Consider the following 144,179-nt stretch of genomic DNA (forward strand, 5'->3'; position numbering starts at 1 on the left):
ATAAAAATGACGACAAAACTTAATGTAAAAATGGGTTTTTCTAACTCTCACCGACTGTAAGGGTTGTCCAATTCGCCAATTAATTCGTCGTACTTCACGCGTTGCTTTTAGAACGAGAAACACCTTTGTTGTTTGTGCACTTGGCGCGTTACTTTTCAGTAGCGCAAAGATTTCTCTTGTTATTTGTGCACTTCACACGGTGCTTTTGAAACGAAGAATACTTCTATAACTAACTAATTGTTTGAGAGAGGATTGCGCCTGAATCAAGAAATCGTCGAGAGACAAGACGTACAGCTGAGTAAAATGCTGTCGACGAATAAATAAGCATATCATATCTCTCGGTTCACACGTGCGCTATGATTGGTCACTTAAGTGGGCCGTAGGTCACTGTACATTGCGTCGGTACATAAATTTTTCTTTTCTCTAAGCTTAAACTTTTCTGTAAGTTAGGTAAGTAAATCCTTCCATTCTTCTGAAAAAGTTTTCGGCCCGCGAAATCAAAATGTTTGTTCGGATTAAAACCTCCCCCTCTAATTGAATCAAGAGATATAACAAATATTTCATTAACTTCGTTTTTAAGGTACGTTTGTAAGTTACGGAACCTCGTTTTCTCTGCTCGGATTTATGGTTTGGATTTTTGGTTTTCGGTTTGTTTTTCCAAAACTATTTCCTTTACCTGAAAAAGTCTTTTCACCTCGTATTTATTCGATTTTGCGTTTAAATCACAGTTTCCGCAATGTGATCATGTTCATCGGTTAAGGCTGTATCATTTTGCGTCGGTACATAAATTTTTCTTTTCCCTGAGCATAAACTTTTCTGTAAGTTAGGTAAGTAAATCCTTCCATTCTTCTGAAAAAGTGACCTTTAGTTATATTCCATTACGGCGAAATAATTTGTTCGAGCCCTTCTTCCTCCGAAAAAGCTGAATGTTGAATTTCATTAGTTGGCCGTAAGTAGGTTGTTTTGCTTTGCTGTATGCTAGTTGCGGATTGACGTATCCATTGCGAGATTTTGTTGAAGAACTGTGCATAAGCCGTAAATTGTACTCGCAACGCTTGGAAAGCGCTTTACATTCTTTATATTCCATCCTTCAAAGTAAATTCTGATTGACTGAACCCGCTGTGAAAGAAGCCCAAGCCCACGACATAAAAATATCTAAAATGATGCTCCTATGTTGTGTGCGTCAGCCTCGATTGATTACGTGTAGCTTCTTAATGATAACAAACCACTTGCCTTAGACACCTCATAGAATTGATCACAATCTACTGAAATCCAAGACGATTATATACCATGATAGTCCCACTCTTACTTGAATCCTGTAATCAGATATAAAAAAAAAATCATCTAGATTTTTTCTTTCCGTTTACTTGCAAGTTTAAGGGTATGAAATATTATCTAAAATCAGTTACCTTTTCTGAATTTTTTTGAGAGGATACCGACTCCTTAAAGGGTCAACCCTTAATTACCCTTCTTTTGTAGAAATTCAAACACCCGATCTGCGCATTAAGACAGTCCATTGTCCAAAATAGTTTTATCCTCCTTTTAAGGAGCCCAAGTCTTTGCATCGCAGATCAAGACTGGGGAAGAGATTTTTTGGGTGACACCAACCCTTAAAGGTGCAACTTTATGCATCCCATCTCTTGCACAAAGTCAAACACCTAATCAGCTCATAAAGACAGTCCATTGTTCGAAATAGTTTTACCCTCTTTTTGGGGGTACCAAGTCTTTGAATAACAAATCAAGACTAAGGAAGAGATTTTTTTGGGTGACACCAACACCTTGAAGGGTCAGCTTTATCTCTCCCATCACTTGCACAAAGTCAGACACCCGATCATAAAGCATAAGGAAAGTCCATTTTCCAAAACATTTTTATCCTCTTTTTGGGGGAACCTAGTCTTTGCATTACAGTTCAAGACTAGGGAAGAGATCTCTTGGGTGACACCAGCCTCTTGAGGGGCCAGCTTTATGTCTCCCATCTCTTGTACAAAGTCAAACACCCAATCAGTGCATAAAGACAGTCCACTGTCCAAAACAGTTTTTTTTTGGGGGGGAACCAAGTCTTTGCATCACAGATCAAGACTAAGGAAGAGATTTTTTTGGGTGACACCAACCCCTTAAAGGGTCAGCTTTATGCCTCCCATCTCTTGTACAAAGTCAAACACCCGATCAGCACATGAAGACAGTCCACTGTCCAAAACCGTTTTTTTTGGGGGGGGGACCAAGTCTTTGCATCACAGATCAAGACTAAGGAAGAGATTTTTTTGGGTGACACCAACCCCTTAAAGGGTCAGCTTTATGCCTCCCATCTCTTGTACAAAGTCAAACACCCGATCAGCACATGAAGATAGTCCATTGTCCAAAACAGTTTCATCCTCTTTCTTGGGACCTAGTCTTTGCATCACAGATCAAGACTGAGGAAGAGACTTTTTTGGGTGACACCAACCCCTTGAAGGGTCAGCTTTATGCCTCCCATCTCTTGTACAAAGTCAAACACCTGATCAGGACATAAAGACAGTCCATTGTCCAAAACAGTTTTATCCTCTTTTTTAAGGACCAAGTCTTTGCATCAAAGATCAAGACTAAGGAAGAGATATTTTGGGTGACAACAGCCTCCTGAGAGGCCAGCTTTATGTCTCCCATCTCTTGTACAAAGTCAAACACCTGATCAGTGCTTAAAGACAGTCCAGTATCCAAAACAGTTTGGATATTCCTGTATATTTTTTAGGTCTTTTTCTTGGACTTAACAACACTGTATTTTATTTTGTATAAGTTAACTTATCTCATGAATTACTTGCACTACCACAACCGCCAAGAGATAACAGGAAGAGTATCTCTCTATCTTAGGTAGGAAACAAAGAAATTATCAGTGACAGTTACAAAAGATATTATTGAGTTCTACAGTTAAAAAGTGTTTTGCTCTAATCTGGGTATTAAAATGCAGTTACAGTGTGTGTATGTTTGTGTTTAATTTAAACAACCTTTTAGAGATCCTTTGAACCATTTGAAAGGTGAAAAATTGATTTGGGTTCAACTATAATATATGCATACTTTATTTGGAAATTTTTTATTCAGCAGGGAAGGGGATAGCTGGTTAAGACTGTTTCTAAATAAATGTTCTATGCAGTTAGGAATAAGAAAAAGCATAAGAAAAAAATTTCCCATCTTTCATGCACTTCACAAAGGTAAACTACAAACAAACCAAAACTTTGTTTACCAGGATCTTGTTTACCTGTGTCAGCCAATGATTGGAATCCACAGTAAAGCAATCATCAATAAACATGGTTGAAGGTTGGCATACATCCTGAAAAAAAAACAACATATTTTTAATGTTTTCCTTGCAACATCAGTTTACACAAAAAGTTTGATAACGATCCAATAACAATTTTCCATTTCTGGGAAACAGTTGGCAAACAAAGTTGATAGCTTTTGTATTTTGCAATCAGTCATTTAGTGTTAGTCATGTAGTCAGTTCGTAAGTCAGTCAAGAAGTCAAAGTTAGTTGACTTAGCTGAAAGTTAGTTGATAAGCTGGTAAACCCAACACAATTTTAATTCACTTTTAGCTACCCAGGACTTCACCCCCTCATGTGTTAATTCCCTATAAACAAGGTAGGCAACAACCAATTAAGAATTGCTTTAAATAAGATTTGAAGAAGATGGCCACCTTGGTAAAGCACCTACCAGAGAGAAATCTAAAAACAATTTTCCTCTTGCAATCCCATTACTTCCATTCAGACAAAACTGGCTTCAAACAGAGTTTTCAATGTTAAACTTCTGTATATGATCATTAAATATTCATCCCCTTTGTAACAATTGTTAAACTGATCATTTTAATTCTGATCAAAATCTTCCACTTGCTGGCATACAAGCTTGCTCCCTGAGTTTCACATAAAAAGTCCTCTGAAAGGACATGTGGTAATTGTTTAGCAAAATTTGAGTTAATATGTTCTTGGAAACTCAAAATCTTTTTTTGGCTAGAGATGTATGAAATGTAAATAAACCTGATGCACAATTGGGCGCAAGCAACAGACGGAACGGGGAACACCATGCGGATCTTTGCGTTGGACTATAGAAAAGCCTTCGATCTGATAGATCACAGCCTCTTGCTATCGAAACTCTCGACCTACAATATCAACCCTTACATCATTAATTGGATAATAGCCTTTCTTAAAGATAGGAAACAAAGGGTCAAACTTGCACATGATTGTCTCTCAGAGTGGGGATCGGTCCGAGCAGGAGTACCGCAGGGAACAAAATTGGGACCGTGGCTATTCTTGGTTATGATAAATGATTTGAAAGTACCATCAGCCAGTGATTGTATAAAATATGTAGATGACACGACAGTGTATGAAATCATAAGCAAGGGTGGTCCTAGCAATGCTCAGTCTATGATAAACGAAGTAGCTACCTGGTCAACACTTAACTCGTTTCAACTTCATCCGAAAAAATGTAATGAGCTAAGAGTTTCCTTCGTGCGCTCCCCTCCTTCCTACGATCTCATAGAAATTAATGGCTCTAAGGTTAGCGCCGTTAGTGTCGTGAAATTACTGGGTGTGTATTTTCAAGACAACCTCAAGTGGAACACTCACGTTACTGAGATGATTAAAAAGGCCGCTAAGCGCCTTTACTTTTTAACTCAGTTAAAGCGAGCTAAGGTACCATCACCAGAATTAGTGAATTTTTATGTTGCTTGCATTCAATCCGTCTTACTTTATGGATGTCAGGTCTACCATTATAGTCTCCCCGATTATTTGAGCTTAAGTTTAGAGCGTGTCCAAAAGAGAGCCTTGAAAATTATATACGGTTATGATAATCATTATAGAGAAGTGCTTCAGATGGCAGAGCTGAAAACCCTAAGGGATCGGAGGGAAGACCTTTGCTTAAAATTCTTTAACAACATCGTCTCCAATCCCTTGGATTGTTTGTACCACTTACTGCCTTTCGACAACCGAGATCAACTTATGGAGTTACGACGACGCAGACCATTTAGAGTTTCCTTTAAAACAAATCGGTTCAGAGATACTTTCATTCCAACAAGCGCAAGACATTTTAATTGACATCTATTACAATTGTATATGGGCCCATATGTAAATTAGTTCCCTTTTAGGTTTGATTTTATTGTATAGTTCTATTATATAATTTGTACACCTTTGTAATTCAGCTTCCAGCTGCTATTAAGGTATTCTTAATAATAAACGTCTAAACGTCTATGCCAGGATATATGATAAAACAATATCAATATTTTTATCAAAACCCATTCATAAAGTTAAAAGTCAACTGAAAGAACTCACGAAGATCTTGAGGTGTTTCAGGTCTCACTTTGTGAGTTTGCTTGAAAGCTTCCAAAGTATACCTGGTAATTAACACCAGAATATTCGCCGGAGCTCTAGCAGGTGCCAGGTCTCATTGAAAGTACTGATTAAGGAGCCCTTGTTGGTATGCCTGCATGAAAGCTTTCGAAATATTTTTTTTTCTTCATTCAATACCTTTTCACCCACTCAAAGAGTGGAGATGGCAAAATATCTTTGGTTAGGCTGTGGAGGAGACTAAAGCAGCACCAAAGCAGTTTAAATTTGCCAACAATTACTCAGACATCAATGGCAATAGACCATAAAATTTATGTGTCTGAGTTTATTTCAGATAAATTGGAAGGTTTTTTGCTATCTATTGAATGCGATTTTCATTGGAATCTTTTGAAAGTAAATTTTCTTTTTCTTTTACAAAAGTGCAAACATCAGTTACTTAGTGGTCCACTTCAATGCACCCTAGTAAACCCAACACAATTGTAATAAATCTCTTTTTTCATGCACACTCTGTTTCATCTGTGCTATAGAACAATTGGTTCATGCTCTGCACATATATCAAGATATGGATGTAATTGGGAAGTTTGGAGAGCACTCTGAAGGTTAGAGATGCTCTTAAGTTTGCCTCAAGCAACTCTTGTGCTTCTCTCCTGTTCTCCAAACTTTCAGTTTGCATCCATATCTTGATAAATCTTCACTAAGCATAAACCGATTGTTAAATCAGCAGAGTCCACACTACCTACATACAACTATCTGCTATGAAATGGATACATCTATTGACATTTTCTTTCACAAGATTCACCCCAGCTTGTAGGCTGTCTACAATGGATAGTATACCGCAGATACAGTATACAGCTATCTACGCTTTCTACAACAGATGCAGCTATTTAGCTGCATACGAGTGCAGAGCTCTCAGGAAAATATTTAAATTTCCCGCGTTCAGGTACTAAAACAATTTAAAATGAATTAAACAGTTCCTTACCACGCATAAAAATAAATTGAACAGGAGAAACGTCTTAAGAATTAAAATGAAATAGAAAACAGCGTGCAAAGCAGAACAGCCTCAAGAAATACCTTGATGCCTGGACGACTTTCAGATGTTTCTGTGTCCGCCAGCGGTGAGTGCGTGAACATAAACATTCGCCGTTTTTGTGTTCTTAAGCCTCTGTAACCATTTCCATGATATTCAGCGGAAGGAGCCATATATTGATAAAGGTGATTTAATAGCCAAGTGATGCAGAAGGGGCATTTTGTCACGAATTTTCATGCCAAAGAAAGGTGTTCCTTCCTGCAGCCATACTTTGCATGCGCGACGTGGTCACGATGGTGACTTGAACCCAGTCTTCTCTCTATTACCTTTAAGAACCAAACAACCTGGGTGAGGGAGGGTGAGGATACAATACTTGAGTAAGTAATAACATGGCTCCTGACCGAGAGATCATGAAAAATCTCTTGCTCCTGACTACGAGAAGTACCTACGTTTTGGCGAAGTCCGTTGCGGGACTGGAAAAAGAAAAAAATGCCAAAAAAAATGTTAGCGCGGACTGAGTTGTTTCCCCTTCGATTTTCCACGCGTTCTATGGGAAAGAGCGAGATCAGATCCCGCGGGAACCTAGGCTGACCCCAAATTCCGCGGCCAGTTTGTCTTCTCTAAGAGACATAATTAAGCTGAATGGTCTGAAACTGAGATATATTTTGACTAATTTGGCATTAAAGCGGTATTGGATTTAAAAACAAAGGTACCAAGATTTCTAAAAAAATCCCATAGTAAAAAGTTAAAAGTTTCGTTGAGAAATATTAACGGCAGCAGACCAGAAAGCCATAGAGAGGCCAAATTTGGCGTTGAAATATGTTTACGAGTCATTTGCCATCCTCCAATACGGTATTTTTTTATTTAAGTCCGGACTTGGGGATCATTTTGTTCACCGGGATCACATACACATTAGTTGCACAGATGTAACGTTCTCACCTCGTTTATGACTCGCCCTTTCTACCCGCCTCGCGCTCGCGTGTACTAGAAATATTAACGCAAAAAATCTTTTCTGCCGCTATCTTATTTCGACACCTCCAAGACTAGTGGAATATTAAGAAAGGCACGGGAAGACAACATATGCGTAAGAGGCTGCGAGGACGGTTGACATATAAGTCTCCTAACTTCCTCATCCTGTCGTTGTTACACTTGAGGAAAACTGGTATGAAAACCATTGGTATTGACCACTCGAATCATGGAATCATTATATTTTCGTACTTTATCAGTCCTTGCAGTAATCATTTTGACATTATCGATATATATTGAATTCATTTGACCGTATTTTGATTGGCTGTGTCTTATAGTGCCCCCTTGTCTTATAGTGCCCCCTATTACGTCGTGAGCTTTTCCTACGCTCAAGGCAAATACCGAACAATTTGGCTTTCTCTTAATGGGATATTTCCCGAGTGAGCACGCTTCAAGGCAGTTTGATTGAACGACTAATCTATCGCCTATCAACAGTATTTACATTCACGCATTGATTGAATGGGTACAAGTATTATAAATTCCGAAACAAACCTATATATGGTTGTTGAGTAGAATATTTGTAATTTCTGCAAACTGATCTGAATGCGTTCTGTGTCATCTTAAAATGATGACACTTAACGAAAGAAAACAGTGCAGTGTGAAAAGATTAGCAGAAATACTTTTCTTTCCGATTTGTTCCTCAGCAAACAGATAACAGATTAACTCACAAGCAAAGTGATACCTTGATTTAACTCTACATTCTCCCAAATAATTTGCAGGAACATATATAACAGTTGAAGGGGAGACTATGGTTAATGACTAGGAGCTATATGATTAAGAAAACGTAACTTATAGATGGCAATGAATGGTTTTCATAACTCCTACAACCTTTTTAAGTAAGCAGACTACAATTTTAATTCAACAAGAAATATTCCAGCTATAGAAATACAGTTTGCATCTTTTTCACTCATCAAAAAGAGTGATTGCATACGATTTACATTGCGTTTAAACTAAATGAATGTTCTTGAACGACTACTAAGGTAATGAAAATCTTCTTTATTTTCATCCATCCATTGATCCGATCCATCAAACTGCGCGTAAGCCATCACTTGTGGATTTAACTTAAGTCACCCGCCAGTTTCTTAGTATCTTCTTCTTGTTTATCTTTATCCTTTACTTCCTTCAAACGCAGCACTAAATTTCTCATTTCTGACAACATCCTCCTTTGCTCGGTAAGTTGATTCTGAAAATCACGTCGCAGATCTCCAATTTCCTCCTGAATGTCTTCGTTTGTTACTCTACTAAAACGGTCTCTGTCACGATGGCACATCTAAAACGTGTGGAAATCAAACGTCTCAACTTTGAAGAAGAAAAGTACGAAAATTTAGGGCAGCCATGATCACAGGTGTGAAGTATAAACTCTAATGTCCACAATTATGGAATACAGATATGCCTGATATAGAATTCTAAAAATTAGATCGACACGCTATTTCCCTCTTCGTACCTTAATTAAAAGCAATCAGGGCACTGAATTTTGGTAGAAAGTTGTAAATGAAATATTAAAATTACACAGACTTAAACAAGATTTTTGTGGTCTTTTTAACACTGGATACGACAAAGTTCTTCCTTTGATTCTAGAGCCTGACATCTGCCGTAGAGAGAGCTCCCTCTCCACATGCTTTCAATTTGGTCACAGGAACAACCCCTCGATTAATTGTAGCTGGAGGAGTGTGCTGAGGTATGATATGTTCGCAGATTACTGATGAAACCAAACCATTTATAGATTCAATTTCTAGCCCATTACCCTCCCCGCTCCCCCCTCCCTCTTTCGAACATACCTTGGTGAGCACTGTAATGCCTTCAAATCCCAATGAAACGAAGGGAAATAGTTTATTTCCCTCTGTATACTCCACTGAAGAACGCGCTACTTTTCTACCGTTCAAGGAGAACAACACAGAGACTTTTCCCTCGGGGACTCCACTAAAATCAACTTCACAAGCGATGAGATCACCGCGGTAAGCCATGGCTCCTAAGTTATCAACAGAAAATATTAAGTACATAGCAGAAAGATAACAAAATAAGCTAAACATGAGGCAACCAACCATGTAACACCAGGATGTGAAATTGGACTTTTTTCTTTGTTGTTCGGTCTTGATCAATGACCTACCTCTTCGTTCATTCGAAGACAAAGTTTAATCTCCCTCACTGTATTTATACAAGAAGTGTTGACGATATAAATGATCCTAGTAGCGTCAAGCATTTGTTGATATGAATCTCGTTTTTCTTTGACCTTAAATGAGTTCTCTGTAGACCATTTGATCAGCAAGCAGAAGGCAAGGGTTGGAACCCTCCACGATCGAAGGATTCAGGGTTTTTTCAGTTTCACACTCTAGGCACATGGATTTTACAGTAACTACGTTCAGCATTCTATCTTGATCACACAGCTACAATACATTTCCCATTTATCTCATGCACGTCAGAATAATCATCTCGAGGAGTCTATAACGATTTTAAAGTGATCCCTATAACGTTCACAAACGAAAATTTCTGAATCTTTTTCTTTTGGAAAACAGAAACCTACTGTCGTAAGGTCGCCCTCAGAAGGACGGTAAGACTTTGATTATGTTTCCAAGCGCCAACAGATCCTTGTGGCAGATATCGTACACGTATCGTCAAAGTAACCCATACCTTCGACTTCTTTTCCCAGCTCATGGAAGCCAGTTTCAAATATTTTACCATCGTCTATGTGGTAACCGACTGTTCCACTATACCAGCCAGGCATTTTGTGACAGTCGTATGACTCATAAACAGCACCCAGTGCCACAATACGCCTCTCCCCAGTCTCCTGAATAAGTACCTGCAAAACAATGACGGCCTTTTCTTTTTTAGACTTTGTTGTTACCGTTGCCATAAGTCCCATGTTTTTAATTTTTGTTTCAGTATGCAAATGAGTTTTTTTGCTCATGAGACCGAGGGAATACTAGTTTCTTAAACCAAAGCAAAATAATGACGATGATAAAGACGATGTTAGCCATAATATAAACAATCAACATCCGAAATAATGATCATATAAACAACAAAAGCAGCTATAATATCAACTGCAATAATGATGATGATTACAAAGCAACACACTTATCTAATTAATAATAATAACGACAATAATAATATAAATATAAAAGATTAATCAAAGAGGGAATTTCGGCTGAACGAAGGCACCATCACGCAATTCAAAGGTGGCCATCTAAGGCCTTATAACTTGACCCTGAAATGCACCTCAACGAAGTGGAGCAAGAAGATGAATTTAACCTTTCATTCCCTAACATCATTATAAATATTCTCCATGCTGTTCTCTATACAATTGTGCTGATAAGGAAGAATTATTTAAACAATGAAGAGCTTTTTCGGTTGGTGGTCATTTACTTTATCCATGTGACCCTAATGTTTGACTCAGGGATGATAATGTGAGGAAAAATTACATCATAGTCACTCTTAGGTGTTACAGGGTTAGGTGCCCAAACGAGATCCATGTTGACACGTTACCATGAAAGCAAAGGTGAAAATAGGATACCACAAGAGGAACATAAAGATGTTTTTCAGGAACCGGTCTGGTTTTTCTATTATGGAGGCACCGTTAAGTTCATTCTTAAAAAAATGAGTATCTGTAGTGCTACAAAATAGAAAAGAATACCAGCGCCTACAGGAGGGAGGTTATTTAAGGGAAGAGGGTAAAAAGGCGATGTAATTATGTTGCATCTTCAGAGAGTCTATCATGGAGCAGGAAGTGTATGAATTAAATTTGTTGTTCGCAAATAATTATCTGTAAATCAAAAGCACACCTCAAATCGTGGTTTCTCTGGTGTAAAGGGAGACTTGAACTTGGCGCTGTGAATGTTCTTACGATTTCCACTTTCGCATATGTTGCAGAAAGAAGGTCCCATGTAAGTTAGGAGACAGCCATCGACAGCAATTCCCGGCGAATCATACCACGCCTTTAAATGACAATCGAACAAAACTTCAGTAACGTGAGGGACCCCTTCAGTTATGTCACCTGAAAATGTCTGCGGCTGAGACATTGTCCAAAAATGAATATTTGGCCAAGAACCAAAGCTTCAAGGAGAAATTTGAAAACTTAAAGACAATCTCTCGACCATGGACATTGTCAGCCGACATACCAGCAAGCCAGAAGGGGTTTTATTCAAGCTATAACCCTCCCATTAATTTTCGTATCGCGCGTTGAGAGCAAATTTTGTTGACTTTTTCGTACTTCCCGGAGCAGCATTTGAGATCAGCTTTTCTATGTCACTACAAAACAAGTTCGGTTTTTTTTTCAAAGGAACATGGAAACTACAGCACAACGTTTCTTGAAAGGTTTTCTTAATCGTACATTTAAATTTGTGTTCGAGGGAAAAGGTTAAAATGCAAATTAAAATGATTAAAAAGGTGTATCCTGATGGAGCAGAATCCATAGTATATGGTAGGGAAATTTCCTGTTTAAGTTAACATGTGAATGTGTGCCTCAAAAACACTCACTTTGTGGCCAGACGCAAGTTTCTCCTCCTTGTTTCCACGCGGTCGGAATACTTGCCGAACTATCTGATTGGCCAATTTTCGACCTCCCTCATTTTCATGCACCAAGTGATCTATCTTTTTCCCCTCTAAAACAAAGCGAGCAACCAAATATTAAATTGGCTTCTTCCGAATCTAGTCAGCAAAATCATTACGATACGCCTCGTTATAAATAGCTTATCATTACTGGAATTCTTAATTTGTGATTTTTTATTTCTTGTCCGTCATGGTTTAAACTTCTTTAGAACTATTGCTTTGATAATAACAAAGCAAGGTTTAGTAGGAAAACATCTCTCGCCATATACTTTTGTATGACCATATCATAGATTTCTGGGGCTATCTACCAATCTAGCATATCACCCACCTGTGAGGGGAAATTCATAACCATATTTCTCGAAGTACCTCCTTTCTAGTTTCTTCACCACTTTATTCAGAGCTACTCTCTGTCGAATCAAAGAAGACCACATCAAAAGTGAAGTAAAATCACTGAGCAGACGTGAACGATAACTTTAAACAACAGCAGCTTGTCAAAACTCACAAAACTAATTGGCAAGGTGTTATCAGCTTACCCGTCCGCCCTTGAGCGAAGCAGGAGTGTCGCGCCAACATAGGTTCCAGAGTACTATCAGGGGGACAGACAAAAGGTTGAAGGGTACTGGTATCGGATGATAGGTGCTGTAGGTTCTTACAGTAATGGCTCTCTTGAAAGACCACTCCTGCAGTGAGTTATCCTGATAATAGAGGAATGAGAGGGACTTAACAGCTTCTAAGGAAGTACCAGTTAATAAAGACAACAGGCGACACTCCTATAGCGGAAGAATATTTTGACATATCATACCAAAGGGACAATATTCGCCATCATTTTCGTCTAAAGCGTCAGTCGGCCAAAAGTACAATTACAGATAATCATAGAATCTTTTGAACTTTGCAGAAAATATATTTTATATCTTACGCCAAAAAAGTTCCACCAAGTTTACAGTCGAGAACTTCTCATATTTTCTTAACTCTGGATTATGAACAGAATTAATATACATCGGCGAAGGCTGAGAGACTGTTTAGTACCTGAACCTGCTGATAGGTGTTGGAGAGCAACGCAATCATCATGTTCACGAGAAGGATAACTGCCATGATTAAGAAGAAGCTGTACAGCACATGAATAAGAGAAACGGATGAATTGTCGACGGAGTTCAACCTATCCAGGTCAGCTAAACCCAGTAAAGACCAACCAAGGTGTGTCGCCATGTTCCACCAACTGAAGAACATAAGCAACGAGTTAGATCGAAACACCATTCAGTTCTTTAAATTGAAATCGTTAAGACCGCCATAAACGTTTTTAAACGTGTGTGTCCTGGAGGCCATCGTGTCACTGCTCTTACATGGATCATCGATTTCAAAATTTGCTTTCAAGATTCCTAGTCAGCTCCATCAAGTCAAATATCAACACATTTACGTGTTGGTATCCAAAATATCATACGATAACCTTAAACCTGAGGGATACTATTAATAAAAGAAATAGCAACGCTGAAGAAATATTACAAGATAACCTTAAACCTGAGGGATACCACTGGTAAAAAGAAATAGCAACGATGAAGTCTGGATTTTTCCAGAAGGAAAAAACCGTAAGGTACCTCTTAAGAAGTTAAACTAATAGCTGGGCTGGCCTTTTTACAGGTTTAAGTGGCGAAGTAGCGTTAATTAATCGGACACGAAGCCGCGAGGGGGATGCGAGGCAAAGAGGGTTTCTTCACTCGAAGCTCTGCTTCTTGTTCTTGTAAATCTGCTACCATGAAAGGAAAGAGTGTCTTTCCTGCAAATTTTCATGATGAAGCTGGTAAAGCACGGTGTTGAACATCAGAACTTATTTTAACACATCAGCATGATTTTTTTTCCACTTTTTTTCCTCCCGGGAGACCTTAATTAACCTTTCCGACCCCTCAGGTATAGAATTTCACGCTTGAAACTTTTTAAATAATCGCGGCATATTGAAAGCGCGAAATTCAAGGTTAGCAAAAATGTCGTGTAACCTGGTTTATTTTAGACATCAGAGTACAAAGTTAAAATTAGAGTAGAAAAAAACTATAATTTTATTCTTACCAAATTAGCCCGGAATCACTGCATGCCCTAAAAATAATAGGAGAAAATGAATGGTTATAGAAACCGTTGCCATGGTTTACGGTTTAACCAACAGAAATTGTCCCATAACCACCACCCTCCCCCCCCTTCCAAATTTATTTTACACGGTTGTGTTGTTCCAGAGAAATTGTTAACTAACATTCCTGAACTTATACCTCCAGAAGCACAAAAAGTCAGTGTATAGCAAGTCACTGACTCCACAATTTATGACTACGACTGACCCTGCGATGATTAATGGGCATCAGGCTATCATGATTTGATTTCAAACCTTTTGTGTATTAGTGGCGCGACGAAGTGACTTATTTATTGAGGCCTCTTGTTGAAATTTCCTGCTTGAGTATTCATTAAGACTGTAAAAAATCGGCCTTCATGCTACGTTTGACATTCTGATCTGATTAGTTTTACTCTCCTGTTAGGCTTCCCATCCAAAAAAGTAAATCTCACTTGATTAGCTTTTAGCCCACTGTTTCTTACATTGGGTGCCTAAACATTCATAAGGTTCCCCTCCATAACGTAAAAGGAAAGCTCTTCCACCCCACTACTAAAAAGACTAACAAATGAATGGGCCTAACAAGTTAACATCTGTCACTCACGGTTTCGATAATTTAGAAAGATCGCAATATGTACTCACAAATCCTCCGCGGAATCTTTTCCTGAGATATAGGCCTTCTCAGCAACATATATCTTGGTCATAGCCAGAGAAAATGCTAGAATCATGGCCAAAAACTGCCAAAATATCGCCATTACATCCCCGATAACAAAAAACAAAGCGATTTGTATTGCACCCATTCCCCGCTTGCGCTCTATGACTTGACCAAAGGCTCTCAGTGTGAGAAACATGGCGATAAATCCATAGAAATACTCTGACACAGCCAAGAGTGAGTTTTCTGACGCGTCCGTGGAGTTCATCCATGTAATTATGCGTAGTATGAAGGTGATCAGGTAGAAAACAAGAATGATGACGTCAAGCACATTCCAACGGTCACTATAAAAGTAGTAGATATCAGTACTAGAAGACCATTATCTATTTAAGGGAATCCGTGAACTGCTAGACCTTTCATAATTATGAGGCAAAATAATCAGTTCTTAAAAGTACCACTATTTATTGTTGCAATGAGTACGAGCTAATTAATGGTGTACTAAAACAATAAAAATCGGTTGCTGTCAATGAACCCGGGCAGTGAACCATGTCACCTCATGACTAATGATACAGCTCTAAAAAAATTACCAGTGTACCTTAGCTGAGAACAGTGGCTCATTTTGTTATCGTCTTCAAGCTGTAAACTCTTTTCCCCATCCTTCCTAGCTGACATGCCCCCAACATGAATGAGAATCTAGTATTGTCACTAGAAACAGAAAAGAAAACGCTGAAATACCTGAAATAATTACTAGGCTTCTTTCGCAAGATATTGTCTTCTTCTGCCTCATTTGTCTCTTGTTGACCCTCTTGTGAACATACTTGGTAGCTGGAGCCATCTCTATTCCTCCTACACCGCTTACATGCTTTCATGTCAGCCTTTTTAGGACTAATAAACTGATCCACCTCCATCAAAACGCGTCCCAGGAAGAAAACTAAAATGGCCCATTCTAGTCGACTGAAGGCAATAGTTGAAGGGGACAGGCAAATGGCGAAGTGAAGAACGAGGAGGATGAGATAACTCAGCGTGTCGCGGAAAAAGACGAAATAAGGAGTCGTAAAGTAATCCTTGTATTTCTCTGGAAGACATCATAGTAATCATAGTTATACTCGGTAGGACAATGAATGAGACGCGAGCTTAGAATGGAGACCATCAAAAGAAAACTCTGGAAGCACTGACGATCTGACGAAAATTATTTGGAAAAAAAAGTTTAACGATCTGGAAATCTAGCAACCAAAAATAGCCCGTCCTCACCATAGATGGTCTTTCCCTCGATACCTGTAAGAAAGTAAAACATATCGATTATAAAGCCAGTTACACTTCCGAGCAGTGGGGAGAAAAGTTAAAGCTTTTTAAAATATAATACCGTTAAAAACCTTCCTCAATTCGAATTGTAACAAGTGCATGCAATACTTTCTTATTTTTTTCCCAAACCAATTAGGAGAATAATCATCCTAAGGAGGGTTTTTTTATATCGTAATTCTAAACCTCCCCAGGTTACCTTGTATGACAGCTGTTCCCAACGTCTCGTGTGACTCGAATTCTCCAAAGTGACGTGCTGTGCCATCTTTAGTTGCCATCTTAATTAACTCTGATAATTTGGCGTGCTCCCCGATACCGACGGGAACGATGTTAACTTTCATCTCCTTTATCTCCTCTAAGAGTGGACTCTCAGCGTTAGCCTTAACCATGCTTAACGAGTCATTAAGAAAGAGCACGACCACCTATTGTAAACATAAAATGAAAAAAGGTGATATTTATTCCCTTGATTCTCAAAAAGAAATTTACAAGTTTTATCAAATATGAGCCCAAACTTATCAATCTTGATACCACACCAGCCTTCTTATAAATTAAAGGAGCTGCTTGAATTTTTTTACAAAAAAACACTTTGAAAAACAATAATTGGATTCGCAGAGAATATTGCTGATGTGCTTGTAAGTATCTCAACTACTGACAATGGATCTATTGCATAAGTTATTCATCGTTTTGTTTATCTCACCGTTTATTGAATCTGTTCACAAAACTGATAACTGTAGCTGTTATGTACATGTAATGCCAGATACGATAAATAACTAAATCATTAAAGGGTAACCGACGCCAAATTTTCTCCTTTTTTGTCCCAATACATTGCTTAAAGAATCCTACATGAGCAAATTTACGATATGTTGTGCAAAATAAAATTTTCTACAAATTTTTTTTGACGCTTAATCGACGGCCAGGTCAGGATGTGATACGTCACACGTGTGTAAGGTAGTGAAAAGCGTCATGTCAAGACCTGAAAGTAACAACTTCGTCCCGGCTGCTCAGCTGCTGCCCAAATTTACTAGCGGAAAAAATAAGATTTGTTCCATTCTCTTATAGGCCACCAATTAGAGACTATGAAATACGAAGTGAGAAATAAAACAACGAAGGTTGAATAATCGAAAGGCGACAGATAGCGTGCCTGTATTCAGAGCCACAGGTAGTTTGCACGCCATTCCAAACAGCTGTAAAAAAATATATGTTCCCATAATTTTTTCCTCTTAACCATTATCGAGTAAAAAAATTGAAAAAATGTACCACTGTCAGCTGAGTGAACAGTAAAACAAGCTGACAGCCTGAGAGAGGAAACCATTTAAGCACATGTCATGGGAATGCCTAGCTCCTACCGTTCAAAACGCAGTGCTTTGGTAAAAAAAGGAACGGAGTTAGCGACAAACTCGTGCTATGGAAATAACAAGTAGGTAATGTTTCTCAAATTACGACCTGAACTTTAAAAACTATAATATATATATATATATATATGTTCACGGACAAGTTATAAAAAACTGTACTACTCTTAGCCGCGTTGACATTTACAATATGGACGGAAAACAACAGGATGTAAAACAAAGAAAACGAAAACCAGGGAAGCTCTGTGTAGTGATGTTTTGTAACAAAGCAAATGCAGACGTAGTCAGCCTCTACCAGTTTCCCCAAACCCTGCATCTGGATAATACATCTGGCTTCTGCCTGCAACTGTTCCACTGTAACATCCTGCAAATTTTTATTTTCGACCACATCTACTTCTCGGCAAAAGATGTTTTGTTCCTTCCTCCACATTGACTGGCCACACTGACACCTTGTAATAAAAAAATCAGTAAAGTAGCAATTTTTTTCTCGATGTTGAACAGAAGAAATAGAGAGCACGACTTGCATGATTGGTTTCACCAAAAGGAACAGTTATCAGCTCTGCAACTGTTACAAACGTGAGAGATAACTCAAACTTAAGGCTACTTTACTTTATTTACAATTCTTCATGTGCGAATGTTATTTTTTTCTGCATCGTGTTTTAAAGTAAAAGCCGAGAAATCTTTAATCGTTCGCCAAATTCAACACAGGAAAGCTTGAAACCGATTCAATCGCGTGTGAACGTGTATAATCCATCCAATTCACCTCCACAAGTATGTATGTTTGTATTTTTAGTCAGTAAAACCTCAGCTTCGGAAGGTGCGTGCGTGTAGCATAAAAACATTTCACTCTCACGGTATTCAAGAGTCTACACACTTGGTTTCTTTAATTGATCGCTCCTATAATTGAAAAGCAACTGATTTTCAGATTTTTTTTACAATCGCAAATGCACTCACCATTCTTGCTTTCTCGATTGAGGCGGCCGCGGCGCACGGGCTCTTGATCCTCTTCTGACCCCCGCCCTCTATTTTAGGTTACATTCGTCCTGACGGTTCAAATTGCCTGATTTCACTAACGGCTTCATAAACCCTTTCATCATGTTCACTTTCCATCGAGGCCTCAAAATCCGAATAATAAGACCCCGAAATAGGACTGCTTTCGCTCGAAGTACTATCCGCCATTTTTTTTTCGGTTAATGTACACACGTGTGACGTATAAGATCACATGATCAAAATCGAAGCGTTTACGGCGGATGACTCACGAAGCTGCATTTAGGACGGTTTTCCTGGCGAAAAAAGGTGCAAAGAGGCATACGAGGCACCTTGTATCTGTTTCAATGTGTTACTCGAGGCATTTAGACGGTATTCCGAAAAAGTGACATTTTAGCCGTCAGTTACCTCTAATATGCATGCAAAGATTTCAGCATGCTAATTGGTTGAGAAGGCGTCAGTTAATCCCAAACTGTGTAGAGAGTTGAAACTGAATGCAAAAAGTAGAATGGATTGCAGAAAGTTGAAATTAAATTGATTGAGAGTCAAGAGAGTCGCGAAAGCAAAGCAAAACAAAATGGCGGACAAGTTAGTGGAAAGTAACCACGTTTTAGTTCAAAGTTTACAGGAGAATTGAAGAACAAAAATCCCCAAAAAAGCACAAACGACTGGCTAAAAGCTTGGAAGTTTTGGGACTTAAAGACAACTGTATTTAAAACGGACGTACCGGAGGTCTTCAACAAAATTCCCGAGGAGTTTGACGCAATAGTTCTTCTGAAAGACGGGAAGATTACGAGCCGATAGCAATCGTGAAATGGTTATTGTTTTTTACTGATACCAAGAGAAATTAGTGGGACATGTTTTTCTCATTCTGATATCTAATATAGAAAGAGCATAAACGCTTGGTTATAAGTGACAGTGAGTTTAAAAGCTTGAAGTACGAGGGGAAAGCCTGAGTCCTCCACCAAGAAGGCAAATGCAAGGAGCCGGCCCATGAGCCGTGACACTAACTAAAACGTGATTTGTGTTTATGTTTTAAACATAAATCAACTGTAGTATGCGATCTTCAAAATCAATCAATACTGAATATGAATCGGTAAGTATAACTTATCAAGGCCTGATAACCAGCCCGTGACTGCAAAATGAGCCCATAGGAACAAGTTAAGGGACAAAACTTGACAGCGCTCCGCCGGGAAAACGGTTGTGCGCATGTATTCCTCACCTTTTTGGCCTCCTTTCCAAGTGTTTGGTTTGTGAATGCACCTCGGGTGGCCATAAGATCTTCACTGAGTAACTGGTAGATTTTGGCTGCTTTAACTGCTTAATCCTCGCTCGAAGTGCATCCTCAGTAGTGCACCTCTCTTCAAAGTTGATGTTACCGATAATTTTGTGGTCTTCATGTAAAACAACACAGTATTTAGCAGAGTGGCAGCCATATTCACCAACAATGTAGTTTATCGTCTTTTTAATCAGATTAAATTCTTCTTTTGAGGTATCTTTGTCCAGCGTCAAAACAAAACATATTCCAGTTTCTGAAAAATGATCGAAGAAAGCATCAGAGGCTAAGTGATTAAACCACTGATCAATAAAGGAAACATGCAACAACAGATACAAAGCACCTCAACAACTCCCCAGTAGATGCTTGTATCTAATCTCAAAACTTGGTTAGAACGGTCCCAACCATTCTTAAGACCTTTATGATCAGGTGGGAACAAATACGGGGCCTGTGAACGCTCCTTGAACGATGTATCCTGCAGAACTGGCGCAGTTTTTTGCAAGCACAAGGCAAGCACGAAAGCGCGTTTCACGTGCCAGGGAAGAAATACGTGACCTGCACCTCGCGCATAGTTTTAGCCAGGACTCCTGTATTGTTTCAGTTGAGAGGACTCAGTTTGCATGGTAACTCAGTTTTATGGAGTTAGGAATAAAATACAGAAAAGCCATCACCCTCCACTCCTCACCCCTCTCCCCCTCAGGCCCAAACCTTTTGAATACTTTAGAGCTTGCTGAAAACGCATTACCATGTAATGCTAGCAAAACGATATTACAAACCTCTTTTCCTCCTCAAGGCCTGTTTTATCAAATGCACGACGAAGAAAATGGCAAAGAGAAAGGGAAAAAAGACTATGTCAAACACTGTCCAGAGGTTGAGAAAAAGTATCCCCAGCGATGAGGTGTCCGCCATGATTCTTTTCTTACTTGAAAAAAGGATTGGTACCATCTGGAGTTGAGCAAGTTATACACCACTGGGTGAGAGATGAACTGCGAAAAAATTCGTCGATACATTATTTACGCAATGAGCTGAATTTGGACTGGTTTTTTGCTTATTACTTATCAGAGGAGAGCCTCATAGGGGACGTCACGATTAACAACGTTTGGCTTCATTTAATTCAAAACAATTCTAACTACATATCAGTGACACACCCGGCAGCGCGTCATGTGCCACCTTTTTGCTCTTGACACATTTTGACGTCACGACTGTGATCTACAACAGAACAGAGCTGCTAAATCAAGGGTCTGAAAGATTTCTTAGGAATAAGTAATACAATTCAAGTTGAAAACTAATTTCTGGCCGGATCAGCTATGGCGCCCGGCGGTGGGCATGTTCAGCCTGATGTGTGTCATTAAATCATTCAGTTTGGCGTCACATTATTCAGTAGATTCACTAGCAGTATAAATTTCTTTCACTGGAAATTGATTAATTGTTTTCTTTGTACATACAGTAGAAAAGACATAAAATGGACGTCCTGTACATTGAATCACAGGCGGCCCAAGCTCCAGCTGTGAGATTATCAGCTTGCGCAATAACAGTCATGGTCGGAACTTGGAGTTTTGTATGGGAATAGTTCCGACCGCTTTAACGAATTACAAAATACGTCAAATTCTCATGATTGATTGAATTAGCACTAAGTTTAACCGTGACATTGTGTGCATAATTCTTGTAAAATATATTTTCCCCTTTTGTAATATCCGATATTACACCCATATAACCACCGTGAGGAGGCTTTATGTGGCACACAAAGCGTCCTCACTGGTGGTTATTGGTAAGGAAAGAAGAGAGACAACAATGTCCCCAATATAGCACGTACGGGTACGGGCACCCGTGTGTTCAGATGGGCGAGAGCATTCCCCCTAGAATCGACTTTAGGGATACAGGATATCATAAAGTGTTGGATTGGAAACCTTTTATTCATCTCGGGTAGTACCGTCTTCCTGCTCCGTTGTCAATTGCCTTGTCCACGCAGATCATCAAAACAACTTTGTTAAATGTATTTCTTGTATCGGCGTCCGCTTTAAGGGGATCTATCAAGGCTGATGTGAACTCGCACATAGATTTTTCAAGCTTTTCTATATCGTCTTTCTCCGGGTTTGCACCATCTGCTAATTCTCGCGTTGCTTTGTTCACCTAAGTTTAAAAAGCAATGAAGTTATCGTTTTTATGAACGGCTCTGCTCGTAAAAATCAATGATGTTGTACAGAAAAGTAGATTGGTATTTTTTAAGCTCGGTGAAGAATTAGAAAAGATTTTTTTTTCGTTCAAAAAATAAGGTTCGATTTCCACATGGTGACTCAAGATTTTTTTCTTTGTCCCACTTCGTGTACTACACTAAAAAACATCTTTCTTAATTCTTCACTGAGCTTAAAACATTAACATCTCTACTTTTCTGTCAAAACAAAATTACGCTATCGACATTGCTGATCCTAGCAGTATGCAGGACGCGTGTCATTATAACTTCGTAATAGACCCCGCTCACCGAAGAGTCCTTGTGACTCAGTGGTAGAGCATCGAGGCCCAAATCCGAAGTTCTGAGGTTTTCGATTCCTCATGGGGACTCAGAAGTTTTTTCTTTGTCCAACGCTCATGACAAGACGAAAAAAAATCTTTCTTTATCAATGATGTTGTTTCTGATTTCGATTCTTATAGCCTACCAGTTTGTTGGAGATTGCAGGAGGGTTTTTCCATATGTCCTTCCCCAAATTAGTACACTGAAACCTCGATGACCAATAAGACCGAAAACAAGATATAACTGCAAGTCAGTGATACTTCAAAGGTTACAAGTACACTCTCAGACAGTGAACAAGTACCAATTGGTTGTAGTTTTTGACGCTAATCAGTAGAGAGAGCGTAATGGCGCAGGACGAGCTAATCATATGGAGAAGTGAAACAAAATCTATGTGATTCGGATCACTTTTGTCACTTGGTCTGGCTAAAACAGCCCCTAGAGTAAATTATGGCGGTAAAAAAGGCAGAGATCAAGTTACAATGACCAACCATGTAAAGATTTTATTCAGGTATTAGTTTTAACACCTTGCCAGGGTTTTTGGAGTCACTGTTGAATCAATCGCATCGAAATACACCCTTACGCAGAACATCATCCATATCCTTATCTATCTCTGTAAAACAATCAGATACACACACGAATGATTCACAAGTATGGACATTTTTCAATTTAAACAACACACCGAAAAAAGCAGTAAGTTTGAATTTCCCCACCCTCTCAATGTAGCCCTCGTTCCTCGTGTGATGAACAGTCCTTTGGGGAAGGAATAAACTTTGAATAAACGAAATGAATGCATGTTGACTCAGTAACACAATTACACCAAGGTTTTTAGGAGTCTGTTTTATTTGCGTCTGGAGTTTGTGTCTCCCTTGACGGCCCTCTTTCAACTTACCTTCATGTGGAGAGTGTTTATTCGTAAGCTATCCAATACCCCCATGCTTCGTCCTCTGGTTCTATAACTAGTGTGATAGAAAGGAAATTTTATATAAAATTTTGGCCACTTTTTTTTTCAAAGGTTGCATCATTAGTGACGGCAAAATATGTAGAACGAAAAAAAGGTAGCACATAACGTAAAGGCGCCTGCGTATGTCGCTGATGTTTATTTTTTTGTTTTTGTTTTTAAACGCAAATTTTGACGCTATTGTTCATCTATAATTAGGAATACGCTTAGGTCGTACCCGCATTTGGATTAATTATTCTTATCTACTATCAGCAGGACAGACACAGACGAGTCCAACATCGCAACAAATAAGCTTAGTCCTCACAAATCAATCGCAACCGTTGTCCAAACTGTACACTATATTTGCTGAGTCGGATGCAAAACAGCCTATTTGGTGATTATCCTCATCACTATTCCACCCAATCGTTTAGATAATATCTTTCATATTCAAGACAAACTAAAAAGCCAAGTGACTGCATCTACAACATTCTGTAACGGGTGGTTCAATAAGGAATCAAGGAACGTTATCATAAAGGCCACCGATCCCTGTAAGACTCTTTTGTGATCATACATAACCAAAACCAGCAGGATTTCCCCCTCGACCTGATCCCTGATTCAACGCATGTTCCTATTTAAGCACCGATCTCAGGGGGGGGAGTTCTGGATGATTGGCCTCCTCACAGGCTCGGAAGCCACATGGCGCCACGTTCATCTCCTTACCTAATAGTTCTTCAGAGAATTCCTGACAAAGTAGCTCCACTTCCTCTATTGAATCCAGATCTAAAGCACAATTCACCACATGGAATCTTAACTCCAGTATTCTAGTCACCAATGGCGTAAAGCCTGGTTTTCATTCGCGACGTAAGCACATGTTTCGAAACGAACATGAACCTTACGGCGCATTAGGAAATATCTTTCCTAGAAGAATCTGCAGAAATATTAGGTCATGCATTAGTTAATGGCAGAATGGATTATTGTAATAGCCTTCTTTTAAGAGTGCCTTAGATATTTATTTACATAAGCTGCAAAGAGTTCAAAATACAATGGCCAGGTTAGTTTGCATTGGTTCCTGGATTCTGTCCATATAGCACCATTTTTAGGTTCTTTGCACTGGTTGCCAGTTAAATTGGAATTAATCTCAAGATTTTGTTATTACTTTTTCAGGCTATTAATGGCCTTGTCTCCTAATTCACCTATCTGGTCTTATTAAGATAATACAAACTTTGAATTATAGTTTGCGCTCCTAATTAATGAGCTTTTATTACAACAAATTAACCACTGAAGCGAAGAACACTTTAGGTGATAGGGCTTTTGCCAGTGCAGCTCCTAAACTCTGGAATGGTCTTTCCTAGTTTCAATTAGAAATGCAAATCTAACTTAATTAAATTTTCATAATTGATCGTTTAGTTTTAAAGTTCTTATTCACTTTTATAATAAATTTTTGCTCTTTGTTGTTTATATTATTTTTATCGTTTTGTATATTTTGGATGCAGGGCCTAGTATCTAATTTTTATCTAACATTTATATTTCTATTTTCTTTTTTATTACATTTTTTTTATCCCGCTTTGATCATATGCACATGTAAAATGCGCGTTACCAATAATAACTATTATTGTTATTATTATAATTACTCAAGTCCAAGCGTGAGCACAAACACAACTTCTAAGTAAAAATATACCAAGTGGAAACGAACGTCGACGAGCACAAGCACTAGTACAAGAAAAGGCATCCACTTGTTTGTAGCTTGCATCGAGGTCGTTTTCATAGTGAAATAAGGGCTGTTATGCTTACATTGTGCTTGCGCTTATGCTTGCGTCGCTAGTGAAAATCAGGCTTTATAGAACAAACAATAATGAAACTTGCAAAACGACTGATGCACATAACTACGAGCCTGATAAAAACATTACTGTTTAAAAATGTACACAAATGTCAGTATGATTTGGTGAAGATTTTATGTTCTCGAAACTGAAGAAATCCTGGTATTCATCCGCAAATCTTGTACACAAGAGACTAAGTATTGTTTATAATATCTTGCTATACGATAAACCGTGAAAAGGTTCAACAATGGACTGAATGTTCAGTGAGTGTTTGTTTAAGTGGTGCGTTTAGTCAACATTATCACCACAGACCTCTCGCTAACTAGCGCTGCTCAAGATTTTCTTTCCGCGGGCGAAGAAACACACAAGCCGAAGCGTTTCACGATGAGGGCATTCCTGCAGGCTATGCTACTGATTTATGCATTAGATGTTCTAGACTCTCACGCATCTCTATATAAACGGAGCTGTTGAATTCAATAAAGCAGTGTGTTCAAAGTGACTTCTACAGTTTCTGTTGCAACTAAAATGCAATGATCCTCTTATAAAAATAAATAAATAAAAAACAACTATTAATGATTACGAAAACAACTTCATCGCTTTGTTAAAAGACATCGTCTCAGAATTTAATTTGTGAGCCACTCATGAGAACGTGATAAAAGGAACGAATCAAAAACCACAAACAGAACCGTAGTCCCCCAGGAAGTCATCAATAGCGTTGCTATTGTTTCTTGTTTCTTCTCAAAGAAAAGTGCGCATATTGAGTAAGGGGCAAAGCGGAAATTTTGCTCAAACATGTTTTAAAACCACCTTCGCTAAATCAGGACCGAAAGAAAGAAAAAACGCGTTTAGAACTAAGGCCAGGATTTCTTTATGAGCATTAATTTTAAAAGAATAAAAGACCTCAACAAAGTTTCTTTCTTATGTGGTAACTCATTTCCAAGTCAATCTAAGTGAAAGTGCGTTTGCATAGAGTTTTTCCGCAATATTCAACACCTCAGGTCCACAGCACGATAACAGAACAGAGCTGAGTCGAATCAACTCCGAATGGGAAACCCATTTAATCTGTGATTTCCCACACAACTAACAATCTCTCCTAAGTTCAAGACATAACGTTAGCCGCAAATGAGAACTCGCTGTGACGAAATAATTCAATCAAAACATTGACAATCATTACTTACTTCCTACAATTCCCAGGGTCGGCCATTATCTTCCTATGCAAACCGTGTGAAAATTCTTATGGATTATATGCTGGAATAGAGTTCTACAAAATAGTAGTTGTTACGAAGAATCGATTGGCTCTAGTTTTCTTTTCCTCAACCTGTTTACAATGAGTGACTACAAAAATTAACGCATACACGTATGCCGATCAAGGCTGAAGTGCCCAAAAATCTCGACGGTGATTGGTTAATTTGCAGCAAGCCTCACTTTGGAAGTGAATTCTTCACATGCTAGAGATAAGTATCCTTTCACCGCTGCTTCAAGATTTTTTTTTTCTTTAACATTTTTACCAGAAAATCTCAAATATTCATCTAGACGCACATACGAGCGCGCATATATTTGAAAAACAGGTTATATCGACAGCGAATGCAGTTAAATTCTTATTCCTTCTATACTGCTATCTTGTCTAACTTGACACGCGAGAATTCTCATGCCCAAGATAAAAAACAAAGATGCAAGAGATCACGACGAACAATATGCTTTGTACAAAAGAGAATTTGTACTGAAACCGTTATTCATAGTTCATCTTGACATATCTGTATAAAAGGTTCTTATCCAGTGCAAGAAATATGATCCAAAACTACGAGCCTGAGAAAAACATTGCTGGTTTTTAAAAATGTACAAAAATGTCAGTTTGATTTTGTGAAGATTTTATGTTTTCGAAACTGAAGAAGTCCTGGTATTTCATCCGCAATATCTGCACACAAGAGACTAAGTATTGTTTATAATATCTATGCTATAAGATAAACTGAGAAAAAGGTTTCAACAAGTGGGACTGCGAGCAAGACCCCCTTTTCGGCGAAGTCCGTTGCGCGAGTCTGAAAAAGTCAGCCAAAACAAGAATGTTAGCGCGCCACGAGAAGTCAAGGAACTAAATATTTAAAATGTTTTCAGCAATGTTATCTAAGTTTCGGTAAAGGATATGACCATCAGACCGTTTCGCACCAGCAAATAACTAATGCTGTAGTAAAGTACACAGTCGAACCTGTATTTAGCGGTCACTCGCGTGGAATGGCGGGATGACCGCTTGATACAGGTTCTACGGATTAGGAGTATTACAAACAACGCCACTTTATGCCATAATTTACCACTTAATGTACAAAATCTCGCTCTTTGATTTTGCTACTTTGATCTCGCTACTTTGATTTTGGGATTAAAAGTTACTTGAAAGATTATATTGTACGGTAGTTTTATAAAAGGGTCTGTTCCCAGCTGCTAATATTGATCCTTTTTATGTTTTATTTTGTTATGTTTGAGTGGTGCGCTTAGTCAAACATTGTCACCACAGACCTCTCGCTAACTATCGCTGCTCAAGATTTTCTTTCCCGCGGGCGAAGAAACACACAAGCCGAAGCGTTCACGATGAGGGCATTCCTGCAGGCTATGCTAGCTGATTTATGCATTAGATGTTCTAGACTCTCACGCATCTCTATATAAACGGAGCTGTTGAATTCAATAAAGCAGCGTGTTCAAAGTGACTTCTACAGTTTCTGTTGCAACTAAAATGCAATGATCCTCTTATAAAAATAAATAAATAAAAAACAACTATTAATGATTACGAAAACAACTTCATCGCTTTGTTAAAATGACATCGTCTCAGAATTTAATTTGTGAGCCACTCATGAGAACGTGATAAAAGGAACGAATCAAAAAACCACAAAGAGAGCCGTAGTCCCCCAGGAAGTCATCAATAGCGTTGCTATTGTTTCTTGTTTCTTCTTAAAGAAAAGTGTGCATATTGAGTGAGGGGCAAAGCGGAAATTTTGCTCAAAACATGTTTTAAACCACCTTCGCTAAATCAGGACCGAAAGAAAAAACGCGTTTAGAACTAAGGCCAGGATTTCTTTATGAGCATTAATTTTAAAAGAATATAAGACCTCAACAAAGTTTTCCTTTCTTATGTGGTAACTCATTTCCAAGTCAATCTAAGTGAAAGTGCGTTTGCATAGAGTTTTTCCGCAATATTCAACACCTCAAGTCCACTGCACGATAACAGAACAGAGCTGAGTCGAATCAACTCCGAATGGGAAACCATTTAATCTGTGATTTGCCACACAACTAACAATCTCTCCTAAGTTCAAGACATAACGTTAGCCGCAAATGAGAACTCGCTGTGACGAAATAATTCAATCAAAACATTGACAATCATTACTTACTTCCTACAATTCCCAGGGTCGGCCATTATCTTCCTATGCAAGCCGCGTGAAAATCCCTATGGATTATATGCTGGAATAGAGTTCTACAAAATAGTAGTTGTTACGAAGAATCGATTGGCTTCTAGTTTTCTTTCCTCAACCCGTTTACAATGAGTGACTACAAAAAAATTACGCATACACGTATGCCGATCAAGGCTGAAGTGCCAAAAATCTCGACGGTGATTGGTCAATTTGCAGCAAGCCTCACTTTGGAAGTGAATTCTTCACATGCTAGAGATAAGTATCCTTTCACCGCTTCTTCAAGATTTTTTTTTTTTTTTTACATTGTTTACCAGAAAATCTCAAATATGCCTCTAGACGCACATACGAGTACGCATATATTTGAAAACAGGTTATATCGACAGCGAATGCAGTTAATTCTTATTCCTTCTACTGCTATCTTGTCTAACTTGACACGCGAGAATTCTCAGGCCCAAGATAAAAAACAAAGATGCGAGAGATCACGACGAACCCTATGCTTTGTACAAAAGAGAATTGTACTGAACCACCGTTATTCATAGTTCATCTGACATATCTGTATAAAAGGTTCTTATCCAGTGCAAGAAATATGATCCAAACCTACGAGCCTGAGAAAAAACTTTGAACATTGCTGTGTTTAATGAAATGTACAAAAAATGTCAGTTTGATTTTGTGAAGATTTTATGTTTTCGAAACTGAAGAAGTCCTGGTATTTCATCCGCAATATCTGCACACAAGAGGCTAAGTATTGTTTATAATATCTATGCTATAAGATAAACTGAGAAAAAGGTTTCAACAAGTGGACTGCGAGCAAGCCCCCTTTTCGGCGAAAGTCCGTTGCGCGAGTCTGAAAAAGTCAGCCAAAACAAGATTCGTTTAGCGCGCCACGAGAAGTCAAGGAACTAAATATTTAAAATGTTTTCAGCAATGTTATCTAAGTTTCGGTAAAGGATCAATGACCATCAGACCGTTTCGCACTAGCGAGAAATATAACTAATGCTGTAGTAAAGTATACAGTCGAACCTGTATTTAGCGGTCACTCGCGTGGAATGGCGGGATGACCGCTTGATACAGGTTCCCACGCGATTAGGAGTATTACAAACAACGCCACTTTATGCCATAATTTACCACTTAATGTACAAAATCTCGCTCTTTGATTTTGCTACTTTGATCTCGCTACTTTGATTTTGGGATTAAAAGTTACTTGAAAGATTATTTGTACGGTAGTTTTATAAAAGGGTCTGTTCCCAGCTGCTAATATTGATCCTTTTTTGTTTATTTTGTTATGTTTGAGTGGTGCGCTTAGTCAAACATTGTCACCACAGACCTCTCGCTAACTAGCGCTGCTCAAGATTTTTCTTCCCGCGGGGAGAATTGGCAAACACACAAGCCGAAGCGTTCACGATGAGGGCATTCCTGCAGGCTATGCTAGCTGATTTAATAGCATGCTTAGATGTTCTAGACTCTCACGCATCTCTATATAAAATCGGAGCTAAGTTTTAATTCAATAAAGCAGTGTGTTCAAAGTTTTTCTACAGTTTCTGTTGCAACTAAAATGCAATGATCCTCTTTAACAAATAAATAAATAAAAAAAACTATTAATGATTACGAAAAAACTTCATCGCTTTTGTTAAAATGACATCGTTCTCAGAATTTAATTTGTTGAGCCATCTTGAGAACGTGATAAAAGGAACGAATCAAAAACCACAAAAAGAGCCGTAGTCCCCCAGGATAGTCATTAATAGCGTTGCTATTGTTTCTTTTTCTTCAAAGAAAAGTGTGCATATTGAGTGAGGGGCAAAGCGGAGAAACTTTCTGCTCAAACATGTTTTAAAACCACCTCGCTAAATCAGGACCGAAAGAAAAAAACGCGTTTAGAGAAAACTAAGGCCAGGATTTCACTTTATGAGAACTAATTTTAAAAGAATATAAGACCTCAACAAAGTTTTCTTTGGGCTTATGTGGTAACTCATTTCCAAGTCAATCTAGTGAAAAGTGCGTTTGCATAGAAGCCAATTTCCGCAATATTCAACACCTCAAACACCCTGCACGATATAACAGAACAGAGCTGAGTCCAATCAACTCCGAATGGGAACCATTTAATCTGTGATTTGCCACACAACTAAGCAATCTCTCCTCAGTTCAAGACATAACGTTAAGCCGCAAATGAGAACTCGCAATGTGATGAAATAATTCAATCAGAACATTGACAATCATTACTAGCTTCCGTACATTTCCCAGGGTCGGCCATTATCTTCCTATGCAAGCCGCGTGAAAAACCCCTAGGATTATATGCTGGAATAGAGTTCTACAAAATAGTCTGTTACGAATAATCGATTGGCTTCTAGTTTTCTTTCCTCAACCCGTTTCACAATGATAGTGTACAAAAATTAACGCATACACGTATGCCGACAAGGCTGAAGTGCCCAAAAATCTCGACGGTGATTGGTCAATTTGCAGCAAGCCTCACTTTGAAAGTGAATTCTTCACATGCTTGAGATAAGTATCCTTTCACCGCTTTCTTTTTTTTTTTTTTAACATTGTTTACCAGAAAATCTCAAATATGCCTCTAGACGCACATACGAGCGCGCATATATTTGAAAAACAGGTTACATCAACAGCGAATGCAGTTAAATTCTTATTCCTTCTATACTGCTATCTTGTCTAAATTGACAAGCGAGAATTCTCAGGACTAAGATAAAAAACAAGATGCGAGAGATCACGACGAACAATATGCTTTGTACAAAAGAGAATTTGTATTGAAACTGTTATTCATAGTTCATCTTGACATATCTGTATAAAAGGTTCTTATCCAGTTCAAGAAATATGATCCAAAGTTAAATTTTTCCGAAACTTTAAACAGAAAATCATGGGTAACAGATTCATATGCTTTTACAAAATCTATAGCAACCAAGATTCCAGAGCTATTTGTCATTCCCAAACTATCCTCGGTGGTCTACACCGCATCAAACACAGATCCTCATCCCACAAATCCATTTTGATTGTAATGAGTACTTTCGACTATTTTCATTAACAAATATTTTCTAAATGCAGCTCTTTTCCTTTTTGTTTTTTTTTAGGTTAAAAAAAAATTTATTCCTCAGGAAGCCGTAGTCTAGAAAATAGCCAAGTTGATCACGTTTTATTTTGGTAGTGCGCACAAACAATTAACAAAATAGATATTTCTTCGTCGGACCGGCAAGGTTTTCATGATATGAACTTTTTTAATTGGGCGGAAACTTGTGAAAGAAGGCGCGGTTAGAACAGGAAAAAATTAAACAAGAGCAAACAAGATATCTTTGGAATACCGGCTGTATTTATTTCTCAGTGACGCCGCACATGGGTAAATTGTTGAATTTTGGGAGATTTATTTGCATAGAAGAGGAATCGGTATCTTTCCGTTTCCAACATTTCATTAGCATATGTGTAAGATTGTGATCTATTAAGGGCAGTGAAATCTCCAATGCTGTAAGATAACGTGGGTCTTTCCTCCGGAACTTACAAAACATGCCTGATTACGAAGAATATTTTTTTAGCCAAGAACAAAGGACTTTTAAAAGCATTTGGGAGCAAACTCGTGTTAGTCGTCGCAAACTTGTCGGGGAGGGGGTAAACTTGCGATGTGGGAGCCTAGGAACTGGTCATCATCTTCCAAGGTAAACGGAAGGGCTCCTAGATGATCTTGCTAGTAATCTACTTACAGGTCTTCTACGCGTCTGTCCTCCAGGAGATCATAGGCAATAACCATTCAGAATGCATGTATAATTCATCTTCTCATAAAAATACTCTTTGCGAATGCTAAAGAACATCCTCATCTTTTATAAAACCAGATATTTCAAGTTCAAAAATAACTTTAAATAAGGCTAAACCTCGACAAGGAGACAAAGATTGATGAGTTTAACGCATTCTACAAGGTTTACTATTGCAAATTATGAAGATCAACACCTCTCCACGAAAAACAAATTTAAGCCCATTTCTTCCAAGAAATATAAGGTAAGAGAGAAAACCAATGTGGAACCTTTAATTCCCATGGGTGACCAAAAAATAATTTCTCCTTACTATCTCAATACAATTTATTCAAAAGTGTACAGTCGCCCTTTCTCTTTCCTCTCTAATTGACACGCATCAGACTGTGACAGAAACGCCGAGGTCAATTTCGGGGATGAGGCTGCACCTCACTCCCAGAGTTCTGCGGCTGATTTTTTTTTCGACTGGTATAACGGACTTCGCCAACTATAGTCTACGTAAATACCCCCTATATGATCTTATGCGCCGATCAATTTGAAATGTCCCGGGTCCATTGCAGTTCAAACTTGAGGATCATTTTGTTCACCGGGATCACATACGCATTAGTTGCACAGATGTAAAGTTCTCTCCTCGCGTGTGACTCGCCCTTCGTGCCCGCCTCGCGCTTACATTCGAAAGAAATATTAATCTAAGTATAAGATACAAATATCTTCTGCCGCTATCTTCATCGAGACTAGAGGAATTTTAAGAAAGGCACAGGGATTCACAAAAATTTAGATTGCTCTAAGCTGAATAAATGTTCTCGAACAACTACTGAGGAGATGAAAATCTTCTTTGTTTTCCTTCGTCCAGCCTCTCAGTATCTTCTTCTTGCTAATCTTTATCCTTTACTTCCTTCAAACGCAGTACTAAATCTCTCATTTCTGACAACATCCTCCTTTGCTTGTCAAGTTGATCCTGAAATCACGTCGCAGATCTCCAATTTCCTTCTGAACGTCTTCATTTGTTACTCTACTAAAATAGTCTCTGTCGGGATGGGCACATCTAAAACGTGCAAAAATCAAACGTCTCAAATTTAAAAATGAAAAAGACAAAAATTTAGGACAGCGATGATCAAAGTTGTCAACTAGAGACTTTAAATTCCACAATTGTGGAATACAGATTTGCTTGAAATAAAATTAGATGAGATCGACGCGTTCTTTGCCTGTTCTTGCCTTAAAGCAATCAGGGCACAGCCTTTTGGTAAAAAGGTCGGATAGTTTGTAAATGTTCGCAAACATTAAAATTACACAAACTTGAACATACCTTGGTGAACACTGTAATGCCTTCAAATCCCAATGAAACGAAAGGAAATAGTTTATTTCCCCGGTATACTGCACTGAAGAACGCGTATTTCTATACCATTCAAGAAGAACAACACAGAGACTTTTCCTTCGGGAACTCCCCTAAAATCAACTTCACAGGCGATGAGATCGCCGCGGTAAGCCATGGCTCCTAAGTTATCAATTACATAGAGAAAAGATAACAAAATAAGCCAAACTTGAGGCAACCAACCGTGTTACACACGGGTGTGAAATTTTATTTTTTTCCCTTGTTGTTCGGTCTTGATTAATGACCTGCCTCTTCGTTCATTCGAAAAAAAGTTCAATCTCCCTTACTGTATTTATACAAGGAATGTTGACGATATAAATGATCCTAGCAGCGTCAAGCATTTGTTGATATGAATCTGTAGACCATTTGATCGGCAAGCAGAAGGTGAGGGTTAGAACCTCCCCCACGATCGAAGGATTCAGGGTTTTTTCAGTTTCACACTCCAGGCACATGGATTTTAAAGCAACTTCGTTCAACATTCTATCTTGGTCACACAACTACAATACATTTCCCATTTACCTCATGCATGTCAGAATAATCATCTCTCGGAGTCTATGACAATTTTAAAGTGATCTCTATAACGTTTACAAACTAAAATTTCTGAATCTTTTTCTTTTGGAAAACAGAAACCAACTGTCGCAAGGTCGCCCTCAGAAGGACGGTAAGACTTTGATTATGTTTCCAAGCGCCAACAAATTCTTGTGGCAAATATCGTAAACCTACCGTCAAAGTAACCCATACCTTCGACTTCTCTCTTCCCAGCTTATGGAAGCCAGTTTCAAATATTTTGCCCTCGTCTATGTGGTAACCGACTGTTCCACTATCCCAGCCAGGCATTTTATGACAGTCGTACGACTCATGCACAGCACCCAGAGCCGCAATACGCCTTTCCCCAGTCTCCTGAATAAGTACCTGCAAAACAATGACGGACTTTCGTTTTTTAGACTCTGTTGTTACGGTTGCCGTAAGTTCCATGCTTTTAATTTTTGTTTCAGTATGCAAATGAGTTTTTTTGCTCATGAGACCGAGGGAATACTAGTTACTTTGACCAAAAAAAAAATAATAACGATGATAAAGACGGTGTTAGCCACAATATAAACAATCAACATCCGAAACAATTAACAAAAGCAGCTATGATAACAACTGCAATAATGATGATGATTACAAAGCAATAGCACTAATATAAATAATAATAATAATAGTGATATAAATAAACGATTAATCCAAAAAGGAATTTCGGCTGAATGATAGCACCATCGCACTATTCAAAGGTGGCCATCAAAGTTCGTATAACTTGACTTAATCTTTCATACCCTAACATAATTATGAATATTTTCCATGCTGTTCACTATACAATTGTGCCGACAAGGAAGAATTATTTAAACAATGAAGAGCTTTTTCAGTTGGTGATCATTACGATATCCTTGTGTCCCTAATGTTTGACTCAGGGATGATAATGTGTGGAGAAATTACATGTCAGTCACTCTTAGGTGTTACAGGATTAAGAACAAGTCTCTGTAAGAATCAAACATCTTAGGAAATGAAAATGCAGTTAGGCACAGGGGGATGCACAAAAATGCCCTTTTAAAGGTCGCAGCACTCTTGTTGCCATGGTAACAACGACTGTTTGTTCGAGGCCTGGGGCCTCATTTTCTTACAAAAACGTCGCAAAAAAAGAGTGAAATGTTTATTTCTCTCTCTGAAGCTAAATACAACATTATAAATTGGCACTTCTACCATACATAGTAACATCATTCGTCTTCACATTGATTTATTCAATTTTCCCTGGGAGTGAATGTGAACACACCAGTAGATTATTCATCTCGGTACAGTTTCGGTCAATTTTGTTGTCGTCGGGTAAAACAGGGAAAACGTTTATCTGAATTTCTCCAAAAGTACCCAGATTCTGGAACTGAAACTACCCACCTAGCTGGTTATAATAATCTAGTTTATAAATATGTAAAAATCTCTGCGGGCCTGCCTCTACTTTTTATTGCATAGGGACAATTCGCGAACGAAGCTGCAAAAATCAGATATTGCATAATTTGGCGATGTTTACATCTAATGTTCTCAACAACAAACGTTTCAGACAAATGAAACATGCAAGGATTTTTCAAAGAATGTTATCTTAAGAGCAATATCCGAAGAGAAATCGCGACCGATGGAAACTTCACGAAGAAAGATACAGCGTCACGCTGTACATCGTCCTATGATAACGTACATGTTTATGACAAATGACTGATGTGAGGATAGTTTCGTGTAGGTTTTTTTTTTGAAAAGATCATGGATCAATTGTTTTTACCGCTCTCAATCATTTGCCAAAGAACTTTTTTATAGTATATTCAGAGGATTTCGGACAAATGCTGGAAATTAAATTAACTTTACTCACAAAGTACTTTTACTGAAGAGAAATGTATGCTTTCGAATTTAAATTATTTTACACGCAAAGAGGAACGCAGTGTTTACAAAAAAATCGTTTTGTGAGGTCTTATGAAGTTAATAAAGATTTGAGTGTTAAAAGACGAGATAGTGATTCGTTTTTGAACGCGAAACCCTAAAACTTGTGTAATAATTTGCTGCAAAAAAATGACGATTTTAACTGAATTTTGTTATTTGTATTTTTCTCTGAAATAAAAAGATGTTATTTTGCCAAAAAAAGTATCCAGTGATTTTAGTTATAGTCTAGCCTATCTAATATTAAGATAAGAAAGAAATCGAATTTTTCCATACTTGCCGCGAAATTTAGAATTTGTCTGATTTTTATAGATAAGCGCTCTTAAATCTATCATTCTTAAAAATTGTAAATTACTCCAAAACGATTCAGAGACTGGCACTATCTTTTCGCAACCCCCACTTATTTCATTCAAACGTGACAAAAAAATAGGCAACTTTTTAGTCAGGAGTTCATTTCAAATCAATGACCAATCTGGAACTTTCAAATGCGCTCGCTCACGCCGCAAAACTGTTCTTTCATCCATAACGTAAAGAAAATATCGGGACCTAAGAGATCCATTTAGATCACTGATCACTTTACTTGTACCTCCGCCAATGTTATTTACTGCATAATTTGCACTTATTGCAATAAGTTATACATCGGCGAAACTGGAAGACGACTAGGTGACCGATTCCGAGAACAGCTTCGCGACGTGGAAAGAAATGACAAGGACGCAGCCAAACCAGTCACTAGACACTTTAATCTTCCTAATCATTCTAAACAACATACGGCAGTTTGCGGCCTTTCCTTACTTCTAGGCAGTTCGGAAAGCCGTAAAACACTAGAACAAAAATTCATCTTCCAAATCGGCACCCTTAACCCCACGGAATCAACGAGCGCTTTTCATTCAACAAATTTATTCCTGTTTTCTCGTCACCATATTCCCACCAATGGCGTAGCTCCACTTTCTGCATATAAACCACACACAACCCACAATTCCACCAATCGCTCTGACGAAGGGCTAACACTCGAAACGTCAGCTTTTTTACCCTTAACGGTGGTTAATTTACGTTTTCAACTCTGTTGTTAACACTAAATTACCTGCTATAGTAAGTAAATGACACTTTCCAGCCAAAAAATGAAAGGCTTCCATGCAGGAAGTTGCGTGGCACAAGTTTCAAACTTCTGTAAACGCAGTAAGACTTCCGGGTGAAAAAAGATTGTATGGCACAGGAAAAATGATAATTTTACTTGTATGTTGTCTTGTTTATTCCTATTGTAGTCACAACACTCTTAAGATTTCCTCTGTGTTCCTCTAGGATCAACGATAGTCGTTTTAGGGACATTGAAAAAAACAAATATACATTCTGCTTGGATTGAAGAAGAAGCAAGAGTTGCTCTCCGCCTCGAGCAACTATTATGCATCTTTCGTGCCCGCCAAACTTCCCGCGTGCTTCATATCTCGATGAACGCACAGCTGAAGTATGAACCAATTGTTTTATAACATTTTCAACCCGATGGAAAATATTTTTCTCGAGGGATTTGTTTGCTGACATCATGAGCGTGCACAATAGGAATATGAAGCACGCTTGCGGAATTTAATTCGATTAGACAAATTTACTAGCTATGTTATAAAACAAGTTGACCGCCTTTATCGATCGCAAACCTGTCTTGATCGCCTGAGCTAAACACACGGTTGACTAAAAACGTGATGGCGCTTCCACAAACTGTGGGCTTCAAAGCTGACGCAGTCGGTGAAGGAGTTTGGTGTGTGTGCACTGTTGAAGAAGTAGACGATGATTACGTGATCGTTTCCTTTGACGGCTGGAATGCGGAGTGGAATTGCCGCGTCTGTGATCCACAAGAGGTCAGGGATAGAATATTGCCTGATTGGAAAAGAAAGCGAAGAAACTTTTCCTTTCAGTGAACAATGTCTTCGCTTTTAGAAGACCGACTTTTACTTTTAAACATCACCCAAACTGAAGTAAACAAAAGCTCAAATTACGGTTCGCTTCAATTTCAGGCGTAAATTTGCATAATCTTTCATGGACGAAATCTTTATGAATTTCAAAGATCAAAACCATTTTCTAAACTACATCTGCCTTATCTTTATCCACTAAGCAAACAAAGCTTTCCAAATTGCAATCAAAACACCAGACGTAGTTCACTTCGAATTCTCGATCTATCCCAGTTTCTCAGACCGCACCCCAAACAGGTTTTAACAGTGGCCCACAGGGGACAGCTACAAACAAATGCATATTGGTGCAAACAAATATATGTGGATGTAAACAAATATATATTGATGCAAAAATAATAAAACATTACGTAAAATTAACAAATGTTGCTGCAAATTAGTAAAAGCTCCGACAAATAAAAGCAAAAAAAGAAAAACAAAACCGTGGTCCCCAAATGAATTCTCCCCCCGCCTTACCCCAAAAAGTTTTCAAATTTTTCGCAACTTCACCTATTCGTATTCGTAGGTTCGGCCAAGCCTTTATGGTCACTGGCCCGCATATAGCCGCTAACTATGGCTTATAAATACAGGTGTTTAGTGTTAAATTGTAAAAAACCTCGAAGAAGTCTACGACAATCGACGAAACGAATAAGGAGTACTGCTCACCAGTCTAGTTTTAAATATTTGTTTTTAAAATTTGGTGCGATTGCTGTGGTCAGTTTTTCATGCAGTTGTCGGCATATACCTTTCGCAGAGACGTGGTGGGGGAGGGGGGGGACAGAGACACCAACACACACATTTCACCTGCCGTTCGGTTCGAAAGTTAAGTTTTCAACCGAGTTCATTTGTTAAATTAAATAGGAAAAAAAACACTTCGAACGGAAAACAGAATTATTTTAACGTCTGGATCTTTTGAAAAAAGTCTCCTAAACGAGTGGCCCTGATTATAAATATTTAAGCAAGGTAAACACATTAGCCTTAACTTGGCTGTTTCTCGAAGCTCAGTGTTTTCCTATATGCCTTTTTCACGTGAAATGAGGCACTTGAATATGTATAATAAACACTAAAAGAGTGAGTGGCTCCGCGTGGCTCCGCGTGGCTCCGCGTGGCTCCGCGTGGCTCCGCGTGGCTCCGCGTGGCTCAGAAGGGCTCAGAGTGGCTCAGAGTGGCTCAGAGTGGCTCAGAGTGGCTCAGAGTGGCTCAGAGTGGCTCAGAGTGGCTCAGAGTGGCTCAGAGTGGCTCAGAGTGGCTCAGAGTGGCTCAGAGTGGCTCAGAGTGGCTCGGAAGAAAATGGCTTTATAGCGATGCTGAGCGGAATGTTTGTGTAGCGCTGACGAGGTTCTTTCCAGCACCGCCAACTTCTGTTATTCCTATGAAGACTTTAGAAAGCGGAAAGCAGAGGAACGTGGTTCGAAGTTTTGTGAGAAGGCTAAGGGAAATGCCCCGAGCTCCAAAAATACTGAAGCAAGTGAAGTTATAATACAGACTGGGGAGATGATCTGGAAAGATGGAGAGCCAGCGACAAGGAGAGGAAGCAGTTAACCTTTGAAAGTACTTTCCAACGCGACTTCTCAGGTACTAAGAGCTAAAGCAGTGGCGAAGCAAAATCGCTTCAATTCCAGTTTAATCAAGAGCGACAAAGCGTTAGGATACAAGCTCCTCTATCCCGACAAGTCAGAAGTACTAAGAGATTTCATGGCAAAAGGATCTCGAGTTTACTCTTGGGAAATACAATGAAGAACTCGGGAAACCATACTCCCGAGTAAGTTTTTATCTCTGCAGTAACATTGACTACCTGAGTTACGTTGCGGATGGCGTTGATTCCTCAGATCAGTCTGAAGGTCAGTCAGTTGAAGAATCTGATGATAGTGTTGGACAAAGGTCTTCAAAAAGTGCCCCGACTTTAGCTCCAAGCAAGGTATATACTATAATCAGAGAATATTTGCTCTTGATCAATTTCTCTCAGTATATTTTGCTTTGGTTCAGTAGCTATGCATTGTTAATTCTTTTTCTATCTTTTAACCCGCTTGCCTGACTGCCTTATTTAATGACTTTATTATCTATATAGCGCAAAATTCATGGGTATATGATCTAATGCGCTATTTTATTCCCAGTAATATTCTGAATGAATCTTGCCCTTACCTCTTTTCATTTGATGTTAATCATTTGCTCAGCTGGCTTTGTTTGTTTGCTTGTGTGATTTTGGTATACCACTACAATTTTATAGTGTATGTGCTGAAGTGTAATGCAAATGAATCATTGCTAGTTACCTCAGGTTGATGTCTCAAGTTACTTACCTTATCCAAGTGAAAGTACAAGTACAATTACCAGAATTACCAGTACAACCACAACTACAAGTACAAGTGATGCACAAGACGTACAAGAATGCGATATTATTTGTGTTGAAGATGGTCAGGTAATCAACAGTTAATAATGCAATGTCTTGTAATTATAGATTTCCCATATTTTGCATGACAAGCTCAATCACTGGACTAGTAAACGTTAAGATCCATTTCTCAGTGAGTGCACAATACTTACTGTCATCCTAGAGAAGATAGCTAAAGCCAAAAACTTGCAGAATTTTAATTTCTTGATTTACTTATTTGCTCCCTCAGAAACATCCCTATGATTCCAACCCGAGATTCAAGACCCTAAGGGATCTTTTCCAACATTTGCCTTTCTGCATTTTAAGCCTTTCCTTTTTGATTTGTCCGTGACTATTTCACAAGTTTTCACTTCAATGTACAACATAGCTACACTAACCAGAAAAAAAGTATTCTCGCCTCCCTTGACTTTCTTTTGTACGTTACGGTGGCTGAAAGAGAACAGGCACACGGTTATTATTTGCTTACTAATCGGAAACCATTTTACATTTCTTTTATAAAATAACTAATGAAAGAGAAACGAAAACCGTGTTTACATACCTTCATGTAAAATGGTTTTATGGCCAATCAGAGCACGCGTACTATTTGAATTATTTTATAAAACACGATTCAAAACGTGACGACGATGCTCCTTGACTTATATCAGTTTTAACAGATGCAATTCACTAAAAGGAATTAGTTGGAAAAAAAAAGTACCCAAGGGTAGGTCCCTAGTAGTTAGTTATTAGAGGATTGGAATCGAGTTTTATGTCCGACGAATAAGGTGGTCCATCGTTCCTATAAAAAATGACGACAAAACTTAATGTAAAAATGGGTTTTTCTAACTCTCACCGACTGTAAGGGTTGTCCAATTCGCTGATTAATTCGTCGTACTTCACGCGTTGCTTTTAGAACGAGGAACACCTTTGTTGTTTGTGCACTTGGCGCGTTGCTTTTCAGTAGCGCAAAGATTTCTCTTGTTATTTGTGCACTTCACATGGTGCTTTTAAAACGAAGAATACTTCTATAACTAATAATGTTTGAGAGAGGATTGCGCCTGAATCAAGAAATCGTCGAGAGACAAGACGTACAGCTGAGTAAAATGCTGTCTACGAATAAATGTGCATATCATATCTTCGCTTCATACGTGCGCTATGATTGGTCACTTAAGTGGGCGTAGGTCACTTTACGGCCCGCGAAGTCAAAATGTTTGTTCGAATTAAAACCTCCCGCTCTAATTGAATCAAGAGATATAACAAATATTTCATTAACTTCGTTTTTAAGGTACGTTTGTAAGTTACGAAACCTCGTTTTCTCTGCTCGGATTTATGGCGCGCGGGAAATGAATCTGAGCAGGAAAAAATCGGTGCGTAAATAACGGTACTGACCTCAAACCCGGTAAGTAGAGGTTTTTATATTATAAATGACTCCGCTAACACGAACACTTGCAGCAAATGTTCTTACAAGGTTGTAGTCTATTAATTGTGCTGCACGGTTTGTTTTTCCAAAGCAAAACTATTTCCTTTACCTGAAAAAAGTATTTTTTACCTCGTATTTATTCGATTTTGTGTTTAAATCACAGTTTCCACAATGTGATCATGTTCATCGGTTAAGGCTGTATCATTTTGCGTCGGTACATAAATTTTTTTTTCTCTGAGCTTAAACTTTTCTGTAAGTTAGGTAAGTAAATCCTTCCATTCTTCCGAAAAAGTGACCTTTAGTTATATTCCATTACGGCGAAATAATTTGTTCGAGCCCTTCTTCCTCCGAAAAAGCTCTAAAATTTGAATTTCATTAGTTGGCCGTAAGAAGGTTGTTTTGCTCCGTTGTATGCTAGTTGCGGATTGACGTATCCATTGCGAGATTTTGTTGAGGAACTGTGTATAAGCCGTAAACTGTACTAGCAACACTAGGAAAGCGCTTTACATTCTTTATATTCCATCCTTCAAAGTAAATTCTGATTGACTGAACCTGCGATGTAAGAAGCCCAGCCTAAAACATGAAAATATCTAAAATGATGCTCCTATGTTGTGTGCATCAGCCTCGATTGATTACGTGTAGCTTCTTAATAATAACAAACCACTTGCCTTTGACACCTCATAGGGTTGATCACAATCTACTGAAATCCAAGATGATTATATACGATGATAATCCCACTCTTACTTGAATCCTGTAATCAGATATAAAAAAAAAAATCATCTAGATTTTTTCTTTCCGTTTACTTGCAAGTTTAAGGTATGAAATATTATCTAAAATCAGTTACCTTTTCTGAATTTTTTTGGGGCGATACCGACTCCTTAGTCAGTCAACCCTTCAATTAATTACCCTTCTCTTGTAGAAATTCAAACACCCGATCTGCGCATTAAGACAGTCCAATGTCCAAAATAGTTTTATCCTCCTTTTAAGGAGCCCAAGTTTTTGCATCACAGATCAAAACTGGGGAAGAGATTTTTGGGTGACACCAACCCCTTAAAGGTGCAGCTTTATGTATCCCATCTCTTGCACAAAGTCAAACACCTGATCATCAGCATAAAGACAGTCCATTGTTCGAAATAGTTTTACCCTCTTTTTGGGGGACCAAGTCTTTGAATCACAAATCAAGACTAAGGAGGAGATTTTTTTTGGGTGACACCAACACCTTGAAGGGTCAGCTTTATCTCTCCCATCACTTGCACAAAGTCAAACACCCAATCAGTGCATAAAGACAGTCCATTGTCCAAAACACTTTTATCCTCTTTTTGGGGAAACCTAGTCTTTGCATTACCGTTCAAGACTAGGGAAGAGATCTTTTGGGTGACACCAGCCTCTTGAGGGGCCAGCTTTATGTCTCCCATCTCTTGTACAAAGTCAAACACCCAATCAGTGCATAAAGACAGTCCACTGTCCAAAACAGTTTTATCTTTTTGGGGGGACCAAGTCTTTGCATTACAGATCAAGACTAAGGAAGAGATTTTTTTGGGTGACACCAACCCCTTAAAGGGTCAGCTTATATGCCTCCCATCTCTTGTACAAAGTCAAACACCCGATCAGCACATGAAGACAGTCTATTGTCCAAAACAGTTTCATCCTCTTCTTGGGGACTAAGTCTTTGCATCACAGATCAAGACTAAGGAAGAGATTTTTTTTGGGTGATACCAACCCCTTGAAGGGTCAGCTTTATGCCTCCCATCTCTTGTACAAAGTCAAAACACCTGATCAGCACATAAAGACAGTCCATTGTCCAAAACAGTTTTTATCCTCTTTTTAATGACAAAGTCTTTGCATCAAAGATCAAGACTAAGGAAGAGATATTTTGGGTGACACCAGCCTCCTGAGAGGCCAGCTTTATGTCTCCCATCTCTTGTACAAAGTCAAACACCTGATCAGTGCATAAAGACAGTTCATTATCCAAAACAGTTTTATCCTTTTTGGGGGGGACAAGTCTTTGCATCACAGTTCAAGACTAAGAAAGAGATGTTTTGGGTAACACCAATCCCTTGAAGGATCAGCTTTATGTTTCCCATCTCTTGTACAAAGTCAAACACCTCATCAGCGCTTAGAGGTAGTCCATTGTCCAAAACAGTTTTATCCTCTTTTTTAAGGTCCAAGTCTTTGCATCACAGATCAAGACTAAGGAAGAGATTTTTTGGGTGACACCAACCTCTTGAGTGGCCTGCTTTATGTCTTCCATCATTTGTACAAAGTCAAACACCTCATCAGCACTTAAAGACAGTCCAGTATCCAAAACAGTTTTATCCTGTTATTTTTTAGGTCTTTTTCTTGGACTTAACAACACTGTATTTTATTTTGTATAAGTCTACTTATCTCATGAAATTACCTGCACTACCAAAAGTGCCAAGATATAACAGGAAGAGTATCTTTCTATCTTAGGTAGGAAACAAAGAAATTATCAGTTAAAAAGTGTTTTGCTCTAATCTGGGTATTAAAAAGTTACAGTTGTTTATCCTTATTATTTAAACAACCTTTTTAGAGATCCTTTGAACCATTTGAAAACAAACAACACTGTATTTTATTTTGTATAAGTCTACTATCTCATGAAATTACCTGCACTACCAAAAAACGTGCCAAGATATAACAGGAAGAGTAGGGTAGGAAACAAAGAATTATCAGTTAAAAAGTGTTTTGCTCTAATCTGGGTATTAAAATGCAGTTACAGTGTGTGTTTATGTTTGTGTTTAATTTAAACAACCTTTTTAGAGATCCTTTGAACCATTTGAAAGGTGAAAAATTGATTTGGGTTCAACTATAATATGTGCATACTTTATTTGGAAATTTTTTATTCAGCAGGGAAGGAGAGAGCTGGTTAAGACTGTTTCTAAATATATGTTCTATGCATTTAAGTGTATGAACTCATAAGCAAGGGTAGGTCCCTAGCAATGCTCAGTCTATGATAAACGAGGTAGCTACTGGTCAACACTTAACTCGTTTCAACTTCATCCGAAAAAATGTAATGAGCTAAGAGTTTCCTTCGTGCGCTCCCTTCTTCTACGATCTCATAGAAATTAATGGCTCTAAGGTTAGCGCCGTTAGTGTCGTGAAATTACTGGGTGTGTATTTTCAAGACAACCTCAAGTGGAACACTCACGGTTACTAAGATGATTAAAACGGCCGCTAAGCGCCTTTACTTTTTAACTCAGTTAAAGCGAGCTAAGGTACCATCACCAGAATTAGTGAATTTTTATGTTGCTTGCATTCAATCAGTCTTTACTTTATGGATGTCAGGTCTACCATTATAGTCTCCCGATTATTTGAGCTTAAGTTTAGAGCGTGTCCAAAAGAGAGCCTTGAAAATTATATACGGTTATGATAATCATTATAGAGAAGTGCTTCAGATGGCAGAGCTGAAAACCCTAAGGGATCGGAGGGAAGACCTTTGCTTAAAATTCTTTAACAACATCGTCTCCAATCCCTTGGATTGTTTGTACCACTTACTGCCTTTCGACAACCGAGATCAACTTATGGAGTTACGACGACGCAGACCATTTAGAGTTTCCTTTAAAACAAATCGGTTCAGAGATACTTTCATTCCAACAAGCGCAAGACATTTTAATTGACATCTATTACAATTGTATATGGGCCCATATGTAAAATTAGTTCCCTTTTAGGTTTGATTTTTATTGTATAGTTCTATTATATAATTTGTACACCTTTGTAATTCAGCTTCCAGCTGCTATTAAGGTATTCTTAATAATAAACGTCTAAACGTCTATGCCAGGATATATGATAAAACAATATCAATATTTTTATCAAAACCCATTCATAAAGTTAAAAGTCAACTGAAAGAACTCACGAAGATCTTGAGGTGTTTCAGGTCTCACTTTGTGAGTTTGCTTGAAAACTTCCAAAGTATACCTGGTAATTAACACCAGAATATTCGCCGGAGCTCTAGCAGGTGCCAGGTCTCATTGAAAGTACTGATTAAGGAGCCCTTGTTGGTATGCCTGCATGAAAGCTTTCGAAATATTTTTTTTTCTTCATTCAATACCTTTTCACCCACTCAAAGAGTGGAGATGGCACAATATCTTTGGTTAGGCTGTGGAGGAGACTAAAGCAGCACCAAAGCAGTTTAAATTTGCCAACAATTACTCAGACATCAATGGCAATAGACCATAAAATTTATGTGTCTGAGTTTATTTCAGATAAATTGGAAGGTTTTTTGCTATCTATTGAATGGGATTTTCATTGGAATCTTTTGAAAGTAAATTTTCTTTTTCTTTTACAAAAGTGCAAACATCAGTTACTTAGTGGTCCACTTCAATGCACCCTAGTAAACCCAACACAATTGTAATAAATCTCTTTTTTCATGCACACTCTGTTTCATCTGTGCTATAGAACAATTGGTTCATGCTCTGCACATATATCAAGATATGGATGTAATTGGGAAGTTTGGAGAGCACTCTGAAGGTTAGAGATGCTCTTAAGTTTGCCTCAAGCAACTCTTGTGCTTCTCTCCTGTTCTCCAAACTTTCAGTTTGCATCCATATCTTGATAAATCTTCACTAAGCATAAACCGATTGTTAAATCAGCAGAGTCCACACTACCTACATACAACTATCTGCTATGAAATGGATACATCTATTGACATTTTCTTTCACAAGATTCACCCCAGCTTGTAGGCTGTCTACAATGGATAGTATACCGCAGATACAGTATACAGCTATCTACGCTTTCTACAACAGATGCAGCTATTTAGCTGCATACGAGTGCAGAGCTCTCAGGAAAATATTTAAATTTCCCGCGTTCAGGTACTAAAACAATTTAAAATGAATTAAACAGTTCCTTACCACGCATAAAAATAAATTGAACAGGAGAAACGTCTTAAGAATTAAAATGAAATAGAAAACAACGTGCAAAGCAGAACAGCCTCAAGAAATACCTTGATGCCTGGACGACTTTCAGATGTTTCTGTGTCCGCCAGCGGTGAGTGCGTGAACATAAACATTCGCCGTTTTTGTGTTCTTAAGCCTCTGTAACCATTTCCATGATATTCAGCGGAAGGAGCCATATATTGATAAAGGTGATTTAATAGCCAAGTGATGCAGAAGGGGCATTTTGTCACGAATTTTCATGCCAAAGAAAGGTGTTCCTTCCTGCAGCCATACTTTGCATGCGCGACGTGGTCACGATGGTGACTTGAACCCAGTCTTCTCTCTATTACCTTTAAGAACCAAACAACCTGGGTGAGGGAGGGTGAGGATACAATACTTGAGTAAGTAATAACATGGCTCCTGACCGAGAGATTATGAAAAATCTCTTGCTCCTGACTACGAGAAGTACCTACGTTTTGGCGAAGTCCGTTGCGGGACTGGAAAAAGAAAACAATGCCAAAAAAAATGTTAGCGCGGACTGAGTTGTTTCCCCTTCGATTTTCCACGCGTTCTATGGGAAAGAGCGAGATCAGATCCCGCGGGAACCTAGGCTGACCCCAAATTCCGCGGCCAGTTTGTCTTCTCTAAGAGACATAATTAAGCTGAATGGTCTGAAACTGAGATATATTTTGACTAATTTGGCATTAAAGCGGTATTGGATTTAAAAACAAAGGTACCAAGATTTCTAAAAAAATCCCATAGTAAAAAGTTAAAAGTTTCGTTGAGAAATATTAACGGCAGCAGACCAGAAAGCCATAGAGAGGCCAAATTTGGCGTTGAAATATGTTTACGAGTCATTTGCCATCCTCCAATACGGTATTTTTTTATTTAAGTCCGGACTTGGGGATCATTTTGTTCACCGGGATCACATACACATTAGTTGCACAGATGTAACGTTCTCACCTCGTTTATGACTCGCCCTTTCTACCCGCCTCGCGCTCGCGTGTACTAGAAATATTAACGCAAAAAATCTTTTCTGCCGCTATCTTATTTCGACACCTCCAAGACTAGTGGAATATTAAGAAAGGCACGGGAAGACAACATATGCGTAAGAGGCTGCGAGGACGGTTGACATATAAGTCTCCTAACTTCCTCATCCTGTCGTTGTTACACTTGAGGAAAACTGGTATGAAAACCATTGGTATTGACCACTCGAATCATGGAATCATTATATTTTCGTACTTTATCAGTCCTTGCAGTAATCATTTTGACATTATCGATATATATTGAATTCATTTGACCGTATTTTGATTGGCTGTGTCTTATAGTGCCCCCTTGTCTTATAGTGCCCCCTATTACGTCGTGAGCTTTTCCTACGCTCAAGGCAAATACCGAACAATTTGGCTTTCTCTTAATGGGATATTTCCCGAGTGAGCACGCTTCAAGGCAGTTTGATTGAACGACTAATCTATCGCCTATCAACAGTATTTACATTCACGCATTGATTGAATGGGTACAAGTATTATAAATTCCGAAACAAACCTATATATGGTTGTTGAGTAGAATATTTGTAATTTCTGCAAACTGATCTGAATGCGTTCTGTGTCATCTTAAAATGATGACACTTAACGAAAGAAAACAGTGCAGTGTGAAAAGATTAGCAGAAATACTTTTCTTTCTATAATATTTATTTGTTCCTCAGCAAACAGATAACAGATTAACTCACAAGCAAAGTGATACCTTGATTTAACTCTACATTCTCCCAAATAATTTGCAGGAACATATATAACAGTTGAAGGGGAGACTATGGTTAATGACTAGGAGCTATATGATTAAGAAAACGTAACTTATAGATGGCAATGAATGGTTTTCATAACTCCTACAACCTTTTTAAGTAAGCAGACTACAATTTTAATTCAACAAGAAATATTCCAGCTATAGAAATACAGTTTGCATCTTTTTCACTCATCAAAAAGAGTGATTGCATACGATTTACATTGCGTTTAAACTAAATGAATGTTCTTGAACGACTACTAAGGTAATGAAAATCTTCTTTATTTTCATCCATCCATTGATCCGATCCATGAAACTGCGCGTAAGCCATCACTTGTGGATTTAACTTAAGTCACCCGCCAGTTTCTTAGTATCTTCTTCTTGTTTATCTTTATCCTTTACTTCCTTCAAACGCAGCACTAAATTTCTCATTTCTGACAACATCCTCCTTTGCTCGGTAAGTTGATTCTGAAAATCACGTCGCAGATCTCCAATTTCCTCCTGAATGTCTTCGTTTGTTACTCTACTAAAACGGTCTCTGTCACGATGGCACATCTAAAACGTGTGGAAATCAAACGTCTCAACTTTGAAGAAGAAAAGTACGAAAATTTAGGGCAGCCATGATCACAGGTGTGAAGTATAAACTCTAATGTCCACAATTATGGAATACAGATATGCCTGATATAGAATTCTAAAAATTAGATCGACACGCTATTTCCCTGTTCGTACCTTAATTAAAAGCAATCAGGGCACTGAATTTTGGTAGAAAGTTGTAAATGAAATATTAAAATTACACAGACTTAAACAAGATTTTTGTGGTCTTTTTAACACTGGATACGACAAAGTTCTTCCTTTGATTCTAGAGCCTGACATCTGCCGTAGAGAGAGCTCCCTCTCCACATGCTTTCAATTTGGTCACAGGAACAACCCCTCGATTAATTGTAGCTGGAGGAGTGTGCTGAGGTATGATATGTTCGCAGATTACTGATGAAACCAAACCATTTATAGATTCAATTTCTAGCCCATTACCCTCCCCGCTCCCCCCTCCCTCTTTCGAACATACCTTGGTGAGCACTGTAATGCCTTCAAATCCCAATGAAACGAAGGGAAATAGTTTATTTCCCTCTGTATACTCCACTGAAGAACGCGCTACTTTTCTACCGTTCAAGGAGAACAACACAGAGACTTTTCCCTCGGGGACTCCACTAAAATCAACTTCACAAGCGATGAGATCACCGCGGTAAGCCATGGCTCCTAAGTTATCAACAGAAAATATTAAGTACATAGCAGAAAGATAACAAAATAAGCTAAACATGAGGCAACCAACCGTGTAACACCAGGATGTGAAATTGGACTTTTTTCTTTGTTGTTCGGTCTTGATCAATGACCTACCTCTTCGTTCATTCGAAGACAAAGTTTAATCTCCCTCACGGTATTTATACAAGAAGTGTTGACGATATAAATGATCCTAGTAGCGTCAAGCATTTGTTGATATGAATCTCGTTTTTCTTTGACCTTAAATGAGTTCTCTGTAGACCATTTGATCAGCAAGCAGAAGGCAAGGGTTGGAACCCTCCACGATCGAAGGATTCAGGGTTTTTTCAGTTTCACACTCTAGGCACATGGATTTTACAGTAACTACGTTCAGCATTCTATCTTGATCACACAGCTACAATACATTTCCCATTTATCTCATGCACGTCAGAATAATCATCTCGAGGAGTCTATAACGATTTTAAAGTGATCCCTATAACGTTCACAAACGAAAATTTCTGAATCTTTTTCTTTTGGAAAACAGAAACCTACTGTCGTAAGGTCGCCCTCAGAAGGACGGTAAGACTTTGATTGTGTTTCCAAGCGCCAACAGATCCTTGTGGCAGATATCGTACACGTATCGTCAAAGTAACCCATACCTTCGACTTCTTTTCCCAGCTCATGGAAGCCAGTTTCAAATATTTTACCATCGTCTATGTGGTAACCGACTGTTCCACTATACCAGCCAGGCATTTTGTGACAGTCGTATGACTCATAAACAGCACCCAGTGCCACAATACGCCTCTCCCCAGTCTCCTGAATAAGTACCTGCAAAACAATGACGGCCTTTTCTTTTTTAGACTTTGTTGTTACCGTTGCCATAAGTCCCATGTTTTTAATTTTTGTTTCAGTATGCAAATGAGTTTTTTTGCTCATGAGACCGAGGGAATACTAGTTTCTTAAACCAAAGCAAAATAATGACGATGATAAAGACGATGTTAGCCATAATATAAACAATCAACATCCGAAATAATGATCATATAAACAACAAAAGCAGCTATAATATCAACTGCAATAATGATGATGATTACAAAGCAACACACTTATCTAATTAATAATAATAACGACAATAATAATATAAATATAAAAGATTAATCAAAGAGGGAATTTCGGCTGAACGAAGGCACCATCACGCTATTCAAAGGTGGCCATCTAAGGCCTTATAACTTGACCCTGAAATGCACCTCAACGAAGTGGAGCAAGAAGATGAATTTAACCTTTCATTCCCTAACATCATTATAAATATTCTCCATGCTGTTCTCTATACAATTGTGCTGATAAGGAAGAATTATTTAAACAATGAAGAGCTTTTTCGGTTGGTGGTCATTTACTTTATCCATGTGACCCTAATGTTTGACTCAGGGATGATAATGTGAGGAAAAATTACATCATAGTCACTCTTAGGTGTTACAGGGTTAGGTGCCCAAACGAGATCCATGTTGACACGTTACCATGAAAGCAAAGGTGAAAATAGGATACCACAAGAGGAACATAAAGATGTTTTTCAGGAACCGGTCTGGTTTTTCTATTATGGAGGCACCGTTAAGTTCATTCTTAAAAAAATGAGTATCTGTAGTGCTACAAAATAGAAAAGAATACCAGCGCCTACAGGAGGGAGGTTATTTAAGGGAAGAGGGTAAAAAGGCGATGTAATTATGTTGCATCTTCAGAGAGTCTATCATGGAGCAGGAAGTGTATGAATTAAATTTGTTGTTCGCAAATAATTATCTGTAAATCAAAAGCACACCTCAAATCGTGGTTTCTCTGGTGTAAAGGGAGACTTGAACTTGGCGCTGTGAATGTTCTTACGATTTCCACTTTCGCATATGTTGCAGAAAGAAGGTCCCATGTAAGTTAGGAGACAGCCATCGACAGCAATTCCCGGCGAATCATACCACGCCTTTAAATGACAATCGAACAAAACTTCAGTAACGTGAGGGACCCCTTCAGTTATGTCACCTGAAAATGTCTGCGGCTGAGACATTGTCCAAAAATGAATATTTGGCCAGGAACCAAAGCTTCAAGGAGAAATTTGAAAACTTAAAGACAATCTCTCGACCATGGACATTGTCAGCCGACATACCAGCAAGCCAGAAGGGGTTTTATTCAAGCTATAACCCTCCCATTAATTTTCGTATCGCGCGTTGAGAGCAAATTTTGTTGACTTTTTCGTACTTCCCGGAGCAGCATTTGAGATCAGCTTTTCTATGTCACTACAAAACAAGTTCGGTTTTTTTTTCAAAGGAACATGGAAACTACAGCACAACGTTTCTTGAAAGGTTTTCTCAATCGTACATTTAAATTTGTGTTCGAGGGAAAAGGTTAAAATGCAAATTAAAATGATTAAAAAGGTGTATCCTGATGGAGCAGAATCCATAGTATATGGTAGGGAAATTTCCTGTTTAAGTTAACATGTGAATGTGTGCCTCAAAAACACTCACTTTGTGGCCAGACGCAAGTTTCTCCTCCTTGTTTCCACGCGGTCGGAATACTTGCCGAACTATCTGATTGGCCAATTTTCGACCTCCCTCATTTTCATGCACCAAGTGATCTATCTTTTTCCCCTCTAAAACAAAGCGAGCAACCAAATATTAAATTGGCTTCTTCCGAATCTAGTCAGCAAAATCATTACGATACGCCTCGTTATAAATAGCTTATCATTACTGGAATTCTTAATTTGTGATTTTTTATTTCTTGTCCGTCATGGTTTAAACTTCTTTAGAACTATTGCTTTGATAATAACAAAGCAAGGTTTAGTAGGAAAACATCTCTCGCCATATACTTTTGTATGACCATATCATAGATTTCTGGGGCTATCTACTAATCTAGCATATCACCCACCTGTGAGGGGAAATTCATAACCATATTTCTCGAAGTACCTCCTTTCTAGTTTCTTCACCACTTTATTCAGAGCTACTCTCTGTCGAATCAAAGAAGACCACATCAAAAGTGAAGTAAAATCACTGAGCAGACGTGAACGATAACTTTAAACAACAGCAGCTTGTCAAAACTCACAAAACTAATTGGCAAGGTGTTATCAGCTTACCCGTCCGCCCTTGAGCGAAGCAGGAGTGTCGCGCCAACATAGGTTCCAGAGTACTATCAGGGGGACAGACAAAAGGTTGAAGGGTACTGGTATCGGATGATAGGTGCTGTAGGTTCTTACAGTAATGGCTCTCTTGAAAGACCACTCCTGCAGTGAGTTATCCTGATAATAGAGGAATGAGAGGGACTTAACAGCTTCTAAGGAAGTACCAGTTAATAAAGACAACAGGCGACACTCCTATAGCGGAAGAATATTTTGACATATCATACCAAAGGGACAATATTCGCCATCATTTTCGTCTAAAGCGTCAGTCGGCCAAAAGTACAATTACAGATAATCATAGAATCTTTTGAACTTTGCAGAAAATATATTTTATATCTTACGCCAAAAAAAGTTCCACCAAGTTTACAGTCGAGAACTTCTCATATTTTCTTAACTCTGGATTATGAACAGAATTAATATACATCGGCGAAGGCTGAGAGACTGATTAGTACCTGAACCTGCTGATAGGTGTTGGAGAGCAACGCAATCATCATGTTCACGAGAAGGATAACTGCCATGATTAAGAAGAAGCTGTACAGCACATGAATAAGAGAAACGGATGAATTGTCGACGGAGTTCAACCTATCCAGGTCAGCTAAACCCAGTAAAGACCAACCAAGGTGTGTCGCCATGTTCCACCAACTGAAGAACATAAGCAACGAGTTAGATCGAAACACCATTCAGTTCTTTAAATTGAAATCGTTAAGACCGCCATAAACGTTTTTAAACGTGTGTGTCCTGAAGGCCATCGTGTCACTGCTCTTACATGGATCATCGATTTCAAAATTTGCTTTCAAGATTCCTAGTCAGCTCCATCAAGTCAAATATCAACACATTTACGTGTTGGTATCCAAAATATCATACGATAACCTTAAACCTGAGGGATACTATTAATAAAAAGAAATAGCAACGCTGAAGAAATATTACAAGATAACCTTAAACCTGAGGGATACCACTGGTAAAAAGAAATAGCAACGATGAAGTCTGGATTTTTCCAGAAGGAAAAAACCGTAAGGTACCTCTTAAGAAGTTAAACTAATAGCTGGGCTGGCCTTTTTGCAGGTTTAAGTGGCGAAGTAGCGTTAATTAATCGGACACGAAGCCGCGAGGGGGATGCGAGGCAAAGAGGGTTTCTTCACTCGAAGCTCTGCTTCTTGTTCTTGTAAATCTGCTACCATGAAAGGAAAGAGTGTCTTTCCTGCAAATTTTCATGATGAAGCTGGTAAAGCACGGTGTTGAACATCAGAACTTATTTTAACACATCAGCATGATTTTTTTTCCACTTTTTTTCCTCCCGGGAGACCTTAATTAACCTTTCCGACCCCTCAGGTATAGAATTTCACGCTTGAAACTTTTTAAATAATCGCGGCATATTGAAAGCGCGAAATTCAAGGTTAGCAAAAATGTCGTGTAACCTGGTTTATTTTAGACATCAGAGTACAAAGTTAAAATTAGAGTAGAAAAAAACTATAATTTTATTCTTACCAAATTAGCCCGGAATCACTGCATGCCCTAAAAATAATAGGAGAAAATGAATGGTTATAGAAACCGTTGCCATGGTTTACGGTTTAACCAACAGAAATTGTCCCATAACCACCACCCTCCCCCCCCCTTCCAAATTTATTTTACACGGTTGTGTTGTTCCAGAGAAATTGTTAACTAACATTCCTGAACTTATACCTCCAGAAGCACAAAAAGTCAGTGTATAGCAAGTCACTGACTCCACAATTTATGACTACGACTGACCCTGCGATGATTAATGGGCATCAGGCTATCATGATTTGATTTCAAACCTTTTGTGTATTAGTGGCGCGACGAAGTGACTTATTTATTGAGGCCTCTTGTTGAAATTTCCTGCTTGAGTATTCATTAAGACTGTAAAAAATCGGCCTTCATGCTACGTTTGACATTCTGATCTGATTAGTTTTACTCTCCTGTTAGGCTTCCCATCCAAAAAAGTAAATCTCACTTGATTAGCTTTTAGCCCACTGTTTCTTACATTGGGTGCCTAAACATTCATAAGGTTCCCCTCCATAACGTAAAAGGAAAGCTCTTCCACCCCACTACTAAAAAGACTAACAAATGAATGGGCCTAACAAGTTAACATCTGTCACTCACGGTTTCGATAATTTAGAAAGATCGCAATATGTACTCACAAATCCTCCGCGGAATCTTTTCCTGAGATATAGGCCTTCTCAGCAACATATATCTTGGTCATAGCCAGAGAAAATGCTAGAATCATGGCCAAAAACTGCCAAAATATCGCCATTACATCCCCGATAACAAAAAACAAAGCGATTTGTATTGCACCCATTCCCCGCTTGCGCTCTATGACTTGACCAAAGGCTCTCAGTGTGAGAAACATGGCGATAAATCCATAGAAATACTCTGACACAGCCAAGAGTGAGTTTTCTGACGCGTCCGTGGAGTTCATCCATGTAATTATGCGTAGTATGAAGGTGATCAGGTAGAAAACAAGAATGATGACGTCAAGCACATTCCAACGGTCACTATAAAAGTAGTAGATATCAGTACTAGAAGACCATTATCTATTTAAGGGAATCCGTGAACTGCTAGACCTTTCATAATTATGAGGCAAAATAATCAGTTCTTAAAAGTACCACTATTTATTGTTGCAATGAGTACGAGCTAATTAATGGTGTACTAAAACAATAAAAATCGGTTGCTGTCAATGAACCCGGGCAGTGAACCATGTCACCTCATGACTAATGATACAGCTCTAAAAAAATTACCAGTGTACCTTAGCTGAGAACAGTGGCTCATTTTGTTATCGTCTTCAAGCTGTAAACTCTTTTCCCCATCCTTCCTAGCTGACATGCCCCCAACATGAATGAGAATCTAGTATTGTCACTAGAAACAGAAAAGAAAACGCTGAAATACCTGAAATAATTACTAGGCTTCTTTCGCAAGATATTGTCTTCTTCTGCCTCATTTGTCTCTTGTTGACCCTCTTGTGAACATACTTGGTAGCTGGAGCCATCTCTATTCCTCCTACACCGCTTACATGCTTTCATGTCAGCCTTTTTAGGACTAATAAACTGATCCACCTCCATCAAAACGCGTCCCAGGAAGAAAACTAAAATGGCCCATTCTAGTCGACTGAAGGCAATAGTTGAAGGGGACAGGCAAATGGCGAAGTGAAGAACGAGGAGGATGAGATAACTCAGCGTGTCGCGGAAAAAGACGAAATAAGGAGTCGTAAAGTAATCCTTGTATTTCTCTGGAAGACATCATAGTAATCATAGTTATACTCGGTAGGACAATGAATGAGACGCGAGCTTAGAATGGAGACCATCAAAAGAAAACTCTGGAAGCACTGACGATCTGACGAAAATTATTTGGAAAAAAAAGTTTAACGATCTGGAAATCTAGCAACCAAAAATAGCCCGTCCTCACCATAGATGGTCTTTCCCTCGATACCTGTAAGAAAGTAAAACATATCGATTATAAAGCCAGTTACACTTCCGAGCAGTGGGGAGAAAAGTTAAAGCTTTTTAAAATATAATACCGTTAAAAACCTTCCTCAATTCGAATTGTAACAAGTGCATGCAATACTTTCTTATTTTTTTCCCAAACCAATTAGGAGAATAATCATCCTAAGGAGGGTTTTTTTATATCGTAATTCTAAACCTCCCCAGGTTACCTTGTATGACAGCTGTTCCCAACGTCTCGTGTGACTCGAATTCTCCAAAGTGACGTGCTGTGCCATCTTTAGTTGCCATCTTAATTAACTCTGATAATTTGGCGTGCTCCCCGATACCGACGGGAACGATGTTAACTTTCATCTCCTTTATCTCCTCTAAGAGTGGACTCTCAGCGTTAGCCTTAACCATGCTTAACGAGTCATTAAGAAAGAGCACGACCACCTATTGTAAACATAAAATGAAAAAAGGTGATATTTATTCCCTTGATTCTCAAAAAGAAATTTACAAGTTTTATCAAATATGAGCCCAAACTTATCAATCTTGATACCACACCAGCCTTCTTATAAATTAAAGGAGCTGCTTGAATTTTTTTACAAAAAAACACTTTGAAAAACAATAATTGGATTCGCAGAGAATATTGCTGATGTGCTTGTAAGTATCTCAACTACTGACAATGGATCTATTGCATAAGTTATTCATCGTTTTGTTTATCTCACCGTTTATTGAATCTGTTCACAAAACTGATAACTGTAGCTGTTATGTACATGTAATGCCAGATACGATAAATAACTAAATCATTAAAGGGTAACCGACGCCAAATTTTCTCCTTTTTTGTCCCAATACATTGCTTAAAGAATCCTACATGAGCAAATTTACGATATGTTGTGCAAAATAAAATTTTCTACAAATTTTTTTTGACGCTTAATCGACGGCCAGGTCAGGATGTGATACGTCACACGTGTGTAAGGTAGTGAAAAGCGTCATGTCAAGACCTGAAAGTAACAACTTCGTCCCGGCTGCTCAGCTGCTGCCCAAATTTACTAGCGGAAAAAATAAGATTTGTTCCATTCTCTTATAGGCCACCAATTAGAGACTATGAAATACGAAGTGAGAAATAAAACAACGAAGGTTGAATAATCGAAAGGCGACAGATAGCGTGCCTGTATTCAGAGCCACAGGTAGTTTGCACGCCATTCCAAACAGCTGTAAAAAAATATATGTTCCCATAATTTTTTCCTCTTAACCATTATCGAGTAAAAAAATTGAAAAAATGTACCACTGTCAGCTGAGTGAACAGTAAAACAAGCTGACAGCCTGAGAGAGGAAACCATTTAAGCACATGTCATGGGAATGCCTAGCTCCTACCGTTCAAAACGCAGTGCTTTGGTAAAAAAAGGAACGGAGTTAGCGACAAACTCGTGCTATGGAAATAACAAGTAGGTAATGTTTCTCAAATTACGACCTGAACTTTAAAAACTATAATATATATATATATATATATATGTTCACGGACAAGTTATAAAAAACTGTACTACTCTTAGCCGCGTTGACATTTACAATATGGACGGAAAACAACAGGATGTAAAACAAAGAAAACGAAAACCAGGGAAGCTCTGTGTAGTGATGTTTTGTAACAAAGCAAATGCAGACGTAGTCAGCCTCTACCAGTTTCCCCAAACCCTGCATCTGGATAATACATCTGGCTTCTGCCTGCAACTGTTCCACTGTAACATCCTGCAAATTTTTATTTTCGACCACATCTACTTCTCGGCAAAAGATGTTTTGTTCCTTCCTCCACATTGACTGGCCACACTGACACCTTGTAATAAAAAAATCAGTAAAGTAGCAATTTTTTCTCGATGTTGAACAGAAGAAATAGAGAGCACGACTTGCATGATTGGTTTCACCAAAAGGAACAGTTATCAGCTCTGCAACTGTTACAAACGTGAGAGATAACTCAAACTTAAGGCTACTTTACTTTATTTACAATTCTTCATGTGCGAATGTTATTTTTTTCTGCATCGTGTTTTAAAGTAAAAGCCGAGAAATCTTTAATCGTTCGCCAAATTCAACACAGGAAAGCTTGAAACCGATTCAATCGCGTGTGAACGTGTATAATCCATCCAATTCACCTCCACAAGTATGTATGTTTGTATTTTTAGTCAGTAAAACCTCAGCTTCGGAAGGTGCGTGCGTGTAGCATAAAAACATTTCACTCTCACGGTATTCAAGAGTCTACACACTTGGTTTCTTTAATTGATCGCTCCTATAATTGAAAAGCAACTGATTTTCAGATTTTTTTTACAATCGCAAATGCACTCACCATTCTTGCTTTCTCGATTGAGGCGGCCGCGGCGCACGGGCTCTTGATCCTCTTCTGACCCCCGCCCTCTATTTTAGGTTACATTCGTCCTGACGGTTCAAATTGCCTGATTTCACTAACGGCTTCATAAACCCTTTCATCATGTTCACTTTCCATCGAGGCCTCAAAATCCGAATAATAAGACCCCGAAATAGGACTGCTTTCGCTCGAAGTACTATCCGCCATTTTTTTTTCGGTTAATGTACACACGTGTGACGTATAAGATCACATGATCAAAATCGAAGCGTTTACGGCGGATGACTCACGAAGCTGCATTTAGGACGGTTTTCCTGGCGAAAAAAGGTGCAAAGAGGCATACGAGGCACCTTGTATCTGTTTCAATGTGTTACTCGAGGCATTTAGACGGTATTCCGAAAAAGTGACATTTTAGCCGTCAGTTACCTCTAATATGCATGCAAAGATTTCAGCATGCTAATTGGTTGAGAAGGCGTCAGTTAATCCCAAACTGTGTAGAGAGTTGAAACTGAATGCAAAAAGTAGAATGGATTGCAGAAAGTTGAAATTAAATTGATTGAGAGTCAAGAGAGTCGCGAAAGCAAAGCAAAACAAAATGGCGGACAAGTTAGTGGAAAGTAACCACGTTTTAGTTCAAAGTTTACAGGAGAATTGAAGAACAAAAATCCCCAAAAAAGCACAAACGACTGGCTAAAAGCTTGGAAGTTTTGGGACTTAAAAGACAACTGTATTTAAAACGGACGTACCGGAGGTCTTCAACAAAATTCCCGAGGAGTTTGACGCAATAGTTCTTCTGAAAGACGGGAAGATTACGAGCCGATAGCAATCGTGAAATGGTTATTGTTTTTTACTGATACCAAGAGAAATTAGTGGGACATGTTTTTCTCATTCTGATATCTAATATAGAAAGAGCATAAACGCTTGGTTATAAGTGACAGTGAGTTTAAAAGCTTGAAGTACGAGGGGAAAGCCTGAGTCCTCCACCAAGAAGGCAAATGCAAGGAGCCGGCCCATGAGCCGTGACACTAACTAAAACGTGATTTGTGTTTATGTTTTAAACATAAATCAACTGTAGTATGCGATCTTCAAAATCAATCAATACTGAATATGAATCGGTAAGTATAACTTATCAAGGCCTGATAACCAGCCCGTGACTGCAAAATGAGCCCATAGGAACAAGTTAAGGGACAAAACTTGACAGCGCTCCGCCGGGAAAACGGTTGTGCGCATGTATTCCTCACCTTTTTGGCCTCCTTTCCAAGTGTTTGGTTTGTGAATGCACCTCGGGTGGCCATAAGATCTTCACTGAGTAAACTGGTAGATTTTGGCTGCTTTAACTGCTTAATCCTCGCTCGAAGTGCATCCTCAGTAGTGCACCTCTCTTCAAAGTTGATGTTACCGATAATTTTGTGGTCTTCATGTAAAACAACACAGTATTTAGCAGAGTGGCAGCCATATTCACCAACAATGTAGTTTATCGTCTTTTTAATCAGATTAAATTCTTCTTTTGAGGTATCTTTGTCCAGCGTCAAAACAAAACATATTCCAGTTTCTGAAAAATGATCGAAGAAAGCATCAGAGGCTAAGTGATTAAACCACTGATCAATAAAGGAAACATGCAACAACAGATACAAAGCACCTCAACAACTCCCCAGTAGATGCTTGTATCTAATCTCAAAACTTGGTTAGAACGGTCCCAACCATTCTTAAGACCTTTATGATCAGGTGGGAACAAATACGGGGCCTGTGAACGCTCCTTGAACGATGTATCCTGCAGAACTGGCGCAGTTTTTTGCAAGCACAAGGCAAGCACGAAAGCGCGTTTCACGTGCCAGGGAAGAAATACGTGACCTGCACCTCGCGCATAGTTTTAGCCAGGACTCCTGTATTGTTTCAGTTGAGAGGACTCAGTTTGCATGGTAACTCAGTTTTATGGAGTTAGGAATAAAATACAGAAAAGCCATCACCCTCCACTCCTCACCCCTCTCCCCCTCAGGCCCAAACCTTTTGAATACTTTAGAGCTTGCTGAAAACGCATTACCATGTAATGCTAGCAAAACGATATTACAAACCTCTTTTCCTCCTCAAGGCCTGTTTTATCAAATGCACGACGAAGAAAATGGCAAAGAGAAAGGGAAAAAAGACTATGTCAAACACTGTCCAGAGGTTGAGAAAAAAGTATCCCCAGCGATGAGGTGTCCGCCATGATTCTTTTCTTACTTGAAAAAAGGATTGGTACCATCTGGAGTTGAGCAAGTTATACACCACTGGGTGAGAGATGAACTGCGAAAAAATTCGTCGATACATTATTTTACGCAATGAGCTGAATTTGGACTGGTTTTTGCTTATTACTTATCAGAGGAGAGCCTCATAGGGGACGTCACGATTAACAACGTTTGGCTTCATTTAATTCAAAACAATTCTAACTACATATCAGTGACACACCCGGCCGCGCGTCATGTGCCACCTTTTTGCTCTTGCCACATTTTGACGTCACGACTGTGATCTACAACAGAACAGAGCTGCTAAATCAAGGGTCTGAAAGATTTCTTAGGAATAAGTAATACAATTCAAGTTGAAAACTAATTTCTGGCCGGATCAGCTATGGCGCCCGGCGGTGGGCATGTTCAGCCTGATGTGTGTCATTAAATCATTCAGTTTGGCGTCACATTATTCAGTAGATTCACTAGAGTATAAATTTCTTTCACTGGAAATTGATTAATTGTTTCTTTGTACATACAGTAGAAAGACATAAAAATGACGTCCTGTACATTGAATCACAGGCGGCCCAAGCTCCAGCTGTGAGATTATCATCTTGCGCAATAACAGTCATGGCGGAACTATGAGAGTTTGTATGGGAATATTTCCGACCGCTTTAACGAATTAAAAAATACGTCAAATTCTCATGATTGATTGAATTAGCACTAAGTTTACCGTGACATTGTGTGCATAAATCTTGAAAATATATTTTCCCCTTTGTAATATCCGATATTACACCCATATAACCACCGGTGAGGAGGCTTTATGTGGCACACAAAGCGTCCTCACTGGTGGTTATTGGTAAGGAAAGAAGAGAGACAACAATGTCCCCAATATAGCACGTAAGGGTAAGGGCACCCGTGTGTTCAGATGGGCGAGAGCATTCCCACTAGAATCGACTTTAGGGATAAAGGATATCATAAAGTGTTGATTGGAAACCTTTTTATCATTCGTGTAGTACCTTCTTCTGCTCCGTGTCAATTGCCTTGTCCACCAGATCATCAAAACAACTTTGAAATGTATTTCTGGTATCGGCGTCGGCTTTAAGGGGATCTATCAAGGCTGATGTGAACTCGCACATAGATTTTTCAAGCTTTTCTATATCGTCTTTCTCCGGGTTTGCACCATCTGCTAAATCTCGCAGTGCTTTGTTGACCTAAGTTTAAAAAGAAATGAAGTTATCGTTTTTATGAAACGGCTCGTAAAAATCAATGATGTTGACAGAAAAGTAGAGATGGTAAGTTTTAAGCTCGGTGAAGAATTAAGAAAGATGTTTTTTCGTTAAAAAATAAGGTTCGATTCCACATGGTGACTCAGAATTTTTTCTTTGTCCCACGCTCGTGACAACACGAAAAAACATCTTTCTTAATTCTTCACTGAGCTTAAAACTTACCATCTCTACTTTTCTGTCAAAAAAATTACGCTATCGACATTGCTGATCCTAGCAGTATGCAGGACGCGTGTCATTAGAACTTCGTAATAGACCCCGCTCACCGAAGAGTCCTTGTGACTCAGTGGTAGAGCATCGAGGCGCAAATCCGAAGTTCTGAGGTTCGATTCCTCATGGGGACTCAGAATTTTTTTCTTTGTCCAACGCTCATGACAAGACGAAAAAAAATCTTTCTTTATCAATGATGTTGTTTCTGATTTCTTATTAGCCTCCAGTTGTTGGAGATTGCAGGAGGGTTTTTCAATTGTCCTTTCAAAATTAGTACACTGAAACCTCGATGACCAATAAGAAAGAAAACAAGATATAACTGCAAGTCAGTGATACTTCAAGGTTACAAGTACACTCTCAGACAGTGAACAAGTAACAATTGGTTGTAGTTTTGACGCTAATCAGTAGAGAGAGCGGTATGCGCATGACGAGCTAATCATATGGAGAAGTGAAACAAAATCTATGTGATTAGGATCACTTTTGTCACTTGGTCTGGCTAAACAGCCCTGAGTAAATTATGGCGGTAAAATAGGCAGAGATAAAGTTACAAGACCAACCTGGAAAGATTTGATTAAGGTATTAGTTTTACACCTTGCCAGGGTTTTTGGAGTCACTGTTTGATCAATCGCATCGAAATCACCCTTACGCAGAACATCATCCAGATCCTTCTCTATCTCTGTAAAACAATCAGATACACACAAGAATGATTCACAAGTATGGACATTTTTCAATTTAAACAACCACCGAAAAAAGCAGTAAGTTTGAATTTCACCACCCTCTCAATGTAGCCCTCGTTCCTCGTGTGATGAACAGTCTTTGGGGAAGGAATAAACTTTGAATAAACGAAATGAATGCATGTTGACTCAGTAACACAATTACACCAATGTTTTAGGAGTCTGTTTATTTGCGTCTTGAGTTTGTGTCTCCCTTGACGCCCTCTTTCACTTACCTTCATGTTGAGATTGTTGATTAGAAGCATCAATACCCCCATGCTCGTCCTCTGGTTCTATAAATAGGTGATAGAAAGGAAATTTATATCAAATTTTGCCACTTTTTTTTTCAAAGGTTGATCATGAGTGACGTCAAAATATGTAGAACGAAAAAAAGGTAGCACATAAAGTAAAGGCGCCTGCGTATGTCGCTGATGTTTATTTTTTTGTTTTTGTTTTTAACCAAATTTTGACGCTATTGTTCATCTATAAGTAGGAATACGCTTAGTCGTACACGCATTTGGATTAATTATTCTTATCATCTATCAGAGGACAGACACAGACGAGTCAACATCGCAACAAATAAGCTTAGTCCGAAAAATAATCGCAACAGTTGTCAAACTGTACACTATATTTGCTGAGGCGGATGCAAAACAGCCTATTTGGTGATTATCCTCATCACTATTCCAACCCAATCGTTTAGATAATATCTTTCATATTCAAGACAAACCAAATTGACTGCATCTACAAAATTCTGTAACGGGTGGTTCAATAATGAATCAAGGAACGTTATCATAAAGGCCACCGATCCCTGTAAGACTCTTTGTGATCATACATACCAAAACCAGCAGGAATTTCCCCCTCGACCTGATCCTGATCAACGCATGTTACTATGGAAGCCTCGATATCAAGTTCTGATGATGGCCTCCTCACAGGCTCGGAAGCCACAGGCCCACGGTCATCTCTTACCACTAGTTCTTCAGGAATTACTGACAGCTCCACTTCCTCTAGTGAATCAGATCTAAAGCACAATTCACCACATGGAATCAGTACTCAAGTATTCTAGTCACCAATGGCGTAAAGCCTGGTTTTCATTCGCGACGTAAGCACATGTTCGAAACGAACATGAACCTTAAGGCGCATTAGGAAATATCTTTCTAGAGAATCTGCAGAAATATTAGTTCATGCATTAGTTATGGGAAGAATGGATTATTGTAATAGCCTTCTTTTAAGAGTGCCTTATATTTATTTAAATAAGCTGCAAAGAGTTCAAAATACAATGGCCAGGTTAGTTTGCATTGTTCCTGGATTCTGTCATATAGCACCAGTTTTAGGTTCTTTGCACTGGTTGCCAGTTAAATTGGAATTAATCTCAAGATTTTAGTTATTACTTTTAAGGCTATTAATGGCCTTGCTCCTAATTACATATCTGGTCTTATTAAGATAATACAGACTTTGAATTATAGTTTGCGCTCTAATTATGAGCTTTTATTACAACCATTAACCACTGAAGCGAAGAAAACTTTAGGTGATAGGGCTTTTGCCAGTGCAGCTCCTAAACTCTGGAATGGTCTTCCTAGTTCAATTAGAAATGCAAATATAACTTAATTAAATTTTCATAATTGATAGTTAGTTTTAAAGTTCTTATTCACTTTTATAAATTTTTGCTCTGTGTTGTTTATATTATTTTATCGTTTTGTATATTTTGATGCAGGGCCTAGTATCTAATTTTTATCTAACATTTATATTTCTATTTATTTTTATTACATTTTTTTTATCCCGCATTTGATCATATGCACATGTAAAATGCGCGTTACAAATAATAAATATTATTGTTATTATTATAATTATCAAGTCCAAGCGTGAGCACAAACACACTTATAAGTAAAATATACCAAGTGGAAACGAACGTCGACGAGCACAAGCACTAGTACAAGAAAAGGCATGCACTTGTTTGTATGCTTGCATCGAGGTCGTTTTCATAGTGAAATAAGGGCTGTTATGCTTACATTTGTGCTTGCGCTTATGCTTGCGTCGCTAGTGAAAATCAGGCTTTATAGAACAACAAATAATGAAACTTGCAAAAACGACTGAATGCACATAACTACGAGCCTGATAAAAACATTACTGTTTAAAAATGTACAAAAATGTCAGTATGATTTGGTGAAGATTTTATGTTCTCGAAACTGAAGAAATCCTGGTATTTCATCCGCAATATCTGTACACAAGAGACTAAGTATTGTTTATAATATCTTGCTATACGATAAACCGTGAAAAAGGTTTCAACAAGTGGACTGATGTTCATGTGAGTGTTTGTTTAAGTGGTGCGTTTAGTCAACATTATCACCACAGACCTCTCGCTAACTAGCGCTGCTCAAGATTTTCTTTCCCGCGGGCGAAGAAACACACAAGCCGAAGCGTTCACGATGAGGGCATTCCTGCAGGCTATGCTAGCTGATTTATGCATTAGATGTTCTACACTCTCACGCATCTCTATATAAACGGAGCTGTTGAATTCAATAAAGCAGTGTGTTCAAAGTGACTTCTACAGTTTCTGTTGCAACTAAAATGCAATGATCCTCTTATAAAAATAAATAAATAAAAAACAACTATTAATGATTACGAAAACAACTTCATCGCTTTGTTAAAATGACATCGTCTCAGAATTTAATTTGTGAGCCACTCAAGAGAACGTGATAAAAGGAACGAATCAAAAACCACAAACAGAACCGTAGTCCCCCAGGAAGTCATCAATAGCGTTGCTATTGTTTCTTGTTTCTTCTCAAAGAAAAGTGCGCATATTGAGTAAGGGGCAAAGCGGAAATTTTGCTCAAACATGTTTTAAAACCACCTTCGCTAAATCAGGACCGAAAGAAAAAACGCGTTTAGAACTAAGGCCAGGATTTCTTTATGAGCATTAATTTTAAAAGAATAAAAGACCTCAACAAAGTTTTCTTTCTTATGTGGTAACTCATTTCCAAGTCAATCTAAGTGAAAGTGCGTTTGCATAGAGTTTTTCCGCAATATTCAACACCTCAGGTCCACAGCACGATAACAGAACAGAGCTGAGTCGAATCAACTCCGAATGGGAAACCCATTTAATCTGTGATTTCCCACACAACTAACAATCTCTCCTAAGTTCAAGACATAACGTAAGCCGCAAATGAGAACTCGCTGTGACGAAATAATTAAATCAAAACATTGACAATCATTACTTACTTCCTACAATTCCCACGGTCGGCCATTATCTTCCTATGCAAACCGTGTGAAAATTCTTATGGATTATATGCTGGAATAGAGTTCTACAAAATAGTAGTTGTTACGAAGAATCGACTGGCTTCTAGTTTTCTTTCCTCAACCTGTTTACAATGAGTGACTACAAAAATTAACGCATACACGTATGCCGATCAAGGCTGAAGTGCCCAAAAATCTCGACGGTGATTGGTTAATTTGCAGCAAGCCTCACTTTGGAAGTGAATTCTTCACATGCTAGAGATAAGTATCCTTTCACCGCTGCTTCAAGATTTTTTTTTTCTTTAACATTGTTTACCAGAAAATCTCAAATATTCCTCTAGACGCACATACGAGCGCGCATATATTTCAAAAACAGGTTATATCGACAGCGAATGCAGTTAAATTCTTATTCCTTCTATACTGCTATCTTGTCTAACTTGACACGCGAGAATTCTCAGGCCCAAGATAAAAAACAAAGATGCAAGAGATCACGACGAACAATATGCTTTGTACAAAAGAGAATTTGTACTGAAACCGTTATTCATAGTTCATCTTGACATATCTGTATAAAAGGTTCTTATCCAGTGCAAGAAATATGATCCAAAACTACGAGCCTGAGAAAAACATTGCTGTGTTTAAAAATGTACAAAAATGTCAGTATGATTTTGTGAAGATTTTATGTTTTCGAAACTGAAGAAGTCCTGGTATTTCATCCGCAATATCTGCACACAAGAGACTAAGTATTGTTTATAATATCTATGCTATAAGATAAACTGAGAAAAAGGTTTCAACAAGTGGACTGCGAGCAAGCCCCCCTTTTCGGCGAAGTCCGTTGCGCGAGTCTGAAAAAGTCAGCCAAAACAAGAATGTTAGCGCGCCACGAGAAGTCAAGGAACTAAATATTTAAAATGTTTTCAGCAATGTTATCTAAGTTTCGGTAAAGGATATGACCATCAGACCGTTTCGCACCAGCAAATATAACTAATGCTGTAGTAAAGTACACAGTCGAACCTGTATTTAGCGGTCACTCGCGTGGAATGGCGGGATGACCGCTTGATACAGGTTCTACGGATTAGGAGTATTACAAACAACGCCACTTTATGCCATAATTTACCACTTGATGTACAAAATCTCGCTCTTTGATTTTGCGAATTAAAAGTTACTTGAAAGATTATATTGTACGCTAGTTTTATAAAAGGGTCTGTTCCCAGCTGCTAATATTGATCCTTTTTATGTTTATTTTGTTATCTTTGAGTGGTGCGCTTAGTCAAACATTGTCACCACAGACCTCTCGCTAACTAGCGCTGCTCAAGATTTTCTTTCCCGCAGGCGAAGAAACACACAAGCCGAAGCGTTCACGATGAGGGCATTCCTGCAGGCTATGCTAGCTGATTTATGCATTAGATGTTCTAGACTCTCACGCATCTCTATATAAACGGAGCTGTTGAATTCAATAAAGCAGCGTGTTCAAAGTGACTTCTACAGTTTCTGTTGCAACTAAAATGCAATGATCCTCTTATAAAAATAAATAAATAAAAAACAACTATTAATGATTACGAAAACAACTTCATCGCTTTGTTAAATTGACATCGTCTCAGAATTTAATTTGTGAGCCACTCAAGAGAACGTGATAAAAGGAACGAATCAAAAACCACAAAAAGAGCCGTAGTCCCCCAGGAAGTCATTAATAGCGTTGCTATTGTTTCTTGTTTCTTCTCAAAGAAAAGTGTGCATATTGAGTGAGGGGCAAAGCGGAAATTTTGCTCAAACATGTTTTAAAACCACCTTCGCTAAATCAGGACCGAAAGAAAAAACGCGTTTAGAACTAAGGCCAGGATTTCTTTATGAGCATTAATTTTAAAAGAATATAAGACCTCAACAAATTTTCCTTTCTTATGTGGTAACTCATTTCCAAGTCAATCTAAGTGAAAGTGCGTTTGCATAGAGTTTTTCCGCAATATTCAACACCTCAAGTCCACTGCACGATAACAGAATTGAGCTGAGTGGAATCAACTCCGAATGGGAAACCCATTTAATCTGTGATTTGCCACACAACTAACGATCTCTCCTAAGTTCAAGACATAACGTTAGCCGCAGATGAGAACTCGCTGTGACGAAATAATTCAATCAAAACATTGACAATCATTACTTACTTCCTACAATTCCCACGGTCGGCCATTATCTTCCTATGCAAGCCGCGTGAAAATCCCTATGGATTATATGCTGGAATAGAGTTCTACAAAATAGTAGTTGTTACGAAGAATCGATTGGCTTCTAGTTTTCTTTCCTCAACCCGTTTACAATGAGTGACTACAAAAATTAACGCATACACTTATGCCGATCAAGGCTGAAGTGCCCAAAAATCTCGACGGTGATTGGTTAATTTGCAGCAAGCCTCACTTTGGAAGTGAATTCTTCACATGCTAGAGATAAGTATCCTTTCACCGCTGCTTCAAGATTTTTTTTTTCTTTAACATTGTTTACCAGAAAATCTCAAATATTCCTCTAGACGCACATACGAGCGCGCATATATTTCAAAAACAGGTTATATCAACAGCGAATGCAGTTAATTCTTATTCCTTCTATACTGCTATCTTGTCTAACTTGACACGCGAGAATTCTCAGGCCCAAGATAAAAAACAAAGATGCAAGAGATCACGACGAACAATATGCTTTGTACAAAAGAGAATTTGTACTGAAACCGTTATTCATAGTTCATCTTGACATATCTGTATAAAAGGTTCTTATCCAGTGCAAGAAATATGATCCAAAACTACGAGCCTGAGAAAAACATTGCTGTGTTTAAAAATGTACAAAAATGTCAGTATGATTTTGTGAAGATTTTATGTTTTCGAAACTGAAGAAGTCCTGGTATTTCATCCGCAATATCTGCACACAAGAGACTAAGTATTGTTTATAATATCTATGCTATAAGATAAACTGAGAAAAAGGTTTCAACAAGTGGACTGCGAGCAAGCCCCCCTTTTCGGCGAAGTCCGTTGCGCGAGTCTGAAAAAGTCAGCCAAAACAAGAATGTTAGCGCGCCACGAGAAGTCAAGGAACTAAATATTTAAAATGTTTTCAGCAATGTTATCTAAGTTTCGGTAAAGGATATGACCATCAGACCGTTTCGCACCAGCAAATATAACTAATGCTGTAGTAAAGTACACAGTCGAACTTGTATTTAGCGGTCACTCGCGTGGAATGGCGGGATGACCACTTGATACAGGTTCTACGGATTAGGAGTATTACAAACAACGCCACTTTATGCCATAATTTACCACTTGATGTACAAAATCTCGCTCTTTGATTTTGCTACTTTGATCTCGCTACTTTGATTTTGGGATTAAAAGTTACTTGAAAGATTATATTGTACGCTAGTTTTATAAAAGGGTCTGTTCCCAGCTGCTAATATTGATCCTTTTTTTGTTTATTTTGTTATCTTTGAGTGGTGCGCTTGGTCAAACATTGTCACCACAGACCTCTCGCTAACTAGCGCTGCTCAAGATTTCTTTCCCGCGGACGAAGAAACACACAAGCCGAAGCGTGCACGATGAGGGCATTCCTGCAGGCTATGCTAGCTGATTTATGCATTAGATGTTCTAGACTCTCACGCATCTCTATATAAACGGAGCTGTTGAATTCAATAAAGCAGCGTGTTCAAAGTGACTTCTACAGTTTCTGTTGCAACTAAAATGCAATGATCCTCTTATAAAAATAAATAAATAAAAAACAACTATTAATGATTACGAAAACAACTTCATCGCTTTGTTAAAATGACATCGTCTCAGAATTTAATTTGTGAGCCACTCAAGAGAACGTGATAAAAGGAACGAATCAAAAGGGTCAGCGGTCAGCGATGGCGGTCGGTCAACTAACTTTTAGCTCCGTTCTTATGTTCACTTTCCACGTGTTTTTACTGTTCAGCTGCTTGAACAATCTAAGCCACTACTCTAATTGGCGGTTTTCCTCAATTGGGCATGGATTTGACACACCGGGAAGCGCCCCAGAACCTTCCTCGATGCCTTATCTCGATCCTAGTAGTTTTTGCCGAATCCGCCATTTTGGATTGAAATCATGGTACAAAAGAATGAAGCGAAGGCGGTTTCTCCGAAGACGGCTTCTGTACTCAGCTAACGGAACAGCGTCTTTTAACCCATCTCTCCTGGAAAACAATCTTAGCGGCGACATTCATCCACATCCTGGACCAAACTCTACTTCTAATTCTTCATCTACATCGACGAACACAAATATTAGCTTTCCCTGCAACACGAAGTCAAACATCAGGATTGCTCATTTAAATATCCGCTCCTTGAAGTCCAGGGAACACTTCACTCTGCTAAAGGATTCCGTTGTCTCAAATAATTTCGACATCTTTACGATATCAGAGACTTGGCTGGATTCTTCAGTCAACAACGAGAGCATTCATATTCCAGGCTACACTTTGTATAGACAAGACCGTGGCCCGCACAAACCTGGCGGCGGACTATGTGTTTACATTAAGAAAAACTACAAAGTTTCATCACTGGAGAATGTATCCTCAGTTTCTGATAATAACTTTCAGCAATTGTGGCTAAAAGTGCAAAGTCGCTGTTATAAGTCATTCGTCATCTGCACAGTATATCGACCACCGAGTACTCCATTAAATTTTATAGATGATCTTGCCAACAGTCTTATCGAATCCCTCCTGTCAGGTCTTGATGTCATTATATTGGGTGACCTCAATTGCAACCTCCTTCAAGATAACGCAGAATCCCGTGCTTTAAACGATTTTTGCTCTACTTTTAACCTCACCCAATTAATCAATAAACCAACCAGAGCCACGGAGAATGGGGAATCGTTAATCGATGTTGTGATGACCACGAATGAGAAACTAATTGCTTCAAACGACGTCCTTATGTCAACTATTAGCGATCACAATCTTGTCTACATCTCGCTGAAGTTAAAAAAGCCAAGGATCAAGCCCTGTTACGTCACTATTAGAAGCTATACTAATTACAGCGCCGACAATTTCCTACGTGATTTGTCATTTGCGCCTTTTCACATAATAAGCCTATTTGACGATTTCAACGATCAAGTTGATGTATTCAACGAACTGTTCTTGGAAGTACTAAGTCAACATGCTCCAGTCAAGAGGGTTAAAATTAGATCTAAACCTAACCCGTTTATAACACCAGAAATTCGTCAACTAATGAGAACGCGCGACCAATGGCGCAAACTTGCGGGAAAAACAAATGACCCCTTCCACTGGAACGGATACAGATTTTTTCGTCAAGAAGTGAAAAGGGAGATTCGTGTGGCCGAAAAAGTTCACGTCAGGACTCAGATCCTGGATAGCAATGGAAACCCTAATTCAATTTGGAAAATCATTAACCGGTGTCTACCACGTAAACAACAAGATAGTTTTATGGCTTCTGAGGATCCCACTGGGTTAGCTAACGAATTAAATGATTTCTTCATCTCCGTCGGCAGTATTACTGCTCAAAAAGCCAGGGACTTATCTTTACATCATGGACTTAGTGTAAATTTGGACGTGCCGACTCCTTTACACATATCCACCGACGTTAGCCCCGAATTATTCGTTCTCCATCAAGTCACGGAAAATCAGGTAGAAAGGGTGATTAGAAGCCTACCATCTAACAAAGCTCCTGGAATGGACAAGATATCCTCCAGAATTCTTAAAGACAGTTTACCCAGTACGCTAACAACAATTACCCACATTGTGAATAACTCCTTTGTTACCAACACATTTGCACGTGCATGGAAAACAGCAGAGGTTACACCTATTCTCAAATGCGGTAATCCAGATGTCCCTAACAACTATCGCCCCATCTCATTATTACCAATAGTCTCAAAAGTCACTGAAAGGTTGGTACATGGACAACTTATGGAGCATCTAATTAGAAATAATAAACTGGCAGCACATCAGAGCGGAAATAGAAAGCTTCACTCGACAGAAACAGCTCTGTTGTACGTTACAGATCAGTTGCTCCAGGCTATGGATAACAAGAAAGTTTCCATCATGGTCTTATTAGACATGTCTAAAGCATTTGATAGTATTCGACACGACATCTTGTTATCCAAGCTACAAAATCTCGATTTTTCCCAGGGTGCGTTGAATTGGTTTCAGAGTTACCTTTCTAACCGACAACAGTGCGTTCGAATAGGTGACGCAGTTTCTAAAGTACTCCCACTTGAGTTCGGAGTTCCGCAAGGCTCTATTTTAGGTCCGGTTTTGTTTACAATCTATGTTAACGACCTCCTTTCTGTTCCTAAACGTTGTCTATCTGCCTCCTATGTTGATGACTGTAAATTGTACTTGTCCTTTTCACCTGCCGAATTACCCACGTCCATCCTCGCCTTAAACGAAGATCTTACGAGAATATCTCAATGGTGCTGTAAAAACTCTCTTTTGATTAATCCGGACAAAACTAAGGTTCTAGCTGTTGGATTACCACAACTTTTAAAGAAACTGTCATCATTCAGTATAACACTTTTTGACAAGGAAATAACACCTGTGCCTGTCGTTAAGGACTTGGGTGTTCTTCTCGACACACACCTCAGTTATAACCAACATATCACTGAGATTTCCTCTAAATGCCTTTTTAAATTGTACCAAATTAACAGAATCAAACACCTCCTGGATAGGAAAACACTTCTGTTAGTAATAAATTCTTTTGTCTTTAGTAAACTCCAATATTGTTCAACTGTCTGGAGTAATACCAGCAGCAGCAATATTGACAAGTTACAAAAAGTCCAAAACTTTGCCGGGCGAATTATTCTGGGACTAAGAAAGTATGACCATATTTCGGATGGGTTGCGATCGTTGAAATGGCTTCCTATTAGAGAGAAACTCATTCTAAATGACGCTACTATGATGCACAAATGTATTAACAAGCTTGTTCCAGACTATCTTGCTGATATGTTTAAATCACGTTCTCAAGTCCATAATAGACAAACTCGATCATCTGGTGCTTTGAATATACCCTTATGTCGCCTGTCAACAGGGCAGCGCTCCTTTGCTTTCAGAGGAGCCAAACTCTGGAACTCCTTGAATGATAACATTAAGTCTTTAAAATGCCCCAGGAATTTTAGACGTCATCTTGCAAACGTTTTATTAAGTTGATATATTATATTATTGATATATATTTTGTAATTATAATATTATTGTATTTACATTCTCAATTAATTTATATATTGAGCTGAAAAGCCCACTTAGGGAGCATCAATAAAGTATATGTATGTATATGTATGTATGTAATCAAAAACCACAAAAAGAGCCGTAGTCCCCCAGGAAGTCATCAATAGCGTTGCTATTGTTTCTTGTTAATTCTTAAAGAAAAGTGTGCATATTGAGTGAGGGGAAAGAGGAAATTTTGCTCAAACATGTTTTAAAACCACCTTCGCTAAATCAGGACCGAAAGAAAAAACGCGCTTAGAACTAAGGCCAGGATTTCTTTATGAGCATTAATTTTAAAAGAATATAAGACCTCAACAAAGTTTTCTTTCTTATGTGGTAACTCATTTCCAAGTCAATCTAAGTGAAAGTGCGTTTACATAGAGTTTTTGCGCAATATTCAACACCTCAAGTCCACTGCACGATAACAGAACAGAGCTGAGTCGAATCAACTCCGAATGGGAACCATTTAATCTGTGATTTGCCACACAACTAACAATCTCTCCTAAGTTCAAGACATAACGTTAGCCGAAAATGAGAACTCGCTGTGACCAAATAATTCAATCAAAACATTGACAATCATTACTAGCTTCCTACATTTCCCAGGGTCGGCCATTATCTTCCTATGCAAGCCGCGTGAAAACCCCTATGGATTATATGCTGGAATAGTTACCACATAAGAAAGAAAACTTTGTTGAGGTCTTATATTCTTTTAAAATTAATGCTCATAAAGAAATCCTGGCCTTAGTTCTAAGCGCGTTTTTTCTTTCGGTCCTGATTTAGCGAAGGTGGTTTTAAAACATGTTTGAGCAAAATTTCCTCTTTCCCCTCACTCAATATGCACACTTTTCTTTAAGAAGCAACAAGAAACAATAGCAACGCTATTAATGACTTCCTGGGGGACTACGGCTCTTTTTGTGGTTTTTGATTCGTTCCTTTTATCACGTTCTCTTGAGTGGCTCACAAATTAAATTCTGAGACGATGTCAATTTAACAAAGCGATGAAGTTGTTTTCGTAATCATTAATAGTTGTTTTTTATTTATTTATTTTTATAAGAGGATCATTGCATTTTAGTTGCAACAGAAACTGTAGAAGTCACTTTGAACACACTGCTTTAATGAATTCAACAGCTCCGTTTATATAGAGATGCGTGAGAGTCTAGAACATCTAATGCATAAATCAGCTAGCATAGCCTGCAGGAATGCCCTCATCGTGAACGCTTCGGCTTGTGTGTTTCTTCGCCCGCGGGAAAGAAAATCTTGAGCAGCGCTAGTTAGCGAGAGGTCTGTGGTGACAATGTTTGACTAAGCGCACCACTCAAACATAACAAAATAAACAAAAAAAGGATCAATATTAGCAGCTGGGAACAGACCCTTTTATAAAACTAGCGTACAATATAATCTTTCAAGTAACTTTTAAATCCAAAATCAAAGTAGCGAGATCAAAGTAGCAAAATCAAAGAGCGAGATTTTGTACATTAAGTGGTAAATTATGGCATAAAGTGGCGTTGTTTGTAATACTCCTAATCCGTGGAACCTGTATCAAGCGGTCATCCCGCCATTCCACGCGAGTGACCGCTAAATACAGGTTCGACTGTATACTTTACTACAGCATTAGTTATATTTGCTGGTGCGAAACGGTCTGATGGTCATATCCTTTACCGAAACTTAGATAACATTGCTGAAAACATTTTAAATATTTAGTTCCTTGACTTCTCGTGGCGCGCTAACATTCTCGTTTTGGCTGACTTTTTCAGACTCGCGCAACGGACTTCGCCGAAAAGGGGGGCTTGCTCGCAGTCCACTTGTTGAAACCTTTTTCTCAGTTTATCTTATAGCATAGATATTATAAACAATACTTAGTCTCTTGTGTGCAGACATTGCGGATGAAATACCAGGACTTCTTCAGTTTCGAAAACATAAAATCTTCACAAAATCAAACTGACATTTTTTACATTTTTAAACACAGCAATGTTTTTCTCAGGCTCGTAGTTTTGGATCATATTTCTTGCACTGGATAAGAACCTTTTATACAGATATGTCAAGATGAACTATGAATAACGGTTTCAGTACAAATTCTCTTTTGTACAAAGCATAGGGTTCGTCGTGATCTCTCGCATCTTTGTTTTTTATCTTGGGCCTGAGAATTCTCGCGTGTCAAGTTAGACAAGATAGCAGTATAGAAGGAATAAGAATTTAACTGCATTCGCTGTCGATATAACCTGTTTTTCAAATATATGCGTACTCGTATGTGTGTCTAGAGGCATATTTGAGATTTTCTGGTAAACAATGTTAAAAAAAAAAAAATCTTGAAGCGGTGAAAGGATACTTATCTCTAGCATGTGAAGAATTCACTTCCAAAGTGAGGCTTGCTGCAAATTGACCAATCACCGTCGAGATTTTTGGGCACTTCAGCCTTAATCGGCATACGTGTATGCGTTAATTTTTGTACACCTATTGTAAACGGGTTGAGGAAAGAAAACTAGAAGCCAATCGATTCTTCGTAACAACTACTATTTTGTAGAACTCTATTCCAGCATATAATCCATAGGGATTTTCACGCGGCTTGCATAGGAAGATAATGGCCGACCGTGGGAATTGTAGGAAGTAAGTAATGATTGTCAATGTTTTGATTGAATTATTTCGTCACAGCGAGTTCTCATTTGCGGATAACGTTATGTCATGAACTTAGGAGAGATTGTTAGCTGTGTGGGAAATCACAGATTAAATGGGTTTCCCATTCGGAGTTGATTCCACTCAGCTCTGTTCTGTTATCGTGCAGTGCACTTGAGGTGTTGAATATTGCGGAAAAACTCTATGCAAACGCACTTTCACTTAGATTTAAATGTACAAAAATTAACGCATACACGTATGCCGACAAGGCTGAAGTGCCCAAAAATCTCGACGGTGATTGGTCAATTTGCAGCAAGCCTCACTTTGAAAGTGAATTCTTCACATGCTTGAGATAAGTATCCTTTCACCGCTGCTTCAAGATTTTTTTTTTTTTAACATTGTTTACCAGAAAATCTCAAATATGCCTCTAGACGCACATACGAGCGCGCATATATTTGAAAAACAGGTTACATCAACAGCGAATGCAGTTAAATTCTTATTCCTTCTATACTGCTATCTTGTCTAAATTGACAAGCGAGAATTCTCAGGACTAAGATAAAAAACAAGATGCGAGAGATCACGACGAACAATATGCTTTGTACAAAAGAGAATTTGTATTGAAACTGTTATTCATAGTTCATCTTGACATATCTGTATAAAAGGTTCTTATTCAGTTCAAGAAATATGATCCAAAGTTAAATTTTTCCGAAACTTTAAACAGAAAATCATGGGTAACAGATTCATATGCTTTTACAAAATCTATAGCAACCAAGATTCCAGAGCTATTTGTCATTCCCAAACTATCCTCGGTGGTCTACACCGCATCAAACACAGATCCTCATCCCACAAATCCATTTTGATTGTAATGAGTACTTTCGACTATTTTCATTAACAAATATTTTCTAAATGCAGCTCTTTTCCTTTTTGTTTTTTTTTAGGTTAAAAAAAAATTTATTCCTCAGGAAGCCGTAGTCTTAGAAAATAGCCAAGTTGATCACGTTTTATTTTGGTAGTGCGCACAAACAATTAACAAAATAGATATTTCTTCGTCGGACCAGCAAGGTTTTCATGACATGAACTTTTTTAATTGGGCGGAAACTTGTGAAAGAAGGCGCGGTTAGAACAGGAAAAAATTAAACAAGAGCAAACAAGATATCTTTGGAATACCGGCTGTATTTATTTCTCAGTGACGCCGCACATGGGTAAATTGTTGAATTTTGGGAGATTTATTTGCATAGAAGAGGAGTCGGTATCTTTCCGTTTCCAACATTTCATTAGCATATGTGTAAGATTGTGATCTATTAAGGGCAGTGAAATCTCCAATGCTGTAAGATAACGTGGGTCTTTCCTCCGGAACTTACAAAACATGCCTGATTACGAAGAATATTTTTAGCCAAGAACAAAGGACTTTTAAAAGCATTTGGGAGCAAACTCGTGTTAGTCGTCGCAAACTTGTCGGGGAGGGGGTAAACTTGCGATGTGGGAGCCTAGGAACTGGTCATCATCTTCCAAGGTAAACGGAAGGGCTCCTAGATGATCTTGCTAGTAATCTACTTACAGGTCTTCTACGCGTCTGTCCTCCAGGAGATCATAGGCAATAACCATTCAGAATGCATGTATAATTCATCTTCTCATAAAAATACTCTTTGCGAATGCTAAAGAACATCCTCATCTTTTATAAAACCAGATATTTTCAAGTTCAAAAATAACTTTAAATAAGGCTAAACCTCGACAAGGAGACAAAGATTGATGAGTTTAACGCATTCTACAAGGTTTACTATTGCAAATTATGAAGATCAACACCTCTCCACGAAAAACAAATTTAAGCCCATTTCTTCCAAGAAATATAAGGTAAGAGAGAAAACCAATGTGGAACCTTTAATTCCCATGGGTGACCAAAAAATAATTTCTCCTTACTATCTCAATACAATTTATTCAAAAGTGTACAGTCGCCCTTTCTCTTTCCTCTCTAATTGACACGCATCAGACTGTCACAGAAACGCCGAGGTCAATTTCGGGGATGAGGCTGCACCTCACTCCCAGAGTTCTGCGGCTGATTTTTTTTTCGACTGGTATAACGGACTTCGCCAACTATAGTCTACGTAAATACCCCCTATATGATCTTATGCGCCGATCAATTTGAAATGTCCCGGGTCCATTGCAGTTCAAACTTGAGGATCATTTTGTTCACCGGGATCACATACGCATTAGTTGCACAGATGTAAAGTTCTCTCCTCGCGTGTGACTCGCCCTTCGTGCCCGCCTCGCGCTTACATTCGAAAGAAATATTAATCTAAGTATAAGATAAACAAATATCTTCTGCCGCTATCTTCAATCGAGACTAGAGGAATTTTAAGAAAGGCACAGGGATTCACAAAAATTTAGATTGCTCTAAGCTGAATAAATGTTCTCGAACAACTACTGAGGAGATGAAAATCTTCTTTGTTTTCCTTCGTCCAGCCTCTCAGTATCTTCTTCTTGCTAATCTTTATCCTTTACTTCCTTCAAACGCAGTACTAAATCTCTCATTTCTGACAACATCCTCCTTTGCTTGTCAAGTTGATCCTGAAATCACGTCGCAGATCTCCAATTTCCTTCTGAACGTCTTCATTTGTTACTCTACTAAAATAGTCTCTGTCGGGAAGGGCACATCTAAAACGTGCAAAAATCAAACGTCTCAAATTTAAAAATGAAAAAGACAAAAATTTAGGACAGCGATGATCAAAGTTGTCAACTAGAGACTTTAAATTCCACAATTGTGGAATACAGATTTGCTTGAAATAAAATTAGATGAGATCGACGCGTTCTTTGCCTGTTCTTGCCTTAAAGCAATCAGGGCACAGCCTTTTGGTAAAAAGGTCGGATAGTTTGTAAATGTTCGCAAACATTAAAATTACACAAACTTGAACATACCTTGGTGAACACTGTAATGCCTTCAAATCCCAATGAAACGAAAGGAAATAGTTTATTTCCCCCGGTATACTGCACTGAAGAACGCGTATTTCTATACCATTCAAGAAGAACAACACAGACTTTTCCTTCGGGAACTCCCCTAAAATCAACTTCACAGGCGATGAGATCGCCGCGGTAAGCCATGGCTCCTAAGTTATCAATTACATAGAGAAAAGATAACAAAATAAGCCAAACTTGAGGCAACCAACCGTGTTACACACGGGTGTGAAATTTTATTTTTTTCCCTTGTTGTTCGGTCTTGATTAATGACCTGCCTCTTCGTTCATTCGAAAAAAAGTTCAATCTCCCTTACTGTATTTATACAAGGAATGTTGACGATATAAATGATCCTAGCAGCGTCAAGCATTTGTTGATATGAATCTGTAGACCATTTGATCGGCAAGCAGAAGGTGAGGGTTAGAACCTCCCCCACGATCGAAGGATTCAGGGTTTTTTCAGTTTCACACTCCAGGCACATGGATTTTAAAGCAACTTCGTTCAACATTCTATCTTGGTCACACAACTACAATACATTTCCCATTTACCTCATGCATGTCAGAATAATCATCTCTCGGAGTCTATGACAATTTTAAAGTGATCTCTATAACGTTTACAAACTAAAATTTCTGAATCTTTTTCTTTTGGAAAACAGAAACCAACTGTCGCAAGGTCGCCCTCAGAAGGACGGTAAGACTTTGATTATGTTTCCAAGCGCCAACAAATTCTTGTGGCAAATATCGTAAACCTACCGTCAAAGTAACCCATACCTTCGACTTCTCTTCCCAGCTTATGGAAGCCAGTTTCAAATATTTTGCCCTCGTCTATGTGGTAACCGACTGTTCCACTATCCCAGCCAGGCATTTTATGACAGTCGTACGACTCATGCACAGCACCCAGAGCCGCAATACGCCTTTCCCCAGTCTCCTGAATAAGTACCTGCAAAACAATGACGGACTTTCGTTTTTTAGACTCTGTTGTTGCGGTTGCCGTAAGTTCCATGCTTTTAATTTTTGTTTCAGTATGCAAATGAGTTTTTTTGCTCATGAGACCGAGGGAATACTAGTTACTTTGACCAAAAAAAAATAATAACGATGATAAAGACGGTGTTAGCCACAATATAAACAATCAACATCCGAAACAATTAACAAAAGCAGCTATGATAACAACTGCAATAATGATGATGATTACAAAGCAATAGCACTAATATAAATAATAATAATAATAGTGATATAAATGTAAACGATTAATCCAAAAAGGAATTTCGGCTGAATGATAGCACCATCGCACTATTCAAAGGTGGCCATCAAAGTTCGTATAACTTGACTTAATCTTTCATACCCTAACATAATTATGAATATTTTCCATGCTGTTCACTATACAATTGTGCCGACAAGGAAGAATTATTTAAACAATGAAGAGCTTTTTCAGTTGGTGATCATTAACGATATCCTTGTGTCCCTAATGTTTGACTCAGGGATGATAATGTGTGGAGAAATTACATGTCAGTCACTCTTAGGTGTTACAGGATTAAGAACAAGTCTCTGTAAGAATCAAACATCTTAGGAAATGAAAATGCAGTTAGGCACACCTTTTTAAAGGTCGCAGCACTCTTGTTGCCATGGTAACAACGACTGTTTGTTCGAGGCCTGGGGCCTCATTTTCTTACAAAAACGTCGCAAAAAAAGAGTGAAATGTTTATTTCTCTCTCTGAAGCTAAATACAACATTATAAATTGGCACTTCTACCATACATAGTAACATCATTCGTCTTCACATTGATTTATTCAATTTTCCCTGGGAGTGAATGTGAACACACCAGTAGATTATTCATCTCGGTACAGTTTCGGTCAATTTTGTTGTCGGGTAAAACAGGGAAAACGTTTATCTGAATTTCTCCAAAAGTACCCAGATTCTGGAACTGAAACTACCCACCTAGCTGGTTATAATAATCTAGTTTATAAATATGTAAAAATCTCTGCGGGCCTGCCTCTACTTTTTATAGGGACAATTCGCGAACGAAGCTCAAAAATCAGATATTGCATAATTTGGCGATGTTTACATCTAATGTTCTCAACAACAAACGTTTCAGACAAATGAAACATGCAAGGATTTCAAAGAATGTTATCTTAAGAGCAATATCCCGAAGAGAAATCGCGACCGATGGAAACTTCACGAAGAAATACAGCGTCACGCTATCGTGATAACGTACATGTTTATGACAAATGACTGATGTGAGGATAGTTTCGTGTAGATCAGCCGACTTCAACATGTTTCAAATGACATACAAGTATAATAGTGTATCTTCAGAGGATTTCGGATTTCTCAAATTCCCATGAAAGAAGGTGCAGCACCCGGAATCTGGATGATATGCACACGATTTGGGGTATATATTTGTAGTTACGTCGAGTTGTCCTCCAAGAAGGTTGATCAATTGTTTTTTTAAAAGATGACAACCAGAGGTGAGATTTCTCTTCGGGATATTTCTCATAAGATAACATTCTTTCAAAGCCTCGCACGTTTCATTTGTCTGAAACGTTTGTTGCGAGCGAATAGATAACCACAGTAAATACCCATGTACATTTTCCAGCCTCCTATGGGTTGAAACATATTAAAATCTGTGTGACTGGCGACTGGAATGTTGACCGCGAAAGGTCAAATAACTGCATTTTAACGGACTTTGAAAAGCTTTTGTACCGCTCTCAATCATTTGCCCAAAGAAATTTTTATAGTAATATTGAGAACATCTTTTCGCAATTCTATCGCCAAAAGCTTAATCCATTTGAAGGTTTAGCACATGCTGGAAATTAACTTTACTCACAAAGTACTTTTACTGAAGAGAAATGTATGCTTTCGAATTTAAATTATTTTACACGCAAAGAGGAACGCAGTGTTTACAAAAATCGTTTTGTGAGGTCTTATGAAGTTAATAAAGATTTGAGTGTTAAAAAGACGAGATAGTGATTCGTTTTTGAACGCGAAACCCTAAAACTTGTGTAATAATTTGCTGCAAAAAATGACGATTTTAACTGAATTTTGTTATTTGTATTTTTCTCTGAAATAAAAAGATATTTTGCCAAAAAAAGTATCCAGTGATTTTAGTTATAGTCTAGCCTATCTAATATTAAGATAAGAAAGAAATCGAATTTTTCCATACTTGCCGCGAAATTTAGAATTTGTCTGATTTTTATAGATAAGCGCTCTTAAATCTATCATTCTTAAAAATTGTAAATTACTCCAAAACGATTCAGAGACTGGCACTATCTTTTCGCAACCCCCACTTATTTCATTCAAACGTGACAAAAAAATAGGCAACTTTTTAGTCAGGAGTTCATTTCAAATCAATGACCAATCTGGAACTTTCAAATGCGCTCGCTCACGCCGCAAAACTTGTTCTTTCATCCATAACGTAAAGAAAATATCGGGACCTAAGAGATCCATTTAGATCACTGATCACTTTACTTGTACCTCCGCCAATGTTATTTACTGCATAATTTGCACTTATTGCAATAAGTTATACATCGGCGAAACTGGAAGACGACTAGGTGACCGATTCCGAGAACAGCTTCGCGACGTGTAAAGAAATGACAAGGACGCAGCCAAACCAGTCACTAGACACTTTAATCTTCCTAATCATTCTAAACAACATACGGCAGTTTGCGGCCTTTCCTTACTTCTAGGCAGTTCGGAAAGCCGTAAAACACTAGAACAAAAATTCATCTTCCAAATCGGCACCCTTAACCCCACGGAATCAACGAGCGCTTTTCATTCAACAAATTTATTCCTGTTTTCTCGTCACCATATTCCCACCAATGGCGTAGCTCCACTTTCTGCATATAAAACCACACACAACCCACAATTCCACCAATCGCTCTGACGAAGGGCTAACACTCGAAACGTCAGCTTTTTTACCCTTAACGGTGGTTAATTTACGTTTTCAACTCTGTTGTTAACACTAAATTACCTGCTATAGTAAGTAAATGACACTTTCCAGCCAAAAAATGAAAGGCTTCCATGCAGGAAGTTGCGTGGCACAAGTTTCAAACTTCTGTAAACGCAGTAAGACTTCCGGGTGAAAAAAGATTGTATGGCACAGGAAAAATGATAATTTTACTTGTATGTTGTCTTGTTTATTCCTATTGTAGTCACAACACTCTTAAGATTTCCTCTGTGTTCCTCTAGGATCAACGATAGTCGTTTTAGGGACATTGAAAAAAACAAATATACATTCTGCTTGGATTGAAGAAGAAGCAAGAGTTGCTCTCCGCCTCGAGCAACTATTATGCATCTTTCGTGCCCGCCAAACTTCCCGCGTGCTTCATATCTCGATGAACGCACAGCTGAAGTATGAACCAATTGTTTTATAACATTTTCAACCCGATGGAAAATATTTTTCTCGAGGGATTTGTTTGCTGACATCATGAGCGTGCACAATAGGAATATGAAGCACGCTTGCGGAATTTAATTCGATTAGACAAATTTACTAGCTATGTTATAAAACAAGTTGACCGCCTTTATCGATCGCAAACCTGTCTTGATCGCCTGAGCTAAACACACGGTTGACTAAAAACGTGATGGCGCTTCCACAAACTGTGGGCTTCAAAGCTGACGCAGTCGGTGAAGGAGTTTGGTGTGTGTGCACTGTTGAAGAAGTAGACGATGATTACGTGATCGTTTCCTTTGACGGCTGGAATGCGGAGTGGAATTGCCGCGTCTGTGATCCACAAGAGGTCAGGGATAGAATATTGCCTGATTGGAAAAGAAAGCGAAGAAACTTTTCCTTTCAGTGAACAATGTCTTCGCTTTTAGAAGACCGACTTTTACTTTTAAACATCACCCAAACTGAAGTAAACAAAAGCTCAAATTACGGTTCGCTTCAATTTCAGGCGTAAATTTGCATAATCTTTCATGGACGAAATCTTTATGAATTTCAAAGATCAAAACCATTTTCTAAACTACATCTGCCTTATCTTTATCCACTAAGCAAACAAAGCTTTCCAAATTGCAATCAAAACACCAGACGTAGTTCACTTCGAATTTCTCGATCTATCCCAGTTTCTCAGACCGCACCCCAAACAGGTTTTAACAGTGGCCCACAGGGGACAGCTACAAACAAATGCATATTGGTGCAAACAAATATATGTGGATGTAAACAAATATATATTGATGCAAAAATAATAAAACATTACGTAAAATTAACAAATGTTGCTGCAAATTAGTAAAAGCTCCGACAAATAAAAGCAAAAAAAGAAAACCAAAACCGTGGTCCCCAAATGAATTCTCCCGCCCTACCCCAAAAAGTTTTCAAATTTTTCGCAACTTCACCTATTCGTATTCGTAGGTTCGGCCAAGCCTTTATGGTCACTGGCCCGCATATAGCCGCTAACTATGGCTTATAAATACAGGTGTTTAGTGTTAAATTGTAAAAAACCTCGAAGAAGTCTACGACAATCGGAGAATAAGGAGTACTGCTCACCAGTCTAGTTTTAAATATTTGTTTTAAAATTTGGTGCGATTGCTGTGGTCAGTTTTTCCATGCAAGTTGTCGGCATATACCTTTCGCAGAGACGTGGTGGGGGAGGGGGGGGACAGAGACACCAACACAACATTTCACCTGCCGTTCGGTTCGAAAGTTAAGTTTTCAAACCGAGTTCATTTGTTAAATTAAATAGGAAAAAAACACTTCGAACGGAAAACAGAATTATTATTTTAACGTCTGGATCTTTTGAAAAAAGGTCTCCTAAACAAGTGGCCCTGATTATAAATATTTAAGCAAGGTAAACACATTAGCCTTAACTTGGCTGTTTCTCGAAGCTCAGTGTTTTCCTATATGCCTTTTTCACGTGAAATGAGGCACTTGAATATGTATAATAAACACTAAAAGAGTGAGTGGCTCCGCGTGGCTCCGCGTGGCTCCGCGTGGCTCCGCGTGGCTCCGCGTGGCTCCGCGTGGCTCAGAAGGGCTCAGAGTGGCTCAGAGTGGCTCAGAGTGGCTCAGAGTGGCTCAGAGTGGCTCAGAGTGGCTCAGAGTGGCTCAGAGTGGCTCAGAGTGGCTCAGAGTGGCTCAGAGTGGCTCAGAGTGGCTCAGAGTGGCTCGGAATGGCTCAAAATGGCGGGTATAGCGATGCTGAGATGACCAACCTAAGAGGAGATGTTTTGTACCCATTGCGCTGACGAGGTTCTTTCCAGCACCGCCAACTTCTGTTATTCCTATGAAGACTTTAGAAAGCGGAAAGCAGAGGAACGTGGTTCGAAGTTTTGTGAGAAGGCTAAGGGAAATGCCCCGAGCTCCAAAAATACTGAAGCAAGTGAAGTTATAATACAGACTGGGGAGATGATCTGGAAAGATGGAGAGCCAGCGACAAGGAGAGGAAGCAGTTAACCTTTGAAAGTACTTTCCAACGCGACTTCTCAGGTACTAAGAGCTAAAGCAGTGGCGAAGCAAAATCGCTTCAATTCCAGTTTAATCAAGAGCGACAAAGCGTTAGGATACAAGCTCCTCTATCTCGACAAGTCAGAAGTACTAAGAGATTTCATGGCAAAAGGATCTCGAGTTTACTCTTGGGAAATACAATGAAGAACTCGGGAAACCATACTCCCGAGTAAGTTTTTATCTCTGCAGTAACATTGACTACCTGAGTTACGTTGCGGATGGCGTTGATTCCTCAGATCAGTCTGAAGGTCAGTCAGTTGAAGAATCTGATGATAGTGTTGGACAAAGGTCTTCAAAAAGTGCCCCGACTTTAGCTCCAAGCAAGGTATATACTATAATCAGAGAATATTTTCTCTTGATCAATTTCTCTCAGTATATTTGCTTTGGTTCAGTAGCTATGCATTGTTAATTCTTTTTCTATCTTTTAACCCGCTTGCCTGACCGCCTTATTTAATGACTTTATTATCTATATAGCGCAAAATTCATGGGTATATGATCTAATGCGCTTATTTTATTCCCAGTAATATTCTGAATGAATCTTGCCCTTACCTCTTTTCATTTGATGTTAATCATTTGCTCAGCTGGCTTTGTTTGTTTGCTTGTGTGATTTTTGGTATACCACTACAATTTTATAGTGTATGTGCTGAAGTGTAATGCAAATGAATTCATTGCTAGTTACCTCAGGTTGATGTCTCAAGTTACTTAACTTATCCAAGTGAAAGTACAAGTACAATTACCAGAATTACCAGTACAACCACAACTACAAGTACAAGTGATGCACAAGACGTACAAGAATGCGATATTATTTGTGTTGAAGATGGTCAGGTAATCAACAGTTAATAATGCAATGTCTTGTAATTATAGATTTCCCATATTTTGCATGACAAGCTCAATCACTGGACTAGTAAACGTTAAGATCCATTTCTCAGTGAGTGCACAATACTTACTGTCATCCTAGAGAAGATAGCTAAAGCCAAAAACTTGCAGAATTTTAATTTCTTGATTTACTTATTTGCTCCCTCAGAAACATCCCTATGATTCCAACCCGAGATTCAAGACCCTAAGGGATCTTTTCCAACATTTGCCTTTCTGCATTTTAAGCCTTTCCTTTTTGATTTGTCCGTGACTATTTCACAAGTTTTCACTTCAATGTACAACATAGCTACACTAACCAGAAAAAAAGTATTCTCGCCTCCCTTGACTTTCTTTTGTACGTTACGGTGGCTGAAAGAGAACAGGCACACGGTTATTATTTGCTTACTAATCGGAAACCATTTTACATTTCTTTTATAAAATAACTAATGAAAGAGAAACGAAAACCGTGTTTACATACCTTCATGTAAAATGGTTTTATGGCCAATCAGAGCACGCGTACTATTTGAATTATTTTATAAAACACGATTCAAAACGTGACGACGATGCTCCTTGACTTATATCAGTTTTAACAGATGCAATTCACTAAAAGGAATTAGTTGGAAAAAAAAAGTAACCCAAGGGTAGGTCCCTAGTAGTTAGTTATTAGAGGATTGGAATCGAGTTTTATGTCCGACGAATAAGGTGGTCCATCGTTCCTATAAAAATGACGACAAAACTTAATGTAAAAATGGGTTTTTCTAACTCTCACCGACTGTAAGGGTTGTCCAATTCGCTGATTAATTCGTCGTACTTCACGCGTTGCTTTTAGAACGAGGAACACCTTTGTTGTTTGTGCACTTGGCGCGTTGCTTTTCAGTAGCGCAAAGATTTCTCTTGTTATTTGTGCACTTCACATGGTGCTTTTAAAACGAAGAATACTTCTATAACTAATTGTTTGAGAGAGGATTGCGCCTGAATCAAGAAATCGTCGAGAGACAAGACGTACAGCTGAGTAAAATGCTGTCTACGAATAAATGTGCATATCATATCTTTCGCTTCATACGTGCGCTATGATTGGTCACTTAAGTGGGCCGTAGGTCACTTTACGGCCCGCGAAGTCAAAATGTTTGTTCGAATTAAAACCTCCCGCTCTAATTGAATCAAGAGATATAACAAATATTTCATTAACTTCGTTTTTAAGGTACGTTTGTAAGTTACGGAACCTCGTTTTCTCTGCTCGGATTTATGGCGCGCGGGAAATGAATCTGAGCAGGAAAAAATCGGTGCGTAAATAACGGTACTGACCTCAAACCCGGTAAGTAGGAGGTTTTTATATTATAAATGACTCCGCTAACACGAACACTTGCAGCAAATGTTCTTACAAGGTTGTAGTCTATTAATTGTGCTGCACGGTTTGTTTTTCCAAAGCAAAACTATTTCCTTTACCTGAAAAAGTATTTTTTACCTCGTATTTATTCGATTTTGTGTTTAAATCACAGTTTCCACAATGTGATCATGTTCATCGGTTAAGGCTGTATCATTTTGCGTCGGTACATAAATTTTTTTTTCTCTGAGCTTAAACTTTTCTGTAAGTTAGGTAAGTAAATCCTTCCATTCTTCCGAAAAAGTGACCTTTAGTTATATTCCATTACGGCGAAATAATTTGTTCGAGCCCTTCTTCCTCCGAAAAAGCTCTAAAATTTTGAATTTCATTAGTTGGCCGTAAGAAGGTTGTTTTGCTCCGTTGTATGCTAGTTGCGGATTGACGTATCCATTGCGAGATTTTGTTGAGGAACTGTGTATAAGCCGTAAACTGTACTAGCAACACTAGGAAAGCGCTTTACATTCTTTATATTCCATCCTTCAAAGTAAATTCTGATTGACTGAACCTGCGATGTAAGAAGCCCAGGCCTAAAACATGAAAATATCTAAAATGATGCTCCTATGTTGTGTGCATCAGCCTCGATTGATTACGTGTAGCTTCTTAATAATAACAAACCACTTGCCTTTGACACCTCATAGGGTTGATCACAATCTACTGAAATCCAAGATGATTATATACGATGATAATCCCACTCTTACTTGAATCCTGTAATCAGATATAAAAAAAAAAATCATCTAGATTTTTTCTTTCCGTTTACTTGCAAGTTTATAGGTATGAAATATTATCTAAAATCAGTTACCTTTTCTGAATATTTTTGGGGCAATACCGACTCCTTAGTCAGTCAACCCTCAATTACCCTTCTCTTGTAGAAATTCAAACGCCCGATCTGCGCATTAAGACAGTCCAATGTCCAAAATAGTTCTATCCTCCTTTTAAGGAGCCCAAGTTTTTGCATCACAGATCAAAACTGGGGAAGAGATTTTTTGGGTGACACCAACCCCTTAAAGGTGCAGCTTTATGTATCCCATCTCTTGCACAAAGTCAAACACCTGATCAGCACATAAAGACAGTCCATTGTTCGAAATAGTTTTACCCTCTTTTTGGGGGACCAAGTCTTTGAATCACAAATCAAGACTAAGGAGGAGAATTTTTTGGGTGACACCAACACCTTGAAGGGTCAGCTTTATCTCTCCCATCACTTGCACAAAGTCAAACACCCAATCAGTGCATAAAGACAGTCCATTGTCCAAAACACTTTTATCCTCTTTTTGGGGAAACCTAGTCTTTGCATTACCGTTCAAGACTAGGGAAGAGATCTTTTGGGTGACACCAGCCTCTTGAGGGGCCAGCTTTATGTCTCCCATCTCTTGTACAAAGTCAAACACCCAATCAGTGCATAAAGACAGTCCACTGTCCAAAACAGTTTTATCTTTTTTGGGGGACCAAGTCTTTGCATTACAGATCAAGACTAAGGAAGAGATTTTTTTGGGTGACACCAACCCCTTAAAGGGTCAGCTTTATGCCTCCCATCTCTTGTACAAAGTCAAACACCCGATCAGCACATGAAGACAGTCTATTGTCCAAAACAGTTTCATCCTCTTTCTTGGGGACTAAGTCTTTGCATCACAGATCAAGACTAAGGAAGAGATTTTTTTGGGTGATACCAACCCCTTGAAGGGTCAGCTTTATGCCTCCCATCTCTTGTACAAAGTCAAACACCTGATCAGCACATAAAGACAGTCCATTGTCCAAAACAGTTTTATCCTCTTTTTTAATGACAAAGTCTTTACATCAAAGATCAAGACTAAGGAAGAGATATTTTGGGTGACACCAGCCTCCTGAGAGGCCAGCTTTATGTCTCCCATCTATTGTACAAAGTCAAACACCTGATCAGTGCATAAAGACAGTTCATTATCCAAAACAGTTTTATCCTTTTTGGGGGGGACAAGTCTTTGCATCACAGTTCAAGACTAAGAAAGAGATGTTTTGGGTAACACCAATCCCTTGAAGGATCAGCTTTATGTTTCCCATCTCTTGTACAAAGTCAAACACCTCATCAGTGCTTAGAGGTAGTCCATTGTCCAAAACAGTTTTATCCTCTTTTTTAAGGTCCAAGTCTTTGCATCACAGATCAAGACTAACGAAGAGATTTTTTGGGTGACACCAACCTCTTGAGTGGCCTGCTTTATGTCTTCCATCATTTGTACAAAGTCAAACACCTCATCAGCACTTAAAGACAGTCCAGTATCCAAAACAGTTTTATCCTGTTTATTTTTTAGGTCTTTTTCTTGGACTTAACAACACTGTATTTTATTTTGTATAAGTCTACTTATCTCATGAAATTACCTGCACTACCAAAAGTGCCAAGATATAACAGGAAGAGTATCTTTCTATCTTAGGTAGGAAACAAAGAAATTATCAGTTAAAAAGTGTTTTGCTCTAATCTGGATATTAAAATGCAGTTACAGTGTGTTTATGTTTGTGTTTAATTTAAACAACCTTTTTAGAGATCCTTTGAACCATTTGAAAGGTGAAATATTGATTTGGGTTCAACTATAATATGTGCATCCTTTATTTGGAAATTTTTTATTCAGCAGGGAAGGAGAGAGCTGGTTAAGACTGTTTCTAAATATATGTTCTATGCATTTAGGAATAAGAAAAAGCATAAGAAAAAAATTTCTCATCTTCCTATGTACTTCACATCTAAGGTAAACTACAAACAAACCAAAACTTTGTTTACCAGGATCTTGTTTACCTGCATCAGCCAATGATTGGAATCCACAGTAAAGCAATCATCAATAAACATGGTTGAAGGTTGGCATACACCCTGAAAAAAAAAACCATTTTTTTAAAGTTTTGCTTGCAACATCAGTTTACACAAAAAGTTTGATAACGATCCAATAACAAGTTTCCATTTCTGGGAAAAAGTTGGCAAACAAAGTTGATAGCTTTTGTATTTTGCAATCAGTCATTTGGTGTTAGTCATGTAGTCAGTTCGTAAGTCAGTCAAGAAGTCAAAGTTAGTTGACTTAGCTGAAAGTTAGTCGATAAGCTGGTAAACCCAACACAATTTTAATTCATTTTTAGCTACCCAGGACTTCACCCCCTCATGTGTCAATTCCCTATAAACAAGGTAGGCAACAACCAATTAAGAATTGCTTTAAATAAGATTTGAAGAAGATGGCCACCTTGGTAAAGCACCTACCAGAGAGAAATATAAAAACAATTTCCTTCTTGCAATCCCATTACTTCCATTCAGACAAAACTGGCTTCAAACAGAGTTTTCAATGTTAAACTTCCGTATATGATCATTAAATATTCATCTCCTTTGTAACAATTGTTAAACTGATCACTTTAATTCTGATCAAAATCTTCCATTTGCTGGCATCCAAGCTTGCTCCCTGAGTTTCACATAAAAAGTCCTCTGAAAGGACATGTAGCAAGTGGTTAGCAAAATTTGAGTTAATATGTTCTTGAAACTCAAAATCTTTTTTTGGCTAGAGATGTATGAAATGTATGCCAGAATATATGATAAAATAATATTGATATTTTTATCAAAACCCATTCATAAAGTTAAAAGTCAACTGAAAGAACTCATGAAGATCTTGAGGTGTTTTAGGTCTCACTTGGTGAGTTTGCTTGAAAGCTTCCAAAGTATACCTGGTAATTAACACCAGAATATTCGCCAGAGCTCTAGCAGGTGCCAGGTCTTATTGAAAGTACTGATTAAGGAGCCCTTGTTGTTATGCCTACATGAAAGCTTTTGAAATATATTTTTTTTCTTCATTCAATACCTTTTCACCCACTCAAAGAGTGGAGACGGCAAAATATCTTTGGTTAGGCTGTGGAGGAGACTAAAGCAGTACCAAAGCAGTTTAAATTTGCCAACAATTACTCAGACATCAATGGCAATAGACCATAAAATTTATGTGTCTGAGTTTATTTCAGATAAATTGGAAGGTTTTTTTGCTATCCATTGAATGCGATTTTCATTGGAATCTTTTGAAAGTAAATTTTCTTTTGCTTTTACAAAAGTTCAAAGATGAGTTACTTAGTGGTCCACTTCAATGCACCCAAGTAAACCCAACACAATTGTAATAAATCTCTTTTTTCATGCACACTCTGTATCATCTGTGCTATAGAACAATTGGTTCATGCTATGCACATATATCAAGATATGGATGTAATTGGGAAGTTTGGAGAGCACTCTGAAGGTTAGAGATGCTCTTGAGTTTGCCTCAAGCAACTCTTATGCTTCTCTCCTGTTCTCCAAACTTTCAGTTTGCATTCATATCTTGATAAATCTTCACTAAGCATAAACCGATTGTTAAATCAGCAGAGTCCACACTACCTACGTACAACTATCTGCTATAAAATGGATACATCTATTGACATTCTCATTCACTAGATTCACCCCAGCTTGTAGGCTGTCTACAATGGATAGTATACCGCAGATACAGCATACAGCTATCTACGCTTTCCACAACAGATGCAGCTATTTAGCTGCATACGAGTGCAGAGCTCCCAGGAAAATATTTAAATTTCCCGCGTTCAGGTACTAAAACGATTTAAAATGAATTAAACAGTTCCTTACCACGCATAAAAATAAATTGAACAGGAGAAACGTCTTAAGAATTAAAATGAAATAGGAAACACCATGCAAAGCAGAACAGCCTCAAGAAATACCTTGATGCCTGGACGAATTTTGGATGTTTCTGTGTCCGCCAGCGGTGAGTGCGTGAACATAAACATTCGCCGTTTTTGTGTTCTTAAGCCTCTGTAACCATTCCCATGATATTCAGCGGAAGGAGCCATATATTGATAAAGGCGATTTAATAGCCAAGTGATGCAGAAGGGGCATTTTGTCACGAATTTTCATGCCAAAGAAAGGTGTTCCTTCCTGCAGCCATACTTTGCATGCGCGACGTGGTCACGATGGTGACTTGAACCCAGTCTTCTCTCCATTCCCTTTAAGAACCAAACAACCTGGGTGAGGGAGGGCGAGGATACAATACTTGAGTAAGTAATAACATGGCTCCTGACCGAGAGATTACGAAAAATCTCTTGCTCCTGACTACGAGAAGTACCTAAGTTTTGGCGAAGTCCGTTGCGGGACTGGAAAAAGAAAATAATGCCAAAAAAAAAATGTTAGCGCGGACTGAGTTGTTTCCCCTTCGATTTTCCACGCGTTCTATGGAAAAGAGCCAGACCAGTTCCGCGGGAACCTAGGATGACACCAAATTCCGCGGCCAGTTTGTCTTCTCTAAGAGACATAATTAAACTGAATGGTCTGAAACTGAGATATATTTTGACTAATTTGGCATTAAAGCGGTATTGGATTTAAAAACAAAGGTACCAAGATTTCTAAAAAAATCCCATAGTAAAAAGTTAAAAGTTTCGTTGAGAAATATTAACGGCAGCAGACCAGAAAGCCATAGAGAGGCCAAATTTGGCGTTGAAATATGTTTAGGAGTCATTTGCCATCCTCCAATACGGTATTTTTTTATTTAAGTCCGGACTTGGGGATCATTTCGTTCACCGGGATCACATACACATTAGTTGCACAGATGTAACGTTCTCACCTCGTTTATGACTCGCCCTTTCTACCCGCCTCGCGCTCGCGTGTACTAGAAATATTAACGCAAAAAATCTTTTCTGCCGCTATCTATATTCGACACCTCCAAGACAAGTGGAATATTAAGAAAGGCACGGGAAGACAACATATGCGTAAGAGGCTGTGAGGACGGTTGACATATAAGTCTCCTAACTTCCTCATCCTGTCGTTGTTACACCTGAGGAAAACTGGTATGAAAACCATTGGTATTGACCACTCGAATGATGGAATCATTATATTTTCGTACTTTATCAGTCCTTACAGTAATCATTTTGACATTATCGATATATATTGAATTCATTTGACCGTATTTTGATTGGCTGTGTCTTATAGTGCCCCCTATTACGTCGTGAGCTTTTCCTACGCTCGAGACAAATACCGAACAATTTGGCTTTCTCTTAATAGGATATTTCCCGAGTGAGCACGCTTCAAGGCAGTTTGATTGAACGACTAATCTATCGTCTATCAACAGTATTTACATTCACGCATTGATTGAATGCGTACAAGTATTATAAATTCCGAAACAAACCTAAGAATATATGGTTGTTGAGTAGAATATTTGTAATTTCTGCAAACTGATCTGAATGCGTTCTGTGTCATCTAAAAATGATGACACTTAACGAAAGAAAACAGTGCAGTGTGAAAAGATTAGCAGAAATACTTTTCTTTCTATAATATTTATTTGTTTCCTCAGCAAACAGATAACAGATTAACTCACAAGCAAAGTGATACCTTGATTTAACTCTACATTCTCCCAAATAATTTGCAGGAACATATATAACAGTTGAAGGGGAGACTATGGTTATTGACTAGGAGCTATATGATTAAGCAAACGTAACTTATAGATGGTAATGAATGGTTTTCACAACTCCTACAATCTTTGTAAGTAAGCAGACTACAATTTTAATTCAACAAGAAATATTACAGCTATAGAAATACAGTTTGCATCTTTTTCACTCATCAAAAAGAGTGATTGCATACGATTTACATTGCGTTTAAACTAAATGAATGTTCTTGAACGACTACTAAGGTAATGAAAATCTTCTTTATTTTCATCCATCCATTGATCCGATCCATCAAACTGCGCGTAAGCCATCACTTGTGGATTTAACTTAAGTCACCCGCCAGTTTCTTAGTATCTTCTTCTTGTTTATCTTTATCCTTTACTTCCTTCAAACGCAGTACTAAATTTCTCATTTCTGACAACATCCTCCTTTGCTCGGTAAGTTGATTCTGAAAATCACGTCGCAGATCTCCAATTTCCTCCTGAATGTCTTCGTTTGTTACTCTACTAAAACGGTCTCTGTCACGATGGCACATCTAAAACGTGTGGAAATCAAACGTCTCAACTTCGAAGAAGAAAAGTACGAAACTTTAGGGCAGCCATGATCACAGGTGTGAAGTATAAACTCTAATGTCCACAATTATGGAATACAGATATGCCTGATATAGAATTCTAAAAATTAGATCGACACGCTATTTCCCTGTTCGTACCTTAATTAAGAGCAATCAGGGCACTGAATTTTTCTAGAAAGTTGTAAATGTTCGCAAATATTAAAATTACACAGACTTGAACAAAATTTTTGTGTTCTTTTTAACACTGGATACGACAAAGTTCTTCCTTTGATTCTAGAGCCTGACAGCTGCCGTAGAGAGAGCTCCCTCTCCACATGCTTTCAATTTGGTCACAGGAACAACCCCTCGATTAATTGTAGCTGGAGGAGTGTGCCGAGGTATGATATGTTGGCAGATTACTGATGAAACCAAACCATTTATAGATTCAATTTCTAGCCCATTACCCTCCCCGCTCCCCCCTCCCTCTTTCGAACATACCTTGGTGAGCACTGTAATGCCTTCAAATCCCAATGAAACGAAGGGAAATAGTTTATTTCCCTCTGTATACTCCACTGAAGAACGCGCTACTTTTCTACCGTTCAAGGAGAACAACACAGAGACTTTTCCCTCGGGGACTCCACTAAAATCAACTTCACAAGCGATGAGATCACCGCGGTAAGCCATGGCTCCTAAGTTATCAACAGAAAATATTAAGTACATAGCAGAAAGATAACAAAATAAGCTAAACATGAGGCAACCAACCGTGTAACACCAGGATGTGAAATTGGACTTTTTTCTTTATTGTTCGGTCTTGATCATTAATGACCTACCTCTTCGTTCATTCGAAGACAAAGTTTAATCTCCCTCACTGTATTTATACAAGGAGTGTTGACGATATAAATGATCCTAGTAGCGTCAAGCATTTGTTGATATGAATCTCGTTTTTCTTTGACCTTAAATGAGTTCTCTGTAGACCATTTGATCGGCAAGCAGAAGGCGAGGGTTGGAACCCTCCACGATTGAAGGATTCAGGGTTTTTTCAGTTTCACACTCTAGGCACATGGATTTTACAGTAACTACGTTCAACATTCTATCTTGATCACACAGCTACAATACATTTCCCATTTATCTCATGCACGTCAGAATAATCATCTCGAGGAGTCTATAACGATTTTAAAGTGATCCCTATAACGTTCACAAACGAAAATTTCTGAATCTTTTTCTTTTGGAAATCAGAAACCAACTGTCGCAAGGTCGCCCTCAGAAGGACGGTAAGACTTTGATTATGTTTCCAAGCGCCAACAGATCCTTGTGGCAGATATCGTACACGTATCGTCAAAGTAACCCATACCTTCGACTTCTCTTCCCAGCTCATGGAAGCCAGTTTCAAATATTTTACCATCGTCTATGTGGTAACCGACTGTTCCACTATACCAGCCAGGCATTTTGTGACAGTCGTACGACTCATAAACAGCACCCAGTGCCACAATACGCCTCTCCCCAGTCTCCTGAATAAGTACCTGCAAAACAATGACGGCCTTTTCTTTTTTAGACTTTGTTGTTACCGTTGCCGTAAGTCCCATGTTTTTAATTTTTGTTTCAGTATGCAAATGAGTTTTTTTGCTCATGAGACCGAGGGAATACCAGTTTCTTAAACCAAAGCAAAATAATGACGATGATAAAGACGATGTTAGCCATAATATAAACAATCAACATCCGAAATAATGATCATATAAACAACAAAAGCAGCTATAATAACAACTGCAATAATGATGATGATTACAAAGCAACACACTTATCTAAATAATAATAATAACGACAATAATAATATAAATATAAACGATTAATCCAAGAGGGAATTTCGGCTGAACGAAGGCACCATCACGCTATTCAAAGGTGGCCATCTAAGGCCTTATAACTTGACCCTGAAATGCACCTCAAAGAAGTGGAGCAAGAAGATGAATTTAACCTTTCATACCCTAACATAATTATAAATATTCTCCATGCTGTTCTCTATACAATTGTGCTGATAAGGAAGAATTATTTAAACCATGAAGAGCTTTTTCGGTTGGTGGTCATTTACTTTATCCATGTGACCCTAATGTTCGACTCAGGGATGATAATGTGAGGAAAATTACATCATAGTCACTCTTAGGTGTTACAGGGTTAAGTGCCCAAACGAGATCCATGTTGACACGTTACCATGAAAGCAAAAGTGAAAATAGGATACCACAAGAGGAACATAAAGATGTTTTCAGGAACCGGTCTGGTCTTTCTATTATGGAGGCACCGTTAAGTTCATTATTAAAACAATTAATATCTGTAGAGCTACAAAACAGAAAAGAATACCAGCGCCAACAAGAGGAAGGTTATTTAGGAGAAGAGGGTAAAAAGGCGATGTAATTATGTTGCATCTTCAGAGAATCTATCATGAAGCAGGAAGTATATGAATTAAATTTTTTGTTCGCAAATAATTTTCTATAAATCAAAAGCACACCTCAAATCTTGGTGTCTCTGGTGTAAAGGGAGACTTGAACTTGGCACTGTGAATATTCTTACGATTTCCACTTTTGCATATGTTGCAGGAATTAGGTCCCATGTAAGTTAAGAGACAGCCATCGACAGCAATTCCCGGCGAATCATACCACGCCTTTAAATGACAATCGAACAAAAATTCAGCAACACGAGGGACCCTTCAGGCGGCTGGTATGTCACCTGAAAATGTCTGCGGCTGAGACATTGTCCAAAAATGAATATTTGGCCAAGAACCAAAGCTTCAAGGAGAAATTTGAAAACTTAAAGACAATCTCTCAACCAGGGACATTGTCAGCCGGCATACCAGCAAGCTAGAAGGGGTTTTATTCAAACTATAACCCTCCCATTAATTTTCGTATCGCGCGTTGAGAGCGAATTTTGTTGACTTTTTTTGTACTTCCTGGAGCAGCATTTGAGATTAGCTTTTCTATGTCACTACAAAACAAGTTCGGTTTTTTTTCAAGGGAGCATGGAAACTACAGCACAACGTTTCTTGAAAGATTTTCTCAATCGTACATTTAAATATTTGTTCGAGGGAAAAGGTTAAAATGCAAATTAAAAAGGTTAAAAAGGTGTATACTGATAGAGCAGGATCCATAGTATATGGTAGGGAAACTTCCTGTTTAATTAACATAAGAATGTGGGCCTGAAAAACACTCACCCTGTGGCCAGACGCAAGTTTTTCTTCCTTGTTTCCACGCGGTCGGAATACTTGCCGAACTATCTGATTGGCCAATTTTCGTCCTCCCTCATTTTCTTGCACCAAGTGATCTATCTTTTTCCCCTCTAAAACAAAGCGAGGAACCAAATATTAAATTGGCCTCTTCTGAATCTAGTCCGCAAAATCATTACGATACCCCTCGTTATAAATAGATTATCATTACTGGAATTCTTAATTTGTGATTTTTTATTTCTTGTCTGTCATGGTATAAACTTCTTTAGAACTATTGCTTTGATCATAGCAAAGCAAGGTTTAGTAGAAAAACATCTCTTTCCGCCATATTCTTTTTTATGATCATATCATAGATTTCTGGGGCTATTTACTAATCTAGCATATCACCCACCTGTGAGGGGAAATTCATAACCGTATTTCTCGAAGTACATCCTTTCTAGTTTCTTCACCACTTTATTCAGAGCTACTCTCTGTCGAATCAAAGAAGGCCACATCGAAAGTGAAGTAAAATCACTGAGCAGACGTGAACGATAACTTTAAACAACAGCAGCTTGTTAAAACTCACAAAACTAATTGGCAAGGCCGCAGCTTACCCGTCCGCCCTTGAGCGAAGCAGGAGTGTCGCGCCAACATAGGTGCCAGAGTACTATCAGGGGGACAGACAAAAGGTTGAAGGGCACTGGTATCGGATGATAGGTGCTGTAAGTTCTTACAGTAATGGCTCTCTTGAAAGACCACTCCTGCAGTGAATTATCCTGATAATAGAGGAATGAGAAGGACTTAACAGCTTCTAAGGAAGTACCAGTTAATAAAGACAACAGGCGACACTCCTATAGCGGAGGAATATTTTTGACATATCATACCCAAAGGACAATATTTACCATTATTTTCGTCTAAAGCGTCAGTCGACCAAAAGTACAATTATAAATGATCATAGAATCTTTTGAACTTTGCGAAAAATGTATTTTGTATCTTACGCCAAAAAAGTCCAACCGAGTTTACAGTCGAGAACTTCTCATATTTTCTTAACTCTGGATTATGAACAGAATTAATATACATTGGCGAAGGCAGAGAGACTGTTAAGTACCTGAACCTGCTGATAGGTGTTTGAGAGCAACGCAATCATCATGTTCACGAGAAGGATAACTGCCATGATTAAGAAGAAGCTGTACAGCACATGAATAAGAGAAACGGATGAATCGTCGACGGAGTTCAACCTATCCAGGTCAGCTAAACCCAATAAAGACCAACCAAGGTGTGTCGCCATGTTCCACCAACTGAAGAACATAAGCAACGAGTTAGATCAAAACACCATCGAATTTTTGAAATTGAGATTGTTATGACCGCCATAAATGTTTTTAAACGTCTGTGTCCTGGAGGCCATCGTGTCACTACTCCTACATGGATCATCTATTTCAAAATTTGCTTTCAAGATTCCTGGTCAGCTCAATTAAGTCAAACACCAACACATTTAAGTGTTTGTATCCAAAATATCACAAGATAACCTTCAACCTGAGGGATACCAGTGGTAAAAAGAAATAGCAACGATGAAGTCTGGATTTTTCCAGAAGGTGAAACCGTAAGGTACCTCTTAAGAAGTTAAACTAATAGCTGCGTCGGCCTTTTTGTAGGTTTAAGAGGCGAAGTAGCGTTAATTAATCGGACGCGAAGCCGAAAGAGGGATGGGGGGCAAAGAGGGTTTCTTCACTCGCAGCTGTGCTTCTTGTTCTAGTAAATCTGCTGCCATGAAAGGAAAGGGTGTCTTTCCTGCAAATTTTCGTGATGAAGCTGATAAAGCTCAGTGTTGAACATCAGTACTTATTTCAACACATCAGAATGATTTTTTTCTCACTTCTTTTCCTCTCGGGAGACCTTAATTAACCTTTCCGACCCCTCAGGTATAGAATTTCACGCTTGAAACTTTAAATAATCGCAGCATATTGAAAGCGCGAAATTCAAGGTTAGCAAAAATTTTGTGTAACTTGGTATATTTTAGACATCAGAGTAAAAAGTTAAAATTAGAGTGGAAAAAAACAACAATTTTATTCTTACCAAATTAGCCCGGAATCACTGCATGCCCTAAAAATAATAGGAGAAAATGAATGGTTAAAGAAACCGTTGCCATGGTTTACGGTTTAACCAACAGAAATTGTCAAAGTTACATAACCACCCCCCCCTCCGAATTTTATTTTACACATTTGTGCTGTTCCAGAGAAATTGTTAACTAACAGTCCTGAACTTATACCTCCAGTGGCACAAAAATTCACGGTGTATAGCAAGTCACTGACTCCACAATTTATGACTACGACTGACCCAGCAATGATTGATGGGCATCAGGCTACCATAATTTGATTTCAAACCTTTTGTATTAGTGGCGCTACAAAGTGACTTATTTATTGAGGCCTGCGTGAGTATTCATAAAGACTGTAAAAAATCGGCCTTTCATGCAACGTTTGACATTCTGATCTGAGTAGTTTTACCCTCCTGTCAGGCTTCCCATCCAAAAAACTAAATCTCACTTGATTAGCTTTTAGCCCACTGTTTCCTAAATTGGGTGCCTAGACATACATGAGGTTCCCCTCCATAATTTAAAAGGAAAACTCTTCCACCCCACTACTAAAAAGAGTAACAAATGAATAAGCCCAACAAGTTAGAATCTGTCACTCACGGTTTCGATACTTTAGAAAGATCGTACTATGTACTCACAAATCCTCCGCGGAATCTTTTCCTGAGGTATAGGCCTTCTCAGCAACATATATCTTGGTCATAGCCAGAGAAAATGCTAGAATCATGGCCAAAAACTGCCAAAATATCGCCATTACATCCCAGATAACAAAGAACAAAGCGATTTGTATTGCACCCATTCCCCGCACGCGCTCTATGACTTGACCAAAGGCTCTTAGTGTGAGAAACATGGCGATAAATCCATAGAAATACTCTGACACAGCCAAGAGTGAGTTTTCTGACACGTCCGTGGAGTTCATCCATGTAATTATGCGCAGTACGAAGGTAATCAGGTATAAAACAAGAATGATGAAGTCAAGCACATTCCAACGGTCACTATAAAAGTAGTAGATATCAGCACCAGAAGACCATTATCTATTTAAGAGAATCCGTGAACTGCTAGACCTTGCATAATCATGAGGCAAGATAATCAGTTCTTACAAGTACCACTAGTTATTGTTACAATGAATACGAGCTAATTAATGGTGTACTAAAACAATAAAAATCGGTTGCTGTCAATGAACCCAGGCAGTGAACCATGTCACCTCATGACTAATGATACAGCTCTAAAAAAATTACCCATGTACCTAAGCTGAGAACAGTGGCTCGTTTTGTTATCGTTTTCAAGCTGTAAACTCTTTTTCCCCATCCTTCCTAGCTGATCATGTCCCCAACATGAATGAGAATCTATTATTGTCACTAGAAACAGAAAAGAAAACGCTGAAATACCTGAAATAATTACTAAGCTTCTTTAGCAAGATATTGTCTTCTTCTGCCTCATTTGTCTCTTGTTGACCCTCTTGTGAGCATTCTTGGTAGCTGGAGCCATCTCTTTTCCTCCTCCTACACAGCTTACATGCTTTCATTTCAGCCTTTTTAGGACTAATAAACTGATCCACTTCCATCAAAACGCGTCCCAGGAAGAAAACTAAAATGACCCATTCTAGTCGACTGAAGGCAACAGTTGAAGTTGACAGGCAAATGGCGAAGTGAAGAACGAGGAGGATGAGATAACTCAGCGTGTCGCGGAAAAAGACGAAATAAGGAGTCGTAAAGTAATCCTTGTATTTCTCTGGAAGACATCATAGTAATCATAGTTATACTCGGTAGGACAATGAATGAGAAGCGAGCTTAGAATGGAGACCATCAAAAGAAAACTCTGGAAGCACTGACGGTACGACGAAAGTTATTTAGAAAAAGAAAAGTTTAACGATCTGGAAATCTAGCTACCAAAAATAGCCTGTCCTCACCATAGATGTTCTTTCCCTCGATACCTGTAAGAAAGTAAAACATATCGATTATAAAGCCAGTTACACTTCCGAGCAGTGGAGAGAAAAGTTAAAGCTTTTTAAAATATAATAACGTTAAAAACCTTCCTCAATTCGAATTGTAATAACTGCATGGAGTACTTTCTTATTTTTTCCCAAACCAATTAGGAGAATAATCATTCTAAGGAGGGTTTTTTTATATCGTAATTCTAAACCTCCCCATGTTACCTTGTATGACAGCTGTTCCCAACGTCTCGTGTGACTCGAATTCTCCAAAGTGACGTGCTGTGCCATCTTTAGTTGCCATCTTATTTAACTCTGACAATTTGGCGTACTCCCCGATACCGACGGGAACGATGTTAACTTGCATATCCTCTATCTCCTTTACTAAGGACTGTAGTGTCTCGGTGTTTGCCTTAACCATGCTTAACGAGTCATTAAGAAAGAGCACGACCACCTATTGTAAACATAAAATGAAAAAAAGGTGATATTTATTCCCTTGATTCTCGAAAACAATTTACAAGTTTTATCAAATATGAGCCCAAACTCATCAATCTTGAAACTACACCAGCCTTCTTCACCTTTTTGGCATCCTTCCCAAGTGTTTAGTTTGTGAATGCACCTCGGGTGGCCATAAGATCTACACCGAGTGAGCTGGTAGAGTTTGGCAGCTGTAACAGGTTAATCCTCGCTCGAAGTGCATCCTCAGTAGTGCACCTCTCTTCAAAGTTGATATTACCGATAATTTTGTGGTCTTCATGTAAAACAACACAGTATTTGGCAGAGTGGCAGCCATATTCACCAACAATGTAGTTTATCGTCCTTTTAATCAGATTAAATTCTTCTTTTGAGGTATCTTTGTCCAGCGTCAAAACAAAACATATTCCAGTTTCTGAAAAATGATCGAAGAAAGCATTAGAGGCTAAGTGATTAAACCACTGATCAATAAAGGAAACATGCAACAACTGATACAAAGCACCTCAACAACTACCCAGTAGCTGCTTGTATCTAATCTCAAAACTTGGTTAGAACGGTCCCAACCATTCTTAAGACCGTTATGATCAGGTGGGAACAAATACGGGGCCTGTGAACGCTCCTTGAACGATGTATCCTGCAGAACTGGCGCAGTTTTTTGCAAGCACAAGGCAAGCACGAAGCGCGTTTCACGTGCCAGGGAAGAAATACGTGACCCGCACCTCGCGCATAGTTTTAGCCAGGACTCCTGTATTGTTTCAGTTGAGAGGACTCAGTTTGCATGGTAACTCAGTTTTATGGAGTTAGGAATAAAACACAGAAAAGCCATCACCCTCCACTCCTCACCCCTCTCCCCCTCAGGCCCAAACCTTTTGAATACTTTAGAGCTTGCTGAAAACGCATTACCATGTAATGCTAGCAAAACGATATTACAAACCTCTTTTCCTCCTCAAGGCCTGTTTTATCAAATGCACGACGAAGAAAATGGCAAAGAGAAAGGGAAAAAAGACAATGTCAAACACTGTCCAGAGGTTGAGAAAAAAGTATCCCCAGCGTTGAGGTGTCCGCCATGATTCTTTTCTTACGTGAAAAAAGGATTGGTACCATCTGGAGTTGAGCAAGTTATACACCACTGGGTGAGAGATGAACTGCGAAAAAAATTCGTCGATACATTATTTTACGCAATGAGCTGAATTTGGACTAGTTTTTGCTTATTACTTATCAGAGGAGAGCCTCGTAAGGGACGTCACGATTAACAACGTTTGGCTTCATTTAATTCAAAGCAATTCTAACGACATATCAGTGACACACCCGGCCGCGCGTCATGTGCCACCTTTTTGCTCTTGCCACATTTTGACGTCATGACTGTGATCTACAACAGAATAGAGCTGCTAAATCAAGGGTCTGAAAGATTTCTTAGGAATTAGTAATACAATTCAAGTTGAAAACTAATTTCTGGCCGGATCAGCTATGGCGCCCGGCGGTGGGCATGTTCAGTGTCATTAAATCATTCAGTTTGGCGTCACATTATTTAGTAGATTCACTAGAATATAAATTTCTTTCACTGGAAATTGATTAATTGCTTCTTTGTACATACAGTAGAAAGACATAAAAATGACGTCTTGTACATTGAATCACAGGCGGCCCAAGCTACAGCTGTGAGATTATCATCTTGCGCAATAACAGTCATGGCGGAACTATGAGAGTTTGTATGGGAATATTTCCGACCGCTTTAACGAATTAAAAAATACGTCAAATTCTCAATAAAAATAACTCACCTTACTTCCACGGCATATTACATGTTATCTGACCGCTTCCTTTGATGAAAATAACCCATTTTAGCGAGTTGTCCATTTCGAGGTTTTCCACGTACATAGGAAAAGCCCAAGGCTGAACACTCCATTTCCAACCATTGAGTACTAGCTTGGTAACCCTGCCTTTTTTTAACTTGAGCTTCGCCAAGGACCACACCGTAACTTGGCACCCGTGGTGCTAAGACAACTTCTTCATGCCAAGTTGCGGTGTGATCCCCAGCGAGATTCAGTTTTAAAAGGAGGTAGGGCTACCAAGCTGGTTTTCAACGGTTGTGTGTCAAGGTTGATGTGTACGCGGGCTGTTAGAAACCTCTAAACTGAAAATTTTTGAAGTTAACTGCGGCTTAGCGTTGGTTGCGCGGGGAAGAATAAGTTTGTAGTAAATTGAAATGAAACTACAATATATGTCCTTGGATTCTGCCTTGGATTTGTGGCCGCCCGGTCATTTTGAGCTGGGATTTTTCGCTTCTCAGATCGGGCGTTTGGAAATTGAGTGTTCAGCCTTGGGCTTTTCTTATGTACGCGGAAAACCTCGAAATGGACAATTAGCTAAGATGGGTTATTTTCATCAAAGTAAGCGGTCAGATAACAAGTAATACGCTGTGGAAGTAAGGTGAGGTATTTTCATTGAGAATTTGACGTATTTTTTAAATCGTTAAAACCTGTCGGAAATATTCCTATACAAAGTCCTATAATTCCACCGTAACTGTTATTGCGGAAGATGATCATCTCACAGCTGGAGCTTGGGCCGCCTGTGATTGAATTGGCACTAAGTATACCGTGACATTGTGTGCATAAATCTTAAAAATATATTTTCCCCTTTGTAATATCCGATATTACACCCATATAACCACCGGTGAGGAGGCTTTATGTGGCACACAAAGCGTCCTCACTAGTGGTTATTGGTAAGGAAAGAAGAGAGACAACAATGTCCCCAATATAGCACGTAAGGGTAAGGGCACCCGTGTGTTCAGATGGGCGAGAGCATTCCCACTAGAATCGACTTTAGGGGTAAAGGATATCATAAAGTGTTGATTGGAAACCTTTTTATCATTCGTGTGGTACCTTCTTCTGCTTCGTGTCAATTGCCTTGTCCACCAGATCATCAAAACAACTTTGAAATGTATTTCTGGTATCGGCGTCGGCTTTAAGGGGATCTATCAAGGCTGATGTGAACTCGCACATAGATTTTTCAAGCATTTCTATATCGTCTTTCTCCGGGTTTGCACCATCTGCTAAATCTCGCAGTGCTTTGTTGACCTAAGTTTAAAAAGAAATGAAGTTATCGTTTTTATGAAACGGCTCGTAAAAATCAATGATGTTGACAGAAAAGTAGAGATGGTAAGTTTTAAGCTCGGTGAAGAATTAAGAAAGATGTTTTTTCGTTAAAAAATAAGGTTCGATTCCACATGGTGACTCAGAATTTTTTCTTTGTCCCACGCTCGTGACAACACGAAAAAACATCTTTCTTAATTTTTCACTGAGCTTAAAACTTACCATCTCTACTTTTCTGTCAAAAACATTACGCTATCGACATTGCTGATCCTAGCAGTATGCAGGACGCGTGTCATTAGAACTTCGTAATAGACCCCGCTCACCGAAGAGTCCTTGTGGCTCAGTGGTAGAGCATCGGGGCGCAAATCCGAAGTTCTGAGGTTCGATTCCTCATGGGGACTCAGAATTTTTTTCTTTGTCCCACGCTCATGACAAGACGAAAAAACATCTTTCTTAATCAATGATGTTGTTTCTGATTTTTTATTAGCCTCCAGTTGTTGAAGATGGCAGGAGGGTTTTTCAATTGTCCTTTGAAAATTAGTACACTGAAACCTCGATGACCAATAAGAAAGAAAACAAGATATAACTGCAAGTCAGTGATACTTCAAGGTTACAAGTACACTCAGACAGTGAACAAGTAACAATTGGTTGTAGTTTTGACGCTAATTAGTAGAGAGAGCGGTATGCGCATGACGAGCTAATCATATGGAGAAGTGAAACAAAATCTATGTGATTAGGATCACTTTTGTCACTTGGTCTGGCTAAACAGCCCTAAGTAAATTATGGCGGTAAAATAGGTAGAGATAAAATTACAAGACCAACCTGGAAAGATTTGATTAAGGTATTAGTTTTACACCTTGCCAGGGTTTTTGGAGTCACTGTTTGATCAATCGCATCGAAATCACCCTTACGCAGAACATCATCCAGATCCTTCTCTATCTCTGTAAAACAATCAGATACACACAAGAATGATTCACAAGTATGGACATTTTTCAATTTAAACAACCACCGAAAAAAGCAGTAAGTTTGAATTTCACCACCCTCTCAATGTAGCCCTCGTTCCTCGTGTGGTGAACAGTCTTCGGGGAATGAATAAACTTTGAATAAACGAAATGAATGCATGTTGACTCAGTAACACAATTACACCAATGTGTTAGGAGTCTGTTTATTTGCGTCTTGAGTTTGTGTCTCCCTTGACGCCCTCTTTCACTTACCTTCATGTTGAGATTGTTGATTAGAAGCATCAATACCCCCATGCTCGTCCTCTGGTTCTATAAATAGGTGATAGAAAGGAAATTTATATCAAATTTTGCCACTTTTTTTTTCAAAGGTTGATCATGAGTGACGTCAAAATATGTAGAACGAAAAAAAGGTAGCACATAAAGTAAAGGCGCCTGCGTATGTCGCTGATGTTTATTTTTTTGTTTTTTTAAACCAAATTTTGACGCCATTGTTCATCTATAAGTAGGAATACGCTTAGTCGTACACGCATTTGGATTAATTATTCTTATCATCTATTAGAGGACGGACACAGACGAGTCAACATCGCAACAAATAAGCTTAGTCCGAAAAATAATCGCAACAGTTGTCAAACTGTATACCATATTTGCTGAGGCGGAGGCAAAACAGCCTATTTGGTGATTATCCTCATCACTATTCCAACCCAATCGTTTAGATAATATCTTTCATATTCAAGACAAACCAAATTGACTGCATCTACAGAATTCTGTAACGGGTGGTTCAATAATGAATCAAGGAACGTTATCATAAAGGCCACCAATCCCTGTAAGACTCTCTGTGATCATACATACCAAAACCAGCAGGAATTTCTCCCTCGACCTGATCCTGATCAACGCATGTTACTATGGAAGCCTCGATATCAAGTTCTGGTGATGGCCTCCTCACAGGCTCGGAAGCCACAGGCCCACGGTCATCTCTTGCCACTAGTTCTTCAGGAATTACTGACAGCTCTACTTCCTCTAGTGAATCAGATCTAAAGCACAATTTACCCCATGGAATCAGTACTCAAGTATTCTAGTCACCAATGGCGTAAAGCCTGGTTTTCATTCGAAACGAACATGAACCTTAAGGCGCATTAGGAAATATCTTTCTAGAGAATCTGCAGAAATATTAGTTCATGCATTAGTTATGGGAAGAATGGATTATTGTAATAGCCTTCTTTTAAGAGTGCCTGATATTCATTTAAATAAAATGCAAAGAGTTCAAAATACAATGGCCAGGTTAGTTTGCATTGTTCCTAGATTCTGTCATATAGCACCAGTTTTAGGTTCTTTGCACTGGTTGCCAGTTAAATTGGAATTAATCTCAAAATTTTAGTCATTACTTTTAAGGCTATTAATGGCCTTGCTCCTAATGACATATCTGGTCTTATTTAGATAATACAGCCTTTGAATTATAGTTTGCGCTCTAATTATGAGCTTTTATTACAACCATTAACCACTGGAGCGAAGAAAACTTTAGGTGATAGGGCTTTTGCCAGTGCAGCTCCTAAACTCTGGAATGGTTTTCCTGGTTCAATTAGAAATGCAAATATAACTTAATTAAATTTTCATAATTGATAGTTAGTTTTGAAGTTTTTATTCATTTTTATAAATTTTTGCTCTGTGTTGTTTATATTATTTTATCGTTTTGTATATTTTGATGCAGGGCCTAGTATCTAATTTTTATCTAACATTTATATTTCTATTTATTTTTATTACATTTTTTTTATCACGCATTTGATCATATGCACATGTAAAAATGCGCGTTACAAATAATAAATATTATTGTTATTATTATAATTATCAAGTCCAAGCGTGAGCAAAAACACACTTATAAGTAAAATATACCAAGTGGAAACGAACGTCGACGAGCACAAGCACTAGTACAAGAAAAGGCATGCACTTGTTTGTATGCTTGCATCGAGGTCGTTTTCATGGTGAAATAAGGGCTGTTATGCTTACATTTGTGCTTGCGCTTATGCTTGCGTCGCTAGTGAAAACCAGGCTTTATAGAAGAACAAAAAATGAAACTTTCAAAACCGTCTGAATGCACATAATTACGAGCCTGAGAAAAACATTACTGTTTAAAAATGTACATAAATGTCAGTATGATTTGGTGAAGATTTTATGTTCTCGAAACTGAAGAAATCCTGGTATTTCATCCGCAATACCTGTACACAAGAGACTAAGTATTGTTTATAATATCTTGCTATACGATAAACCGAGAAAAATTTGAAAAAGGTTTCAATTTCCAAGTAGATTGCGAGCAAGCCCACCTTTTCGGCGAAGTCCGTTGCGCGAGTCTGAAAAAGTCAGCCAAAACAAGAATGTTAGCGCGCCACGCGAAGTCTAGGAATTAAATATTAAAAATGTTTTCAGCAAAGTTATCTAAGTTTCGGTAAAGGATATGACCATTAGACTGTTTCGCACTAGCAAATATAACTAATGCTGTAGAAAAGTGTACAGTCGAACCTGTATTTAGCGGTCACTCACGGGGAATGGCGGGATGACCGCTTGATACAGGTTCCACGGATTAGGAGTATTACAAACAACGCCACTTTATGCCATAATTTACCACTTAATGTACAGAATCTCGCTCTTTGATTTTGCTACTTTGATCTCGCTACTTTGATTTTGGGATTAAAAGTTACTTGAAAGATTATATTGTACGGTAGTTTTATAAAAGGGTCTGTTCCCAACTGCTGATATTGGTCCTTTTTTTGTTTATTTTGCTATACTTGAGTGGTGCGCTTAGTCAAACATTATCACCACAGACCTCTCGCTAACTAGCGCTTCTCAAGATTTTCTTTCCCGCGGGCGAAGAAACACACAAGCCGAAGCGTCCACGATGAGGGCATTCCTGCAGGCTATGCTAGCTGATTTATGCATTAGATGTTCTAGACTTTTCACGCTTCTCTATATAAACGGAGCTGTTGAATTCAATAAAGCAGTGTGTTCAAAGTGACTTGTACAGTTTCTGTTGCAACTAAAATGCAATGATCCTCTTATAAAAATAAATAAATAAAAAACAACTATTATTGATTACGAAAACAACTTCATCGCTTTGTTAAAATGACATCGTCACAAAATTTAATTTGTGAGCCACTCAAGAGAACGTGATAAAAGAAACGAATCAAAAACCACAAACAGAGCCGTAGTCCCACAGGAAATCAATAACAGCGTTGTCTTGTATCTTGTTTCTTCTCAGTGTGCATAATGAGTGAGGGGCAAAGCGGAAATTTTGCTCAAACATGTTTTAAAACCACCTTCGCTAAATCAGGACCGAAAGAAAAAACGCGTTTAGAACTAAGGCCAGGATTTCTTTATGAGAACTAATTTTAAAAGAATATAAGACCTCAACAAAGTTTTCTTTCTTATGTGGTAACTAATTTCCAAGTCAATCTTCATGAAAGTAAGTTTGCATAGAGTTTTTCCGCAATATTCAACACCTCAAGTCTACTGCACGATAACAGAACAGAGCTGAGTCGAATCAACTCCGAATGGGAACCATTTAATCTGTGATTTTCCACACAACTAACAATCTCTCCTAAGTTCAAGACATAACGTTAGCCGCAAATGAGAACTCGCTGTGACGAAATAATTCAATCAAAACATTGACAATCATTACTTACTTCTCACAATTCCCAGGGTCGGCCATTATCTTCCTATGCAAGCCGCGTGAAAATCCCTATGGATTATATGCTGGAATAGAGTTCTACAAAATAGTAGCTGTAACGAAGAATCGATTGGCTTCTAGTTTTCTTTCCTCAACCTGTTTACAATGAGTGAGTACAAAAATTAACGCATACACGTATGCAGATCAAGGCTGAAGTGCACAAAAATCTCGACGGTGATTGGTCAATTTGCAGCAAGCCTCACTTTGGAAGTGAATTCTTCACATGCTTGAGATAAGTATCCTTTCACCGCTGCTTCAAGATTTTTTTTTTTTTTTTTAACATTGTTTACCAGAAAATCTCAAATATGCCTCTAGACGCACATAAGAGCACGCATATATTTGAAAAACAGGTCATATCAGCAGCGAATGCAGTTAAATTCTTATTCCTTCTATACTGCTATCTTCTAACTTGACAAGTTTTCTGTGGACAGCACAGGTATAATTTCTGCCATTAAAACAGACCACGCTGCTATTGTGCTCCAGGTTAACAGTGTTGAAATGCAACCAACTGGGCCGTCATATTGGAAATTTAACTCTAGCCTGTTAGAAGATCCAGAATATATCAATCTTATAAAAGACAACGTTCCCTCGTGGCTGGTAGAATTTAATGAAGTGTTAGACAAAGGTCTTCTGTGGGATTTAATTAAATACAGAATAAGACAAGTAACAATGAAATATAGCAAAACAAAGGCAAAAGAAAGGAGAAGTCGTCTTTGCGAAATCGAGAATAAATTGAAAGAATGCCAAGAGATTTTTGACTCTAATCCGACAGAAAATAACGCTGTACAGCTGGAAACGATCAAATCTGAGTACAACTCACTGTATTATTATACTATTCAAGGTAATGTTATTCGTTCTAGAGCCAATTGGTATGAACATGGTGAGAAAAATAACAAATATTTCTTAAATTTAGAAAGTAGAAAGATGAGCAACTCTTGCGTCCGTAAACTTTTTGATAAAGGCGGTAAATTAATAACTAATCCTAAATCAATTTTATCAGAATTGTATGACTTCTATACTGAATTGTACTCTAACCGCGACCCACCCGATCATAACAATGTTAGCGATGCGTTTCTTGACCAATGTCGTTTGCCAACTTTAAACGAAGATGCCAAACAAATTTGTGAAGGGGTTCTTACAAAGGCGGAGTGTTTTAAAGCTCTACAAACGTTTAAAAACGGAAAATCCCCAGGTAACGATGGCCTGACAGCAGAATTTTATCAAGTATTTTGGCCCACCTTAGGACATTTGTTAGTTGACTCTTTAAACAGTTCCTATGGAAAAGGAGAATTGGCAAACTCCCAAAAACAAGGAATTATAAAACTTATTGAGAAGAAAAACAAGGATAAAAGATATGTTGCGAATTGGAGACCCATTTCTCTGTTAAACGTGGATGTTAAGATTGCGTCCAAAGCTATAACATTAAGACTCGAGAAAGTTCTTTCCGACTTAATTAGTGCTGAACAGTGCGCATATGTGAAAGGAAGGAACATCTTTGATGCAGTACGAACTATAGGTGATATTATGGACTATACAAAGTTATACAATCTCCCCGGTCTCATGGTGACCATTGACTTCGAGAAAGCGTTTGACTCCTTAAGTTGGAACTTCCTCTTTAAGACCTTGGAAAAGTTCAATTTTGGAGAATCCTTTATTAGGTGGATACGTTTTTTCTATACTAATATATCCAGCTGCATTATGAATAATGGTGTAGCAACTCCTCTTTTTTCAATCGGAAGAGGGGTTAGACAGGGAGACCCTCTCTCGCCCTATTTATTTATTTTAGCCTTGGAAACCCTCCTTACCGCTATCAAGCAGACTCGAGATATAAAAGGTATAGTAGTAGAAAACAAAGAAATCAAATGTATCACTTTCGCCGATGACTTAACAAACTTTTTACGCGATAAGGAATCTTATGACTCTCTTAGTTCCTTATTGAACACATATGGTGAATGTTCAGGGCTTAAACTAAATAAGGACAAAAAAGAAGCCTACTGGTTAGGAAGTTCCTATCGAAATCACGAAGCTCTCGATATTAATAAGGTGAATGAGCCAATTAAAATTCTAGGTATATTTTTCACTTATGATCAGCGTAAAAGCAGAGAGCTTAACTTTGACCTTACTTTAAAGTCAATAAGAAAGTCCTTAAGTTGCTGGCAATGGAGAAACTTAACATTAATTGGTAAAATTCAATTAGTCAAAACATTTGCTATGCCTAAGTTTATGTATCGGACCTCCTTTATCTCTTTTGATAAGGATATAATTAAAAGCATAAATTCTGTGATATTCGATTTTGTGTGGAGAGGCAAAGACAAAGTCAAAAGACTAGCCTTAATTAGTGAATACGAAGACGGTGGACTCAAAATGCCTCACCCTGAATCTTTAATTAAAACTCAAAGAATTGTGTGTCTTGCAAGGTATTTAGATGATAATAGTAGTCCGTGGAAAGTTTTCTTGTCTCATTATCTTAAGAATGTAGGAACCAGTTTTCTGCTTCAGTGCAATTTCAATCCATCGCGCCTACCCTGTAAACTACCTTCTTTTTATAAAGAATGTCTTGAAGTTTTGTCTGACTTTAATGGCAATCACGATATAATAGCTACAAAACAGGACGTTTTAAATGTGACTATCTGGAACAACCAGAACCTCTTGATTAACAAGAAATCAATACACAACAAGAGAATAAAAGAAGCAGGTTTTGTGAAACTTGGAGATATTCTCTCAAATGACTCAAAATTAAAAAGGTGGGACGCTTTTAGAGAGAAAAATCTCTCCTTGTCAGATTATTTACTCCTACAAGGCATTTTTTCCGCCATTCCGCCTAACTGGAAACAGCTCCTTAACGTTGGAGAGAATAATAACAACCGAATTGACAAAACTGTTTCAGACGATGTTCAAGATATAACTAGAATGACTTCAAAATCAATCTATTCCACCCTGGTCAAACGAATCCAGATTTCTCCGACTGCCCAATCTAAGTTTAATTCCGTATATAATATTTCAGGTAATATAGACTGGAAAAATATTTATCTATTGCCGGGTCGAGTCACTCTTGACACCAGAACGAGAGCCTTTCAATACAAAATCTTAAATCGTATTCTCTACACCAATAAAATTCTATATAAAATGAATTTGGTTCCTTCTCCGATGTGTACCTTTTGTGGAGATCACGAAGAAACTCTTGAGCATCTTCTAATCAGCTGTACCTACACTAAAAACTTTTGGCTTTCGGTTATTTCTTGGTTAAATACTTACAATATGAAAATTGATAAGCTTGATGAGGTAACAATCCTCTTTGGTATTTCCGATAATAACCCTGGGAATTGTTTGTTAAATCACATAATCATTCTTGGAAAATATACCATTTATTCATGTCGTTGTAAAAATATCAAGCCGTCTGTATCCTTACTGAAGGCTAAAACATCTGAAACTCGGAAATTTGAATTTTTGATTGCAAAAAAGAATAAAAAAGAATCTATTCATTATAAAAAATGGGAAAACATGTTATTGTAACTCAATAGATGAGTATCGGGTATTAACAGTTATAGACGCAGTTGTATATACAGTCGTTCTACCAAAAAAGGAATTTGATGTAGAAGTATTTGTACAAATTAGGTTTATATTATTATATAACCACAACATAAATTAAATCTAGCCGACTATGAATGTAATGTAATGCAGTATTTCGTAATTAGTGTTAGTGAGTAGCGTAAGCGTTAGTGTAATTAACTTTGTATTTGTTTGTATTACTCTAGTATTTGTGCTTTAAGTGAAAATAAAAAAAAAATGTGTTAAAAAAAAAAAAAAAAAAAGGTTTACTATTGCAAATTATGAAGATCAACACCTCTCCATGAAAAACAAATTTAAGCCCATTTATTCCAAGAAATATCAGGTAAGAGAGAAAACCAATCTGGAACCTTTAATTCCCATGGGTGACCAAGAAATAATTTCTCCTTACTATATCAATACAATTTGTTCAAAAGTGTACAGTCGCCCTTTCTTTTTCCTCTCTAATTGACACGTATCAGACTGTGACAGAAACGCCGAAGTCAATTTCGGGGGTGAAAAAAAAAAACAACAATGAGAAAAAAAAAAAAAAAAAGATGTCAGCGCGCTGCACCTCACTCCCAGAGTTCTGCGACTGATTTTTTTCGACTGGTATAACGGACTTCGCCAACTATAGTCTACGTAAGTACCCCCTATATGATCTTATGCGCTGATCAATTTGAAATGTCCCGGGTCCATTGCAGTTCAAACTTGAGGATCATTTTGTTCACCGGGATCACATACGCATCAGTTTCACAGATGTAAAGTTCTCTCCTCGCGTGTGACTCGCCCTTCGTGCCCACCTCGCGTTTACATTCGAAAGAAATATTAATCTAAGTATAAGATAAACAAATATCTTCTGCCGCTATCTTCATTCGAGACTAGAGGAATTTTAAGAAAGGCACAGGGATTCAGAAAAATTTAGATTGCTCTAAGCTGAATAAATTAATGTTCTCGAACAACTACTGAGGGGATGAAAATCTTCTTTGTTTTCCTCCGTCCAGCCTCTTAGTATCTTCTTCTTGCTAATCTTTATCCTTTACTTCCTTCAAACGCAGTACTAAATCTCTCATTTCTGACAACATCCTCCTTTGCTTGTCGAGTTGATCCCGAAAATCACGTCGCAGATCTCCAATTTCCTTCTGAAGGTCTTCATTTGTTACTCTACTAAAATGGTCTCTGTCGGGATGGCACATCTAAAACGTGCAAAAATCAAACGTCTCAAATTTAAAAATGAAAAAGAAAAAAATTTAGGAGAGCGATGATCAAAGTTGTCAACTGTATTCCACAATCGTGGAATACAGATGTGCTTGAAATAAAGTTAGATGAGGTCGACGCGCTCTTTGCCTGTTCTTGCCTTAAAGCAATCAGGGCACAGCCTTTTGGTAAAAAGGTTGGATAGTTTGTAAATGTTCGCAAACATTAAAATTACACAAACTTGAACATACCTTGGTGAGCACTGTAATGCCTTCAAATCCCAATGAAACGAAGGGAAATAGTTTATTTTCCTCGGTATACTCCATTGAAGAACGCGCTATTTCTATACCATTCAAGAAGAACAACACAGAGACTTTTCCCTCGGAAACTCCCCTAAAATCAACTTCACAGGCGATGAGATCGCCGTGGTAAGCCATGGCTCCTAAGTTATCAACAGAAAACATTATTACATAGAGAAAATATAACAAAATAAACTAAACATGAGGCAACCAACCGTGTAAAACCCGGGTGTGAAATTGGACTTTTTTTCCTTGTTGTTCGGTCTTGTTTGATGACCTACCTCTTCGTTCATTCGAAAAAAAGTTTAATCTCCTTTACTGCATTTATACAAGAAGTGTTGACGATATAAATGATCCTAGCAGCGTCAAGTATTTGTTGATATGAATCTCGTTATTCTTTGGTCTCTAATGCGCTCTCTGTAGACCATTTGATCGGCAAGCAGAAAGTGAGGGTTAGAACCCCCCACGATCGAAGGATTCAGGGTTTTTTCAGTTTCACACTCCAGGCACATGGATTTTAAAGCAACTTCGTTCAACATTCTATCTTGGTCACACAACTACAATACATTTCCCATTTACCTCATGCACGTCAGAATAATCGTCTCGAGGAGTCTATGACAATTTTAAAGTGATCTCTATAACATTTACAAACTAAAATTTCTGAATCTTTTTCTTTTGAAAAACAGAAACCTACTGTCGCAAGGTCGCCCTCAGAAGGACGGTAGGACTTTGATTACGTTTCCAAGCGCCAACAGATTCTTGTGGCAGATATCGTACACCTACCGTCAAAGTAACCCATACCTTCGACTTCTCTTCCCAGCTCATGGAAGTCAGTTTGCCCTCGTCTATGTGGTAACCGACTGTTCCACTATACCAGCCAGGCATTTTATGACAGTCGTACGACTCATGCACAGCACCCAGAGCCGCAATACGCCTTTCCCCAGTCTCCTGGATAAGTACCTGCAAAACAATGACGGACTTTCGTTTTTTAGACTCTGTTGTTACGGTTGCCGTAAGTTCCATGCTTTTAATTTTTGTTTCAGTATGCAAATGAGTTTTTTTGCTCATGAGACCGAGGGAATACTAGTTACTTTGACAAAAAAAAATAATAACGATGATAAAGACGGTGTTAGCCACAATATAAACAATCAACATCCGAAACAATTAACAAAAGCAGCTATGATAACAACTGCAATAATGATGATGATTACAAAGCAATAGCACTAATATAAATAATAATAATGACAATAGTAATATAAATATAAACGATTAATCCAAAAAGGAATTTCGGCTGAATGATAGCACCATCGCGCTATTCAAAGGTGGCCATCAAAGTTCGTATAACTTGACTTAATCTTTCATACCCTAACATAATTATGAATATTTTCCATGCTGTTCACTATACAATTGTGCCGACAAGGAAGAATTATTTAAACAATGAAGAGCTCTTTCAGTTGGTGATCATTTACGATATCCTTGTGACCCTAATGTTTGACTCAGGGATGATAATGTGAGGAGAAATTACATGTCAGTCACTCTTAGGTGTTACAGGATTAAGAACAAGTCTCTGTGAGAATCAAACATCTTGGGAAATGAAAATTTTCAACCCCCCTTCATATTTTGCATGCAGTTAGGTGCTCAGAGGGATGCACAAAAATGCCCTTTTTAAAGGTCGCAGCACTCTTGCTGCCATGGTAACAACGGCTGCTTGTTCCAGGCCTGGGGCCTCATTTTCTTACAAAAACGTCGCAAAAAAAGAGTGAAATGTTTATTTCTCTCCCTCAAGCTAAATACAACATTACAAATTGGCACTTCTATCATACATAGTAACATCATTCGTCTTCACATTGATTTATTCAATTTTCCCTGGGAGTGAATGTGAACACACCAGTAGATTATTCATCTCGGTACAGCTTCGGTCAATTTTGTTGTCGGGTAAAACAGGGAAAACGTTTATCTGAATTTCTCCAAAAGTACCCAGATTCTGGAACTGAAACTACCCACCTAGCTGGTTATAATAATCTAGTTTATAAATATGTAAAAATCTCTGCGGGCCTGCCTCTACTTTTTATACAGATTTGAAATAATTAATGCTGTCACTGATGAACCAAAGGGCACAATCTTCTTAGTTATTAGCTTGTTAATCTCTACAGACCAACGTATTTGGACCGAACGATCTCCTTTTTCTTCCTGGTGAGTCGGCCACCTCAGGGGAAAATTAAAGAGACCTTTGACTTCCCCTCGTGTAAATTACCAGGAGATTGCGTTATATTCATCTTTCTTTAGGCTTGTAAAAGATATCCGGGAGAAAACTATGGAAAATAATGGTGATGAAATCGCTGTTCTTTTTCCTGAAGGACATGAAGCAATCCAAATTACATATTAACGATGGGGAGTTTCATTCAAGTGACAAGTTGCGATTTACGTGTGGATAATAAGTTGTTTGAAAGGTGGAATTATGACATTATGATATCGTTAAATCTTTTATTTCGAACATTGTTATGAGTTTTTTCTTTATCAAGATATGGAAGGAAACATTGATTGACTCGATTGCACCACGGCAGTGATAAGTCTCTCCTCATCATATCTTACGCAAATTTTCTAACAGTTTCTGAAAGTTTTCAGATGATTCGAAATATCTTAGTTCCTGTCACAAGGAAATGATAACTGCCCGAATCTGCTCTTTGTAGGAGATGCCTATGTCGTTCAAATTGCTATTGTTGCAACTGGGTTTTACATGAATTACTGCCGCTGACACGTTACGATTTATACTCTCAGATTCTCAGTGTTTACGAGCTTTCAATCGAAGTTTCCTCTTTTTTTTTTGGTTGTTTTTACTTCAGAAAGAGTAAATCTGCTGACATATATGAAAAAATATCCATTTCTCGTCTTTTTTGGAGCGACCGATGGAAACTTCACGAAGAAATACAGCGTCACGCCATCGTGATAACGTACATGTTTATGACAAATGACCGGTGTGAGGATAGTTTCGTGTAGATTAGCCGACTTCAACATGTTTCAAATGACATACAAGTATAATAGTGTATCTTCAGAGGATTTCGAATTTCTCAAATTCCCATGAAAGAAGGTGCAGCACCCGGAATCTGGATGATATGCACACGATTTGGGGTATATATTTGTAGTTACGTCGAGTTTTCCTCCATGAAGGTTGATCAATTGTTTTTTAAAAGATGACAACCAGAGGTGAGATTTCTCTTCGGGATATTTCTCATAAGATAACATTTTTTCAAAGCCTCGCACGTTTCATTTGTCTGAAACGTTTGTTGCGAGCGACTAGATAACCACAGTAAATACCCATGCACATTTTCCGGCCTCATATGGGTTGAAACATATTAAAATCTGTGTGTGACTGGCGACTGGAATGTTGACCGCGAAAGGTCAAATAACTGCATTTTAACGGACTTTGAAAAGGTTTTGTACCCAAAGAAATTTTTACAGTAATATTGAGAACATCTTTTCGCAATTCTATCGCCAAAAGCTTAATCCATTTGAAGGTTTAGCACATGCTGGAAATTAACTTTACTCACAAAGTACTTTTACTGAAGAGAAATGTATGCTTTCGAATTTAAATTATTTTACACGCAAAGAGGAACGCAGTGTTTACAAAAATCGTTTTGTGAGGTCTTATAAAGTTAAAAAAGATTTGAGTGTTCAAAAGACGAGATAGTGATTCGTTTTTGAACGCAAAACCCTAAAACTTGTGTAATAATTTGCTGCAAAAAATGACGATTTTAACTGAATTTTGTTATTTGTATTTTTCTCTGAAAGAAAAAGATATTTTGCCAAAAAAAGTATCCAGTGATTTTAGTTATAGTCTAGCCTATCTAATATTAAGATAAGAAAGAAATCGAATTTTTCACCCTTGCCGCGAAATTTAGAATTTGTCTGATTTTTATAGATAAGCGCTCTTAAATCTATCATTCTTAAAAATTGTAAATTACTCCAAAACGATTCAGAGACTGGCACTATCTTTTCGCAACCCCCACTTATTTCATTCAAACGTGACAAAAACATAGGCAACTTTTTAGTCAGGAGTTTATTTCAAATCAATGACCAATCTTGAACTTTCAAATGCGCTCGCTCACGCTGCAAAACTTGTTCTTTCATTCATAACGTAGAGAAAATATCGGGACCTAAGAGATCCATTAAGATCACTGATCACTTTACTTGTACCTCCGCCAATATTATTTACTGCATAATTTGCACTTATTGCAATAAGTTATACATCGGCGAAACAGGAAGACGACTAGGTGACCGATTCCGAGAACAGCTTCGCGACGTGGAAAGAAATGACAAGGATGCAGCCAAACCAGTCGCTAGACACTTTAATCTTCCTAATCATTCTAAACAACATACGGCAGTTTGCGGCCTTTCCTTACTTCTAGGCAGTTCGGAAAGCCGTAAAACACTAGAACAAAAATTCATGTTCCAAATCGGCACCCTTAATCCCCACGGAATCAACGAGCGCTTTTCATTCAACTAATTTATTCCTGTTTTCTCGTCACCATATTCCCACCAATGGCGTAGCTCCACTTTCTGCATATAAACCCACACACAACCCTCAATTCCACCAATCGCTCTGACGAAGGGCTAACACTCGAAACGTCAGCTTTTTTACCCTTAACGGTGGTTAATTTACGTTTTCAACTCAGTTCTTAACACTAAATTACCTGCTATAGTAAGTAAATGACACTTTCCAGCCAAAAAATGAAAGGCTTCCATGCAGGAAGTTGCGTGGCACAAGTTTCAAACTTCTGTAAACGCAGTAAGACTTCCGGGTGAAAAAAGATATATATATACATTCTGCTTGGGTTGAAGAAGAAGCTAGAGTTGCTCTCCGCCTCGAGCTACGCCTCGAGCAACTCTCACGCATCTTTCGTGCCCGCCAAACTTCCCGCGTGCTTCATATCTCGATGAACGCACAGCTGAAGTATGAACCAATTGTTTTATAACATTTTCAATCCGATGGAAAATATTTTTCTCGAGGGATTTGTTTGCTGACGTCATGAGCGTGCACAATAGGAATATGAAGCACGCTCGCGGAATTTAATTCGATAAGACAAATTTACTAGCTATGTTATAAAACAAGTTGACCGCCTCTATCGATCGCAAACCTGTCTTGATCGCATGAGCTAAACGCACGGTTGACTAAAAACGTGATGGCGCTTCCACAAACTGTGGGCTTCAAAGCTGAAGCAGTCGGTGAAGGAGAAGCGAAGAAACCTTTCTCTTCAGTGAACAATGTCTTCGCTTTTAGAAGACCGACTTTTACTTTTAAATATCACCCAAACTGAAGTAAACAAAAGCTCAAATTACGGTTCGCTTCAATTTCAGGCGTGAATTTGCATAATCTTTCATGGACGAAATCTTTATGAATTTCAAAGATCAAAACCATTTTCTAAACTACATCTGCCTTATCTTTATCTTATCACTAAGCAAACAAAGCTTTCCAAATTGCAGTCAAAACACCAGACGTAGTTCACTTCGAATTTCTCGATCTATCCTAGTTTCTCAGACCGCACCCCAAACAGGTTTCAACGGTGGCCCACGGGGACAGCTGCAAACAAATGCATATTGGTGCAAACAAATATATGTGGATGTAAACAAATATATATTGATGCAAAAATAATAAAACATTACGTAAAATTAACAAATGCTGCTGCAAATTAGTAAAAGCTCCAACAAATAAAAGCAAAAAAAGAAAACCAAAACCGTGGTCCCCAAATGAATTCTCCCGCCTTACCCCAAAAAGTTTTCAAATTTTTCGCAACTTCACCTATTCGTATTCGTAGGTTCGGCCAAGCCTTTATGGTCACTGGCCCGCATATAGCCGCTAACTATGGCTTATAAATACAGGTGTTTAGTGTTAAATTGTAAAAAACCTCGAAGAAGTCTACGACAGTTTGACGAAACGCGTCGGAGAATAAAGAGTACTGCTCACCAGTCTAGTTTTAAATATTTGTTTTAAAAATTTGGTGCGATTGCTGTGGTCAGTTTTTCCATGCAGGTTGTCGGCATATACCTTTCGCAGAGACGTGGTGGGGGAGGGGGGGGACAGAGACACCAACACAACATTTCACCTGCCGTTCGGTTCGAAAGTTAAGTTTTCAAACCGAGTTCATTTGTTAAATTAAATAGGAAAAAAACACTTCGAACGGAAAACAGAATTATTTTAACGTCTGGATCTTTTGAAAAAAAGGTCTCCTGAACAAGTGGCCCTGATTATAAATATTTAAGCAAGGTAAACACATTAGCCTTAACTTGGCTGTTTCTCGAAGCTCAGTGTTTTCCTCCATGCCTTTTTCCACGTGAAATGAGGCACTTGAATATGTATAATAAACACTAAAAGAACTACAAATGATGGAAATTTTAAATTTCTTATCTGAAGGCTGCGGATACAAACTTATTAATGACTCTAAAAATATAAAAATCTAGAGCAATATTTTTTTAGAGTTGCTTAGCTTTTCATTTTTCCGGAATCGGAAGTCGAGATTGCAAAATTCAAGTGAAAAGCAAACCAGCTGTTATTAACGCCTTAAACAAGTCAAGAGACTTTTTTTCGTCCTACAACAAGTTACTTATCGTAAATATCATTCTTCTTGATGCCTTTCCCGGTGTCACCGATGCCTCCGTTGGTTAATATGGCAGTAAAAATATTGTTCCAGTCAAAGCGTTTGGAAAATTGCTTAACTTTTTGGGTAGTGACGTCTAACCTGGTAACATTTTGGCTATACAACACGATTGTTTTTTGCAAGTTACAAAACGTAAACATAATTCTTCTTGATGCCTTTCCGAATGCCACCGATGCCTTTTCCGATGTCTACATTGTTTGATACAACAGTAAAAGATATATGCGCCATCAACACTTTTGAAAAATTGCTTAACATTTCGGCTTTACAACACTGGCTCCGCGTGGCTCCGCGTGGCTCCGAGTGGCTCAGAGTGGCTCAGAAGGGCTCAGAGTGGCTCAGAGTGGCTCAGAGAGGCTCAGAGTGGCTCAGAGTGGCTCAGAGTGGCTCAGAGTGGCTCAGAGTGGCTCAGAGTGGCTCAGAGTGGCTCAGAGTGGCTCAGAGTGGCTCAGAGTGGCTCAGAGTGGCTCAGAGTGGCTCAGAGTGGCTCAGAGTGGCTCAGAGTGGCTCAGAGTGGCTCAGAATGGCTCAGAATGGCTCGGAATGGCTCAAAATGGCGGGTATAGCGATGCTGAGATGACCAACCTAAGAGGAGATGTTTTGTACCCATTGCGCTACCGAGGTTCTTTCCAGCACCGCCAACTTCTGTTATTCATGTGGTAAAGAGCTTAATGAAAAAGCGGATGAGCCAAAATCTCGAAAGTTATCCTATGAAGACTTTAGAAAGCGGAAAGCAGAGGAACGTGCTTCGAAGTTTTGTGAGAAAGCTAAGGGAAATGCCCCGAGCTCTAAAAATACTGAAGCAAGTGAAGTTATAATACAGACTGGGGAGATGATCTGAAAAGATGGAGAGCCAGCGACAAGGAGAGGAAGCAGTTTACTTTTGAAAGTACTTTCCAACGCGACTTCTCAGGTACTAAGAGCTAAAGCAGTGGCGAAGCAAAATCGCTTCAATTACAGTTTAATCAAGAGCGACAAAGCGTAAGGATACAAGCTCCTCTATCCCGACAAGTCAGAAGTATTAAGAGATTTCATGGCAAAAGGATCTCGAGTTTACTCTTGGGAAATACAAAGAAGAATTCGGGAAACCATACTCCCGAGTAAGTTTTTATCTCTGCAGTAACATTGACTACCTGAGTTACGTTGCGGATGGCGTTGATTCCTCAGATCAGTCTGAAGGTCAGTCAGTTGAAGAATCTGATGATAGTGTTGGACAAAGGTCTTCAAAAAGTGCCCCGACTTTAGCTCTAAGCAAGGTATATACTATAATCAGAGAATATTTGCTCTTGATCAATTTCTATCAGTATATTTGCTTTGGTTCAGTAGCTATGCATTGTCAATTCTTTTTCTATCTTTTAACCCGCTTGCCTGACTGCCTTATTTAATGACTTTATTATCTATATAGCGCAAAATTCATGGGTATATGATCTAATGCGCTTATTTTATTCCCAGTAATATTCTGAATGAATCTTGCCCTTACCTCTTTTTAATCATTTGCTCAGCTGGTTTTGTTTGTTTGCTTGTGTGATTTTTGGTATACCACTACAATTTTATAGTGTATGTGCTGAAGTGTAATGCAAATGAATTCATTGCTAGTTACCTCAGGTTGATGTCTCAAGTTACTTACCTTATCCAAGTGAAAGTACAAGTACAATTACCAGAATTACCAGTACAACCACAACTACAAGTACAAGTGATGCACAAGACGTACAAGAATGCGATATTATTTGTGTTGAAGATGGTCAGGTAATCAACAGTTAATAATGCAATGTCTTGTAATTATAGATTTCCCATATTTTGCATGACAAGCTCAATCACTGGACTAGTAAACGTTAAGATCTATTTCTCAGTGAGTGCACAATACTTACTGTCATCCTAGAGAAGATAGCTAAAGCCAAAAACTTGCAGAATTTTAATTTCTTGATTTACTTATTTGCTCCCTCAGAAACATCCCTATGATTCCAACCCGAGACTCAAGACCCTAAGGGATCTTTTCCAACATTTGCCTTTCTGCATTTTAAGCCTTTCCTTTTTGATTTGTCCGTGACTATTTCACAAGTTTTCACTTCAATGTACAACATAGCTACACTAACAAGAAAAAAAGTATTCTCGCCTCCCTTGACTTTCTTTTGTACGTTACGGTAGCTAAAAGAGAACAGGCACACGGTTATTATTTGCTTACTAATCGGAAACCATTTTACATTTCTTTTATAAAATAACTAATGAAAGAGAAACGAAAACCGTGTTTACATACGTTCGTGTAAAATGGTTTTATGGCCAATCAGAGCACGCGTACTATTTGAATTATTTTATAAAACACGATTCAAAACGTGACGACGATGCTCCTTGACTTATATCAGTTTTAACAGATGCAATTCACTAAAAGGAATTAGTTGGAAAAAAAAGTAACCCAAGGGTAGGTCCCTAGTAGTTAGTTATTAGAGGATTGGAATCGAGTTTTATGTCCGACGAATAAGGTAGTCCATCGTTCCTATAAAAATGACGATAAAACTTAATGTAAAAATGGGTTTTTCTAACTCTCACCGACTGTAAGGGTTGTCCAATTCGCTGATTAATTCGTCGTACTTCACGCGTTGCTTTTAGAACGAGGAACACCTTTGTTGTTTGTGCACTTGGCGCGTTGCTTTTCAGTAGCGCAAAGATTTCTCTTGTTATTTGTGCACTTCACATGATGCTTTTAAAACGAAGAATACTTCTATAACTAATTGTTTGAGAGAGGATTGCGCCTGAATCAAGAAATCGTCGAGAGACAAGACGTACAGCTGAGTAAAATGCTGTCCACGAATAAATGTGCATATCATATCTCTCGCTTCATACGTGCGCTATGACTGTTCACTTAAGTGGGCCGTAGGTCACTGTACGGCCCGCGAAGTCAAAATGTTTGTTCGGATTAAAACCTCCCGCTCTAATTGAATCAAGAGATATAACAAATATTTCATTAACTTCGTTTCTAAGGTACGTTTGTAAGTTACAGAACCTCGTTTTCTCTGCTCGGATTTATGGCGCGCGGGAAATGAATCTGAGCAGGAAAAAATCGGTACGTAAATAACGGTACTGACCTCAAACCCGGTAAGTAAGAGGTTTTTATATTATAAATGACTCCGCTAACACGAACACTTGCAGCAAATGTTCTTACAAGGTTGTAGTCTATTAGTTGTGCTGCACGGTTTGTTTTTCCAAAGCAAAACTATTTCCTTTACCTGAAAAAGTATTTTTTACCTCGTATTTATTCGATTTTGTGTTTAAATCACAGTTTCCACAATGTGATCATGTTCATCGGTTAAGGCTGTATCATTTTGCGTCGGTACATAAATTTTTTTTTCTCTGAGCTTAAACTTTTCTGTAAGTTAGGTAAGTAAATCCTTCCATTCTTCCGAAAAAGTGACCTTTAGTTATATTCCATTACGGCGAAATAATTTGTTGGAGCCCTTCTTCCTCCGAAAAAGCGCTAAAATTTTGAATTTCATTAGTTGGCCGTAAGAAGGTTGTTTTGCTCCGTTGTATGCTAGTTGCGGATTGACGTATCCATTGCGAGATTTTGTTGAGGAACTGTGTATAAGCCGTAAACTGTACTAACAACACTAGGAAAGCGCTTTACATTCTTTATATTCCATCCTTCAAAGTAAATTCTGATTGACTGAACCTGCGATGTAAGAAGCCCAAGCCTAAAACATAAAAATATCTAAAATGATGCTCCTATGTTGTGTGCATCAGCCTCGATTGATTACGTGTAGCTTCTTAATAATAACAAACCACTTGCCTTTGACACCTCATAGGGTTGATCACAATCTACTGAAATCCAAGATGATTATATACGATGATAATCCCACTCTTACTTGAATCCTGTAATCAGATATAAAAAAAAACCATCTAGATTTTTTCTTTCCGTTTACTTGCAAGTTTAAAGGTATGAAATATTATCTAAAATCAGTTACCTTTTCTGAATTTTTTTGAGGCGATACCGACTCCTTAGTCGGTCAACCCTTCATTACCCTTCTCTTGTAGAAATTCAAACACCCGATCTGCGCATTAAGACAGTCCAATGTCCAAAATAGTTTTATCCTCCTTTTAAGGAGCCCAAGTTTTTGCATCACAGATCAAAACTGGGGAAGAGATTTTTGGGTGACACCAACCCCTTAAAAGTGCAGCTTTATGTATCCCATCTCTTGCACAAAGTCAAACACCTGATCATCGCATAAAGACAGTCCATTGTTCGAAATAGTTTTACCCTCTTTTTGGGTCTTTGAATCACAAATCAAGACTAAGGAAGAGATTTTTTTGGGTGACACCAACACCTTGAAGGGTCAGCTTTATCTCACCCATCACGTGCACAAAGTCAAACACCCAATCAGTGCATAAAGACAGTCCATTGTCCAAAACACTTTTATTCTCTTTTTGGGGAAACGTAGTCTTTGCATTACCGTTCAAGACTAGGGAAGAGATCTTTTGGGTGACACCAGCCTCTTGAGGGGCCAGCTTTATGTCTCCCATCTCTTGTACAAAGTCAAACACCCAATCAGTGCATAAAGACAGTCCACTGTCCAAAACAGTTTTATCTTTTTTGGGGGGACCAAGTCTTTGCATTACAGATCAAGACTAAGGAAGAGATTTTTTTGGGTGACACCAACCCCTTAAAGGGTCAGCTTATATGCCTCCCATCTCTTGCACAAAGTCAAACACCCGATCAGCACATGAAGACAGTCTATTGTCCAAAACAGTTTCATCCTCTTTCTTGGGGACTAAGTCTTTGCATCACAGATCAAGACTAAGGAAGAGATTTTTTTGGGTGACACCAACCCCTTGAAGGGTCAGCTTTATGCCTCCCATTTCTTGTACAAAGTCAAACACCTGATCAGCACATAAAGACAGTCCATTGTCCAAAACAGTTTTATCCTCTTTTTTAATGACCAAGTCTTTGCATCAAAGATCAAGACTAAGGAAGAGATATTTTGGGTGACACCAGCCTCCTGAGAGGCCAGCTTTATGTCTCCCATCTCTTGTACAAAGTCAAACACCTGATCAGTACATAAAGACAGTTCATTATCCAAAACAGTTTTATCCTTTTTGGGGGGGACCAAGTCTTTGCATCACAGTTCAAGACTAAGAAAGAGATGTTTTGGGTAACACCAATCCCTTGAAGGATCAGCTTTATGTTTCCCATCTCTTGTACAAAGTCAAACACCTCATCAGCGCTTAGAGGTAGTCCATTGTCCAAAACAGTTTTATCCTCTTTTTTAAGGTCCAAGTCTTTGCATCACAGATCAAGACTAAGGAAGAGATTTTTTGGGTGACACCAACCTCTTGAGTGGCCTGCTTTATGTCTTCCATCATTTGTACAAAGTCAAACACCTCATCAGCACTTAAAGACAGTCCAGTATCCAAAACAGTTTTATCCTGTATATTTTTTAGGTCTTTTTCTTGGACTTAACAACACTGCATTTTATTTTGTATAAGTCTACTTATCTCATGAAATTACCTGCACTACCACAAGTGCCAAGATATAACAGGAAGAGTATCTTTCTATCTTAGGTAGGAAACAAAGAAATTATCAGTTAAAAAGTGTTTTTCTCTAATCTGGGTATTAAAATGCAGTTACAGTGTGTTTATGTTTGTGTTTAATTTAAACAACCTTTTTAGAGATCCTTTGAACCATTTGAAAGGTGAAAAATTGATTTGGGTTCAACTATAATATGTGCATACTTTATTTGGAAATTTTTTATTCAGCAAGGAAGGAGAGAGCTGGTTAAGACTGTTTCTAAATATATGTTCTATGCATTTAGGAATAAGAAAAAGCATAAGAAAAAAATTTCTCATCTTCCTATGCACTTCACATCTAAGGTAAACTACAAACAAACCAAAACTTTGTTTACCAGGATCTTGTTTACCTGCGTCAGCCAATGATAGGAATCCACAGTAAAGCAATCATCAATAAACATGGTTGAAGGTTGGCATACAACCTGAAAAAAATTTTTTTAAAGTTTTGCTTGCAACATCAGTTTACACAAAAAGTTTGATAACGATCCAATAACAATTTTCCATTTCTGGGAAACAGTTGGCAAACAAAGTTGATAGCTTTTGTATTTTGCAATCAGTCATTTGGTGTTAGTCATGTAGTCAGTTCATAAGTCAGTCAAGAAGTCAAAGTTAGTTGACTTAGCTGAAAGTTAGTCGATAAGCTGGTAAACCCAACACAATTTTAATTCATTTTTAGCTACCCAGGACTTCACCCCCTCATGTTTCAATTCCCTTTAAACAAGGTAGGCAACAACCAATTAAGAATTGCTTTAAATAAGATTTGAAGAAGATGGCCACCTTGGTAGAGCACCTACCAGAGAGAAATATAAAAACAATTTCCTTCTTGCAATCCCATTACTTCCATTCAGACAAAACTGGCTTCAAACAGAGTTTTCAATGTTAAACTTCCGTATATGATTATTAAATATTCATCCCCTTTGTAACAATTGTTAAACTGATCATTTTAATTCTGATCAAAATCTTCCATTTGCTGGCATACAAGCTTGCTCCCTGAGTTTCACATAAAAAGTCCTCTGAAAGGACATGTGGTAATTGTTTAGCAAAATTTGAGTTAATATGTTCTTAGAAACTCAAAATATGTTTTTGGCTAGAGATGTATGAAATGTATGCCAGGATATATGATAAAACAATATCAATATTTTTATCAAAACCCATTCATAAAGTTAGAAGTCAACTGAAAGAACTCATGAAGATCTTGAGGTGTTTTAGGTCTCACTTTGTGAGTTTGCTTGAAAGCTTCCAAAGTATACCTGGTAATTAACACCAGAATATTCGCCGGAGCTCTAGTGGGTGCCAGGTCTTATTGAAAGTACTGATTAAGGAGCCCTTGTTGTTATGCCTGCATGAAAGCTTTCGAAATATTTTTTTTTTCTTCATTCAATACATTTTCACCCACTCAAAGAGTGGAGACGGCAAAATATCTTTGGTTAGGCTGTGGAGGAGACTAAAGCAGCACCAAAGCAGTTTAAATTTGCCAACAATTACTCAGACATCAATGGCAATAGACCATAAAATTTATGTGTCTGAGTTTATTTCAGATAAATTGGAAGGTTTTTTTGCTATCTATTGAATGCGATTTTCATTGGAATCTCTTGAAAGTAAATTTTCTTTTTCTTTTACAAAAGTGCAAACATCAGTTACTTTGTGGTCCACTTCAATGCACCCTAGTAAACCCAACACAATTGTAATAAATCTCTTTTTTCATGCACACTCTGTTTCATCTGTGCTATAGAACAATTGGTTCATGCTATGCACATATATCAAGATATGGATGTAATTGGGAAGTCTGGAGAGCACTCTGAAGGTTAGAGATGCTCTTAAGTTTGCCTCAAGCATTTCTTATGCTTCTCTCCTGTTCTCCAAACTTTCAGTTTGCATCCATATCTTGAAAAATCTTCACTAAGCATAAACCGATTGTTAAATCAGCAGAGTCCACACTACCTACATACAACTATCTGCTATGAAATGGATACATCTATTGACATTCTCTTTCACTAGATTCACCCCAGCTTGTAGGCTGTCTACAATGAATAGTATACCGCAGATACAGCATACAGCTATCTACGCTTTCTACAACAGATGCAGCTATTTAGCTGCATACGAGTGCAGAGCTCTCAGGAAAATATTTAAATTTCCCGCGTTCAGGTACTAAAACAATTTAAAATGAATTAAACAGTTCCTTACCACGCATAAAAATAAATTGAACAGGAGAAACGTCTTAAGAATTAAAATGAAATAGAAAACACCGTGCAAAGCAGAACAGCCTCAAGAAATACCTTGATGCCTGGACGACTTTCATATGTTTCTGTGTCCGCCAGCAGTGAGTGCGTGAACATAAACATTCGCCGTTTTTGTGTTCTTAAGCCTCTGTAACCATTTCCATGATATTCAGCGGAAGGAGCCATATATTGATATAGGTGATTTAATAGCCAAGTGATGCAGAAGGGGCATTTTGTCACGAATTTTCATGCCAAAGAAAGGTGTACCTTCCTGCAGCCATACTTTGCATGCGCGACGTGGTCACGATGGTGACTTGAACCCAGTCTTCTCTCCATTCCCTTTAGGAACCAAACAACCTGGGTGAGGGAGGGTGAGGATACAATACTTGAGTAAGTAATAACATGGCTCCTGACCGAGAGATTATGAAAAATCTCTTGCTCCTGACTACGAGAAGTACCTACGTTTTGGCGAAGTCCGTTGCGGGACTGGAAAAAGAAAACAATGCCAAAAAAAAATGTTAGCGCGGACTGAGTTGTTTCCCCTTCGATTTTCCACGCGTTCTATGGGAAAGAGCGAGATCAGATCCCGCGGGAACCTAGGCTGACCCCAAATTCCGCGGCCAGTTTGTCTTCTCTAAGAGACACAATTAAGCTCAATGGTCTGAAACTGAGATATATTTTGACTAATTTGGCATTAAAGCGGTATTGGATTTAAAAACAAAGGTACCAAGATTTCTAAAAAAATCCCATAGTAAAAAATTAAAAGTTTTGTTGAGAAATATTAACGGCAGCAGACCAGAAAGCCATAGAGAGGCCAAATTTGGCGTTGAAATATGTTTAGGAGTCATTTTCCATCCTCCAATACGGTATTTTTTTATTCAAGTCCGGACTTGGGGATCATTTTGTTCACCGGGATCACATACACATTAGTTGCACAGATGTAACGTTCTCACCTCGTTTATGACTCGCCCTTTCTACCCGACTCGCGCTCGCGTGTACTAGAAATATTAACGCAAAAAATCTTTTCTGCCGCTATCTTATTTCGACGCCTCCAAGAAATATTAAGAAAAGGAATATTGAGAAAGGCACGGGAAGACAACATATGCGTAAGAGGCTGCGAGGACGGTTGACATATGAGTCTCCTAACTTCCTCATCCTGTCGTTGTTACTCCTGAAGAAAACTGGTATGAAAACCATTGGTATTGACCACTCGAATGATGGAATCATTAAATTTCCGTACTTTATCAGTCCTTGCAGTAATCATTTTGACATTATCGATATATATTGAATTCATTTGACCGTATTTTGATTGGCTGTGTCTTATAGTGCCCCCTTGTCTTATAGTGCCCCCTATTACGTCGTGAGCTTTTCCTACGCTCGAGACAAATACCGAACAATTTGACTTTCTCTTAATAGGATATTTCCCGAGTGAGCACGCTTCAAGGCAGTTTGATTGAACGACTAATCTATCGCCTATCAACAGTATTTACATTCACGCATTGATTGAATGCGTACAAGTATTATAAATTCCGAAACAAACCTATATATGGTTGGTGAGTAGAATATTTGTAATTTCTGCAAACTGATCTGAATGCATTCTGTGTCATCCTAAAATGATGACACTTAACAAAAGAAAACAGTGCAGTGTGAAAAGATTAGCAGAAATACTTTTCTTTCTATAATATTTATTTGTTCCTCAGCAAACAGATAACAGATTAACTCACAAGCAAAGTGATACCTTGATTTAACTCTACATTCTCCCAAATAATTTGCAGGAACATATATAACAGTTGAAGGGGAGACTATGGTTAATGACTAGGAGCTATATGATTAAGCAAACGTAACTTATAGATGGTAATGAATAGTTTTCATAACTCCTACAATCTTTGTAAGTAAGCAGACTACAATTTTAATTCAACAAGAAATATTACAGCTATAGAAATACAGTTTGCATCTTTTTCACTCATCAAAAAGAGTGATTGCATACGATTTACATTGCGTTTAAACTAAATGAATGTTCTTGAACGACCACTAAGGTAATGAAAATCTTCTTTATTTTCATCCATCCATTGATCCGATCCATCAAACTGCGCGTAAGCCATCACTTGTGGATTTAACTTAAGTCACCCGCCAGTTTCTTAGTATCTTCTTCTTGTTCATCTTTATCCTTTACTTCCTTCAAACGCAGTACTAAATTTCTCATTTCTGACAACATCCTCCTTTGCTCGGTAAGTTGATTCTGAAAATCACGTCGCAGATCTCCAATTTCCTCCTGAATGTCTTCGTGTGTTACTCTACTAAAACGGTCTCTGTCACGATGGCACATCTAAAACGTGTGGAAATCAAACGTCTCAACTTTGAAGAAGAAAAGTACGAAAATTTAGGGCAGCCATGATCACAGGTGTGAAGTATAAACTCTAATGTCCACAATTATGGAATACAGACATGCCTGATATAGAATTCTAAAAATTAGATCGACACGCTATTTCCCTGTTCGTACCTTAATTAAGAGCAATCAGGGCACTGAATTTTGGTAGAAAGTTGTAAATGAAATATTAAAATTACACAGACTTAAACAAGATTTTTGTGGTCTTTTTAACACTGGATACGACAAAGTTCTTCCTTTGATTCTAGAGCCTGACAGCTGCCGTAGAGAGAGCTCCCTCTCCACATGCTTTCAATTTGGTCACAGGAACAACCCCTCGATTAATTGTAGCTGGAGGAGTGTGCTGAGGTATGATGTGTTCGCAGATTACTGATGAAACCAAACCATTTATAGATTCAATTTCTAGCCCATTACCCTCCCCGCACCCCCCTCCCTCTTTCGAACATACCTTGGTGAGCACTGTAATGCCTTCAAATCCCAATGAAACGAAGGGAAATAGTTTATTTCCCTCTGTATACTCCACTGAAGAACGCGCTACTTTTCTACCGTTCAAGGAGAACAACACAGAGACTTTTCCCTCGGGGACTCCACTAAAATCAACTTCACAAGCGATGAGATCACCGCGGTAAGCCATGGCTCCTAGGTTATCAACAGAAAATATTAAGTACATAGCAGAAAGATAACAAAATAAGCTAAACATGAGGCAACCAACCGTGTAACACCAGGATGTGAAATTGGACTTTTTTCTTTGTTGTTCGGTCTTGATCAATGACCTACCTCTTCGTTCATTCGAAGACAAAGTTTAATCTCCCTCACTGTATCTATACAAGAAGTGTTGACGATATAAATGATCCTAGTAGCGTCAAGCATTTGTTGATATGAATCTCGTTTTTCTTTGACCTTAAATGAGTTCTCTGTAGACCATTTGATCGGCAAGCAGAAGGCGAGGGTTGGAACCCTCCACGATCGAAGGATTCAGGGTTTTTTCAGTTTCACACTCTAGGCACATGGATTTTACAGTAACTACGTTCAGCATTCTGTCTTGATCACACAGCTACAATACATTTCCCATTTATCTCATGCACGGCAGAATAATCATCTCGAGGAGTCTATAACGATTTTAAAGTGATCCCTATAACGTTCACAAACGAAAATTTCCGAATCTTTTTCTTTTGGAAAACAGAAACCTACTGTCGTAAGGTCGCCCTCAGAGGGACGGTAAGACTTTGATTATGTTTCCAAGCGCCAACAGATCCTTGTGGCAGATATCGTACACGTATCGTCAAAGTAACCCATACCTTCGACTTCTTTTCCCAGCTCATGGAAGCCAGTTTCAAATATTTTACCATCGTCTATGTGGTAACCGACTGTTCCACTATACCAGCCAGGCATTTTGTGATAGTCGTATGACTCATAAACAGCACCCAGTGCCACAATACGCCTCTCCCCAGTCTCCTGAATAAGTACCTGCAAAACTATGACGGCCTTTTCTTTTTTAGACTTTGTTGTTACCGTTGCCATAAGTCCCATGTTTTTAATTTTTGTTTCAGTATGCAAATGAGTTTTTTTGCTCATGAGACCGAGGGAATACTAGTTTCTTAAACCAAAGCAAAATAATGACGATGATAAAGACGATGTTAGCCATAATATAAACAATCAACATCCGAAATAATGATCATATAAACAACAAAAGCAGCTATAATAACAACTGCAATAATGATGATGATTACAAAGCAACACACTTATCTAATTAATAATAATAACGACAATAATAATATAAATATAAAAGATTAATCCAAGAGGGAATTTCGGCTGAACGAAGGCACCATCACGCTATTCAAAGGTGGCCATCTAAGGCCTTATAACTTGACCCTGAAATGCACCTCAACGAAGTGGAGCAAGAAGATGAATTTAACCTTTCATACCCCAACATCATTATAAATATTCTCCATGCTGTTCTCTATACAATTGTGCTGATAAGGAAGAATTATTTAAGCAATGAAGAGCTTTTTCGGTTGGTGATCATTTACTTTATCCATGTGACCCTAATGTTCGACTCAGGGATGATAATGTGAGGAAAAATTACATCATAGTCACTCTTAGTTGTTACAGGGTTAGGTGCCCAAACGAGATCCATGTTGACACGTTACCATGAAAGCAAAGGTGAAAATAGGATACCACAAGAGGAACATAAAGATGTTTTTCAGGAACCGGTCTGGTCTTTCTATTATGGAGGCACCGTTAAGTTCATTCTTAAAAAAATTAATATCTGTAGAGCTACAAAACAGAAAAGAATACCAGCGCCAACAAGAGGAAGGTTATTTAAGGGAAGAGGGTAAAAAGGCGATGTAATTATGTTGCATCTTCAGAGAATCTATCATGAAGCAGGAAGTATATGAATTAAATTCTTTGTTCGCAAATAATTTTCTATAAATCAAAAGCACACCTCAAATCTTGGTGTCTCTGGTGTAAAGGGAGACTTGAACTTGGCACTGTGAATATTCTTACGATTTCCACTTTTGCATATGTTGCAGGAATTAGGTCCCATGTAAGTTAAGAGACAGCCATCGACAGCAATTCCCGGCGAATCATACCACGCCTTTAAATGACAATCGAACAAAACTTCAGTAACACGAGGGACCCTTCAGGCGGCTGGTATGTCACCTGAAAATGTCTGCGGCTGAGACATTGTCCAAAAATGAATATTTGGCCAAGAACCAAAGCTTCAAGGAGAAATTTGAAAACTTAAAGACAATCTCTCAACCAGGGACATTGTCAGCCGACATACCAGCAAGCTAGAAGGGGTTTTATTCAAGCCATAACCCTCCCATTAATTTTCGTATCGCGCGTTGAGAGCGAATTTTGTTGACTTTTTTTGTACTTCCTGGAGCAGCATTTGAGATTAGCTTTTCTATGTCACTACAAAACAAGTTCGGTTTTTTTTCAAGGGAACATGGAAACTACAGCACAACGTTTCTTGAAAGATTTTCTCAATCGTACATTTAAATTTTTGTTCGAGGGAAAAGGTTAAAATGCAAATTAAAAAGGTTAAAAAGGTGTATACTGATAGAGCAGGATCCATAGTATATGGTAGGGAAACTTCCTGTTTAATTAACATAAGAATGTGGGCCTGAAAAACACTCACCCTGTGGCCAGACGCAAGTTTTTCCTCCTTGTTTCCACGCGGTCGGAATACTTGCCGAACTATCTGATTGGCCAATTTTCGTCCTCCCTCATTTTCTTGCACCAAGTGATCTATCTTTTTCCCCTCTAAAACAAAGCGAGGAACCAAATATTAAATTGGCCTTTTCTGAATCTATAGTCAGCAAAATCATTACGATACGCCTCGTTGTAAATAGATTATCATTACTGGAATTCTTAATTTGTGATTTTTTATTTCTTGTCCGTTATGGTATAAACTTCTTTAGAACTATTGCTTCGATCATAGCAAAGCAAGGTTTAGTAGAAAAACATCTCTTTTCGCCATATTCTTTTTTATGATCATATCATAGATTTCTGGGGCTATCTACTAATCTAGCATATCACCCACCTGTGAGGGGAAATTCATAACCGTATTTCTCGAAGTACATCCTTTCTAGTTTCTTCACCACTTTATTCAGAGCTACTCTCTGTCGAATCAAAGAAGGCCACATCGAAAGTGAAGTAAAATCACTGAGCAGACGTGAACGATAACTTTAAACAACAGCAGCTTGTTAAAACTCACAAAACTAATTGGCAAGGCCGCAGCTTACCCGTCCGCCCTTGAGCGAAGCAGGAATGTCGCGCCAACATAGGTTCCAGAGTACTATCAGGGGGACAGACAAAAGGTTGAAGGGCACTGGTATCGGATGATAGGTGCTGTAAGTCCTTACAGTAATGGCTCTCTTGAAAGACCACTCCTGCAGTGAATTATCCTGATAATAGAGGAATGAGAAGAAATTAACAGCTTCCAAGGAAGTACCAGTTAATAAAGACAACAGGCGACACTCCTATAGCGGAAGAATATTTTTGACATATCATACCCAAGGGACAATATTTACCATTATTTCGTCTAAAGCGTCAGTCGGCCAAAAGTACAATTATAAATGATCATAGAATCTTTTGAACTTTGCCAAAAATGTATTTTGTATCTTACGCCAAAAATGTCCTACCGAGTTTACAGTCGAGAACTTCTCATATTTTCTTAACTCTGGATTATGAACCGAATTAATATACATGGGCGAAGGCAGAGAGACTGTTAAGTACCTGAACCTGCTGATAGGTGTTGGAGAGCAACGCAATCATCATGTTCACGAGGAGAATAACTGCCATGATTAAGAAGAAGCTGTACAGCACATGAATAAGAGAAACAGATGAATCGTCGACGGAGTTCAACCTATCCAGGTCAGCTAAACCCAGTAAAGACCAACCAAGGTGTGTCGCCATGTTCCACCAACTGAAGAACATAAGCAACGAGTTAGATCAAAATACCATCGAATTTTTGAAATTGAGATTGTTATATGACCGCCATAAATGTTTTTAGACGTCTGTGTCCTGGAGGCCATCGTGTCACTACTCCTACATGGATCATCTATTTCAAAATTTGCTTTCAAGATTCCTGGTCAGCTCAATTAAGTCAAACACTAACACATTTAAGTGTTGGTATCCAAAATATCACAAGATAACCTTAAAACTGAGGGATACCAGTGGTAAAAAGAAATAGCAACGATGAAGTCTGGATTTTTCCAGAAGGTGAAACCGTAAGGTACCTCTTAAGAAGGTAAACTAATAGCTGGGCTGGCCTTTTTGCAGGTTTAAGTGGCGAAGTAGCGTTAATTAATCGGACACGAAGCCGCGAGGGGGATGCGAGGCAAAGAGGGTTTCTTCACTCGAAGCTCTGCTTCTTGTTCTAGTTAATCTGTTGCCATGAAAGGAAAGAGTGTCTTTCCTGCAAATTTTCATGATGAAGCTGGTAAAGCATGGTGTTGAACATCAGGACTTATTTTAACACATCAGCATGATTTGTTTTTCCGCTTTTTTTCCTCCCGGGAACCCCTCAGGTATAGAATTTCACGCTTGAAACTTTTTAAATAATCGCGGCATATTGAAAGCGCGAAATTCAAGGTTAGCAAAAATTTCGTGTAACCAGGTATATTTTAGACATCAGAGTACAAAGTTAAAATCAGAGTAGAAAAAAACTACAATTTTACTCTTACTATATTATCCCAGAATCACTGCATGCCCTAAAAATGATAGAAAATCAATGGTTAAAGAAACCGTTGCCATGGTTTACGGTTTAACCAACAGAAATTGTCCCATAACCACCACCCCCTCCCCTCCAAATTTATTTTACACGGTTGTGTTGTTCCAGAGAAATTGTTAACTAACATTCCTGAACTTATACCTCCAGAAGCACAAAAAGTCAGTGTATAGCAAGTCACTGACTCCACAATTTAGGACTACGACTGACTCAGCGATGATTAATGGGCACCAGGCTATCATAATTTGATTTCAAACCTTTTGTGTATTAGTGGCGCGACGAAGTGACTTATTTATTGAGGCCTCTCTTTGAAATTTCCTGCTTGAGTATTCATAAAGACTAAAAAATCAGCCTTCATGCTACGTTTGACATTCTGATCTGAGTAGTTTTACTCTCCTGTTAGGCTTCCCATCCGAAAAACTAAATCTCACTTGATTAGCTTTTAGCCCACTGTTTCCTACATTGGGTACCTAAACATTCATGAGGTTCCCCTCCATAACGTAAAAGGAAAGATCTTCCACCCCACTACTAAAAAGACTAACAAATGAATGGGCCCAACAAGTTAAAATCTATCACTCACGGTTTCGATAATTTAGAAAGATCGCGATATGTACTCACAAATCCTCCGTGGAATTTTTTCCTAAAGTATAGGTCTTCTCAGCAACATATATCTTGGTCATAGCCAGAGAAAATGCTAGAATCATGGCCAAAAACTGCCAAAATATCGCCATTACGTCCCAGATAACAAAGAACAAAGCGATTTGTATTGCACCCATTCCCCGCTTGCGCTCTATGACTTGACCAAAGGCTCTCAGTGTGAGAAACATGGCGATAAATCCATAGAAATACTCTGACACAGCCAAGAGTGAGTTTTCTGACACTACCGTGGAGTTCATCCATGTAATTATGCGTAGTATGAAGGTAATCAGGTAGAAAACAAGAATGATGAAGTCAAGCACATTCCAACGGTCACTATAAAATTAGTAGATATCAGTACTAGAAGACCATTATCTATTTAAGGGAATCCGTGAACTGCTAGACCTTGCATAATTATGAAGCAAGATAATCAGTTCTTACAAGTACCACTATTTATTGTTACAATGAGTACGAGCTAATTAATGGTGTACTCAAACAATAAAAATCGGTTGCTGTCAATGAACCCAGGCAGTGAACCATGTCACCTCATGACTAATGATACAGCTCTAAAAAAATTACCAGTGTACCTAAGCTGAGAACAGTGGCTCATTTTGTTATCGTCTTCAAGCTGTAAACTCTTTTTCCCCCATCCTTCCTAACTGATCATGTCCCCAACATGAATGAGAATCTAGTATTGTCACTAGAAACAGAAAAGAAAATGCTGAAATACCTGAAATAATTACTAAGGTTCTTTAGCAAGATATTGTCTTCTTCTGCCTCATTTGTCTCTTGGTGACCCTCTTGTGAGCATTCTTGGTAGCTGGAGCCATCCCTTTTCCTCCTCGTACACAGCTTACATGCTTTCATGCCAGCCTTTTTAGGACTAATAAACTGATCCACCTCCATCAAAACGCGTCCCAGGAAGAAAACTAAAATGGCCCATTCTAGTCGACTGAAGGCAATAGTTGAAGGGGACAGGCAAATGGCGAAGTGAAGAACGAGGAGGATGAGATAACTCAGCGTGTCACGGAAAAAGATGAAATAAGGAGTCGTAAAGTAATCCTTGTATTTCTCTGGAAGACATCATAGTAATCATAGTTATACTCAGTAGGACAATGATTGAGACGCGAGCTTAGAATGGAGACCATCAAAAGAAAACTCTGGAAGCACTGACGATCTGACGAAAATTATTTGGAAAAAAAAAAGTTTAACGATCTGGAAATCTAGCTACCAAAAATAGCCCGTCCTCACCATAGATGTTCTTTCCCTCGATACCTGTAAGAAAGTAAAACATATCGATAAAGCCAGTTACACTTCCGAGCAGTGAGGAGAAAAGTTAAAGCTTTTTAAAATATAATAACGTTAAAAAACTTCCTCAATTCGAATTGTAACAAGGGCATGCAGTACTTTCTTATTTTTTCCCAAACCAATTAAGAGAATAATCATTATATGGAGGGTTTTTTTTATATCGTAATTCTAAACCTCCCCATGTTACCTTGTATGACAGCTGTTCCCAACGTCTCGTGTGACTCGAATTCTCCAAAATGACGTGCTGTGCCATCTTTAGTTGCCATCTTATTTAACTCTGACAATTTGGCGTACTCCCCGATACCGACGGGAACGATGTTAACTTGCATATCCTCTATCTCCTTTAGTAAGGACTGTAGTCTCTCGGTGTTAGCCTTAACCATGCTTAACGAGTCATTAAGAAAGAGCACGACCACCTATTGTACACATAAAATGAAAAAAAGGTGATATTTATTCCCTTGATTCTCAAAAACAATTTACAAGTTTTATCAAATATGAGCCCAAACTTATCAATCTTGAAACTACACCAGCCTTCTTATAAATTAAAGGAGCTGCTTGAATTTTTTACAAAAAAAACACTTTGAACAACAATAATTGGATTCGCAGAAAATATTGCTGATGTGTTTGTAAGTATCTTAACTACTGGCCATGGATCTATTGCATAAGTTATTTACCGTTTTGTTTATCTCGCCGTTTATTGAATCTGTTCACACAACTGATAACTGTAGCTGTTATGTACATGTACTGCCAGATACGATAAAGAACTAAATCATCAAAGGGTAACTGACGCCAAATTTTTCTCCTTTTTTTGTCCCAATACATTCCTTAAAGAATCCTACATGAGCAAATTTACGATATGTTGTGCAAAATCAAATTTTCTACAAATTTTTTTTGACGCTTAATCGACGGCCAGGTCAGCATGTGATACGTCACACGTGTGTAAGGCAGTGAAAAGCGTCATGTCAAGACCTGAAAGTACCAACTTCGTCCCGGCTGCTCAGTTGCTGCCGAAATTTACGAGCGGAAAAAAAAATATTTGTTCCATTCTCTTATAGGCCACCAATTAGAGATTATGAAATACGAAGTGAGAAATAAAACAACGAAGGTTGAATAATCGAAACGCGACAGATAGCATGTCTGTATTCAGAGCCACAGGTAATTTGCACGCCATTCCAAACAGCTGTAAAAAAATATATGTTCCCGTAATTTTTTCCTCTTAAACATTATCGAGTAAAAAAATTTAAAAATGTACTACTGTCAGCTGAGTGAACAGTAAAACAAGCTGACAGCCTGAGAGAGGAAACCATTTAAGCACATGTGATGGGAAAGGCCCAGCTCCTACCGTTCAAAACGCAGTGCTTTGGTAAAAAAAGGAACGGAGTCAGCGACAAACTCGCGCTATGGAAATAACAAGTAGGAAATGATTCTCAAATCACGACCTGAAATTTAAAAACTATAATATATATATATATATATATATATATATATATATATATATGTTCAAGGACAAGTTATAAAAACTTTACTACTCTTAGCCGCGTTGACATTTACAATATGGACGGAAAACAACAGGATGTAAAACAAAGAAAACGAAAACCAGGGAAGCTCTGTGTAGTGATGTTTTGTAACAAAGCAAATGCAGACGTAGTCAGCCTCCACCAGTTTCCTCAAACCCTGGATGCTGGACAATACATCTGGCTTCTGCCTGCAACTGTTCCACTGTAACATCCTGCAAATTTTTATTTTTGACCACATCTCTCGGCAAAAGATGTTTTGTTCCTTCCTCCACATTGATTGGCAGTTTCCACGCTGACACCTTGTAATAAAAAAATCAGTAAAGTAGCAATTTTTTTCACGATGTTGAACAGAAGAAATTGTGAGCACAACTTGCATGATTGGTTTCACCAAAAGGAACAGTTATCAGCTCTGTAACTGTTACAAACGTGAGAGATAACTCAAACTTGAGGCTAATTTACTTTATTTACAATTCTTCATGTGCGAATGCTATTTTTTGCTGCATCGTGTTTTAAAGTAAAAGCCGAGAAATCTTTAATCGTTCGCCAAATTCAACACAGGAAAACTTAAAACCGATTCAATCGCGTGTGAACGTGTATAATCCATCCAATTCACCTCCACAAGCGTGTATGATTGTATTTTCAGTCAGTGAAACCTTTGCTTCGGAAGGTGCATGCGTGTAGCATAAAAACATTTCACTCTCACGGTATTCAAGAGTCTACACACTTGGTTTTCTTTAATTGATCGCTCCTACAATTAATAGGCAACTGATTTTAAGATTTTTTTTTACAATCGCAAATGCACTCACCATTCTTGCTTTCGCGATTGAGGCGGCCGCGGCGCACGGGCTCTTGATCCTCTTCTGACCCTCGCCCTCTATTTTAGGTTACATTCGTCCTGGTGGTTCAAATTGGCTGGGCCTGATTTCACCAACGGATTCATAAACCCTTTCATCGTGTTCCCTTTCCATCGAGGCCTCAAAATCCGAATAATAAGACCCCGAAATAGGACTGCTTTCACTCGAAGTACTATCCGCCATTTTTTTTTGGTTAATGTACACACGTGTGACGTATAAGGTCACATGATCAAAATCGAAGCGTTTACGGTGAATGACTCACGAAGCTGCATTTAGGACAGCTTTCCCGGCGAAAAAAGGTGCAAAGAGGCATACGAAGCACCTTGTATCTGTTTCAATGTGTTACTCGAGGCATTTAGACGGTATTCCGAAAAAGTGACATTTTAGCCGTCAGTTACCTCTAATATGCATGCCAAAATTTCAGCATGCTCATTGGCTGAGAAGGTGTCAGTTGATCCTAAACTGTGTAGAGAGTTGAAACTGAATGCAAAAAGTAAAATGGATTGCAGAAAGTTGAAATTAAATTGATTGAGAGTCAAGAGAGTCGCAAAAGCAAAGAAAAACAAAATAGCGGACAAGTTAGTGGAAAGTAAACACGTTTTAGTTCAGAGTTTACAGGAGAATTGAAGAGCAAAAATAACCCAAAAAGCACAAACGACTGGCTAAAAGCTTGGAAGTTTGGGACTTAAAAAACAACTGTATTTAAAACGGACGTACCGGAGGTCTTCAACAAAATTCCCGAGGAGTTTTACGCAATAGTTCTTCTGAAAGACTGGAAGATTACGAGCCGATAGCAATCGTGAAATGGTTATTGCTTTTTACTGATACCAAGGGAAAATAGTGGGACATGTTTTTCCCATCCTGATATCTAATATAGAAAGAGCATAAACGCTTGACTATTCGTGACAGTGAGTTTAAAAGCTTGAAGTACGAGGGGAAAGCCTGAGTCCTCCAGCAAGAAGGCAAATGCATGGGGCCGACCCATGAGCCGTGACACTAACTAAAACGTGATTTGTGTTTATGTTTTAAACATAAATCAACTGTAGCGTGCGGTCTTCAAATTCAATCAATACTGAATATGAATCGGTAAGTATAACTTACCAAGGCCTGATAACCAGCCCGTGACTGCAAAATGAGCCCATAGGAACAAGTTAAGGGACAAAACTTGACAGCGCTCCGCCGGGAAAACGGTTGCGCGCATGTATTCCTCACCTTTTTGGCCTCCTTCCCAAGTGTTTGGTTTGTGAATGCACTTCGGGTGGCCATAAGATCTTCACCGAGTGAACTGGTTGAGTTTGGCCGCTGTAACTGGTTAATCCTCGTTCGAAGTGCATCCTTAGTAGTGTACCTCTCTTTAAAGTTGATGTTACCGATAATTTTGTTGTCTTCATGTAAAACAACACAGTATTTGGCAGGGCGGCAGCCATATTCACCAACAATGTAGTTTATCGTCCTTTTAATCAGATTAAATTCTTCTTCTGAGGTATCTTTGCCCAGCGTCAAAACAAAACATATTTCAGTTTCTGAAAAATTATCGAAGAAAGCATTAGAGGCTAAGTGATTAAATGTATCTAAATGTGTATCTAATCTCAAAACTTGGTTAGAACGGTCCCAACCATTCTTAAGACTGTTATGATCAGGTGGGAACGAATACGGGGCCTTTGAACGCTCCTTGAACGATGTATCCTGCAAAACTGGCGCAGTATTTTGCAAGCACAAGGCAAGCACGAAGCGCGTTTCAAGTGCCAGGGAAGAAATACGTGACCCGCACCTCGTGCATAGTTTAAGCAAGGACTCCTGTATTGTTTCAGTTGAGAGGACTCAGTTTGCATGGTAACTCAGTTTTATGGAGTTAGGAATAAAACACAGAAAAGCCATCACCCTCCACTCCTCACCCCTCTCCCCCTCAGGCCCAAACCTTTTGAATACTTGAGAGCTTGCTGAAAATGCATTACCATGTTATGCTAGCAAAACGATATTACAAACCTCTTTTCCTCCTCAAGGCCTGTTTTATCGAATGCACGACGAAGAAAATGGCAAAGAGAAAGGGAAAAAAGACGATGTCAAACACTGTCCAGAGGTTGAGAAAAAAGTATCCCCAGCGTTGAGGTGTCCGCCATGATTCTTTTCTTACGTGAAAAAAGGATTGGTACCATCTGGAGTTGAGCAAGTTATACACCACTGGGTGAGAGATGAACTGTGAAAAAATTCATCGATACATTATTTTACGCAATGAGCTGAATTTGGACTAGCTTTTGCTTATTACTTATCAGAGGAGAGCCTCATAGGGGAAGTCACCATTAACAAAGTTTGGCTTCATTTAATTCAAAACAATTTTAACGATATATCAGTGATACACTCGGCCGCGCGTCATGTGCCATCTTTTTGCTCTTGCCACATTTTGACGTCACGACTGTGATTTACAACAGAATAGAACTGCTAAATCAAGGGTCTGAAAGATTTCTAAGTAATAAGTAATACAATTCAAGTTGAAAACTAATTTCTGACAGCGGTGGCATGTTCAGTGTCATTAAATCATTCAGTTTGGCGTCACATTATTCAGTAGATTCACTAGAATATAAATTTCTTTCACTGGAAATTGATTAATTGCTTCTTTGTACATACAGTAGAAAGACATAAAAATGACGTCCTGTACATTGAATCACAGGCGGCCCAAGCTCCAGGTGTGAGATGATCATCTTGCGCAATAACAGTCACGGCGGAACTATGCAGAATTGAAAACTAGTTTGGTAACCCTGCCTTTTTTTTTAACTTGAGCCTCTCCAAGGACCACACCGTAACTTGGCATTCGTGGTGCTAAGAAAACTTCTTCATGCCAAGTTACGGTGTCGTCCCCAGCGAGATTCAGTTTTGGTAGGGTTACCAAGCTGGTTTTCAACGGTTGTGTGTCAAGGTTAATGCGTACGCGGGCTGTTAGAAACCTGTAAACGGGAAATTTTTGAAGCAAACTGCGGCTTAGCGTCGGTTGCGC

At 38.4% G+C, this 144,179-nt stretch overlaps 2 protein-coding genes, 1 long non-coding RNA gene and 2 pseudogenes across 4 annotated transcripts in view; all 5 read right to left on the reverse strand.

Moving 5' to 3' along the window:
- Nucleotides 1-8,002: 8,002 nt before the first annotated feature.
- On the reverse strand, nucleotides 8,003-20,473 carry LOC131791819 (uncharacterized; annotated as a pseudogene).
- A 27,592-nt stretch (nucleotides 20,474-48,065) lies between these two features.
- LOC136283077 (uncharacterized) lies at nucleotides 48,066-68,300 on the reverse strand. 2 transcript variants are annotated; one of them, XM_066171294.1, is made up of 20 exons: nucleotides 68,135-68,300; nucleotides 63,587-63,768; nucleotides 62,987-63,043; nucleotides 62,595-62,713; nucleotides 61,561-61,755; nucleotides 60,413-60,623; nucleotides 59,582-59,892; nucleotides 56,221-56,443; nucleotides 55,974-55,997; nucleotides 55,458-55,797; nucleotides 54,713-55,066; nucleotides 54,042-54,068; nucleotides 53,009-53,198; nucleotides 52,515-52,676; nucleotides 52,310-52,388; nucleotides 51,910-52,034; nucleotides 51,216-51,368; nucleotides 50,068-50,236; nucleotides 49,218-49,408; nucleotides 48,066-48,709 (listed from the first exon to the last, which is right to left on the reverse strand). In XM_066171294.1, the coding sequence occupies exons 1-20, from the start codon at nucleotides 68,158-68,160 to the stop codon at nucleotides 48,497-48,499; spliced, it is 3,351 nt and encodes a 1,116-aa protein (XP_066027391.1). In that variant the 5' UTR covers nucleotides 68,161-68,300; the 3' UTR covers nucleotides 48,066-48,496. The 2 variants fall into 2 exon arrangements, with proteins under 2 accessions (XP_066027391.1, XP_066027388.1); XM_066171291.1 differs by lacking the exon at nucleotides 68,135-68,300 and adding an exon at nucleotides 65,967-66,138.
- A 19,709-nt stretch (nucleotides 68,301-88,009) lies between these two features.
- LOC136279933 (uncharacterized) lies at nucleotides 88,010-92,147 on the reverse strand. Its single transcript, XR_010717064.1, has 3 exons — nucleotides 92,078-92,147; nucleotides 90,147-90,218; nucleotides 88,010-88,096 (listed from the first exon to the last, which is right to left on the reverse strand). It is a non-coding gene; the product is annotated as an uncharacterized lncRNA (long non-coding RNA).
- A 1,551-nt stretch (nucleotides 92,148-93,698) lies between these two features.
- On the reverse strand, nucleotides 93,699-107,090 carry LOC131787786 (uncharacterized; annotated as a pseudogene).
- Nucleotides 107,091-130,945: 23,855 nt separating this feature from the next.
- Nucleotides 130,946-144,179, reverse strand: part of LOC131781922 (uncharacterized) — a 40,742-nt gene continuing 27,508 nt past the window's right edge. Inside the window, exons 6-20 of the mRNA XM_066165454.1 lie at nucleotides 143,174-143,384; nucleotides 142,400-142,710; nucleotides 139,004-139,232; nucleotides 138,760-138,783; nucleotides 138,239-138,581; nucleotides 137,491-137,844; nucleotides 136,829-136,855; nucleotides 135,879-136,068; nucleotides 135,386-135,547; nucleotides 135,184-135,262; nucleotides 134,779-134,903; nucleotides 134,080-134,232; nucleotides 132,932-133,100; nucleotides 132,082-132,272; nucleotides 130,946-131,573 (exon numbers count right to left, since the gene is read on the reverse strand). Of these exons, the coding sequence (XP_066021551.1) occupies nucleotides 131,361-131,573; nucleotides 132,082-132,272; nucleotides 132,932-133,100; nucleotides 134,080-134,232; nucleotides 134,779-134,903; nucleotides 135,184-135,262; nucleotides 135,386-135,547; nucleotides 135,879-136,068; nucleotides 136,829-136,855; nucleotides 137,491-137,844; nucleotides 138,239-138,581; nucleotides 138,760-138,783; nucleotides 139,004-139,232; nucleotides 142,400-142,710; nucleotides 143,174-143,384 (2,781 nt within the window). The 3' untranslated portion in view covers nucleotides 130,946-131,360. The remainder of the gene's footprint in view (nucleotides 131,574-132,081; nucleotides 132,273-132,931; nucleotides 133,101-134,079; nucleotides 134,233-134,778; nucleotides 134,904-135,183; nucleotides 135,263-135,385; nucleotides 135,548-135,878; nucleotides 136,069-136,828; nucleotides 136,856-137,490; nucleotides 137,845-138,238; nucleotides 138,582-138,759; nucleotides 138,784-139,003; nucleotides 139,233-142,399; nucleotides 142,711-143,173; nucleotides 143,385-144,179) is intronic.

The sequence above is a fragment of the Pocillopora verrucosa genome, chromosome 1 (genome assembly GCF_036669915.1).
Source record: "Pocillopora verrucosa isolate sample1 chromosome 1, ASM3666991v2, whole genome shotgun sequence".
In the NCBI taxonomy this organism is placed as follows: Eukaryota; Metazoa; Cnidaria; class Anthozoa; order Scleractinia; family Pocilloporidae; genus Pocillopora; species Pocillopora verrucosa.

Bases quoted from the DNA above. Each gene is read 5' to 3' on its own strand.
- LOC136283077 (XM_066171294.1), bottom strand. From the start codon at position 68,160: ATGGCCGACCGTGGGAATTGTAGGAA. The intron at 62,714-62,986 runs GTAAGTGAAAGA...ATTGTTTTACAG, and splicing joins TCAACAATCTCAACATGAAG to AGATAGAGAAGGATCTGGAT. The intron at 52,677-53,008 runs GTACTAATCAGT...CTCTATTATCAG, and splicing joins ACACCTATCAGCAGGTTCAG to GATAACTCACTGCAGGAGTG.